General features: G+C 40.0%; 1 protein-coding gene across 2 annotated transcripts; it reads right to left on the bottom strand.

The window, feature by feature from the left end:
• Nucleotides 1-39,564: 39,564 nt before the first annotated feature.
• LOC126249711 (transmembrane protein 177) lies at nt 39,565-90,453 on the bottom strand. Of its 2 annotated transcripts, none has more exons than XM_049951390.1 (3): nt 90,181-90,453; nt 89,218-89,446; nt 39,565-40,275 (listed from the first exon to the last, which is right to left on the bottom strand). In XM_049951390.1, exons 1-3 carry the CDS (start codon nt 90,333-90,335, stop codon nt 39,706-39,708), a joined length of 954 nt encoding a protein of 317 aa, XP_049807347.1. In that variant the 5' UTR covers nt 90,336-90,453; the 3' UTR covers nt 39,565-39,705. The 2 variants fall into 2 exon arrangements, with proteins under 2 accessions (XP_049807347.1, XP_049807348.1); XM_049951391.1 differs by lacking the exon at nt 90,181-90,453 and adding an exon at nt 89,573-90,123.
• Between the last annotated feature and the right edge of the window lie 53,726 nt (nt 90,454-144,179).

Genomic DNA, 144,179 nt, shown 5'->3' with positions numbered 1-144,179 from the left:
TAAATTTATTTTGGTGAAAAAATTTCACTATGTTCTTTTAATTTTTCATTAACTTGCTTATGTGCTTCTGTGGTTAAATCTTTACTGACCATGATACAGGGTGTCCAGAAAAGGACTCCCTGATTTCAAAATTAAATATCTCGAAAACAAAGATCAATAGAGGAATGCAGTAAACGGTATGTTTATTGTGAAAGCTGTATGAAGTTTATACAGCAGTTTGAAATAATAGTTACAAAAGCTGCTAACAGATGGCGCTGTACGCTGTACAGCTCATATCAGCATACATAAGTGAAATAATCGTATGAAAACAATCTTTGCAAACAATCACATCACAATGTTTTCAAAATGTTCACCATTGGCACTACAGAGGTGGCGCAAACGAAGAATGAAATTCGCCATCACATTTCGTAGTGTCTCAACCGAAATGGATTCACATGCCACAGAGATCACAGATTCAAGCTCATCCAGCATGGCGGGATGCTTCGGGTAGACCATGTCTTTCACTAAGCCCCACAAAAAAAAGTCACAGGGAGTCAAATCCAGCGAATATGGAGGCCAATCCATGCCTGCACCAGTAAATTTGGGATATTCCAAAGCAATGACGCGATTCCCGAAGTATTCCTAAAGAAAGCGAAACACTTGTTCGGTCCGATGTGGTCGGGCTCCATCTTGCATAAACCATTCAGTACCCGGTCGATCCTCTAACGCTTGCTGTGTGGCGACAAATTGTTCCAAAATTGCAACGTAACGTGCACCAGTGACAGTTTCTCAAATGAAAAAGGGCCAATAATGCCTCTGCTGCATACTGCAGCCCACACAGTATCTTTAGGAGAATACAGGGGTTTCGCTTCAAACCAATATGGCTTTTCGGAACCCCAAAATCGCCAGTTCTACTTATTCACGTATTCATTCAGGTGGAAGTGTGCTTCATCTGTAAACCAGATGCAGCCAACATCAAATCCTTCACTATCAATCATTGTGAGCATCTGATTAGCAAAGGCAACCCTTTGTTGCACAGCTCGTACGGGTATGACCTAGTGCGTTTGAATTTTGAATGAAAATATGTGTAGGCTCTTTCTCAGTATTTTCTACATGCTGGAACGCTTCAAACCAGTCTCAGATGCAATTCTACAGATGGATGACATTGGATTTCACTGAATAATTCCAGAAACTGTGGCGATATTTTCAGGCGTAACTGCGGTTTGCTTGCGGCCAACATGCCCCACTAGATCATCAGTTATGCTGTCTGTTCATTGAAATTTTGCGAAGAGCGTACGAATGGTTTTCGCATCAGGTCCTTTTGGAACATTAAATCATGCTTGAAAACTTCGCCTTGTTGCTGTAGGACTCTCTTATAACCTGTGGTACTCTAGCACCAGAAAAACCCGTTGTTCAATGGAGTACATGGTTTTAATCTCTTCCTTCGGTACGCTAACCTCCTTTCACGTTTCAATAGTGGAACTGATGGCTCTGGGCTTTGGATCACTATTTATACTAGGCATTACATATGGTGATTACAGCGCCATCTGTTAGCAGTTTTTGTAACTATTATTTCAAACTGCTGTATAAACTTCTTACAGCTTTCACAATAAACATACCGTTTACTGCATTCCTCTATCGATCTTTGTTTTCAAGATATTTAATTTTGAAATCAGGGAGTCCTTTTCTGGACACCCTGTTGTATTATTCTCACAAAAAATTTTCTTTTGTTGCAACATATTCAGTTTCACTTATTACAACTGCTGAATTTCTCTTATCCACTTTTGTGACGACTGAAGATGTGCAGAAAAATGGGCTTACCCTCAAATGTAAAAATTTGGATGTAACTGCTGCCATCTCTTGCTGGGTATGGGAACTATCAAAATTTATATTGGTCTAATCCCTAAATATCACATTAGGATGTAATACAACACAGAGAATTTCTTGAATTTCACTAGATATGATGTCTGTAATGTCAAAATCGAGCTAATCTTCCACTACACTCCAGCTTGCCTCTAACAGAAAGAAGCTGAACAGCTGAGTAGCAGGATAGACAATGCTGCACTAAATTATAAACAAACAACAGTTAATTAAGTGCAATTTGAACATGGTTGGGGGCAGAGTTAGATTATATTGGAATTAATGAAAGTGTAAACACAAAATATAAGCCTGTGTAATATGTTATATTAATCACTTTAGGAACTAAGTTTAGAATGTTTGAAGTGTTGGCACATTCAGTGCAGAATACAAATAGTGAACATGGCAGATGCAGAAATAAGAAACATTGACAAAAGTGTGAAAATCAGTGGAAATTATCAAAAGAGGAAGCATAATCCACAGAATTGGCAACAAGAAATTGTGAAGAAGAAGCTAAACAGTGGTAAAGAGTACAGTAATTATAAGGGTGTGTTGAAAAAGGTAAAATTACAAGGTTAAGATTCTGCCTGTGTGAGAAAATGCTTCAATAATGTACCTGCAGGCACAGGGGAGAAGTTATTTAACGATTTCTGGAATCTACGTAACAACAATCTTCATAATTCCTACATATTTGGAAGTGTGAATACGAATCCTGTCAAATGGAGGTACACTGATCCAGAGAGAAGAAGGCAGCAGACTCCTAACACCTATAAGGTTACTGTAGGTGAGGCAGATGATTAGATTCATAAGAAAGCTTTTCTAGCAATATTTGGTATAAGCAATACATGTCTACCTCATGTGACTCAATGAAAGAAAACACTTGGAACTCCTGTGGTAAGTTTGTGTGTTTTATTACGCAACATAACACTAGACATACATTCTACATCTACATCTACATCTACATGGTTTCTCTGCAGTTCACACTTAAGTGCCTGGCAGAGGGTTCATCAAACCATTTTCATATTACTTCTCTACCATTCCACTCTCAAATGGAGCGTGGGAAAAAGGAACACCTAAATCTTTCTGTTCGAGCTCTGATTTCCCTTATTTTATTATGATGATCATTTCTCTCTACATAGGTAAGTGTCATCAAAATATTTTCGCATTCAGAAGAGAAAGTTGGTGATTGAAATTTCATAAATATATCTCGCCGCAAAGAAAACCGCCTTTGTTTCAGTGACTGCCACCTCAACTCACATATCATATCAGTGACACAATCATCCCTATCACATGATACAAAACAATGGCAGATTTATGTGCAACATGACATTAAAACCTAAACATTTTATTTATGGTGGATAAGCATGGGAGACATAATAAAATAAATGGAGCAAGGAGGACCAGGAATTTGTATGGGCTCATGTAAATAGTTTTCCTATGCAGTCAAGTCACTATTCTAGGGAAATGAAGCCCAACATGATGTATTTGTGAACAGATCTAAATATTAGCATGATGTACAGTCTTTATCAAGATAAGTGCAAATACTGCAACAGGGAACCTCGTAGCATTGGCATGTATCATAAAATATTTTATTAGTTTTTCAATATGTGTTTTGCAAAACCACATAGTGACAGCAGTCAAGTTTGTGACCACCTTAAGAAGCAAATTTCATCTGAGAAAGATGCTCAGAAAAAGAAGGAACTAAAAGCAAAACTAAACTTTCATGTTAAATAGGCTAGTACTGCCTATGAAAGTCTGCAAACGGATTCAGAATATTGAAAAACTAATAACTCTGTTATGGTCATTGCTTTCAACATGCAAAAATGTCTACCTACACCCCACTTGTCTGTAGGAATTGCATTTTACAAACACCAGCTGTGAACATTTAACTTCTGTGTACATAATGCCTCTAATAATGATGTAACAATATTTATGTGGTTGTAGGAAGTAGCTGGTAGAGCGGTGTATGACATTACTTCATGTTTTAGGCAGTATATTACAGCACTGTTCCTGACCATGCACCTCTCCTTATTGTGTATTCAGATTCTTGCTTTGGCCAAAATAAAAACTTCTCTTTAGTTAGCTTTTGGATGCACTTAGCACAGTCAGGAAGATTCTATGTTGTGGAACATAAGTATTTAGTACCTTGTCATATGCATTTGTCCTGTGACTGTGATTTTGGGTTATTTGAGAAAAAACAAAGACAGTTATCTTTCATTTATATTCCAGACCAATGGATGGAACTCATTAAAAAAAAAAACAAGAGTAAAGAAACCTTTCAGTGTTTAAGAATGACATGTGATGTGTTTGTTACTGTAAAACCTTTTATAGTTAAGGTGCAAAGATGAACAGTATCTGAATCTGAGCAGAAGGTTTTATTAAGTAAGATTACATGTTTGAAAATTATGAAAGATAACACTTTTAAGTTTTTCTGTAAATATACTTACGGTAGTACTGAGAATTCTGAGGCTTCTTTTTGAATAAAGTTCCCTAATTTCACACTTCATAATAGTCACTTCCCATCTCCATTTGCATTTAAACACCTTCTTGCTGTAGTTGTTTTTGAGGTGCGCCTGTACATACTCTGATTTTATATTACTTGCAATGCATAGCTTATTGAAGTTGATGTGCTGGTTCAAGACAGAGTTTAACTTGAGTATTTTTGTATTTATAGTATGTAGCTCTTGTCCAGCCAGGATATAATTTTAACAAGTTTGATTCCATGTGGAAGCAGATCTGCGCAGAGGCTGTATTTATTTCAAGTAGTAAAGGGTACTGCAATCAGTCACAAATAATTTTGGTTACTGTGTTGCCATCTTCAGTGCTGAAAGAGACAAAGAACCATTTAATAATAAGGTAACATACCAGCTTTGTTATATGTACAGTTGTACAAGCTGTAAATGTGAGTCAATGATAAAATATCTACCAGTAAATGTAAATTAAAACATGAAAACCAGATACCTTCACACAGTCCCAATCGGACTATTCAGCTCAGAGGTTGAGTTCACCCTGAGGCCACTGTTTACAGTTACAACACAGGGGACTGCAGTGTATGTCATACTAATCTATAGTGCCCTCTTTACACATATGATATGTTGACATGTGTTAACTTTATTTTACTCTTCATATGTTTTGTCACTTTATTATTTTACACTTTACAGAAACTTGTGCACATAAAACAAATAAGGTGGCCATAAATAAAAACAGTGAATATTGTTTTACAGTTAAACATACATGGTGGTAACCATGTGAACTAAAATAAATTTACCACTTCAGTGTAATGAAATGACATACTCCTACCCTTAGGGCACAAGTAAAGGTCCAGCTGAAAAAATTAACCATTGTCAAGTGACATGAAATTAGTTTCACCAGATATAACTGATTTATACACTAACATTCTGATAAATGACACCATTCAAATCATTAAACACAACTTCATAACACAAAACAAATTGTTCAATGATGCAATCAGTGAGTACACAGTTAGCTGATATTTTTATCAGTCATTTAGAGAATACATTTCTTCAGGACCTTTGAGACAGTACTTTTCTGTTAATTAGAAACACTGGTGAAGATGTTAAAATTGAGACACAATGAGAACCATAAGGGCCCAAAGCACAGAAACCTAGTTTTGAGAAAAAGAGGTGTTGGCGCAAATAATATTTAAAGGCAAACCACCAATTTGTAAGCCCAAGTCGTTTTTAATCAAGTCTTAACATCCCACATTTCCTACGAAAAAAGTATGTACTCAATTTATGTTATGAATATCAATTCATATTTACAGTTATGTTTATTATTAATGTTAATTCACAAAATTTCCACATACTACCTTTTGACAGTTGTAAAGTTTGGAATGTGAAACTACAATCAGATCATAAAGAACAGAAACTGAATGCACAACACATACAATTAAGACCTGTTCCAGGACTCCACCATCCTCATTATCAACATTTTCATTAAGCACATTCTGCGGACTGAAGTTCAGATAAGACTGCTGGTACACCTCCGATGATGAAATATTACTACCATGTATATCATGTAGACACTAAATTATGTTGTCAATCCTAGATAGTAATTGAGCAGCATGCAGCAAAGAAAATATGCTTCATGCTTTGGGTCCATATGAAAATGAATATCCAAGAAATCAGTGAGGCAGCTTTTCGTCAATCTTCGCATACACAGTGAGTGTCTACAGATAAAGCTGGTTCATCATAAGAGATACAGATCTCAGGTGCATGTATACATGCTACAATCTCAAAACTGATGACAGTTTGCTTTAGGCCTTCATGGTTCTCAGCACCTCAATTGTCAACAAGTTCAATGGTCTACATCGTAAAATTGAATTCTTATGTGAGATGGAGTCAAACAGATCAATCAACACCTTGGATTTCAAGATTAATATTTTAAATCAGAAACATGAATTTGAAATTTACAGAAAAAGATCATGTACCAACATTATCATAAATTTCACCTCACACTTGCCCAGTCAGCACTAGAAAGCAGACTTTAATTTCATCATCAATTGGTTAATAAACATTCCACTTTCAAGTATAGAGCTGAATACAATAAAAAATATTGCTGAGGTTAATAACTACCTCCAAAATTTTGTTGACAACACGTGTAACAGCATACTGAAGAAAACGTTGTTGATGATGGCTATAATAAGTACATTTGTTTAGCACGCTATGGTAAAATTAGTGACAATGTGGCATCACTTTGTAGATAATGAAAAGTAAATTTGATGCTTTCTACCACAGGTAACTAGGATGGATTTTCAAAACAAAAAAATCTTTTCTGTAGGTCAGGTGTCCAGAGAAATCAACATCCCAACTGCCATGTGGGGCAAACTGGTAGACAAATTGAAGCCAGGTTTAGTGAACACATAGTTTTAGATCTTAAAAATGTGGCAGAAAATTGTAATTTTGCTGCCCAACTTCCTCACATATGAGGATGCTCCATCCATCTGAGAAAGGGAGATGTATGGACCTGTTGCAGGAGTATGAAATTTTTTACCAGCAGGTGTCATCTCTCGAGATGCTGCTTAATGAGCAGGTGGCCATGAGAAGGTCCCAGTTTTGGGAACTTTTTAAAAATCATTGGGATTCAGTTACTGTTGGCTGATTCCAACAGACACACCGATCTCACAATAATGATCTGTTTATGATTACACTACTCCTGATTTGCATATGAGTACATGTTTTCTGCAAACAAATATAATGTATTCCCCTCATTATTATAATATATGGTTGAAAGTTTATCAGCTTTAATACCAAACTGATTAAATTACAAAGTGTTTTTATGTGAAACCTATGAGAGAGGACATTATAAAGCAGATATATTTCAGGTCCTTCTGACATACTGCTGTTGGTATGATACATTATTACTCCATTCTTGTCTGTAACAATTCCTTCAACTGCTCTTAGAATGTAAAACTGTTTTAATTACACATTTTAATAACTTAGTTATCTGAACAACATGTTTTGTACCTTTTAAACTATGTCTAATAGTAAAGTGTGGGGCAAGAACCACTGCCATTGGTTAGTTCACACAGTTACCATTACGCATGTATAGCTGTAAAACATTAGTCACTGTTTTTAGTTACAACCACCTATTTGTTTTATGTACACAAGTTTTTATAAAGTGTAAAATAATAAAATAACAAACATATGAAGTGTAAAATAAATTTAATACATGTTGGCAACATATCACACATCTGAAGAGAGCACTATATAACTGAATGATGTACACTGAAGCTCATTGTGTTGTAAATGTGATGTGCAGCTGATTCCAGCAGAGGTTCAAGTCCTCCCTCGGGCATGGGTGTGTGTGTTTGTCCTTAGGATAATTTAGGTTAAGTAGTGTGTAAGCTTAGGGAATGATGACCTTAGCAGTTAAGTCCCATAAGATTTCACACACATCTGAACATTTTTGTAAATGTGAACAGTGGCCTCAGTGTGAACTCAACCTTTGACATGAGTAGTCCCACTGGGACCATATGTATAGATGTGGTTTTAATGTTTTTAAATTACATTTACTGGTGCGTATTTCATCACTGACCCACATTTAAAGCTTACACAACTGTACATATATCAACGCATGTATGTTACTTTATTGTATGTGGTTCTTTATATTGTTTAGCACTGAAGAGGCCACACAGTAAACAAAATTGAAATTTGCAATGAATATTATTTGTAACTGATTGCTTTACCCTTTACTACTTGAAATAAATACAGTCACTGGGCACATATGCTTCCACAAGGACTCAAACCTGATAATATTATGATGTCTCTGGTGAGTCACTCGGCATACGACTGGTGACATACAGGATTTTCTCACACGGAAACCTTTCAAGTTGTGTCACCCAAATGGCCTAAGATTGATTATCATGCTTATAATCAATCACGGTAACTTCTAAATGCACAGTACCAACATGACAGTTTTGTTCATAATGGGATGAGCTGTAATCCCTTTCACACCAAATAATCTCTTCCATACAGCCTGTATAGCCTGGCCACCTGTAGCCAGTGTATCTGCAGTGATGAGAACTCCCTGGCCCAGGATGCTGGAGGTCTCACAAGGGCCTTGACAGATGGGCACTACCCCCCTAAGTAAGTCCGTAGACAGATTTCCCATGGAATATCCTTATAATCCTCCAATCCTCCCACCAACCCCAACACAGCCACAAGTACTGCCCCCTTGTCACTCAGTACTATCCTGGACTTTTAACAACTGTACCATATCCTTTGCCACAGCTTTGATTATCTATAATCATGCCCTGAAATGAGGGACATTCTACACAAGAATTTTCCCAGTCCTCCTACTGTGATAGTCCATTGTTCATACTACCTACGCATCATTTTTGTCCATCCCTATGCCACTCCCAACCCCTTACATAGGGGTAATATTGCTGTGGAAGACCTAGGGCAAGACCAGCCCAATCTCCCCCCCCCCTTTTTCTCCCAAGTACATCCTACTCCAGCCCTCTCACAAGCTTATCCGACCATATCAGAGGCAGCCTCCCTCACCCCATGAACCATGGACCTTGCCGTTGGTGGGAAGGCTTGCATGCCTCAACGATACAGATAGCCATAACGTAGGTGCAACCACAACGGAGGGGTATCTGCTGAGAGGCCAGACAAACGTGTGGTTCCTGAAGAGGGGCAGCAGCCTTTTCAGTAGTTGCAGGGGCAACCGTCTGGATGATTGACTGATCTGGCCTTGTAACACTAACCAAAACAGCCTTGCTGTGCTGGTACTGCGAACTGCTGAAAGCAAGGGGAAACTACAGCCGTAATTTTTCCCGAGGGCGTGCAGCTTTACTGTATGGTTTAATGACGATGGCGTGCTCTTGGGTAAAATATTCTGGAGGTAAAATAGTCCCCCATTCGGATGTCCGGGTGGGGACTACTGAGGAGGACGTTGTTAACAGGAGAAAGAAAACTGGCGTTCTATGGGTCGGAGTGTGGAATGTCAGATCCCTTAATCAGGCTGTTGTGACTCGCCGATCTTTCAAAGTGCTGCCACACAGTTATGCACGTCCTCTACATGCAGCGCTGTCTGTCAGCCATGCAGCAGCCACGCCACCTAAGTGGCCAGCCAGCCAGCGGCCGCTAGACTTGGACTCAGTGCAGATTTTACTGTTACAGTGTACACATATCTTACTTTGTTTACTTGATCTGTGACTTACATGTATTGTGTCGTCCTTGAAATATATTTGTTAAACTTCACATTATAACACAGGCAGGTAGGTTAGAAAATTTAAAATGGGGAATGGATAGTTAAAGTTAGACATAGTAGGAATTAGTGAAGTTCGGTGGCAGGAAGGACAAGACTTATGGTCAGGTGAATACAGGGTTATAAATACAAAATGAAACAGGGGTAATGCAGGAGTAGATATAATAATGAATAAAAACAAAAAATAGGAATGCGGGTAAGTTATTACAAACAGCATAGTGAATGCATTACTGTGGCCAAGATAGATACGAAGCCCACGCCTAACACAGTAGCACAAGATTATGTGCCAACTAGCTCTGCAGATGACAAAGAGATTGATGAAATATATGATGAGATAAAAGAAATTATTCAGATTGTGAAGGGAGATGAAAATTTAATAGTCACAGGTGACTGGAATTCAATAGCAGGAAAAGGAAGAGAAGGAAACTTAGTAGGTGAATATGGAATGGGGGTAAGGAATAAAAGAGGAAGCCGCCTGGTAGAATTTTGCACAGAGTATAACTTAATCATAGCTAACACTTGGTTCAAGAATCATAAAAGAAGGCTGTATACATGGAAGAATCCTGGAGATACTAGAAGGCACGTGCACGCACTATATTCCTACTGTTTTTTTTTATGGTAAATTGGCAAAGTAGTATAGATTTAAAAAACACTCATGAGATTATATGAAGATAGTAACTGTTCTGAAAGAACAGATACCAATGATGACCATGCAACTTCTGTAGAAAGAAATGATAATTAATCAAAACCCTCAGCTGCCAACAGGTGTTGTTGACATACCTTAATGGGGACAGGTGAAAATCTGTGCCCTGACCGGGAATCGAACTCGGGATGTCCTGCTTACATTGCACATGCTCTATCCTTGGATTTATGCTATCCTCTGTGCCCTCAGTGGCTCAGATGGATAGAGCGTCTCCAATGTAAGTAGGAGATTCCGGGTTCGATTCCCAGTCGGGGCACATATTTTCAGCTGTCCCCATTAAGGTATATCAACAACACCTGTTGGCAGCTGAGGGTTTCGATTAATCATCATTACTCATGGAATTCATTATTGTTTAGCAGCCAAAATTTGTGAAAGAATAAAGTGATTTTGGTGCTGGTACAAAGAAGATAGATCTATGGTGTGCAGCAATATTGGCAATCTTAGGCACTTTAAAATGGAGCAGCACTTGATAATAGTAATTGTCCCACTCTACCTCATCTGGCTGAAAAGGTGAGATCTAATGTGGCAGTCCATCCACCTGCAGCATGAGCTGTTTGAGGACCTGCAGCTGGAACTGATGATGTATGTCCTTATGCCTTTTTTTGCCGGTTCATTTGTCTTTTCCTAAACTGCGAAAATTTCATTGTGGTTTTGTATCTGAGTTTTATGTTAGCATGAGTGCTTTTATTTTCTTGTCACCACAGACAAATCTGTAGATTTTCTTGCTGACGCAAGATAGAAACATCCCCCCCCCCCCCCCAACACAAATGCATGCACACAAATGATTGCAAAGCATGTGGAGCGACTTGGCTGCTGCAGGCTAACACAAAACATGGTCCAAAAGATTCCAACACAAATCCATTATAACGTGCCAAGTTTGTCCAAAGCACATAGGTATACAGACCGATCCAGAGTAAAACACACATGTGCCCATCACATGACTCCAGAGTGCAAGCAGTGGTCCAGTCAAAGTTAGAATATCTTTTTATCTAGCTGTGAACTGCCAGTTCTCTCTGATGTTTACACTTGTATCAATCTGTTCTCTATCATGATGTCAGCCCGATGGTGTCATTGTAGACCAATTTCTCTGAGTATAGGTAAGTGTTCTACTGCAGTGACTACTATTGTCTGGATGCCTCCTGGCAGAAATTCTGTGAACTTCTGTCATTTCACTGTTGGTGCCTGAGCCACAGCTACCTTCTTCAGATATGTAGCTAAACAGTGTGCTGAGTGAAATAACTTTTTTCAGCTTTTTGTATGCCCATTTGCATACTGCTGATCAGTGCAAAGTATCTCCTTTCTTAAACAGGACAATAATTGCACAAGTAGTGCGTCTGATTTCAATACGAACTTAGCATGGTAATTTATTTTTCCAAGAAGAAACAGTATTTCCTTAAGGCTATGGACTGTGAACAGAGTATCAGTAACCACCATGACCAGAAGGTTGTCTTCCCTGACCACAACTTATTGTGCCTCACTGCAAGCCACTCCTCCCACAGTTACGTGGCTCTCTGACAACACTAAGATGAATGTTTACAAGGAAATGGCAAAATATGCAAGTATTGCCTGCTAGACTATTTGGGGTGCTTGGTCAGCTTGCACATTTGCTCATATTTCCACATATCCAGCAAAAACACACAGGCTTCCCCTTCTGTTCAACCAGGATAAGTGTATCCTGTAATGTTTCTATAATTTTCTCTGCTAGGTACATCAGCTCCAAGGCTTGTAGGGCACTAAGGGAATACAGAAGAAGAGAAACTGTTTGGTCTGAAGACACCTCATTTGTTCCAATGCCTTCAGGAATGCACCCTGTTCTGTGCCGAATACCATATACTGACAGGAGAAAACAAATCCCAAAACCATAATGAATGCTTTCTCCAGAATTTATTTTGCGAAGTTAGTTCAGGAGTGCACTCAAAGTGTAAATGGTTGCAGAAACATACTTGACCTCTTAGCTACAAGAATCCCAAGCAAATAGGGTTGGTTGTTTGGTTGGTTGACTGGAAGAGACCAAACAGTGTATAACAATAACGCGCCGTGAAACATGCTAATCTTACCCTCTGAGAGGATTTCAAAGTTCGGCCATGCGTGAGTCTAATGGAAAAGGGTATCAGACAATAATTTCGAATTTTGTGAAGTTAACAGAAAAACCAAATGGGCTTTGACCTTGGGAGTTAACAGAATTGGTGAAATCATAAATGAATGAAAAAAAAAGAATGGTTGCCAGCCTAATTAGGCACATTAATTTAGAAATATATATTTGAGGAAAATGGATATTAGTTACTGAAGTTACTTTTGTTGAGATTTCCCTTTGAATAGCAAACAGGATACACAAACTGACACAGTGCACTCTGTGTAGCAGCAGTTACCAATAACACACACACCAGTAAAGTACGGGGAGCAAAATTGCACCTAGCTCATACTAATGACAGCCATACTCAAGAGCATTACTTAATCAAATACTGAAACAACACAGCACGACGTGCAGAACTAATTTTGGACATGAGGGGCTTCTATCTTGACTGACATGAAAAACACAAAGATGAATAATATCTTAAATGTACTGTTTAAGCTCCTCTGTACATAGCAGTTTTCCTTAGTAACAGTAATGTTCAGTTTTTTCTGAATAGGTGGAGAATATGATGTGGATCTATAAACTGGTATAGTTTCACTAGCCAAGGATCTTTGATTATTGCAATAGTAAAAACTAACTCTAAAAGCTAATCATTCACTTAAATTACTTTGCAAGGTAATAAAATACAACAATGGGTTTAATTAACTTCAAAAGCAACCATTCATGATGGGTACCAAACCTACAGTATTTTTGAAAATGTACATAACTTCACTTCTAACAGTATTACCATAAATCTGTTCATTAAAGATTTATATGTACTTGAACTTTATTCTGGCCAATAATATTTACACAGCCTTGCACTGTAATCCGCCAAAACTATAGTTTATAATAAACTAAGAATACTTAAGCAAAATCCTATCCAACTTCACTTTTGTGGTTTTTAGCTTTTAAATAATTCAGATTTTCACTTTCCTATTAAGTGATCTTTGAATCTGTGTACTTAAACTCCCTACCTTAAAAATTTTAGTTGGAGTAGTTCATTAATAAGGCATCCAAATGTTACTCTTACTTTAACTTTTGCTACTCCTTTTACTTTAGACAAAAAATAACTTTTAAACACATGAATGCAAGAATTGTTCATTTAAATCAGGATACTCGGTTTTAGTAGCACGTAGGTGAAGACTCTGCTTAGGTTCGTGATCAGGAATGAAGTTATGATTTCGAACATGAGTTGACATTTTATGTGATTATTGTTGAAACAACACACAGTTTAACTGGTCCATGCCCATATAAATTACTTAACTGAATGTATGATGTATGTGAAGCAGTGGCGAAGATTGGTGGCAGGCTAACTGTATTCACTGCTCTTGATGTGCGAATGCTCTATAAAATCTCTTTTTGGTGTCAGATTTTCAACATATTAGAGCCATTCCATTATTCCGTGAATACCAAATAACAGCTAGATCCACATCCAAGGCAAATCCCTTCTAATGCAGCTTCCAATTGCCTCTCTTAGCACCATCCAGGTGTACTCTGCTAAGGCTAGCCACACACTGCATGCCATTCACACAAAGGAGCCAGTCAGTTCGACTGCCAAACCCATCTTTTACATCATGCCATGCCACTTTCGTTGTGGAGAGACTTCCCTGCAGTGTTTACTTGTTACAAATACAAGTGCCCTAAGCATGAACCAGCTTTTAACAAACATACTTTTTTCATAAACATATTCATATTATAATAATTTAAAAATTCAACATATTCTTTAGCTTTTTTCATACATACATTACAAAACTCTAATTTTCTTGCCAGACATCAAGGAGTTCAAACAACACAGAATGCACACTTCATAAATTTCAGATACACAGTTACATAAAGAAACCTATTCCTAATAAATATAAGTGTTACAATTGGTCTCATTGGATTAGGGAAGGATGGGGAAGGAATTCGGCCATGCCCTTTCAAAGGAACCATCCCAGCATTTACATGAAGTGATTTAGGGAAATCATGGAAAACCTAAATCAGGATGGCCGTACGCGGGATTGAACTTTCATCCTCCCGAATACAAGTCCGGTGTGCTAACCACTGTGCCACCTTGCTCAGTAGCAAATAGGGAGCATCATGATAGATACAGGGATTAGTAAACATAAGGTTGTTGTGGCAAGACCGAATACCCAAATGTACTAAAAATAAATGTGAAATATATCTATTTAAAAAAGTAGACAAAAATTCACTTGATGCCTCCTTAGGACAGTATCCATTCCTTTCAAACTGACTATGTAAGCATAGACCAGATGGGGATTAATTTTAAAGAGATAATATCAACAGCAGTTGAGAGAGACATCAAATAACTTAATAAGAGATGATACTGATCCCCCCCCCGCCGGCCGAAGTGGCCGTGCGGTTCTAGGCGCTGCAGTCTGGAACCGCGAGACCGCTACGGTCGCAGGTTCGAATCCTGCATCGGGCATGGATGTGTGTGATGTCCTTAGGTTAGTTAGGTTTAACTAGTTCTAAGTTCTAGGGGACTACTGACCTCAGAAGTTGAGTCCCATAGTGCTCAGAGCCATTTTTGAACTGATCCCCCATGGTACACAACACTGATGTGGAAGCAACATGTAGGAGGGTAGTGGTGGTGGTTTGGAGGGGAGGGGGAGGGGGAGGGGGGGGGGGAATGTCGAATTTTAAAGAAAGCAAAATATCCAAGACTGGTGATGTTTTGCTGAAGCCTGAAATTTAGAGTGGTCTTCAACGCGAGATGTTTTAACAGTTTCCACGCTGAACCCTGTCTTGTAAACTGACAGAAATCCAAAGAGATTCTGATCCTATGTAAAGTATACCAGCAGCAAGGCACAATCAATACATTTATATGGTGTCCATTCTTTCAGACAACAGGCTTGAACTCTTCGGGGAATTGGTAAAATGCTGCAAGTAATGAGTACAATGGGCAAGGGGCACTGCATAAGTAATGTGTGGGTAAGTTGAGACTTTGGATCTGATGGGAGGTGTGCTAGGGTAGTCCGGGCAGTTGTAATGACCATTGTGCCTGGATGGTTGGTCTAGTAAGCACAAGACCTGGACCAGTAAAAATTTTCAACTTTCCCCACTTATTTCAATCAATGCCCACAAGAAGCCCATGTCTGTAATTCCTTTGTACAATGAATTCCTTCACTGTGCAGTAGACATGGTAATATTACTGATGACAGTGTGAGTTACACAGTTTTCCAAAACTGTTTCACTAGTGAAGATGAAGTGAATGTTCCAGAATCCAGTGGCCAACATGAGTAAATCAGAAGTAGATAGCCTTGATGAAACAGATCAGCTTAAATCATTTAATAAAGGCAAGTCCTCTAGTTCAGATTGTACACCAATTAGGTTTCTTTTGGAGCATGCTGATACAATCGCTCCTTACTTGGCAAACTTATACAATCACTTGCTCTACGAAAGATCCATAGCTACTGACCTGAAAGTTGTGCAAGTCACACCCATACTCAAGAAATAGGAGTAATTCACTGAATTACAGACCCAGATAACAAACATTGACTTTCCATAGGATTTTGGAAGATCTGCAGTGTGCAAAAATTATGAACTACCTTGACGATAATGATTTCTTAACAAACAGCGCGGATACAGAAAATATTCTTGTTGAACTCAACTAGTTCTTTATTCATGTTAAGTAATGAGTGGTATCAACAGGGGATCTCAAATTGATTTCATATTTCTAGATTTCCGGATGTTTAATACCATTCCTCTCAAGCAACTTCTAATCAAATTGTGTGCCTACAGTGTATGATTTGAATTGTGAAACTGGATTTCCTGTCAGAAAGGTCATGATTCATAGTAACTAACAGAAAATCACCGAGAAAAACAGAAGTGATACCTTGGTATGCAAATTGGAATGTAGAAAATGTTGTGGGGAAAGCTAACCAAAGACTATGACTTATTGGCAGGACACTTATAAGATGCGACAGAGCTCTTAAAGGGATAGCCTACACTATGCTCATCCATCCTGTTCTGGAATACTACTGTGTGCTGGGGGATGTGCATCAGATAGGACTGATGAAGGCCATTAAAAAAGTTCAAAGGAGCGCAGATCATTTTGTATTATCGGGAAACGGAGGAAAGGGTGTCATGGATACAATACACAGGTTGGGGTAGCAATCTTTAAAACAAAGGTGTTTTTTCATTGCAGCAGGATCTTTCCACAAAATTTTAATCACCAACTTTCCTCCAAATGCTAAAATATTTTGTTTTTGCCCAACTACATATGGAGAAATGAATATTTATTATTTATTTATTTACATGTCAAGTTCCGTAGGACCAAATTTAGGAGAAAATCTCCAAGATCATGGAACGCGTCAGTACATGAAATTACAACATAAAAGTAATGACAGATAAGAATAAAATGTTTATGAACTCAAAAAAAGTCAATCCATAAGTTTAAGTAAACGAAGTCAACAATACAACACGAATCATCTTAATTTTTCAAGGAACTCCTAGACAGAATAGGAGTGACCCATGAGGAAACTCTTCAGTTTAAATTTGAAAGTGTGTGGATTAATACTAAGATTTTTGAATTCAAGTGGTAGCTTATTGAAAATAGATGCAGCAGTATACTGCACACCTTTCTGTACGAGAGTTAAGGAAGTCCGATCTGCTGAGTATTAACTGAGTGGAAGCTGCTTATTCTTCAAATACGCTAATATTGTTAACAGGAAATGACAGTAAGGAATATATCCGATCTGCTGAGTATTAACTGAGTGGAAGCTGCTTATTCTTCAAATACGCTAATATTGTTAACAGGAAATGACAGTAAGGAATATATATATATATATATATATATATATATATATATATATATATATATATATATATATATATATAGAGAGAGAGAGAGAGAGAGAGAGAGAGGGGCCAATGTCAAAATACCCAGACTTGTGAACAGGGGTCGACAAGAGGTTCATGAACTTACACCACTTATTGCCCGAACCAGCCGTTTATGAGTAAAAAATATCCTTTTAGAATGAGAAGAGCTACCCCAAAATATAATACCATATGACATAAGCAAATAAAAATAAACAAAGTAGACTAATTTTAATGTCGAACGATCATCCACTTCAGATACAGTTCGAATAGTAAAAACAGCAACATTAAATCTTTGAACAAGATCCTGAACGTGGGCTTTCCACAACAGTTTACTATCTATCTGAACACCTAGAAATTTGAACAGTTCAGTTTCACTAATCAAATGCCAATTATGTGAAATTAAAACGTCAGGTTTTGTTGAATTGTGTGTCTGGAACTGTAAAAACTGAGTCTTACTGTGATTTAGCATTAGTTTATTTTCTACAAGCCATGAACATAGGTCATGAACTGCACTATTTGAAACCAAGCAATTGTTGCACACAACATCCTTTACTACCAAGCTAGTGTCATCAGCAAACAGAAATATTTTGTAGTTACCCGTAACACTAGAGGGCATATCATTTATATAAAGAAGGAACAGGAGTGGCCCAAACACTGATACCTGGGGCACCATCCCCACTCTTGACCGTACCCCACATCAAAGCCATTCTCAACATTGTGAATAATGACCTTTTGCTGTCTGTTGCTAAAAAAAGGGGTGAACTGATTGTGAGCTACTCCCCGTATTCCGTAATGGTCCCACTTCTAGAGCAATATTTTGTGATCAACACGAACACCTTAGTTAAATAAAAAATTATGCCTAGCATTCGAAACCATTTGTTTAACCCTTCCAGTACCGCACAGAGAAAAGAGAATATAGAATTTTCAGTAGTTAAAAGACTTCTAAAGCCGAACTGCACATCTGATAGCAAAGTGAGTGATATAAAATGATCAATTATCCTTACGTACACAGCCTTTTCAATAACTTTAGCAAACACTGATGGCATAGAAATAGGTCTAAAATTATCTACATTATCCCTTTCTCCCTTTTTATAAACCAGCTTTACTACTGAGTACTTTAATCGTTCAGGAAACTGACCATTGCTAAAGAAAAAATTAGAAATATGGCTAAATACAGGGCTAACATGTGCAGCACAGTACTTTAAAATTCCGCTAGGCACTCCATCAGAACCATGGGAGTCCTTAGTCTTCAGTGATTTAATTATTGACTCAATCTCAACCTTGTCTGTATCACAGAGGAGTATTGGACATCAATCTCGGAAAGGCATTTGCCAAGAGTGTCATATGACTCCCTGCAGAAACTAAATTTTTGTTTAATTCACCAGCAATGCTCAGGAAATGATTGTTAAATACTGTACATATATCTGATTTATCAGTAACAGAAATTTTTTACTACAAACTGACTTTTCATTGTCAACCTTGTGCTGCTCACCAGACACTTCCTTCACAACTGACCATATGGTTTTAATTTTATCCTGTGAATTAGCTATTCTATTTGCATACCACATATTCTTTGCCTTCCTAATAACATTTTAAGCACCTTATGATACTGTTTCTAGAGGGCTACTGTAGCTTTATTGTGACTACTTCTAACATTTTGATATAATTCCCACTTTATTCTACATGATATCCTTATCCCACTAATCAGCCAGCTGGGCTGCCTATTACTGCTAGTACCTCATTTAGAACATTCTAATGGAAAGCAACTCTCAAAGAGCATGATAAATGTGTTAAGGAAAGCATTATATTTATCATCTATGTTATCACCACTATAAACATCCCGTCACTCTTGTTCCTTGACAAGGTTTAAAAAGCTCTCTATTGCTGTTGGATTAACTTTCCTACATAGTTTGTAATTATATGTGACATTTGCTTGAGTACAAAAGCCTTTTAGTGTTAAAATTTGTGCATCATGGTCTGAAAGGCCATTCAACCTTTTACTAACAGAATGCCCATCTAGTAATGAAGGATGAATAAAAATATTGTCTATGGCTGTGCTACTGTTCCCCTGCACCCTCATTGGATAAAACACAGTCTGCATCAGATCATATGAATTTATGAGATCTACAAACATCCTTTTTCTTGCACCATCATATACAAAATTCATATTGAAGTCACCACATACAACTAACTTCTGGTATTTCCTACAAAGTGAATCAAGAACCCTCTCTAGCTTGAGCAGAAATGCTCTTAAGTCAGAGTTAGGAGACCTATAAACAACAACAATTAGAAGTTTAGTTTCACTAAATTCAACTGCCCCTGCACAACATTCAAATATCTGTTCAGTGCAGTGCCATGATACGTACGGGACTCAAATGGAATACTGTTTTTTATGCACATAGCCACTCCCCCACCCCGCAAGGAACACCTTGAAAAACAGCCAGCTAATCTGTATCCTTGTAAAGGAAGCCTCTGAATTGTCAAATTATTTAAGTGGTGCTCCGACATAACAATAATTTCAGAGTCAACATCTATAAACAGTTCACTAACTTCATATCTAATATCTCTTATACTTTGATGAAATATGCTACTTTCTTCTCTACTTGGAAACATGACGTCCTCTGGAGGTGAGCCCTTAGTTAGAGGGACATCCTTTAAGCAGGTATGCCTATCAGCTGACTTCAATCTAAAAAAGGCGCAGCTCTAACACAAACTACTACAGGAATTTTTCCATGAGTGATCCCACCACCACCCACTACACTGTCACATATAAGCTTTGCTAGCCTCCCCTTCCCATACCTATTGAGGTGCAGGCCATACCTAGTGAAACCCAATCTACTGATAGACCCAACTGGCACCACTAAAATGTGACCCATGCCCTCTGCCATCAGCACCCTTCCCAGCCCTATGTTAACGTGCCTAACAGCCACATTAACACGAGGCCAATCATGATACTGAAACAGTTACATGAAATGCACATTAGTGCCACAAGTTTGAGCAGCTATCTTTACCAGGTCACCACCTACATAATATTCCCCGTTCCTATCAAGACTGTTCCCTGCTCCACCCACTATCACTACCTGATCCTCCTCTGTAAAATTTCTTATATAACTCCCCTATGCTGTCAGTCACCTGAGCAATAGGCTTCACAATGCTGGTGACCTGGTACTTACTTCCCAACACTTCCGACAACTGCTGGACCTCACCTCTACTGTGAAAACTACCTAGCAGCAAGACCTCCTTCCTTCTGTTAGACTTTGCAACTGACCTAGGTCTTCTAACTGCTGAAGACTGCTGCATGTCCCCTACATCTACAGCTACAGGAGGCTCCTCTCAACTCAGCTCTGGCAGTTGGTCAAATCTATTGCATATACGCGAAGTATAACTATCCAAATACCTCCTCCACCTAGCTGCCTTCTTGCCAACTGCCAGTTCCCATTCCCCACCACCCTTCATCTCCTCAACCTATCTAAGTTTCTCCTTTGTGTGTTGTAACTGCACCTGAAGGGCACAGTTCTTACACTCCTGTTCCTCTATCAACTTATTTCCACAACAGATTCTGCATTCCCAGGAAAGGATCTCACTAGAATGCCCACTGGCTTCCCCAGTGTATTCCCCCCAATGAAAATACTTTGAACAAATTCCACACTGTAGCCACTTTTCACAAATCTGCAACAGAGCCCACACTTCTCACTCATGGTAAAATTTTACAATTACTGAAAAAAACTATATGTCTAAGTTACCTAAGTTCAGTTACACCAGTAGAACTATTTATAGAACTAACAATAGTGGCCTCGAAATTCTCTGTCTACTAAGAAAGCAACTACTTGTATTAATACTACTACACCACAGCTAATACCAATACCAACAAAACTTCATAAAATTATCTAAAACCAAAAATTCAAGTGGCCACTGGAACACTCAATCAAGTTAAAACACTGAATGAAAATTTTATTGAAATATTTCACTAGAAACAATATGAAACATCAGATGAAAACTAAAACACAAAATTTACTAAACGACTTCAACGCACAGAAAACCCAAAAAAACACAACAAGCAAACATTTCCAAAAGTTTATTAAATATTGTAATAAAATAACATAAATCAGACCCTAAAAAACACAACAAGCGAACATTTCAAAAAGTTTATTAAATATTGTAATAAAATAACAGAAATCAGACCCCGCACAGAAATATTCATGTGTTTGTTTTTCCTGTGTGCTCTTTGAGAGTGGAATGGTACAGAAACAGCTCGAATGTGGTTTGATGAACCCCCTGCCAGGCACTTAGCTGTGACTTGCAGAGTAGACATGGAGATGTAGATGATATGGCTGGGGCAAATGACTCCAGAACTAAGAGTGTGACCTCATTTTGAATCATGTATGCACTACAATAAAATGTTTTAAAATGAAGGCTTCACAGTTAAATCAGGAGAGCATTCCATCTTAAAATATGTAAGTCTATAGTAACTTCAGGCTTCTTTAGGAGTCAAGGTGGAGATTTGCTCTATCCTTGGCATAAAACTTTAAGAAAGGACCACATCCTCTCTAAAAGGCAGTCCTTCATGCAGATCCCAATAAAATTTATTTATTCATATTTTCTCTACATAGAGCCAAAACAATGATGTCTTTTGCAAATGTCAGAAATAATAATAGTACAATTATAATTACGCTTACAAGATTTGTTACATACAACAACTGTTACATCTTATATCTATTTTACACATTTATTAATTTACAATTGGTATGTTACTCTTTCATATTACAAGCAGTGTCTTAAAATTCATTGAATTAATATAAACATTATTCTATCAGAAAAGATTTTAATCTTGTGTTAAAATCTTTCCTCTTACATGTTCTTGGAGAATTTGGTACTTTGTTAAACCAAATCAAACTATTGACATATGGTCTTCAGTTTTTATTTTAATGTTGTTCTCTTCTGGAAGTAATTGTATTTTGTCCATGTGTCATGATTACACACATCACTGCACTTAACTTTCATTGGTTGATCTGTAAAAAAAAGTGTAAATAATTGGGACATGCATAAAGAGTATATTTGTTAGGTCTCTGTGCAGTTTCTCTACATTAATATCCCAAGTATAAGTCCTAGTGCTCTTTTCTGTAACAGTTATATTACTTTAAGTGGACACCAACTGCACATCCCCATAATTCAGTACTATAACTAAGAAAGGATCAATCATTCCATAGGATATAATTTATAATGTTTGGCTAGGAACTATTTGACGAGTGCAGCAGCACCCGGTAGGGTGAGTGGAGGTGTTGATGGGACAGAAGGCCCAGTGGGTACACTACTGACTGAAATAAATGTTTTATTCAACATTAAGAACACATTAAATCATTAGCTAGTCTAGGCAAGCACGTCTCACTCTGGTGACCCTGGCTGGTGCTCGCTCACAGGTAAGAAGATGCTAGTGTAGGTGCCCTGTGATGCTGATGACAGGCTGACCAATGGCTGGCACCCTGTCACTAGGCCACAGCCCCTGACATCAGTGGCATGCTCCTTTTACTGCAACGGTGTCCCCCTGTATATCGCCTGCTCCTTGCGATTCAGCCCTGCATGCGTTCACTGCTGTGGCACGGGTAGACTATTGTGTGCTGAACATGAACTGCTGCTTTTTTGAAGGACATCATCTTTACACCAGTGACTGTTATAAGTTTTTGTTGCACTACTGAAATTTCGGCCTTAGGCCATTATCAAATGCTGCTGCAAAATACAGAATGTTTAAAACATGTCTTGTATAATCGGCACAACGTCGAGATACGTAACAAATCTGTAAAATAATTTTTTAAACAGTCTGTATTTTTCAGCAGCCCTTGATAATGGCCTAAGGCCAAAACTGCAATAGTTTAATAAAAACTTATAACAATCACTGGCGTAAAGATGATGTCCTTCAAAAAAATTTTTATGACTGTGAATCCCAGCACAACAAGTTTATGAACTGCTGCTGTCTGGCAGGAGTCTCTTGGCAATAGGTGGCAGGTGCAAATGGCACTGGCAGGTCACTGGCACTGTGGCACCAGTGCTGGCCTGACCTGGTCTCGAACCCACAGCCGCAGCTGGTGATGTCAGTTGTCCTATCATCTGGTATGGCACTAGCATTGTGGTGGTAGTGCTGCTGGATTTCGAATGAATCTGCCTCAAAATTCAAACCTATTTATATGCCTGCTATGCACATTTGTTACACCAAAACCCGGCCCCCACTAACATAGCTCACAACAAGAGTCTTGCCCTGGTAGTGCAGAAAGCCCAACATGCAATCCTTTTGTGTACATATGATTCTGACCTACATGTTGCCATACTGTGCTTACCAGCCCTTAGTTGCTACTGCAATACTTCATATGGCTTTCTTACCATTTGTTACTAATATCACTATAACTAGGTTGGTTGGTTGTTTTGGGGAAGGAGACCAGACAGCGAGGTCATTGGTCTCATCGGATTAGGGAAGGATGGGGAAGGAAGTTGGACGTGCCCTTTCAAAGGAACTATAACTAGGTAGTGCCACTACATTACTGTGATATCGTCCAGAGACAGCAGTGCCATATCAGAGTCAGCGACCTGAACCAATACCACAGACATTAGCGAGGGCTCCCTGCAATCTGCACCGGTGTGTGGGAGGCACTCCAGAAGACTGTGCCTCTCTCCCAGAAACAGCAGCACCCTCACACTGTGGTCAATACAGTGTCAAGTACGCAAGCACTCTGTCTCAGTTTGAGACTCAGCTATGGCAGTCAGCGTCATTGAGTAGAACAGTGATGGTGGTAAAGTTTCAGATGAACTTTTAATGTTGTTTATGTTGACAAGATACGGCATGTTAACAGTTTTTAATTAGTGCATCAAGTGATGCTTTGCTAGTCCATGATAGTTCTAAATTAACTCGTACTCTTGTGACAAAGAAGCATGTCAAAATTAAGTATCTTTTATTCATTTATGTAACGAAGTGAAATAATAATTCATGTGTTCTAGTTTGATGTGCCACCTCACAGAGCCATCAAAGAACCTACAGTTGCAACCAGATGAAAAGTGTTTCACCTGATCACAACAGTTAGCCACTGTCTACCTCCCCCCCTCCATGGGGAAGAACAGGCCCACCCTGAGCCTTGCTCATGGCTGGTTTTCCATTGTAACTACTTCCACCTTTGATCCATACAATAAGTACTTGCTACTAGACTGGCTACTCGTAAACACTACAAAATTACTACATTTATGTTTATGACTATGCTCCATCTTCCTAAAGCTCTGTACATTTAATTGTCATCTCCTGTATTTACAGTACAATATTCCTCATACACTTGCTACGGCTATTGTCACCTTTGAATCTCCCCTTACATTAATTAATTTCATATCATCTCTCAAGGGCCCCTTGCTCTGCTCATTAACTCAAACACTACATAACTTACTTCACTGCTAGGCCTCTTGCCATGATTATGTGAAAACAACTTCTAACCCTCCATTTCACACTTACAAACTAAAAAAGAAACACTTTCTTTTTTAATAAGTTGTTATTAACTGATCAACTTCCGCAAAACATGGTCTACCTCCATTAAACTCTTATGTTTGGAATCTCATCTGTCTATCCAGTGGATTTTTAACCCTTTGTTTTGGATCAGCTTTTGTAACTTTGTTCTCCTGTTTTCCCAATAAACGTAATCTAAAAACTACCCACACGAGTAAACCACACACCCCCACTACCACACACGACACTTTGTGAAGTAGTTCCACTTATTCCTCCCACTGTAGGGTTCATTAAAAACTGAATTCTCCTTGAAATGCTTGGTTTCTGGTACACCTGCTCAGCCAGAAAAGCTTCCTGGTATCTGGTGGCACTATACCATCCAAATTATGCCTTCATACTTTTGTACATGTTTAACTCATTTGACTTGAACAAGACACACACCTTGTGACAGTTCTATGCCAGAAACAGATTTCTGCCACTGAAGGTTAATTTTGGTATGCTGTTCAGTCAGATCATTTACTATAAGGCTTGCATTGCACCCTTCACTCACTTCATACTTGTCACGTACATCAGACTTCAGCTGTGCTGTAAACAGCTCACTACGAATGTCAGCTGCTTGCCCTGCAAGGTTGTGACCCCATAAGTGAGCCTGTACTACATTTTGAACTTCTGGTGTACACTGTTCGAAAGATTGAACCATGCTGACTTTATCATTCACTCTATGAACTCATCTCATCTTCCTTTTCCTCTGTTCACCATGTTTCTGAGGAAATATTTGTTCCTGTACCATTTCTGCCACAACATCTGCAACACAATCAACAACAACTTCTTGTGCATTCACTTTAGTATCTAAAAACAACAACATTGTCTGCAGTTCCACTCTGGACGATGCAAGGCACATGCACTTCTCTGTGCATCTGATCCAGGCTCTCTGGCACCAACACAAAACCCATTACCAACCAGTTGGGCAGGATACTACTCACTTGCTCACTTGGATCACTCATCTTGCTATCACCACACTTAATCTGTTTCGGTACAGCTAGTATTCATTCCTGCTGTCGCTGGACTCCACAACTCTACTTGGTATCAAATGTTCAAATGTGTATGAAATCCTAACGGACCAAATTGCTGAGGTCATCTGTCGCTAGACTTACACACTACTTAAATTAACTTATGCTAAGAACAACACACACACTCATGCCTGAGGGAGGACTCGAACCTCCAACTTGATATCAGAGCCGATACTTCTACACTGATCTTCAATGATGTCATTATTCTGTATTTTGCTTAGATTTCCAGAAACTTGTGACACAATTCACAACTACTTTAATCTTCCCACTAAAAAGATCATCTAACCAACCATGACATTCTGTCCTACTTTTCACAGGATCGACAGGTCTAACTATGTTAATGGTACATGGCTGTCCTGTAGCAATGCGTAACCTATTCAGAAGCCTGCTTCCTCCTTTTGCTTCCTCTCTGCTTCCTCTCTTTCCCTTCTTTCCATCCTCTGCATAATCAATGTATTTCTCAAATCCCAAGGCCGTTTTCCATTATCCAGGCTTCGTGCTCTATTTGTAACTGCTCCCTATACTCTGGAGTTCTGTAATACACTATATCCTTCAACTCAGTATGAAGAGCTCCTAATCTTTTAGATCATTACCTTCTCTGATAGCAACTTATCTACTTTGCTTCTTAAAATTTTAAACACTTCCTCCCTAGTAGGTATCCAAACTGCAGCTCTTGGTGGTGCTGACTACAACATGATTACCTCTTATCAATTACACTAAAACAACAACAATAACACCTCAACATGCCACTATCCCTGCTTTCCACTACTTTACGAGCTTAAATACTGAGCCATATTCCTTGCTCTGCGTAATACAAAATCAAATTATGAGAACATGTAACCGTAACCCTATTATATTACTTCTTACTATAACTTAACTCTCTCGCCCGAGTGGCTGCTAACAATTACTACTATATGCCAAAAAACAACTAAACTTAGCTTCACATTCTGAATTACTACTCATGGTTCACAGCCTATATATTACTAGACAATGAGCCACACCTTTTGCTCATAACACCCATATTGCCCATATCAACCAGGTAAAAATGAACACTTATATCTACATCTCCTCAAAAATACCATTCTGTCCCATACAAAACTTACAAGCAAAACTCGGCCTCTTGGTAAACACCCACTGATCTGCCATGACCTCACAGATGGAAAAAGAAACAAGACAAAAAGACTGCACTCACCCCCCTTGTGCTGATGAAACCGTATCCCTCAGTAGTCAAATCATCGTCTTCACCCACAGATGGTGGTTGTAGGCATTGTCACTCCCTCTGCTGTCAGAAGAGGGCATTGTGATGGACCAGTGGGCTGTCACTTGGTCATGGCTCCCAGCATCAGTGGTACACGTCTTTTGCTGTTACAGTGTACCCTTGAGGACCACCTGCTCCTGGCAACTCAATCCCCCGTGCATTCACAATGGCGACGTGTGGAGACTGCTATGAGTGGGACACGAACCACTGCTCTTTGGCAGGAATCTGATGGTGGCAGGCAGCAGGTGTGAACAGCAGGCCGGTGGTACTGCATCACCAAGTCCTGCAAGGAACTCAAGAGCTGGCCCAACCCGGTCTCGAAATTGTGGCTGCACCTGATGATGCCTTGTCATTTGGTGTGGTGGTAGTGTTGCTGGACTCCAAATGAATCTGCCTCAAAGTTCAGACCTAATTACATGCCTATGGGTACATTTATTGCACTGAAACATGGTTCCCAGCCATATAGATCACAAAAAGAGTCTTGCCCTGGTGTAGTGACATCATCCCGCCCACTCAGGCTATTAACATGGCACGATGTAGTTTTCTGCTGAGAGTGGCTAGCTCAGCACGCAGTTCTTTTGTAGTTGCGGATAGAGCAACTGTACGAACACTACTACAGACGTTGGCACAGTAGGTGGCACTGGAGTGCCTTATGGTCACTTTTCGGTCAGCAGTTGGTGGAGAGAGTCTCATGTGGGGAGTCTGGATAGCGTCTGGGTGAGATTCAGATGTGTGGAGGCTGGGTAATGTTTGGCCAGGGGTTGGACTCAATTTTCTGAGCATAAGTACAGCTGTGCCATTTCTACACTTCGAAAATTTACGGATGATCAGTTACAGGACATAGTTGTCTTCTTACTGTATTTCAGTTGTATTTTTCTGTGACTGAAGAACAAAAGATGGCACAAGAGATAGTATATTGTGTGATGAAATTTTACAAACAATAATTCAGTGTAACTGAGAAACTTGCATTGTACTATTTTGTCATGATTTGGACTTTGATATTGCTACTGAGATAGCTGAATTTACTGGGGACAGTATCAAATAGATTGATATTTTACACAAATGTAACTGAACCCTCTACAGTTTTAATTATTTAACTTGAGGTGGAACAGGCACATTTTTAATAACAGTATGTAAGGCTTTCTTCTTGTTTGTGAGAGTTTTACTGACAATACATTATTTAATTTTAAACCAAATTTTTCATTAAATTGACTACCTTATTCGGTTATCCATCCCATTAATTTCCTCTATTTTATTATAAAATTCCAAGCATTCAATAATATCCACCATCATCTTCACCAGGGACTAAAACTGACTGTTGTGAACTGGCGAAGTTCCTCTTTTATACCCATAGAACAGTATCTGATGGGCTGGATTACGTCATGATGGCACATACAGAGGAGGCAGGCTATGTGTCCATAGATTTTGCTTGCGCTCTTTATCTAGCATCACTTGCAGTGTCATCCACTGCATCAGGCAGTGAACTCAAATAAGTATTCCTCAGTGTAGTTCAAAGTGTGAATAAGTATTAGCATTTGTTCAAACAAAATCTTGTGCTTATTTAACAGACAGTGCTCTGCCATCACTGATTTATCCAAATGCTTGTTTTTAAGGTGATTTTGATGCTTGACGCGATGATTGGCAAATGTCCATATAGAGTGGCCCACACAAATCCTGCTGCACTCGCAAGGGACGTTTTACATTCCTAGCACTCTAAGGCCGAAATTATCTTCAACGGCTCACAACATTTCTTTAATTTTTCTGGGTGGCTGGAAGACTGGTCTGATTCCTTGCCTGTTTAGGGCTCTACCTATATTGTTTTTTTTTTTTTTTTTTTTTTTTTTGCAGTGTAGAATGGAAGCTGCACTATGTGTTGGTCCTCTTGGCTTGTTTGAAAGGCGTATGAAACAACTGATGCACAAAAATAGAGTTGCCACAGGTTTCTCCAAGAGAAATTCCCTGATATTTCCCTGATTTCCAGACAAGTTTTAGCATTTTTCCCTGACAAATTTTGAGATCTCAAGGGTAAGTAAAGAGATAAGTTGACAAAAAATGTAAGAACTTCTGTATTTCTACACGTGTGAGCAGAAATCTAAAGTACTAACATCAACATCTTTTGTAATGAACTGTTTTTAGATAAAGAAAGCAAGCCAAATGGTATATATGTTTCATTAAGACCACTGATGTTATTTTATTTCAATAAAATTAAACACATTTGGTGACAAAAATATGCATTATGTTGGATTCACAAGACAGATTCAAAATACCTTCACTGATTTCAGGAACAACCTCAGAAAAAGTAGGCCTCTTGAAAGAAGTGTATAAAGTGGGGAAAAGTTGCGTAAACCAACTCTATAGGTTACCGGCAATAAAATGTTGGTTCTACTATGTTCATTAATGTCGTTTATTACCCACTGTGTTTTAGTTGCTGGTGTTGTTGTGGTCTTCAGTCCAAAGACTGGTTTGATGTAGCTCTCTCTGCTACTCTATCCTGTGCAAGCCTCTTCATCTCCGAATAACTACTGCAGCCTGCATCCTTGTGAATCTGCTTAGTCTATTCATCTGTTGCCCTCCCTCTACGATTTTTACCCTCCAATACTAAATTGGTGGTCCCTTGATGCCTCAGAACGTGTCCTATCAACCGATCCCTTCTTCTAGTCAAGTGGTGTCACAAATGCCTCTTCTCCTCAGTTATATTCAGTACCTCCTCATTAGTTACATGATCTGCTCATCTAATCTTCAGCATTCTTCTGTAGCACTCCATTTCAAAAGCTTTAATTCTCTTCTTGTCTAAGCTGTTTATCATCCATGTTTCACTTCCATACATGGCTACACTCCACACAAACACTTCCTAACACTTAAATCTATACTTGATGTTAACAAATTTCTCTTCTTCAGAGATTCTTTTCTTGCCATTGCCAGCCTTTCTACTTCGACCATTATCAGTTATTTTGCGGCACAAATAGCAAATCTCGCTACTACTTTAAGTGTCTTGTTTCCTAATCTAATTCCCTCAGCATCGCCTGATTTAATTCAACTACATTCCATTATCCTCGTTTTGCTTTTGTTGATGTCAATCTTATATCCTTCTTTTAAGACACTGTCCATTCCGTTCAAGTTTTCTTCTATGTCCTTTGTTGACTCTGGTGGAATTACAATGTCATCAGCAATACCCAAGGTTTTTATTTCTTCTCCCTGGATTTTAATTCCTACTCCAAGGTTTTCTTTTGTTTCCTTTACTGTTTGCTCAATGTACAGATTGAATAGCATCGGGGATAGGCTACAACCCTGTCTCACTCCCTTCCCAACCACTGCTTCCTTTCCATGCCCTTTGAGTCTTACAACTGCCATATGGTTTCTGTGCAAATTATAAATAGCATTTCACTCCCTGCTACCTTCAGTATTTGAAAGAGAGTATTCCAGTCAATATTGTCTCAAAAGCTTTCTCTAAGTCTACAAATGCTAGAAACATAGATTTGTGTTTCCTTAACCTCTCTTCCAAGATAAGTTATAGGGTCAGTATTACTGTGCGTGTTCCTACATTTCTACGGAATCCAAACTGATCTTTCCTGTGGTTGGCTTCTACCAGTTTTTCCATTCGTCTGTGTTAGTATTTTGCAACCGTGACTTATTAAACTAACAGTTCGGTAATTCTCACACCTTTCAGCACCTGCATTCTTTGAAATTGGTATTATTATATTCTTCTTGAAGACTCATACTTGCTCACCAAATGGAAGAGTTTTGTCATGGCTGGCTCTCATAGGGCTATCAGTAGTTCTAACGGAATATTGTCTACTGCTGGGGCCTTGTTTCAAATTAGGTCTCTCAGTGCTCTGTCGAATTCTTCACACAGTATTATATCTACCATTTCATCTTCATCTATTTCCTCTTCCATTTCCATAAAATTGCTTGCAAGTACATCACCCCTGTATAGACCCTCTATATACTCCTTCCACCTTTCTTCTTTCCCTTCTTTGCTTAGGACTGGTTTTCCATCTGAGCTCTTGATATTCATACAGGCGGTTCTCTTTTCTCCAAAGGTTTCTTTAATTTTCCTGTAGGCCGCATCTATCTTACCTCGAGTGATATATGCCTCTACATCCTGACATTTGTCCTCTAACCATTCCTGCTTGGCCATTTTGCACTTCATGTCAATCTCATTTTTGAGAAGTTTGTACTCCTTTTTTGCCTGCTTTATTTATTGCATTTTTATACTTTCTCCTTTCATTAATTAATTTTCAATGTCTCTTGTGTTGTGCAAGGATTTCTACTAGCCTTTGTCTTATTGCCTACTTGGTCCTTTGCTGCCTTCTCTATTTTCTCTCTCAGAGCTACCCATTCTTCTTCTATTGTATTCGTTTTGCCTGTTCTTATCAATCATTCCCTAACGCTCCCTACAAAACTCACTGCAACCTTTGGTTCTTTCAGTTTATCCGGGTACAATCTCCTTAAACTCCTACCTTTTTGCAGCTTCTTCAGTTTTCATCCACAGTTTATAACAATAAAATGTGGTCCGAGTCCACATCTGTCTCTGGAAATATCTTACTATTTAAAACTTGGTTCTGAAATCTCTGGCTTACAATTACATACTCAATCTGAAACCTTCCAGTGTCTTCAGGTGTCTCTGACGCATACAACCTTCTTTCACGATTCTTAAACTAGGTGTTAGCTATGACTAAGCTATGCTCTTTCACTCCTTACCTCCAGTCCGTATTCACCTGCTACATTTCCTTCTCTTCCTTTTCTTACTATCAAATTCCAGTCCCCCATCAAATTTTCATCTCCCATAACTATCTGAATAATTTCTTTTATCTCATCACATTTCTCCAATCTCATCATCGTCTGTGGAGCTAGTTGGCATATAAATTTGTACTACTGTGGTAGGTGTGAGCTTCATGTCAATTATGGCTACAATGATGTGTTCACTATGCTGTTCGTAGTAGCTTATCCGAGTTCCTATTTTTTTATTCATTATTAAACCTACTCCTGCATTACCTCTATTTCATTTTGTATTTATAACCTTATATTCACCAGACCAGAAGTCATGTTCCTTGTGCCACCATACGTCACTAATTCCCACTATATCTAAATTTAACCTGTGTTTCCCTTTTTCTAATCTATCTGCACAATTAATGGATTTTACATTCCAGACTCTGATCCATAGAACACCAGTTTTGTTTCTCCTGATGACAACGTCCTCCTGCATAATCCCGACCTGGAGATCCAAATGGAGGACTATTTTACCTCCGGAGTATTTTACCCAAGAGGACACCATCATCATTTAACCATACAGTAAAGCTGCATGCCCTAGGGAAAAATTATGGTGGTAGTTTCCCCATGCTTACACCTGTTCACAGTACCAGCACAGGCAAGGCCGTTTTGGTTGATATTACAAGGCCAGATCAGTCAATCATCCAGACTGTTGCATCTGCAACTACTGAAAAGGCTGCTGGCCCTTTTCAGGAACCACACATTTGTTTGCCTCTCAACAAATATCCCGCCATTGCTGTTTCATCTGTATTGCTGAGGTACGCAAGCCTCTCCACCAATGGCAAGGACCATGGTTCATGGGGGGGGGGGGTTACTCTGTGTTATTTCTATTATTTTAAATGCAAAATGTATTGTATGATTTTTCTTTCAAGAAATGCATGAATACATAGTGTTCGAACTGCCAGCAACTGCCACAATTTTCTTCTTCTTATCATCCATACTTTCTAACTTATAAACTACTTTTGAAGTGCCAAAATGTACTAGAATAAATAAAATGTCTAGAAAATGCCACACTGTACAATGTACTTGCAGTGAGACAGTTGTAATTCCTGAAATCCAATGCCACAGTCCAGGGTCCATGGATGAACCATGAAAATTTGCCGCATTATGCCATACACAAACAGTCCTGGTCTGCGGGGAGATCGGCTAGACTAGATCCGACAAGCACGGCCTGCACGTTAGTGGGAAACTATGGGCTTCAGTTCAGCAGGCCAGATCCGTTACAGATAACCACAGCAATGGCCTGCGGTTTTGCCCCAACATGGAAGTCCACTTGTGTCGCCAGATGGAGATGGACACAATGTTGATGAAATGAGACTGTGGTGATCAATCCATACAACAGATTACTTGCACAAATACTCTGAGAATCAATACTAATGAGGATAGGTAGCAACTCACCATAGAGATGATCGCTGAGCCACAGACAGGCACATAGAAGAGACACTGGCAACTAAATTTTTGACCATAGCCTTTGTTAGAAAACGAGGGCACACACACTTCACACAATCACTCAGACACAACTCGTGCACACACGACCGCCCTCTCCGGCCACTGCGTCAAAGGCCTCCAAGAATCAGATCCAAACAAACCACTTCTCACATCTCCCTGCCTCTCATTGGCAGCTGCTAGGCTAGCGGCATGAAGTGGTGGCAACACTAACTCCAAGCTGAGGGGAGTAGTAGAAAGGGAAGAAGCAGTAAGAATGAGGGATTAGGGAAGCAGCGCACGTACTCAGCTGTGACCAGCCAGCAACAGTGTCTGACTTCTCAGTAAACGAACCATTTCATCTACTAAGCCAAAAACGAGGTTTTTCCAGTGTTTTTTCAACCTTCCGTGGCACGTTTTAAATTCCCCAATTTCCAAAACTTGTGGCAAACCTGAACAATGGGTTTGCCATTGTCACCAGCCATAGCTAACTTTTTCAGGGAAGATTCTGAAGAATGAGCAATGAACAGTGCTCCTTTCTGACCATATTGTTTCTTCAGGTATGTTGATGGTACATTATTAATCTGGCTGCATGGCACTGCTGCAGTTCATGAATCACCTTAATGGTATACATGCCAACATAATATTTCCAGTGAAGGTGGAGAAGGATGGAGTTACCTTTCTTAGATGTGTTGGTTGAATGGAAATCAGATCAACAACTTGGTCATTCAGTGTACGGAAAACCAATGCATACACATCTGTATCTCAACAGGCATAGCTTTCACCATCTAGCTGAGTGGAAGACAGTGTTCAGAAGGACTGTGTATTCTGTCTGTGACATCAGATAACATTGTGGAGAAAACCAAGTCATGACACTATTCGAAAAAGCCAAGAGGAGCAACACATAGCACAGCTTCCATTCTGCAGTGCAACAACTAGCAACATAGGTAGAGTTCTAAACAGGCAAGGAATCAGACGAATCTTCCGGCCACCCAGAAAAATTAAAGACATGTTGCAACCTGTTAAAGATAATTTTGGTCTGAGAGTGGCAGGGATTTATAACATTCCTTGCAAGTGTGGCAAGAGTCATGTGGGCCAGTATATACGGATGGTTGCCGATTGTTGCATCGAGCATCAATGTCACCTTAAATACAAATATTTGGATAAATCAGCAGTTGGAGAGCACAGCCTGTTAAATAAGCACAAGATTTTGTTTGAACAAACTCAAATAATTCCTCACACTTTGAACTATTGGGAGTCTAATCAGAGAAGCTTTTGAAATTAAGACTTCAAGAAAACAACTTCAATAGACACTGGCTATGCACTTAACAATGCATGAAAGAGCTCTCTTGGTAAGGAAAAAACAGATGAATACATCTCACAGTTCACCGGCTGATGCAATGGACAGTGCTGCAAGCAATGCTACATAGAGAACGAAAGCAAAATCTATGTATGCAGAGCATGTCATCTCTGCAAACGCCATCATGATATAATCCAACCAGACACCGATCTGTGGGTGTAAAAGAGGGAACTTTGCTAGTTCACAAGTGTCAGTTTTACGCCCTGACAAAAATAATGGTGGATATCATCGAAAGCTTGGAATTTTATCAGAATTTGATGCGGCAAATGAACTGAGAAATTTTTATGCATTTATTTGTGTTGCTTGAGGCTTTCCTGATGGACTAGTTGTAAATACAGTTCTTGGGTGAGACTTGGGAAGATCGAGATGGAGAAAAATAGCAAACTACCATTCCTGGATGTGTTGGTGCCAACAAAAGAAGATGGCGCCATGAGTCATGCTGTGTACCATAAACCTACATGCAAGGTGTGGTGTCACTGCCAGACACCACACTTGCTAGGTGGTAGCTTAAATCGGCCGCGGTCCATTAGTACATGTCGGACCCGCGTGTCGCCACTGTGTGATCGCAGACCGAGCGCCACCACACGGCAGGTCTCGAGCGACGTACGAGAACTCGCCCCAGTTGTACGACGACGTTGCTAGCGACTATACGGACGAAGCCTTTGCTCTCATTTGCCGAGAGACAGTTAGAATAGCCTTCAGCTAAGTTAATGGCTACGACTTAGCAAGGCGCCATTAGCCTTAGATAGCTTGTATCTAAAGAGTCGCACTTGTATCGCCACAATCTCCAGATGTCTCATCAAGAACGATGTATACAAAGGAAGGATTAAAAGTTAAGTAGTCCAGAAGATATGTACTTTTCTTTATAGCATTCATTAAGTCTCCTGTTTCAGACCTCACTCCATCCTTCGTGAGTTAGCGCGTGCATCTTGGCCGCCTCTTTCAATTAGTGTGCGTAGTGTTGGCAAGTCTGCCGACACTACACAAGGACTTATACTTACAGGGTAGAAACTGTCACCATCCAGAAGTGGTGTGCTTAGAACATTGGTCCACAGAGCATGGGCCTTATCAGATTCAGACAGCTTATCTGATGAGCTACGCAACCTCTGTACTGTAGTTTTAGAAAACAGATATTCAAGGAGGAGATTTGGCTTGCCTTATGCCTGGCGTGTGTCAGACAAATTGAGGAGTTGAGAGAAAGTATAGAACCAAGAGGAATGGTCGTCTTGCTGTACATCAGTGGTGTTTCTTCCAAAATATCATTTTGGGACAAAAAAAAAGTGAAATGTATCTTTCATCTGCCAGCCAAACTTGGAGTTCTTCCAGGTTAATGAAAGGTGGTCTTGGTTTAAGAAGGTCAGATGTGTGTAAGATCCCCTGTAGCTGCGGGATATAACACACTGGACAAAATTGTTATGATATATGTATCAAACATTGATAACACACGTTTGGACTAGCCAGAGAAATCTGCAGTGGCTGAGCACCGTCCCAATACAGGACACAGTATGGAATACAGAAACACCAAAATTCTTTTGTCGATTTCTTCTACTGGGACAGCATCATTAAATAAGCAGTGTAAATTTGCAACTCAAATAATCTGCTTAACAGGGACACAGGATACCAACTTAGCACAGCATGGGATCCAGCACTGGCCATGTTAAAATCACAGCTACCACAAGGAAGAACTGCTAGTCGTACAAGGAATGGCGCTGTGGTGGCGACGTAGATATTCATATGACAATGGTGCGGACTCACGCACACCAGCATGAGCACACACATCAGCAGCTGGCTCCCAGCAGAGGGCACTAGGTGGCCGATGGCAGGGCACAATATGACTGACAGTTTCTGTGGGTGTGTCGAACCAATTGGTTTATCGTCTGTCAGGTGGCCTAGCTATCTTTCTTGATACCGATCAGGATATCTGCACTATTGGGCACTGAATCTGGTTCATTCATGCCTGTGCAGTTTCTTCTCAGACTGGCATAAACAGGAGGCTTTGGTCATGGCCTCAGCAGCGTGTTCATCACACCTGAAGATGTTGGTCATTTCCACTGATGAAATATTGTGGAAAAATTTCATGACAACATCTGATGCCTCGCCCAAGAAGCATATCTACAATTATTTATTTATATTCATTATTCCCGACTATTTGTGTATGATCAATGATTGCCTGTTAAAACTTTTTGCTTAAACAGCTGTTCTGTAGAATTTTTTTTGTTCAAAATTGGCTTTGTTGTTGAGGTACTGTGGCTGGCAAGTGTAATAACAATTCCAATAGACCTTCTGGGTAAATATTGTTTTCCAACTAGTACAGTTTTATTTAAACTTATGAACTAAAAGTAAAGCTTCTCTGGACAGACTGACTGTCTACATGGGCAGGAGTGATTCAGAGAATACATTCACATGTGTTGCGTTATCTCATAAGAGTTTTGCAATGATGATATATTTCATCCCTTATCAAACTACTGAGGCTCAAACCAAATTAGAACTGCTACCTTGCAGTGTAAAAACACGATACTTCTGAAACATAAATATATTAAACACACAATTTCAGGAGAGAGGCATTTTTTAAAACAGATATTCCACTGATTCTATGTTTTCCTGATTCGTGCATTACTTACACTTCTTTTGCATGTAGGACTGAACTGCATCATTTATACTTTAGGACATTTCAACAGGAGATATTCATATTGTTGTTGTTCTCTTTGTCCAAAGATTGTTTTGATGCTGATATTCTACTGTATTCTGTGCAAGCCTCTTCATCTCTGAATAACTACTGCAACCTACATTCTTCTGAACCTGCTTACTGCATTCATCTCTTGGTCTCCCTCTACAATTCTCCACCACTTACGCCCCCCCCCCCCCCCCCCCCCCCCCCCGAAACGTGCCTGTAATACTAAATTGGTGACGCCTTGATGTCCCTGAATGTGTACTATCAACTGATCCCTTCTTTTAGTCAAGTTCTGACACAATTCAAAGGCTACTATTCTCTTCTTGTTTGAACTGTCTATTATGTATGTTTCACTTTCATACAAGGCTACACTTCACTTCATAGGAATACTTTCAGGAAAGGCTTTTCATACAAGGCTACACTCCATAGGAATACTTTCAGAAAAGACTGCCTAATGCTTAAATCTTTATTTGATATTAACAAATTTGTCTTCTTCAGAAACACTATTCTTGTCATTGGCAGTCTGCATTGTATATCCTTACTACTTTGGCCATCGTAAGTTATTTTACTCCCCAAATAGCAAAACTCCTCTACTATTTTTAGTGTCTTGTTTTCTCATATAATTCACTCGGTATCACTTGATTTCATTTGATTACATTCCATTAATCTTGTTTTGCTTTAGTAGATGTTCATCTATATCCTCCTTTAAAGACAGTATCCAGTCCTTCGCTGGCTCTGACAGAATTACAATGTCATAGACAAACCTCGGTGTTTTTATTTTTTCCACCTGAATTTTAATTCATTCTCCAAATTTTTCTTTGTTTCCTTTACTGCTTTCTCAAAGTGCAGACTGAGTAACATCAGGGATAGTTTACAACCATGTCTCACTCCCTCCTCAAACACTACTTCTCTTTCATACCATTAGATTCTTATAAGTGCCTCAGCATTTGAGGATGACTGCAGTACAGTTTTACTGCCGCCAGCTTACATTTCGCGGAAAGACCACAAAGATAAGATAAGAGAGATTAGGGCTCATACAGAGGCATATAGGCAGTCATTTTTCCCTCGTTCTGTTTGGGAGTGGAACAGGCAGAGAAGATGCTAGTTGTGTTACGAGGTACCCTCCGCCACGCACCGTATGGTGGATTGCGGAGTATGGATGTAGATGCCTTATGGTTTCCATACAGGTTGTAAACAGAGTTTTGTTCCCTGTATTTTATCCATGCTGCCTTCAGGATTATAATGAGTTTATTCAAGTGAACATTGGTAAAAGCTTTGTCTATGTCTACAAATGCTATAAACCCTGCTTTGCATTTCCTACACTTATATTCTAAGAAAAGTTGTAGTGTCAGTATTGCCTTGGGTATTCCTACATTTCTCTGGGATACAAACTGATCTTCCCCGAGGTCAGCTTCTACCATTTTTCCATTCTTCTGTAAAGAATTCATGTTAGTATTTTGCAGTTCATAGAAAAACAAACTGCCATTGCAGAAAAAGACTATTAAGACATTGAAACTGTTTGTTAACAAGTAACTATTAATGATTATGAACTGGGCTGCAGAATGTCCTTCACCTTTCCACTTTCAAAACTTCTTATTTAGTATGCATTTATGACAAGTATAAAGTGCGTATTATCACAGTTTTGACATTACCCTGGGGAAAAAAAATGATTGTCATCATGCTGAAGCAATTTTCATAGTATTTACGAGAGATATGGATAACATAAATCAGGACAGCAGAGCAGAAAGAGACATAGGAGTTTGACATTTTGTCACTGATGTCATTAAATAGAGCAAAAACCCTGACTGGACAAGAAAAGGGTGATAAAACAGTCTAGGTCCATTTAAAGGAGCCATCTTCATATTCGCCTTAGGATTTAGTAAACTCACAGGAAACAAAGATCCTGATGGCTGAACAGGAATTTGCCCCCTGCAATGATGACTATGAGATGGAACGTTCTCCTCAATGCATGTCAATGTTTGCATTCCATCAAAAAATGGCTCTGAGCACTATGGGACTTAACTTCTTAGGTCATCAGTCCCCTAGAACTTAGAACTACTTAAACCTAACTAACCTAAGGACATCACACACATCCATGCCCGAGGCAGGATTCGAACCTGCGACCGTAGGGGTCGCGCGGTTCCACACTGTAGCGCCTAGAACCGCTCGGCCACTTCGGCCGGCTGCATTCCATCTCTCTGTGTACTGAGAAAAATGTATGCACCTGGGAGTTGTAGGAACAGGCACACTATTAAAACTATTTTTAACAGAAGTAGTTTTTCAAGAAATATGGGAGGCACAAAATTTCCTTTTAATTCAACAATCAAATTTTTATTAAATAAAATTTATTGACTGGTTACAAATGAATCAGTTAGTTAAAATGGCACTGACAATTTCAGACAACTTCAAAGAATAAAATTTCAATTTACACAACAAATTTAAATTGTTAATTCACAAGTATTACACTCTACACTTCAGCTGCTTCAGTTCTTTTCTGTAGTGCTGCCAACTGATTTTCCAAGAACAGCTTCCTGTTAATCAATGGCAAACTTTTCTGTCGAATGAAATATTGTCTGTTACCAGATACACTGTACAGCTTTTTCCCCTTTTTGCCCAGGAGACTCCTCAATGCAATGTTTCGCTGGAGAATTTTTGAATAAAATTCTAGTCCTCCTTTTGCATAAGTTTCACTCAATGAGCTCACCTCTTCATCACATTTTTTTTCATAGTGGGTACTTGTGACATCTTTCAGGACAGCCCACAGCCCAACACCAAAAATAGCTAAAACAGAATACACCACTCCTCTTATTGCTTGAGGCTGCTTTTCCATGTGCAGTTTCCTGTTCAAATTTTGTGCTATTGTGTATACTAAGGAAAGAGCAGCAAAGGGATACAACGTGTTCAGATACACATATGGTGTGCGTACATAAGCCACTTCACATCCTATTGCAAACTTTTGGGCTGCATCACTTAGTATAAGAGAATCTAAAAACTGTTGTCCTTCTTTAGTACTCCAGGCTACGGGCTCCCCAGACACCTGAAAATTATAAGAAATAGATTACATGGTAAGAAACTACTGTTAAGAAGCAAGTGCATATAAATTAATTCATGAAATTTATGATGTCATTTTAAAAGAATATTAGGCATGTAATAGTTATATGTTGGCACTTTAAAATGGCAGATGTTCAAAATTCAATATTATATGCCCTGGTAATTTGTGCCTATGGTAAGGGACTGAATGATGCAATATTTACTGACATTTCATACTTATTAGAGTGAATAGTTTCACAGAAAAGTTCTTTCAGTTTTATTTTGCCTGTTTCATTCTCTACTCTTAGGGAGAAGGGTTAGCTGTTTTACATCTTCATGTATTCTGTTGGAATGTAACGTCAGCCTGGAGAGATTGGGGAAGTGGAGAAATATACCAAGTGTTGTTAGTGGCACCTTATTTTCCCCACACTAAGTATGGTTGCCACCTCTAGGAGTATAGTAAATAACTGTTGGACAAGCACTGTTGAACCTCAAGCACGACGGTTTCATACTGCAGTTTTCTGACAAATATCCTGCAGTTCTCCTCAGTGGTGACTGCTGCCATTCCTCTTGCAGCCATCAGCCTCCCTACCACCACCACCACCACCACCACCACCACCACCACCAAGGTCTACGAATGTGAGATAAGGAACAAAATGGAGAAGGGGTGGGGGCAGGGGGGAGACCGGGAGGAGGGGGAGGAGGGGGAGACGGAGGAAGAAAGGGGGGAGACGGAGGAAGAAAGGGGGGAGACGGAGGAAGAAAGGGGGGAGACGGAGGAAGAAAGGGGGGAGACGGAGGAAGAAAGGGGGGAGACGGAGGAAGAAAGGGGGGAGACGGAGGAAGAAAGGGGGGAGACGGAGGAAGAAAGGCAGCCAATGTGTCCCACCTGGTGAACAGTCACAAGCCCCCAAAAGCAGTGTGCAATAAGGACACATACATCCCCCAGCACCTGCCATTTACCAGACGTACTCCACTCAGAAATTGCCTAGGAAAGACTAGCAATGCAGACAGGGTAAGAGAAGCACACAGAGACAAAAGATGGGCAAGTCTAACAGACCATCTGAGAAGGGAGAAGAAGAGTAAAAGAGCAGGTAGGGTGAGAACGGGGCTGGACCACCAAGCCCAGACAGCTACAGCCCGTTCTGAGCAAAGGAGGCAACAGTATTCTACCAGCCCCTCAATGGGACCATAAGGTTAAGTGGCCCTCCGTTAAAGAGTGGTAAAAGCCCTTTTCACGAGTAACATGTAAAACAAAGTGAGCTGCTGAGGCACTGTTTCCTAACACCAGGGGTAGTGAGTCAGGAAGATTTAGAGGCCACCGCAGGGCAGCTAGGCTGGGACAGTAAAGCAAAATGTGGACCTCTGTCAAATGGGAACCATAATGACAGAGGGGTGGGTCCTCCTGATGGAGGAGACGACCACGAGTCAGCCAGGTATGGCTGATGCGGAGCCAGCAAAGGATGGTAGAGTCTTTGCGAGAGACCTGCATGGAGAATCTCACAGATTTTTAGTCTCCTTTATCACCTATAGTTATTTCAGTGAAACCAGAGTGAGCCATCCATATTTCAGATTCCTAAAACTTGATGGTGTAATACCAATCGGAGGTCTGTTTTGGGAATATCAATCTCCAGAGTCAGTTCACTGGTAGTCAGTTTGGCCACGCTATCAGTAAGTTCATTTCTCAGGATCCCAATGTGGCCCGGGGTCCAGATGAAGGTCACTGAGCATCCATACAGAGAATCTTAGATAGCAATGACCAAAAGACGGCTAGGGTAACAACGGTAGAGAGCTTGCAAACTGCTCAAGGAATTGCTGTAGATGAGAAAGGACTCACCAGTGTGGGAACAAATATGTTAAAGAGTACGAGAGATGGCTACCAACTCCACAGTGAGAACACTACAGCCATCTGGCAAGGAGCACAGTTCAGTATGTCCCATGTGAATATAAACAAAGCCTACATGACCAGCAACCATCGAGCCATCAGGACAGACTACTTCAGAACCCCAGGATGCGACAAGGACGGAGAAAAATTAGTGATGGAGGGCCTCAGCAAGAACCGAGTCTTTCAGACCCTGTGACAGGTGACGACGAAGTTATTGCCAAGGGATACACCATGGAGGTGCACGTGAGTGGGCCCAAACGAGAGGTGGAAGAGGAAACAACTGGAGTTCGAAGAGGCTGTACCAGACATGGACTGTGATTGTTATCCCTGATCTGGGCCACCATTATGGGAGATGGATTTCTGTGTTTGAAAAGAAAAGATAGGAGCTGCAAATGTGGGTAGCATGATTGACAAGCTGTTGTTGGCACCTGATCCTCAATGGAGGGATCCGAGCCTCTACGAGTAAGCTGTTCACAGGGCTAGTTCGAAAGGCTCCTGTTGCAAGTGAAACCTCGCAGTGGTGCATTAGTTCCAGAATCTGAAATGCTGAGGATAATGCCAAATCACATGGGAGACTCCCATAATCAAGACAGGATTTTGTAGAGCTGCAGAAGGGTAGTGCGATCTGCACCTCAGCTGGTGTTACTCAGGCAGCAAAGTGTATTAAGGTGCAGGCAGCACTTTCGCTTAAGCTGGTAGATGTCAACCGAGAATTGAAGACCAGTCATAATAGATGATAAGTCTCCACCACATTGAGTAGCTGGTTGTTAAGGTAAAGTTCTGGTTGTGGATGAGTGATACAATGTCAACAGTAGTGGACGACGCAAGTCTTTGCAGCTGGAAACTGAAAGCCATGGGTGAGGGCCCATTCCTGCACATTTTGTATGGTGCCTTGCAATTGACTTCCAGCAACATCCCCATTAGAGGAGAAATAGCAGAGGCAAAAAATCATCAGCATACAAGGAGGGTGACACTGAGGACCCCACAGCTGCTTCTGGATCCTTGATGGCTACTAGAAAGAGAGGCACACTCAGTACAGAGTCCTGTGGGAACCTATTCTCTTGGATATGGGGGGTACTGTGGGAAGCACCAACTCGAACCTGAAACATACAATGCTACAGGAAGTTCTGGATAAAAATTGGGAGCGGACCACGAAGACCCTACTTGTGTAAGGCAGCAAGGATGTGGTGTCACCAAGGTGTTGATGTCAGGCAAAAGCTGTTCAGATGTCAAACTCTAGGTAAACCAGATTACCAGTAGTGGAATGCCTTGGCAAATACCACCCTGGGATGGAGTCAAAAGACCTCAAGGGTGAAGGAGGCAACACAGCCACTGGCTCACCATGCACTGAAGCAACTTACAGAGGACATTGGTGAGACCTACTGGGTGAACTCTCCATCTCTTGAGGGTGTTTACCAAGTTTGAGAGTGAGACAATGATGTTTTCTCACCATTGTGATGTCAACTGCCCCTCGGTACAGATGCAGTTAAAGATGGCAAGGATATGATACTGACAATATGCCAGTAGGTGCTTGATCATTTTGTTGTGGATGCGGTCCGGTCCTAGAGCTTATCAGGGCAGTGGGCTGTGACACTGATGAATTATCACTCGCTGAATGGAACATTATACGACTCCACATGGTATGTAGAAAGACAATTGCTTTCGCTCCATTTGCTGTTTTAGAACACGAAAGGCAGGTTTATAATTCTCAGGCAATGAGGCTTGAGCATAACGCAGAGCAAAATGTTCTGTGGTGGCATTTGGGTCAGTGAAGACAGTGTCATTCCAGCTAATACCAGGCACACCTGCAGGTGTCTGCTATCTGTAGAGACATCTGATCTTAGCACAGACCTGCAATGGAAAGGTACGTGGTCCAATGGTTGAAATGTACAGGTGGTGAACCCGGGCATGGAGCCACTTAAAGGCAATGAGATGCTCCATCGATGGGTGCCGCTTGTGGGACCGGAGAGCCCACCTACTATCTCTAACAGCCTCTGTGATTTCTGATGACCACTAAGGTACTGTATTCCATCGGGGTGGGCCCGAGGAGCAGGTGATCGCTAAATCAACTGCTAAAAGAATGGCTGTAGTTGTATTCTAGACTGCCTCATTGATATTTCCATGTGGCAGGAGAGCCAAGGGCGACAGCAGCAGTGAAAACACCCCAGCCAGCTCTATTGAGAGCCCATCTGAACTGGTGAACAGGTGTCAAGGGGAGTGACGTTCAGGGAGGGACAAAAATATTGGTAAGTAATCACTACCACACAGGTCATCGTGGACTCTCCAGTGGCTGGATTGTAGAAGACAAGAGCTGCAAATGGAAAGGACAGTGGCTGAGAAAGTTCTGTGCACCACAGCAAAGTGTATGGGAGGTATCAGTATTCAAAAGGCAAAGGTCAAGTTGTGCCAATAAGTTCTCGAGGTTTTGACTGTGGCAAGTGTTCCTGGTTGCACCCCACAAAGGGTTATGGGCATTGAAATCGGCCAAGTTTAGGAAAGGTGGGGGTAGATGACAAACCAACACAAACAGTATGTTCTCTGGCACTTCACCATCAAGAGGGAGGTAAACATTGCAGATGTTAATATCCTGAAATGCCCTTACCCAAACAGCCACAGCCTCCAAAGGTGTATTAAGAGAGAGAAATTCGCTACATAGAGTGCCCAGAACATTTGTGCCAACTCCGCCCGACACCCTTTCATAGGTAGCACGTTTCTTATAATATCCCTGATATCCACAAAGGGCAAGGATCTGCGTTGCTTGGAACCAAGCCTCACGAAGGACCATGCACAAGGCACAGGAAGTGTTTGAAAGATGTTGTAGCTCAGCCAAGCGGTGGAAAAACTACTACAGTTCCACAGGAGAATAATGTTTACAATGTATTGTGAGGTCATGAAGGGACCAAGGAGGCAGGCTATGCCCTATGGTCACCTGCTGCAAATGGTTCAGGGGTTTCGCATTGATATACATAGGTTTCAGGTTCCATTGTGTGGTGTGAACTGGGGCCTCAGGGGCTGCCAGAATCTGCCATGGCCACAGGAGTGGAACAGGTGGGATCAGATGGTGTGGTGGCCACTGTGATTACCTTCTTGGAGGATTTTTCTTGTCTTTCCCCTCCTTAGATGTTTTCGATGATGGCGAGGGCTTCTTTGAATCAGTTTCAGGTAAAGATGATCATTGCGAAGCCCTGCGACCAGCAGCCTGTGGCTTCTTCAGCCACTGACTAGTAGCTCGTTGGAGACCTGTGGAAACCTTGAAAGGAAGTGTCCTGAAGGATCCCTTCCTGGCAAGAGAAGCTGGAGGAAGCCGATTTGTCTCTAGCTGGGAGGTAGGGAACAATGTCCCTGGTGGGTGGGAAGCCATCAATCCCAAAGGCGTGGTTGAGTGGCCCTGACAGCCTCTTGTAGGTGGTGTAACAGGTGGGAGCACTGTCACCAAAAGGGGCAAGGTTGTCGTATCTATAGCACATGACATCATTGTACATGCTGGGTGCAACTGCCCATACTACTTCTTGGCCTCTTGGTAAGTTAGTTAGTCTTGTATTTTTGTATTTCCTTCTCTCTCTGGTAAACAGTGCAATCTGTGAGCACAGAGAATGGTATTTTCCACAGCTGACACAGATGGGAGGAGTGGCAGACGGAGCGTTCGCATGCAGCACTTGTCCACAATCTCTCCAGATAGCCCTAACACTGCAGCACAAATACATGTGCCCCAATTTCAAACAGTTTAAGCACCACATGTAAGGGGGTGGGGGTGGGGGAGCAATACGGTTTCAAGATGAAGGCACTGATAGTGACCCTATTGTCCTTTGGCCCCTATGTACACCCCATTGCTCCAAGTTGGCGCGTAGCTGATCATTGGATTGTAAGAGGAAGTCTCAGTGGAAAATGAAGCCCTGAACCATATTTAGACTGTTATGGGGAGTAGCAGTCAATGGTGCGTCACCCAGCTTGTTACAAGTGAGCAGTGCGCAAGACTGGGCAGAGGACGCTGTTTTGATCAAAATTGACCCACCCTTCATTTTGGAGATCGCTGCAACTTCCTCAAACTTGTCCTCTATGGTTTTTACAAAGAATAAAGGCTTTGTGGCCTAGAAGGAATGGCCATCAGCCCTCATGTAAACTAAGTATTGGGGGGAATATTTCGCCACTTGCCACTCAACCCTACATTCCACCCATGGTGCAGCCAGAGAAGGGAACATTTTAGGGTCATATCTCTCTCTATTAAAAGAGGACTGCACTTTGATAGAGACAGCTGAGGCCGTATGGCCACCATTGGGAGATAACTTCATCTACTTCATCTGCAGCTCATCTGCCACAGTGCCACCCACTCTGAAAGGGGGCTCTCTCAATGGGTATCACCCAGACTCGGCAACAGCAACCTGGCCAGTAACCCACTGCTTGGAGTCCCCATGCCCCAGTCACGATGGGCACATACTCCTTGGCATACCTGGGGTGTTTTCAGCTCAGGCACCTGCAGTACAAGCCCTGTGTGACTAGGGGGCTACCACCATGCAGGTATTTGACGACCCGTCCAAAACAGGATGGCTACCGTACTGGGTTTTTGGTACATGGTCCTATTAAATGTATTAAATGGAATAACCAGCAGGTGACCACCTCTGCAAGATCTGCACTTCTGTAGAATTTTGAAAATGAGTGCCAGGTCAAATCCAACAATGGCGACCATGCATTTATCAATGAAAAGGTGTAATAAATGCCAGAAATGGAAGCTAGAGTCGCAATCACAAATCAGGTCTAACCACCGTCTGCATCAAGAAAACCATCTGATGGAGAGACAAAGGGGGAAGGGATAGTGAAAGTGTAAGCTTGCAGCACGAAATGGAAGTAATATTGCAAACAAAGGCTGCAGGCTGTGCTATCCAAGCATGTGCTCACAAAAGAGTCGTCAAGCCACTGGTGGGAGAAAGGGGGGGGGGGGGGGGGAGAGGTTCTCCTGCATTTTCCTTTGTAAAGGAACATTTGAAAACAAAGTTAAGCATTTCAGCTTTTGCATTGCTACTTTCAGTTTCAGTTCCTGCCTCATTCTCTAGGGACTCTACAGTAACTTCAGTGTGATTAACAGACTTTACATACAACAAGAATTTCTTTAGGTTTAGTGAAATATCATCTGACAATGTTCTGCTACAGTAGTTATTGAAGGCTTCACACAGTGCCCTCTTGACAGCCAAATGTGTTTCATTTAGCATCTCTCTGTCTGTTGTCCTACACTTTGTTTTACATGTATTAAGCTTTAGTCTCTGTGTCTATAGAAGTTTCTTTACAGTGACTGTATACTATGGAGGGCCCTTCCCATTACGAACTGTTCTACTGGGTACATACCTATCCAGCACATGGTCAACAATTTTTTTAAACTTCAGCCATATATATGGGAGAGATAATCTAACAATCAGGACTGAACTCAATAGCCAATAAAGATAGAATCTCCAGATTACAAAAAGCATATAAGCTCACTTGGAATCGCTATAATAAGAAATCTACTTCGGTCAATGTGAAACTAAGGCATTACAACACAGTAGTCCTACCAGAAGCACTTTATGCTGCAGAAACTACAATGATTCAGTGATTCACAGTCATACGAAGATCAGAGAGATTGACAAACAAGTAAGAAAAATTCTGAGGAAAATATATGGACCAGTGTTTCGGGAAGGAATTTGGATGAAGAGGCCAACTAGAAAGATTTACAAAGACATAGAAACAATAATAGACACCATTAGAAGGAGAAGGATGAAATTCTGTGGACATATCAGCAGGATGAATAAGAGCAGGCTCACAAGACAAATCTTTGTGACAGTAAACAAAAGCAAAAACAAGACAAAGTGGATCACTGAAGCAGAAGAAGACACTGAAGAACTGGGGCTCACACAAGACAACAAACAATAGAGAACAGTTTAGAAACATCATAAAGAAACACACACTTAAACAAGAACATACGGAGAACAGAATGGGAAAAAGATGGCTAGAAGAACGCAAAGTTGAACACAGCGAACATACGAAGAGAATTTGGCAAGAAAGAAGAAGAAATCATGACTACTCAACTTCAATCGCTCTCTCAAAAGGGAATAATAGAAAATTTTATATATATTTCTCTGAAAAATACCTAGAACAGATAGTTCAGAACCCCAATCATGATGGAAATTTATTGGATTTAATGGCAACAAATACACCTGACGTCTACAAGGATATCCACAGCAGAACTGGTATCAATGACGGCAGCATGGTTGTGGCAAAAAGATTACCAGAGTACAAATGACAACCAAAATTAGCAGATATATATCCAATAAATTTTCATCATGAGTGGGGTTTTGAATATCCAATAAATTTTCATCATGAGTGGGGTTTTGAACTATCTGTTCTAGGTAGTTTTCAGAGAAAGCCTTTAGTAATGTTTCACAGGATGTCTTATCACCCCCACCACGAACAAAACAGTAATTTTCCCAATTGATTGTTCAATGATTAAAGTCTCAACCAATGACTACAATATGGTTGGGGAACTTACATACAAGCAAACTGAGGTTCTCTCTAAATTTTTCAGTTACATCAGGAAATGAGTCTTGTGGGTGATAGAAGGATCCAATTACAATTTCACGACCACCCCTGATATTAAGTCTTGTCCAAGCAATTCTACATGCAGCTTCAGTTCCTACCTTCATGGATTTTGAGTTTCTTGTCTACTGCCACAAATACACTGCCTCCATTTTCCATTACCTATCCTTTCCATATGCACTTACATTTTCTCCAAAAATCTAACTGCTGTCAATTTAAAGTTTCAACCAGCTTCCAGTACCTAGTGTTATGCGAGCTTCACTGCTCTTCAGGAGTGCTTCGAACTCTGGCACTTTGTTGTGAATGGTCTGGCAGTTAACCTCTAAGATTTTAATACTCTCACCTGTGGGAGGCACTTCTTTCGATGTTACACTGATACTTTTGCATTTCCTACAGCTATCATTATCTGGGTTGGATGGAGAGTCGCCTAATCTAAAGAACTTCTGTGTGCCCCAAGATGCAGTCAGCTACCTGGGTAGTAGCCTCTGATGAGTAGTGCACACCTGACCCACTCAGGGGCACCCTACAGTTCTCAGCCCTACGGCCCAGGTCCAAGAAGTCACAGCACAGCTTGTCAAAGAACTTTCAAAGTCTCTGGTACAGCCCAACCACTTGGCTAAGGACCAAGGGGCCACCACGATCAGTTCTGGGGATAATGCTGTAAATTGCGAGCTTTGATGAAACTCCTTGCCCAAGTCTGGTCTTCTCAACCTTCTCTGCCAGTTGCTGAAATGATAAAAGTATGACCTTGAAGTGCAGATAACAGGCATCATTTGTTCCAATATGCACCATAATCTACAGTTGCTTGCATCCTGTTCCCTTTATGGCTGTTGGAATAGCATCTTGAACTTGTTGAATGAGGCCCCCTGGCATACACACCAAGTGCTACTGGTGTCCTTCCCTCTCCCTTGTTAGTATTTCCCTAAGGGGTACCATCATCTGCTCTATGTTTGAACTGAAGATGATTAACAGACCTCCAACCTTCTGTGTTTTCCACCTCTTGACACTGTACAAAACAGGTTTCCCAAAAACAGATGAAGTGAGTTCCACTGGCTCAGTTACATGTACAGTGTAAGGCAGCACTTCAAACTTGTTGATTAGGGGGATCAGTGTAACACTCCGAGTCCTCCCTGGTCCCTACCCACATCGTAGAGGATGACTAGATCTTCTACTTAAATGCCACTTGCAGTCAAGTGGATGACTGATGGCAGATCCAGTACCTTCTGCAGAGAAGACAGGATTCGCAGAAGACGATAATACTTGGAGGTACCTTTGGTATCGGTATCACAGGTACATGACTCTCAGGAGCTTTTACAATACACTTATTTGCAGCAGCTGCCAATCATTCGACAGTACTCAAGGTGATTTCCACTTGCTTATGAATATCAACCAACTTATTCTGTGTTTCAGAACAGCATTCACAGTGGGGCTACATTCTGGCTGTTGCAATGTACTACAGGACAGTGAACAAATAACTTTAAACTAAGCCTGCTGATCATCTTTTATATCTGTGGAGCTAAAAAATTACTGACTCCCTATAAGAATTCAAGCAAATATGCAAAACAGGATTTCTATTAAGGCACAGAAAAACCTGAGGTAAAATTACTGATTTCCTAAAACTTTTTAAGATTAATTATAGTTATTGACAATAACATATACTCCTCTTTCAGCAAAAACTAGATGTAACACAATATTTTAGTTATAATATCTACTGCAGTAACTAAATCACAAATGTTAATTTAATACTAATTAGATTATGCAAAGGGCAATAGTAACTTCCGAAAATTCTCAAAAATACGACGAAATTTGGGGTGATCTATTCTTTGGCAGCAACTGTGAATCACAAATGCTGATTTGCTATAAAATAAGTTATCAAAAACACTTGGGTAGGTAATTTAAGCAAATATAGCTTTGTAAACAACCAAAAATTCTTGAAAATAACCTATTTCTCATGTAATTATACAATGATATTAGAGAATGACTGATTTGACGAGGATCTGCCTACTGTTCTCGAAGATTTTAATCTAGCACAAATAAGCTTCAAGCCTACAACTGATGATAACAGTTGGAGTTAATTGCAGCACAATACAAATGGGCACTGATACAATCAATGAAAGACTATGCAGAAGCGACGTGAACAGTAAAATATGCAGATCTTGAATTACAATTGTCACAAGAATCTTGAAAACACTGTCTTGCACATAGGGAAATTCCAAAATCGGCTTTTACATATAACTAAATGTGTGAATTCCATCAATTTTTTATTTAGCTGTTTCTGTGCCAACTTTTACACTGACATGCCAAATAAGAACACTGCAGCATGAGTTGATCCAAGTCAAAATCTACGCAAATGTGCAGCACTGACAAAGCACATCTTCTGCCTGTTGCCGCTAACAGTGCCTCTCTCCATCCTACCTCTTCTTGATACCACAGCCCTTGCCACCCACTCAACTCCTCACCTTCTGCCTTCCACTATTCACCCCAACACCTACCTCCACCTCAATAGTTTCATACCTTCCAGACCTCTATCTTTTTCTACCTTCAATCCTACAGAACAAATTCCTTCATACCCAAATCCTTATATCCCAGTGCAGGACCTTTGGCTGTTAAGAGATGGTTGGTTGGTTGGCTGATCTGGGGGAGGGGACCAAAGAGTGAGGTCACTGGTCCCATGATCTAGGTTGGCACAAATCAAAGGAGGAACTACACAAACAGCACACTTCAGTCAAGGGGAGGTGATAACATGCAAACAGAGAGGGAAAAGGGACATCAAGGCAGAAGGAAGAGGAAATAACAGAAGGTGGATGGGTGGAAATGGAGAGCATAGGTGCCCCTGAAACGCTATGCACGGTGGGGCACCAGCACTACCACTGGCCTGTCATGACACCCACACCATACCATTATCATAAGACAATCGGGCAACACCAGGGGAAGATGACACATGAAAAGGGAAACAACACAGAAAACAAAATGTAGGGAAAAGGTGAGGAGAACCTAGCTGGTGTGGAGCCAAGGTCAAGGCCTCCATAGCCAACACTAACTGAGGTATTCAAATTATAGAGAAAAATTCAAGGACTTATACCTGAGAGGGAAAACTTTTTTCATGAAGAAAACTGAGGGCAGATGCAACCATGTGAGGGTTGTTCATTAACACCCACGACAAGAAAGGTGGGAGAGCATATTTAATGCGAACAGCCAAAAGGCAGGAGCAGTTCAGCAAAATATGGATCACAATGAGGGTAGCCCTGCAACTAGAAAGGGAAAGGGCTGGGGAGTGCAACTCATTGTGGACTATAAAACTGTGGGTCAACCTAGTATGGTCAATATGAAGATGGCAGAGGATGGTATATTTATGCCAGGAGAGCCAGAGAGAAAAATGTATGTAGGAGTCTCCTTGACGGCGCAAAATTTATTAGACGAGGGGGGGGGGGGGTAGCCTCCCAAGAGGTGACCGAAGACAGAGCAAAAAGGGGATTTGATGTAAAGCCGCAAATCTGCCCCCGGAGGGTTCATGGAGAACAGAGGGTAAGTGCTTCCATCCCCCAGCCAGACAATCTACAATTTCATTACCTGGGATACCTATGTGGCCACGAATCCGAAGGAAATCAACCAAACAAGCAGCATTACCAAGATTAGCAAGATAGTCATGTATGGCAGAGACCAAGGAAAAACTAAGTGATAGTCTGAAGGCCACTCACTGAGTCCATACATAACAAAACTCAGGTGAGTGAGGACTGTTTATGGAAGCAGAGGACCTGACAAATGGCCATCAATTCTGAAGTAAACAACCCATACGTGGCAGGCAAGAGATGGTGCTTTGTGCAAACAGAAGACGTGAAGGCATACCCCACATGACTGGTAGATTTAGAGCCATAACCCATAAGAGTTTTAGAGTTTTTGGAACAAACAATGAAACACCTTTGGAGCGACAGAGGTTTTCGAACTCCAGAAGAGATCCGTCCAAATCCTGGGCCCTGGGCTGAGGGACTAACCTACAGGGAGGGCGAGGGGGGGGGGAGGGAGGTCGGGAGAGAACATGGGGAAGAGGACATGGAGGAGAGATGGTGATCACAGCAGAGAGCAGTGAGGTCGAGCCCAACTGATAAACACACCCGAGGGCGAAAAGTGAGTAGGTGACAGAACGAATATGTGACAGAACGAATATGAGGTGAGGAGTGAGCAGGGGATGAGTGTATAGTGATGGCATAAGAAACCAGAAGCTGGGATTGCCGAATTGAAAGGGGAGGGATTCCAGTATCAACCAGAAGACTATCGACAGGGCTAGTGCAAAAGGCACCAGTGACTAAACGGATGCCATTATGGTGAACTGGGTCTAAGAGAAGCAGCATTGAAGGGGCAACTGATCCATAAACTGGACAACCATAGTCTACACAACACAAAACTAATGCCCAGTAATGGTGGAGAAGGCTCCAACAATCCATGTCCGAAAAGGTGTGAGCAAGGAAGCGAAGAACACTGAGTTCATGAAAACAGCTAACCTTCAGATGACAGATATGGGGCAACCAAGTAAGCTTGTTGTCAAAAAGAAGACCCAAGAAATGGAAATGGGGGGCCATGGTCAGGCATTGGGTGTCAAGGTAGAGCTCCAGATCAGGATGGACCATAGTATGGTGACGGAAATGCAGCACCCTCAATTTGAGGGCAGAGAATGAAAATCGTGTGAGAGTGCATGCCGGATGGCACCCTGGAGCTGTCATTTGCAGAGGCCACCGAGTGGGAGCTTGCCCAAATATAGAAATCATCCACACACAGAGTAGGGATGACCAATGGTCCAGAAGAGGTCACAAGTCAATTAATACCAATGAGAAAAAGGACACTTAATACAGAGCCCTGTATAACACCATTCTCTTGGGTCCATGGGAAGCTGAGAACAGTACCAACCTGGACTCTGAACGACCAGTAGGACAGGAACTGGCGAATAAAAACTGGAAGGGGCCACTGAAGACACCACTCATGGAGCACAAGGAGGATGTTATGTGCCAGGCCTTATGAAAATTGAAGAAAACTGTGACAAGATGACGGCACTGAGAGAAGGCCTTCCAAACTGCGGTTTTCAATTGAAGCAGATGGTCAATTGGAGACTGTCCCTCCCAAAAGCCGCACTGGTAAGGAGATAAAAAGTCCCAAAACTCAAGGACTAAATTGAGCCGACAAGCCACCATCCATTCTAGTAACTTGCATATGACATTCGGCAGGCTGATTGGGGCATAACTATCAAGAGACAATGGATCCTTGCCAAGACTGTCTCTCTCCTGAGACAGGGAAATGCCTTGGAGTCAAATATGGTGAAACACCTGGAAGAGAGATGTTGTTGTGGAAGATTGACGTGTTGAGGCAATTAGTTATGGATGGAATCAGGGCCAGGAGCTGAATCGTGGGAAGAAGATATACCGGGTGATTATAATTAAAGTTAAGCTTTCAAATTGCTGTAGAAATAACACCACTGGTCAGAATGATGTCAAATTGCAACAGAATATTGTTGGAGAATGGGGAAAACACATGGCAGAAGAAAATTAAATAGTTACAAAATGTAGCAATAGATGGCGCTGTAAGCATCATAGTTTAATACTGGTCGTGTGTGTGTGTGTGTGTGTGTGTGTGTGTGTGTGTGTGTGTGTGTGTTGGGGCTTATGGGTGCTCAATGTCGAGGTCATCAGTGCCCTGACATACATTAAAAGAATTGAATGTGGACAAACTTAGTAAAATGGAAGCATGCATGCAAAGAAAGCGGGAAATGAAGAAAAATGCTGTATAAGAAAATAAAACATAAGGAAAATGAGAAATGATTGTCAAGGGTGCCACAGGAAATTGTCAGTGGCTGGCACTTACGTAAAATATGGATGAGCCAGTCAACCTGTGAATGAATTAAGACCCTCTCCCTGAAATCTTGGTATAAACATTGGACAAGTCAGAGAACTTTAAAACTTCAACCACATTCGTTTGAGTATTTCCTAAAAGAGATGGCAGATCCACCAGCAAGTCAGCCGCAGCCCACTGGCCAGAAAATAAAATGCAATCCAATAAAACATGGCGCACAGTGATCTGGATGCCATAAGCACCACACATTGGAGGGTCCTCTCGCTGGAGCAGGAAGCCATGCATCATAGGACTGTGGCCTTTCTGAAGCCAACTGAGGAGAACCTTGTCCCATCTACGGGGCTGGAAGAAAGTACACAACACACGCGTTGTGGGCTTGACTACATGGAGCTTATTGTCAGTAATTTCCAGCCACTCATCCTCCCACTGACGCACGACTTGTGGATCGAGACATGCCTCCTTTGCTGCGAGATCTGCCCTTTCGTTCCCAGCAATGCTGACATGCTCTGGAACGCAGCAGAAAGCCACCTCCTTCCCCAGTCGTTTTAGATGGAAGAGGGCATCCTGGATTGTCTGGACTATTTTATCTGCGGGATACAAATGTTGCAGTCAGCAATGAGTGAAAGGCACTTAGCGAGTCGGAACAGACAAGAAATTTAGGATGGGAAGAACATCTCATCTGCTCCACTGCACGCAAGATCGCAGACAATTCTACATCGAAGACAGTAAATGCTTGAGGCAGTCAGACCTTGAGGACATGATCCAGAAAAACAACAGAGCAACCAACAGAATCCTCATTTCGACCCATTCGTAAAAACAGCTACACAGTCATGGTGCTCAGATAAAATGGCAGAAAATGTTGCATTAAAAACTGTGGCAGGAGTGCAATCTCTCTTGTACTGCACCAAATCTAAAATCACTCTGGGCCTCTCCAGTGACTAGAGTGACAGGTGGTTAAAACCCTGGATTTGGGGCTGTACTTGTTCAATACCGATGGACTCCAGCACACGTTGCACACGGATCCCAAACGGCATTGTGGCTCGGGGACGGTGGGAAAAAAAGAGGGTCCAGAGGCAGATGAGCAACAATATGGCGAGCAGGTGAGGTTGGAGCTACACGAAATTTACAAGCCTGGCGCACCAGTAGGAGCTGCTGCCCGATGGTAAGTGGCGGTTCCCCAGCCTCGGCACAGAGGCGGGGTATGGGACTGGTCTGATAAGCACCCGTGGCCAGTCGAATCCCTACGTGGTGGACAGCATCAAGGAGCTGCAAATAAGAGGGCCGCCCTGACCCATACACCGTGCACCCATAGTCCAGCCACGAATGCACAAAAACCCGATAAAACTGGAGGAGACGCGCCCTGTCCGCTCCCCAAGATCTGTGGCTGAGGCACTTGAGGATGTTCAGTGCCTTCAGGGTTCTGGCTTTCAAGTCTCGCAGGTGTGGCAACCATGACAATCTGGAGTCAAAAATGAGGCCCAGAAACTGCACTGTATTTCTAAAATGTAGGATAGTGACCTCCCCATATGCAAGGCATGCAAATTATGAGGACAACGAGAACAATTAAAATGAACACACGCACTTTTCGGCAGAAAACTGGAAACCTGTCTTTACTGCTCACTCCTCTAACCACCACACTGTAAGTTGCAACTGACAGCTCACCGTTGCAACACTGAAGGAGGAACAGAAAACAGCAAAGTCATCCACAAATTAAGAGCACTGTACTGGACTCCTTACTGGAGATGTTATACTGTTGATGGCTATGGAAAAGAGGGTAACACTTAAAACACTGCCCGGGGGACACCATTCTCCTGCTCAAATCAGTCAGACAGTGTCTCACCAACTTGGGTCCGAAAAAACCGCTGAGACAGGAAAGACCGAATGAAAATGGCGAGGTGGCCATGAAAGCCCCATTGATGCAGTTGTGTGAGAATACAGTGTCTCCAAGTAGTATCGTATGCCTTACTGATATGAAAGAAGATGCTGATACAGTGATGCTGACAGAGGAACGCCTGCTGAATAGCTGCCTCTAGGAGGGTCAGGTTGTCGACCGTGGACCGAAATTTTCAGAATCCACACTGAGAGCAGCTAAGGAGTGGCCTGGCCTCCAACAGCCATACTAGACGATGGTTAACCATCCGTTCCAGGGTCTTTCTGACAACTCATCAAGGTGATACTCCGATAACTACTGGGACATCTGTGGTCCTTTCCTGGTTTGAGGAGAGGGATGAGAATTGCTTCCCTCCACGAGTTGGGGAAGACGCCTGTCTGTCACATTAGATTAAAATATTCAGTAAGGATTTCCTTTGATGCCACTGGCAGATGTCAAAGCATGCAGTACCGGATGTGGTCGTGACCGGGTGCAGTGTCAGAAGTCTCATTCAGTGCCAATTCGAGCTCCCACATGGAGAAAGTGGAGTTGTAGGTCTCAGAACTGTTTGACCAAAACGTCGAACTTTTTCCTCTCGACAGTCACATGGTAGCGATGAAACGCTGGATCCTGGCTTACAGTGGCAGTGGTTTATACAAAAGGCATGGTCAGCATATGAGCAATGTTTCTAGGTGGTGTTTAGAGGCACCCCTGGTACAGCACTGCAGCTATCGGGCAACAGCTATGTTTACAGAAATCCTCCGGATGGCTTCCCATACTTTTGAGCAGCAAGTGGAATGATTGATGGAGTTCAGGAACTCGTGCCATGACCGATTTTTGTTCTCTTTAAAGACACGGTGAGCCTTGGCTCTCGCGATGCGAATGGTTGTGAGATTGACCACTGTTGGGCAGCATTAAAACCATCAATGAGCTGCACGCTCATAAGGGATAGCTAAATGGCACTCTTCTGTCCACCAAGGGACAGGTCACCTCTGAAGAGGGCCGAAAGACTATGGTATTGATAGATCAGCAGTGTGATGGATCACATATTTGATGTGAACCACCCATTCCTGGACACTTGTCACAGTGTTCAAACACAGCCAACTGGCCGAACAGTGTACAGTTACCCTTGCCAATCATCGATGCTGGTGGCTTCTGTTCCAGCAACACACCATCGAGTAGCTGAAGGCAGATCGGGAAGTGGTTGTTGGAATGAAGATCGTCAATGATCAGAGTCAGCGAGGGCTGGAGAGCAGAGAGATAGGTTGATGGCTGAGAATGACCCAGTAGCAGCGCAGAAATGAGTCAGAGCACCAGCGTTTAGGAGGCACAGCTTTCGAGAGGTCAGGAGGCTCTCCAAAACTAGACCCTGAGGGCAAGTAGACGTTGAGCCCCACAGGACATGGTGGGCATTGAAGTCGCCCAGGAGGAGAAATGTTCCCACGAGTTGTGCGATAAGATCTGTGAAAGCCTCAGAGTCTAACGCATCCAGTGGAGGTAAATAAAGACAACGAACTGTAAGCCTCTGACGTGCAGAAATTTCAACTGCAACTGCTTGTAGGTTGTTATCCAGGGGAAGAGCAGAGGAGTGGTGCCCATTATTGACAAACACAGCAACCCCTCTTTTGGCTCTTTCCACAGTCACGTCATCCTTGTGATATAGGGTATAGCCCCATAGTGCAGGTGCATCAGATGCTTTGAAATGTGTTTCCTGCAAACGTAAGCACAAAGGGTGTTGCTGCACTAGGAGTTTCGGTTCCTCCAAGTATGTCCTGAATCCATTCATGGTCCACTGTAGAATGGGAGCCATTTATCAGAGGGGTAGTACTTTCATCCTGACTTTCTAATGAGGAGGGGAGCACACAATGGGTGGAGGCTCAGTTTTGGAGTGAGATGGTTGCCCCAATCCGACATAAAGCTCCATAGCCTCTAAGGAAGAATCGACAGACACGTTAGATCAATGTCGACATTGTCAGGTTTTCTGCACAATTCCACCAGTGGTTGAGGAGCTCTACAATGTCAGCAACCACAGCTTTCTCTGAAGTTCTCGGAGGAGGGACAGGCATAGAAATGACTGCAGCAGCGCAAGTGCATGGACACACGCAGGTATTAGTGCCGACACTAGCAGCCTCAGTTTGCGTAGCAGTGTCAGCATTCTGTGTGGGCTGTATAGCAATGGAAGTGAAGGAGGTAGCAAAACACGGTGGTAGCATGGCTTTATAGAGCTTTTTCGCCTCAGTATAGGGGATGTGCTTAATAGTTTTAAGCTCCTGTATCTTCCGTTCTTCCAGATACACACTGCAGTCCAACTCCAGAAAGGGTGAGGTCCAGAGCAATTCACACACTTCAATGGACACCTTAATGGGTGGCCTGACCACACTTGCCACAAAATAGTGGTTGACTACAAATGACAAATGAATCATGTAACAACGCCTAAGGTGTATGTATGTATGATGTTAAACAAACTGTACTACTCAGTGTGCGTGGGTGTACAGGTGTGATACCATTAGTTATGTAAGCCCATCCACCACGGCAAGGTCATATCACATTGGATGGGAAAAATCAGTTTTTAATTGTCCTAAGGCCAAAATCAGCACAAAAAACACCGCATAATTGTTAAGGCTTTCGTGGCCACTTGTTGACAAACTGCCTATTGGTTTCTGTCTCGGGTTTTTTGGCTGACGTTTATCTGATGATTTTACTGACGTTTCGCCAGGGGCGGTTCTCCTCTTGCTACCTGCGACGGTCATTTGCTGCAATACTGGAGGCCAGGATCCATTTACCTTCAGGCTTTCCTCTTTCTTGTTGAAGCTGTCTGCATGTTTTTGTATTTCTACAGCTTCTCTGAACAAGCAGGTGTGATAGTGCTTCTCTACAGCCAAAACGTCCGTGTTGGCGAATTTTATTACGTGGTCAGTCTCACTCAGTGCATACTCTGCCACGGCCTATTTCTCCACCTGTTCCAACCTGCAATGTCGCTTATGTTTTTGGTCCTGGTGTTGATTGATCATCCAGTCATTCAAACGTACACTTTTCCACATGTGCATGGTATGCGGTATATCCCCGACATTGTAAGTGGGTACCTTTTCTCCTTTGCCGATCTAAGACACTCTTTGATCTTCCTTGTCAGTTTGAAAATTGTCTTTATGCCGTGTTTGTGCAATATACGGCCGATTCTGTTGGTCACTCTTGGAGTGTACGGCAGAAAGGCCGTAGCTGACATTTCTTTTTCTGATTTCTTACTTCGCCAAGTGTTTGGTTCTGTCACACTTCTAACATAATTTGTGGTGTACCCATTGCTCCTCGGAACACCTTCCAGGTGTTGTATTTCACGTCTGAGGTGTTGCAGTTCACATATTCATCCTGCTCGCATTATAAGCGTATTAATCATGCCTCTTTTCTGGCTCAGGTGGTGGTTTGATAGTTTGTGCAGGTATCGGTCCGTGTGTGTCGATTTTCGATACATGCTGTGTCCCAGGTTTTTGCCATCACTTGTGACCAGCACATCCAGAAATGGCAGTTTTTTCTCCTTTTCTACTTCCATGGTAAATTTAATGTTGGCATGGAGGCTGCTGAAGTGTCTAAGGAACTCACCGAGCTGTTCTTCACCATGGTTCCACACTACGAAAGTATCATCAACGTATCTGTACCACACCTTAGGTTTGCAAGTCATCAAGTTCAGTGCCTGTGCTTCGAAATGTTCCATGAAGAAGTTGGACACCACTGGACTAAGAGGACTACCCATGGTGACGTCTTCCAGCTCTTCATAGAAATTGCCATTCCACATGAAATAGCTCATGGTGAGACATGCATGGAAGAGCTTTGTGATGCCTTGCAGGAAAATGGAACCGACAAGAATATATTGGTACTGCCTGCTAATAAGGGGAATGCCACCATCGTAATGAAGACCGAAGATTATGAGCAAAAGATCCGAGACCTATTAGATTCGACGACGTACTGAAAACTAAGCACAGATCCGACACAGCTTATCACATGGAATAAGAATTGGTTAATCAAGGCATCTGCTCTGCTGGGGGACATACAGAGAAACCTGCGCAACACAGAAGCCCTACCACCTCGGCTGTATGGATTACCTAAGATCCATAAGAACAACTTTCCATTAAGACCAATTGTTAGCTCTCCTGGATCACCGATGTATAAATTGGCAAAACACTTGGACTCTCTGCTCCAGCCACACGTGGGGAAGACAGACACATACATAAAGGACTCAGGACATTTCATTCAGAAGCTTTAGAAACTGAAACTTGCACCAAACGACATCCTGGTCAGCTTTGATGTTGTCTCTTTGTTTACCAAAGTGCCACTCAGTGACGCTCTGGAGCAGATTGGTTCCATTTCCCCACAAGACATCACAAAGCTCTTCCATCCATGTCTCACCACGAGGTATTTCACGTGGAATGGCAATTTATAAGAACAGCTGGAAGGCATCGCCATGAGTAGTCCTCTTAGTCCAATGGTGGCCAACTTCTTCATGGAACATTTCGAAGCACAGGCACTGGACTTGAAAACCTAAGGTGTGGTACAGATATGTCGATGATACTTTCGAAGTGTGGAGCTATGGTGAAGAACAGCTCAGTGACTTCCTAAGACACTTGAAAAGCCTCCATGCCAACATTAAATTTACCATGGAAGTAGAAAAGGGTGAAAAACTGCCATTTCTAGATGTGCAGGTCACAAGAGATCGTGTACACCTGGGACACAGCGTATATCGAAAACCGACACACACAGACTGATACCTGCACAAACTATCAAACAACTACCTGAGCCAGAGAAGAGCCGTGATTAATATGCTCATAATGCGAGCAGGACGAATATGTGAGCCGAAACACCTCAGACGTGAAATGCAACACCTGGAAGGTGTTCCGAGGAGCAATGGGTACTCCACAAATTATATTACAAGTGTACCAGAGCCAAATTTTTGGCGACTTAAGAAATCATAAAAAAAAATGTCAGCTACGGCCTTTCTGCCATACATTCCAAGAGAGATGGACAGAATTGGCCGTATATTGCGCAAACACGGCGTAAAGACAATTTTCAAACCGACAAGGAAGATCAAAGTGTGTCTTAGATAGACAAAGGAGAAAAGGGACCCACTTACAATCACGGGAATATACAGCATACCATGCACATGCGGAAAAGTGTATGTCGGAATGACTGGGCGATCAATCAACACCAGGATCAAAGAACATAAGCGACATTGCAGGTTGGGACAGGTGGAGAAATCGGCCGTGGCAGAGCACGCACTGACTGACACCGACCACGTAATAAAATTCGCCGACACGGAAGTTCTGGCTGTAAAGAAGCACTATCACACCCACTTGTTCAGAGAAGCTGTAGAAATACAAAAAAATGCAGAAAGCTTCAACAAGAAAGAGGAAAGCCTGAAGGTAATCGGATCATGGCTTCCTGTACTGCAGCAAAGGACCGTTGCAGGTAGCAAGAGGAGAACCGCCCCAGAAATGACTGCAGAGAGGCCCTCGGACATTGGCGGGCCAGGTACATATAGTCTGTGGCCGCAAGCTCGGCTCCAGTTCACCACCAGCAATGGAGGGTGAAGCTTTGACAATGCCAGCCACTCGTGCTGGCGAAACGTCAGTAAAATCATCAGATGAACATCAGCCAAAGAACCTGAGACAGAAGCCAATAGGCAGTTTGTCGTAAAAAGCATCACTCACACTGGTTGTTAACTGTCCAGAGCCCAAAATCCGCATAACAAGCAGCAATCAAAATCAAATAAGATTATTTATTTCTGTGTGAATGGCACAAAACATGATCAATATGTTGTCCAAGATTTTCCGCAAGAAAACTGATTGAAGTTTTTCCGTGGTCACATTCAGAATGTGTTGCACAATGCATGTCGTCAATGCAGCTAGGTTTGTAATCGGATCACTGAACACAACATCTTTCAGATAGACCCACAGCCAGAAGTCACATGGATTAAGATCAGGTGATCGGGGCGGCCAGGCTGTAGGGAAATGGCGCCTGATAATTCTAGCATTTCCAAAATGGCGCTTCAGCAGCTGCTTAACTGGATTTACAATGTGTGGAGGTGTGCCATCTTGCATAAAAATGGTCCCATCCACACTGTTGGAGGGCTGGGATGACATGGTTGCTCAAAAGACAATTCTGTGTATTGACATATCCTGTCACATGGAAGTGGGCTTTGTCTGTCCACAAAACCTTCCACGACCAATATTTGTCCACTTCCATGCAAGCAAGAAATTCTAAAGCAAATGTCTCTCTTGCTGGTAGGTCAACAAGAAGCAACTTGTGCACATGGGTAATTTTGAACGGATAGCAAAGAAGGATGTTTCATAGGATTTTACACACCATGCTCATGGGTATGTCCAATGTTCGGGCAATTCTCCGTGCACTACACATTTGCACACCACCACTTGTCTCCTCCTGCACTGCTGTGGCCACTGCTTCCACTGACATTGAATCAATTCATTTCCTCCCTCAAACAAATTGCACACAAAAAGAACCTGTCTTTTCGAATTTCCGAATCATTTTCTCTAGACCCACAGCAGCCATCGGACCAACGCCTTTTATCAAACCCTTCAGTGTCTGGAGCTTCTGCAGAGCGACATATATGCACAGTTATTATTCTTGCAATACTGCTTTACAAGCAGAGCGCAATCCTGCATTGAGACAGTCATGGCGAACATCACAGACATGAAAGGAGGAAAAGCTGTCTACATGGCGTGTTTATACCAACTTCAATGTGTCGTGTGCATGACAAGTGATTTCATTTATGTATTGCGACACATACAGATCCATCTATGCATCAATTTTCACACTATTTTTTTCTTCTGCCATACATTTTCGCCCTTCTCCGATAATATTCCATTGCAATTTGATGTCATTCTGACCAGTGGTGTTATTTCTAAAGTGTTTTGAAAGTTTAATCACCCTGTACATCTACATTTTTTGGAAAAAATATTGATATATCGATAATTTATCAACAGCCCAAGTTGTAAGGTGTTCTGTGAGAACTGATGGGTCTGTACAAAGGCTACTTGGAAGGGCAAGACCCAGAATGGAAGACTGCTGCTGACAACCTTGGAGGGTGCAAAGTGTAGCCCACAACCATGATGAACGGACAGAAGAACCAAGAACCTAGAGAGGGGACAAAGCATTCCCAACACATCTGTTTGCTCTGTATGATTAATTAACAGGCTATGATGTGAAAATGTTTAAATTTAATAAGACCAGCAGAGGACGGATGCTGCTTAAGATGTTTCAAGGTGTGAGAATGATCATGGATAGCGGTGGCATTGGCCAAGCTTCACCACAGAACTGGCTGATAGTGAATGGGGTCTGTCAAGCAGGGAACAGCAATGCTGGCAATGCAGATTATCTTACCAGACAGATCACAGACGACTTCATCAATCCAAACTGACTAAGAAGGTGGGAATACAACCTGGCAGCTGTGTAGAGGCTTATTAGCCCAGCAGTGTAACCTGGTAATCGGGAGATGGGAAGCGAACAAAAGGATCATTGGGAAGTGGTCACTATCTGAGAGGTCATTGTACGGCAACCAGCATAAGGAAGGAAGAAAGAAGGGGAGGGGAAGAGAGTGGAAGATCAGTGGCAGAGAAAGCACCATGGGAGGCATTAAAATGTGTCGGGAAGCCATAATTAAGAAGGCACAGGTCGTAGTTCGCAAGAAATTGTTTAATGTGGAGCCCCCGACTAGATGCAAAACTACTGCCCCACAAAAGGCGATGGGCATTACATTCCCCAAGGAGGAGAAAGGGAGAGGGGGAACTGCTGAAGGAGGGCAGTTAGGGCAGCAGATTACGTGGCCTGTCAGGAGAGACATAGAGATTGCATACCATGACTGTAAAGTCCAAGTGGACCCGGACAGCAACTGCTTCCAATGGGGTACGAAGTGGGATCCATGTACTAACAATATCCGTACACACCAATGTCCAGACGCCACTGGACTTTCCTTTTGTTTCATTAGCGTGAATCTGTTTCAATTGCATTTTGAAGGCTGCTGCCCAAGAAGCTTCTGATGAACAGGTGCCATGTGCATTGTTATCGATTGCTCCTGGAATCTGTAAAGTGACTTTATCAGGAAGAAAAGAAAAATTCCTGCTTTCCTGAACCCAGATATTACATCTTATTTGGACGTAATAGTTATATTTATGAAGGTTTTCTTCAACAACCTGGGAAATAGGGATTTTTTCACCACTCCTCTATTCTTCCTTTTCCAATCATCTAGCACATTTCTCCAAGCAAGTTTTGAAGGTCTAAAAAAGGCCACATCAGGTGGCTGACACAAATGAGTAGAATTAGGCGGTAGAAGCACAAATTTAATGTCCTGTTCCTGGCACAGTTTAATCACGTTATAAGACAGATGACTCGAGAGATAGCGACCTATAATCACTTCAGGTCCCCCAAATTGCTGGGCTTATGGCAACCATGATTCTAACATCGTTAGGTCAAACCAATCACTTTTATTCCTATTATAACCTGCACCAGTTATGTCCTCTTCTGTCCAAGTATAGTAGAGGTGTTTTGCCCTATAAACTGTGTAAAGTGGGAGGACTGAGCTGTCGGCAGCTGCTGCTATCACCACACTGATACTTGACTTACAACTATCCACTATCCTTTCAGGATGTCTTGGGCCTCGCTTCACTATTACTTTCACTTGTCCACGATCGTCACAAAAGTTTGTCTCATCATAGTTTATAATGTTGGAGGGAGGGACACCACTCAAGGTCACTTCAAGGTTTTTAAAATAATCAATCACTGTTTCTTTGGTAACTGCTGCCTTTTCCCTCTTCACATTTTCACTTACTAACCATTAGTTCTTTCTTTCTTTTCTGAAAAGATTTTACCCACTATGCCCAGGGCGACTGTCACAAAATCTTTTTTCAATCATCCCTGCTCAATTGAGATATGCCTGTAAAATGTCCCTAGCATCATTATTCTTCAAAGGAAACCCCCATTTTGCACAACACAATAATCCTTCAACCAGGCTTTTTCCCTCACTATTGGTTAATGCTGGTCGGCCGCCCATCTCGTATTTGTACCTTTCCTTGAGTTTGTCATTTAATGCTGTATATGGAACTGCGTATTGCTCTGAAGCTTTCTGGATGATTAATTTTCCTGATTTGACAGCTTTCACCATACTTAGAAGAAATTCTGGTTAGTAGTTGGATTTCCATGTTGGTCCCAGAACCTTTGGGTATACTCGCATTATCGGATTCACCCAACAAAAATGCAGTTTTGTAATTAGGCCTGCACAGTGACTGAGCAGTATTAGCAATGAACAAAGAAATGAAACTATATCACTTAAGACATCCATATGCAAGCAATAATATTGCAACTTACCAGTTAGACTTCGGAAGTAACAGGTGCCAGCAGAAGTTTTCACACTATTGTGTTGACTAAATGAGTGTAGCACAAGAATCACACACCTACTGACAATGCGATTTGCTGGTTGTGCGCACTCCAACATGCCACTGTTGTAAATAGATTAGTCAAGAATTCACAATAATGGTCAGCTGCAATGTAATTGTTAAAATGCTATGCTCAGTTATCCAAATGTGGAAAAACCAGTAAATGATCAGATTGACACCACCTGATCAGAGTCATCTCATTTTATTGTATTCTGCAGTAGTGTTTGATCAATGAAAATGGAGGGAGCAAACAGGTTATGCATATGTGCAAAATCATACTTGAAGATACAATTGTAGTCATAGATTTACTTTCCAAATTATGCCTTCCTAAACTCATATAAAGATTTCTGCAGGAGCAGTCAAAAGTACTGCATGGGATCTTGCTCAATAATGACAACATACCTACTACCAAGACTGTGAAGACGCACAAATTTCAGGACTCCCTAATGTACACACTTCGACATTCATATTATAGTGCCCATTAGGACACATGAGGTTGCTCTCTTTCCAAGGGTAAAACGAACCATATGCAGACATTGTTTCAACCACTGGAAGTGCCTAAGCTTGCCTACAAAGCAATCCCCTACAAAGTTTCAAAGAAACCATATCATGAAACTTTGTCCAATACTTTGTGGAGATATGAAGGTAAGTCTATGGAAAAAGAGTTACTTCCTTAAAACTTTCAAAAATATTTTTTTATTTTTCCTCATACTATCAGTTTCTTTTTGTAATTTGCTTATTCCACTCCATTCTTCGGCTTCTGTATTATCACCACCTCTGTGAATATGATTCTTACAAATTTTAAAAGTAGCTATGTAGATGACTCACATAGTAATTACCTTTATTGCCTTCCTCTGGAGTTTGTTGAATATCAAAAGTAATACTTAGCAACCACAAATCCTTGCTACCAACTAAGCTTATACCATGTTGAAATACTTTAATGAGTCAACATAAAACAATTTTGATTCTACTTCAAATTTTGGTGTACTACTTTAAGGTAAAATAAACAAGACTTCAATTGCTACAACTATTTGTCTTGGCATATTAATGCATGTCTGTTTTTCAATCCTGAGCTGTATCCTTACACTCTTTGATGCAATCTACAAGCAGTTCGCTCAAGGCATTCTTGCAGTCCACCCCAGTTTATGACACACAAAAGTCATCAGTAACGTATTTCCTATATTTGGTAGTGGAAGCATGAGCCAAATGCAGATTTCAATGGTTTAATGAACTGAGGAACAAATAATGTCTCTATGAAGAGTGTGATGAGTTTCACAACAGATGATAACGTGAAAAACAATGAGCTGTCACAGATTTTTATTGAACATCACAGCTAGTTTTGGTCTCATATGATGCCATTATCAAATGACACCAAGATCTCAAGAACAAATAAGAAAGATAAGAATGAATTCACAATCTGATACTTGTCAAAATGATGTATACAAGGCACAGTTTTTATGGAGCATAAGTACAGAAATAGGTAACAAACACAACATAGAAAGTACCTTACATGTTCTGTCTGTTGAGCTACATGAAGTGTCTGATTACAAACTGAGGAATAGAATTTTTACTTAAAACTGAGTTAAGTTAAAAAGTTTAGCATATATGAGCTCAAAATAGTTTAGGTAAGATGCACCAACAAATTGGAGAAAATATGATGTTTCATAAATTGTGTGTTATATCAGACAGTGTGCTAATGCCACAAGCTAGAGCACCCTCTTGTGCTGACTGGAAATCCTCACATTGAAGTGAAGGCAAGAAGAAGACAGGTTACAGCCATTCATCTTCCTTGGTTGCTTGTAAGAGCTATTGGTTACTGACTGCTAGACATTACTATCTTCGACTACATCCTTACGCTTGAGTTGTTCATCTGACAAATTGTTTTCTTTACTGTCATACTTTTTATTTTGAAACTGTACTTGATTTACATACAGCACAATTATTGGCCTCATGGCATTCTTAAACACGACTGGTAGGAACAGCACCTTGTGCCACTGATTTAGGTAATTATGTATTACTTGTGATGAATGAAGGGAACTTCATGAGCCAAGATCACTAAAAAGCATTTTATTGGAAGACTGGTTTTGACAGAGCTATGCTATCATCATCGGATCTTTGCTTTAAAATTTTTTTGCAACATACTGTGCAATAGTGTTGCAAGTCACTTCAAATTGCATATGCACTTCCCACTCCTATGAAGAGGGCATGAGTCTACAAGCATGTCAAATATAAAAGTACTATGCTCGGATACAAACATAACTATATTACACCAAATGCAAATGTTCATGCTCACCACCATCTGGCAACTGACAGACGTGGTGTGAACTCAACGACCACCACATACATCCACCAGGTGGCGCTAGGGCATTTGGCTGGATTATTGTCTTGTATATGTCAATGTGTAGTGATCTTCATGGTAGTAGAAAGTACATATGCAATTTGAAGTGACATGCAACACTGTCTGACAATATATTGTAAAAAATTTTTTGAAGCATAAGATCCATAATGACAGCACCACTGTCAGAATTGGTGAGCCAATAAAATGCTTTTATAGCGATTTTCAGTTATCACACATTGCAGATCGCCCCAAGACTGATGATGTCAGGAATATAATTCTGATAAGGTATCTTTCATCTGTTCTTAGGTGATTGGTATCACTTGACTGGCAATGGCCTTATATGGGGTCACAAGTGGTCATGGCTTAAAACAAAAATCAATTACAACTGGGGTTGCAATTTTTGTCAGTATTGAGGAACAGACTATCATTACTGGCAGATCATATTTCAGGAGGAAAAAATGTGCAAATGTTATTGCAACTTACTGAAAAAAGAATAGCTGCCAACTGGTACACCTCTTAGCAAATAACATACCTCAATCCAACAAGAAAGCTACACTTACCCATTTATACTTTGAAATCTGGTCTTGCTTCCCTTTTTAACAATAAAATCACTTTTCATCAAAATAAGAAATTGTGTGACAAGAAATTCCATCACAATGTTCCATACCATATTTTGAGATATATACTAAAACTGTCTTTGTGCTTGCAGGAGACAAATATTACTATGAATAATTTATTCTATAAAAAGGAAATCCTAGCCCTGAATATTATTACATTCACAAGGACACTAAAATGTACTTACTTTCATGAGGCACAATGCCAGGCAGTGTTGACAGTAATACATATGACAGTACTGAGTGTTGATCTTACTGTTAAAATACCAAGCAAACTATCTCCCTCTGAAAGTAATTAATTTCTGGATAATATATCATTCCAAAAACCAACCATGTCCAGCTTTCAGCATTTACAGTGAATGTTAACAGTATATAATCAAAGATTATCGTAATAGGAAATTTTATGGCTACTGCTTTGTCAAAGTGAAATGAATGGAGATACCTTTACAATGTCTTAACAGAAACTACCGTAAAATGACCAACATAAATTGTACCTTACCTTGACAGATTATATGTATCAGTTATTGTCAGTTTATTTTTCCACAACTTAACCTCAACCTTGAGCTAAACTACAGATCACAGTTGGTCACCATAACATGTCATCCTCTGCCACATTTGGTGGCTTCATGAACTAACAATCGAACTGTGAAAGTACACACCAAAAGATGTCACCACAGCATACATTAACATTACGTCACTGGTCAAAACTAAAACTATTATCTAATATTCTCCTTGACCAAATTTGCAATACCAGTTTTTTCTGTTGATTGCTCTAGATTTTGTTTGTGTGATTTTTGGGTTACTATTTGTTTTGGTATGTCTTCATTATTAGGCTTGTAGTTTTCCTTAGGCTGGTCTCACCCAAAACCCACTAATCAATGCGGATATCCCTTTAGTTATATGTTGTTTTTGCAACTAAATATTTTTCATATCTGGAAAATTTTCTGCAGCCAGGATAACTTGGCATTTTCATTTTATTTCACAATCATCTGTTTTGACAATCTTGCCGTCATCATCAGATCTAGAATGTAAAAAAGTAAAACCATTACATAGAGAATATATCACTGTGTACAAACCTGTATATCGCTGATAAGAAGCACACTAGCATTAGTTGAAATGCCATCGGAAAGATTTTATTAGGATGCATACATGCAACTAATACAATGAGAACACTTCACACTCATAAGAAACACCACCACATTGGCTTGTCAAAGACATAAAAAGAACATATAAAATATCCATTGCACCAACTGTGTGCCCAAGATTGAAGGTGAATAAATGGAATGTGGAGTCATGGCCCAATGACATAACAGGAAAAATTAAATGGACAGGCAACCTAAGGCAGAGTGAGCCATTACATGATTATTCAATAGGTGGTGTATGTGTGCACACAGTGCTTGACATTCTCACAGACAGACACTGAAGAATCATTGACATTCTTACACTAGAGAAGCATTACACCACGGGATGCAAAACATACCATATGATACACCGAGAACTTAACATCCATAGAGATACCAACTTAAAGAAAAAACTGCTAGTGTGAATGGTCAAACACACTTCATATGCTAATACGGTATGCCATGGTTTGCACACCACAGCATGGATGGCAACATTCAATCTCACAGACCAGAAATCCACGCGCACAACAAAACCTTTCCATACAGGTGAAACAAAGAGATCACCACAGGATAGACTGGGTCATAACAACCATTGTGCTGGGTACTTAATTACGTGTCACATTCATTAAAATTTTCAGTTACAAAAACACTTGCTGTGTGTATGTAAAAGCAGCACTAGATGACTTAGGAATGTGGGCTTGAGATTAACACAGCAAGTGTGTGTGTGTGTGGGGGGGGGGGGGTCACTACCAGTAACAGTTCACCAGTTTGCTCACACTGCTCATGGTTGAGTCCAAATATTTTTCTTATGACAGTAACAGGGTGTGTTTCCTCTGATTTTATAATCATGCTCCCTGTTGCAAGTGCTTCCTATTTGCATAGATTACTCTTTTTACTGCATTACCCAATTGTTAATGATCTCCTCAGCACATACTGTGCTCAAATCAATGTGTTTCTTGTATGTATAGATTATACTAGTCCACTGCATCACCGATATTGCAACGATCTCCAATGCACATGCTGTGCTGATATCATAGGTTAAAAGTTAGGCACTGCCATTCATATAAGACATACGTTTTCCACTAGCTGAACTAGTAAATACCATTTTTAAATTATTGTTTTGTAACCCATCCTCACATAATCCACTTATTACAGCACGTATAGGTTTCACAGTTGACACGTCTGCACAGTGTCTTGGTCAAACATTGGTATATTGCCCCATGTGGGCTGTTATCACCTGGTTATATATTTCAGTACCTATAGATATTGTTTCCAATTTGGTGCCCTTTCCTCCTATAGAATATGTCTTATTCCAAGCAATGTCTAATGACAAGTAATCCATGATCTTTATCTTAAAATACAGAGGCTTATGATTATACACTTTCTGTAGTGTTAACAGTTAGCCAACACTACGCACACTACTTAGTTGAGGAGGCTGAATGCACGCGTTAAACTCACGCAGGCTAGAGATAGGTCTGAAACAGGATACGTAATGAATGCTATAAAGAAAAGTACGTAGCTGCTGGAATACTTAACTTTAATCCATCATTGTTGTACATCGCTCTTGACGATACAAGTGAGACTCTGTAGATTCATGCAATGTAATACTAATGGCGCCTTGCTAGGTCGTAGCCATTGACTTAGCTGAAGGTTATTCTAACTATCTGCTCTGCAAATGAGCGAGGCTTCGTCAGTGTGCATCGCTACCTAAGTCGTCCGTACAACTGGGGCGAGTGCTAGTCCGTCTCTCGAGACCTGCCGTGTGGTGGCGCTCGGTCTGCGATCACTGACAGTGGCGACACACGGGTCCGACATGTACTAATGGACCGCGGCCGATTTAAAGCTACCACCTAGCAAGTGTGGTGTCTGGCGGTGACACCACACTTTCAATCAATATTGTAGTACAATAAGAATGTGGAACGCACCTGAGTTGGTTTGGTTTCACCTGTCATGGTATCTACCAATTGAGAGCTGTGTAAATGATGTCATATTATGTACACTGGTGTCCAAAATTAAAGCAACAAACAGAAACTTAGCAAGGTTGCACTTATATTGCCACAAAACAGTAAACAGGTGATAATAAAGTAGAAAAAATTTGAAGAATACTTAAGTAAACCAAGTCAACATGTGTAATGGTAGACATCATTGTTCTTTTTTCCAACTTAACAGATTAGCACACACATTCCTACATCTGGTTAATATGCTCAGGACAGGTTGTGACCACCTCTGGCAACCATACAGTCATTGATGGAGTATGCTGTGACTGATGTCATCAGTCTCATGCTGAGGCAATAACACCGATTCTTCCTGTAGCATTGATCGCAAGTTTTGGAGAGTAGGTGGTGCACGCTGATGTTATGCAACCTATCTCCCTGGTACATCTCAGACATGCTCTATGGGATTCAAACTGGGAGAGTGAGCAGCCCATAACGTTTGTACAATAGCTTCCATTTCTAAGCAAATATCAGCCACACGTGCTCTATAACATCAAGTCTGAGCCCACAGCACTTTGCAACAACTGCACATGAGGTCCCAAGATCTCATCACAATACCTGACAACAGTTAAACCTTGCCAACTCAACTGTAAAATTTCATGACTAAATGTTCGAGAGGTAAAAATAAAGCTTTCCCTCCAGATGCGAGTATGTTGAGAATCACTCACGAAACCAAACTGCTACTCTTTGTGAAAAGAACATTGGCCCACTGTTTGACTGTTGAAGCAACATGTTGACTACTCCACTCTACACGTTCTCTTCTGTAAAGACATGCTAGAGGTACACATACACCAGGTCTGACAGTAAAGGCCACTCTGCTGAAGCCTTCTGTACACTGTTTGCCTCAATACAACATGCCCAGTGAATGTTGCAAGGTCAGATGCCAGTTGCCGTGCTGTACTAAGGTGGTAGTGTTGTGTCCTTACAGCCAAATAACAATCCTCTCTTTCTGATGTCATACGTGGTTGGTCCTTCCCTGGCTGTCAGGATACAGTTTCGGTCTCTCTAAACTGTCTCTACATCTGAGGAGAAAAAAACAAATAAAAAGAAAAATTCACAAAAAGTCATAGGGCCACATCAGATTGCAATCTCCTGCTTCCATTCTCCATATGGTCCTCCACTGCAGAGTGTCTGGTAGGTGTCTTCCCTGTGCCATACAGCACTGCCTGTGTCCACAGTGATTGTGGATGTGACACTATCCAGCAAAAACTACCCTGTCTGGTAGGTGACAAGATGTCATCATGGGTGTGGTTGTCTGTTGACCGGAATGGAATCTACCAGGAGAACACAATCATATGGACATCTGTTGACAGCTGATATGATTATGTCCCGAGTTAGATGTAGGATAAAGAAGTATCAGTTTGCTGCTTTAATTTTGGTCCCAGTATAGATGGTGTCATACAGGCTAGTGTTTTAATGATTTGTTTTTCCTTCATAAACACAGGTTAGTAATATTGGTTTTTAGTCTACTTGTACTACAAGTTTTTATGCTGTAGGTTCTTATGCTAAGTTATGTAGTTAGTTAATTAGTTGGTTGGTTGCGTGTTCCATTGATCAATCATCCGGTATGGTAGCCGTTATGATGTGGAACGTGTCAAGTGCAAAAGAAATGCACACATGAAACATATATATAACAATACAGAGTTAAAGATTAACGTTTCTATTATTTACCCCATTCCCTTAAATGGCACAAAATGCATATACTATATTTATGGATTTATGTTTTCCTATTCAAGAATTCATCTGTGGTCTCGAAGGAGTTGTCAAGGAGGTATGATTTCAATTTATTTTTGAAGCTATTACTGCTGTCTATCAGACATTTTATTTCATCTGTTGTCGAAAATTTTTATAGCAGCATAATTTACCTCTTTGTGTACCAAGGATAGGTTGAGTAAAGGATAGTGTTAGTCTTTCTTTTTTCTGGTATTATAATCATGGACGTCAAACCGGGAGAGCCCGTAACATTTGTACAATATCTTCCATTTCTAAGCAAATATTAGCCACACGTGCTCTACAACATCGAGCATCATCATCCATCAATACGAAGTCTGAGAACAACTGCATATGAGGTCCCAAGATCTCATCATGATACCTGACAGCAGATAAACCTTGCCAACTCAACTGTAAAACTGTTGCAGCTTACTTATGTTTCTGTGGCTTCAATAGATCCCTGTCAATCCATGTGTTTGGTTACCGACAGTGTGTGCTATTTTTGTCTACAATTTTTTTTTTTTTTTTTGGCGCAAAACTGCTATGGTCATTAGCGCCCGGTCTGTGACTTAGGAAACAGTAAAACCCGAAAATGGAAACCAGCAGAAATGGCAAAGAAACTCAAAAAATTGGAGAAACTAAAAGCAGAAGGAAGGCTTAAAAATCCACTACAGAAAGAGGTTGGTTGTCCCCAAAAAAAGCTTCAAATGACTGACGTCATTTCACTGGCACTAATAAACTCAAGAACGCGATCGGCCGAGCGCGTATCATCTGCTAAAATGGACGATATATCAGGCGACAGCTGTAGATGGGTGCGTAACGGAGTAAAATAGGGGCACTCAATTAAAAGGTGTCTTACCATCCACAGCTGAGAGCAGTGGGGACAGAGTGGGGGAGGATCGCCGCTTAAAAGATGTCGATGGCTAAAAAGACAGTGCCCTATTCGAAGTCTAGTTAAAATTACCTCCTCCCGACGACGCGTTCGGGAGGAAGAGGTCCAAGCATAAGGAAGAGCTTTCATGTCCCGCAATTTATTATGGGGAAGTGTCGACCAATGTGCGTGCCATAAAAGAACAACTCGACGACATAAAACGCTCCGTAGATCGGTGAAGGGAATCGATTGAATAGCTGGCTGAAGAAGAGAGACTGCAGCCTTGGCCGCTATATCGGCCACGTCATTTCCACAGATACCAACGTGTCCCGGGAGCCAGAGGAACGCCACCGAGACGCCCCCCAGGTGGAGCAAGCGCAGACAGTCCTGAATCCGGTGGACGAGAGGGTGGACAGGGTAAAGAGCTTGGAAACTGAGGAGAGAGCTGAGAGAATCTGAGCAGATAACATACTGTATCCACTGATGGTGGCGGATGTAGTGGACAGCCTGGAGAACAGCGTAAAGCTCCGCAGTATAAACCGAACACTGGTCGGGAAGCCGAAATTGATTTGGGGTGTCGCCAACAATATAGGCACTCCCTACGCCTAATGATGTTTTCGAGCCATCAGTGTAAATAAATGCGGCTTCCTTCATTTGTGCACATAGAGCAGCAAATGCCCGACGATAAACAAGTGAAGGGGTACCATCCTTGGGAAATTGACAAAGGTCACGGAGCAGGCAGATCCGGGGACGGAGCCAAGGCGGTGCTGTACCCCAAGTTGTCAAGAAGGTTTTAGGAAAGCGAAAGGGAAGAGAATGGAACAGTTGATGGAAGCGGACTCCCGGTGGTGGTAGGGAGGAGGGGCGGCCTGCATACCCTACATCAAAGAATGCGTCGAAAAAAAATGTCATGGGCTGGATTAGCAGGCATGGAAGACAGATGGCTAGCATAACGACTCAGAAGGACTGCTCGCCGATTGGACAGCGGAGGTTCAGCAGCCTCAGCATAAAGGCTTTCCACAGGGCTGGTGTAAAAAGCTCCAGACACTAAACGTAATCCACGGTGGTGGATAGAGTCCAGACGACGAAGAATAGACGGCCGAGCAGAGGAGTAAACTATGCTTCCATAGTCCAATTTCGAGTGCACTAAGGTGCGATAGAGGTGGAGAAGGACCACTTGGTCCGCTCCCCAGGAGGTACCATTCAGGACACGGAGGGTGTTGAGGGATCGCAGACAGCGAACCGAAAGATAGGAAACGTGGGAGGACCAGCACAGTTTTCTGTCAAACATAAGACCCAAGAATTTAGCGATGTCCGAAAACGGAAGGTTGACAGGTCCTAGGTGTAAGGAGGGTGGAAGAAACTCCTTACGTCGCCAAAAATTAACACAAACGGTCTTACTGGGAGAAAAACGGAAGCCGGTTTCGATGCTTCAAGAGTAGAGGCGATCGAGACATCCTTGAAGACGTCGTTCAAGAAGGCTGGTCCGTTGAGAGCTGTAGTAGATCGCAAAATCGACCACAAAGAGGGAGCCCGAGACATCAGGAAGGAGACAATCCATAATTGGATTTATAGCAATGGCAAACAGTACAACACTTAGCACGGAGCCCTGGGGTATCCCGTTTTCTTGGGAGAAAGTACGGGAGAGAGTAGTGTTCACCCGCACTCTAAATGTGCGCTCTGCCATAAATTCGCAAAGAAAAAGGGGCAGCCGACCTCGAAAGCCCCAAGAGAACAGTGTGCGGAGGATGCCTGTCCTCCAACAGATATCGTATGCTCTCTCCAGATCAAAAAATATTGCTACTATTTGGCGTTTCCGGAGAAAATTGTTCATGATATAAGTGGAGAGAGAAACAAGATGGTCAACTGCAGCACGATGCTTTCGGAAACTGCATTCGGCAGGTGTTAACAGACTGCGGGACTCCAGCCACCAAGCTAAACGGCAATTCACCATACGCTCCAAAATCTTACATACACTACTCGTGAGAGAAATGGGGCGATAGCTAGAGGGGAGATGTTTGTCCTTTCCAGGTTTCGGAACAGGAATGACGATAGCTTCCCGCCATCGTCTGGGAAAAGTACTGTCGGTCCAAATTCGATTATAAATGCGAAGGAGGTAACGCAGACTATGGGTTGATAAATGCAGCAACATTTGGATGTGGATACCATCCGGTCCTGGGGCGGAGGAGCGAGAAGAATAGAGTGCATGTTGGAGTTCCCGCATGGAGAAAACAGTATTATAGCTTTCACGATTTTTAGAAAAGAAAGCAAGAGGTTGCACTTCCGCTGCACGTTTCTTTTGGAGAAACGCTGGTGGGTAATTTGAAGAGCTCGAAATCTTAGCAAAGTGTTTACCCAAGGAGTTCGAAATTGCGACGGGGTCCACTAACGTATCATGCGCGACAGTGAGCCCAGAGACCGGGGAGAAACTAGGCGCGCCAGATAACCGTCGAATTCGACTCCAAACTTCCGAGGAGGGAGTGAAGTTGTTAAATGAGCTAGTAAATAATTTCCAGGTTGCCTTCTTGCTATCGCGGATGACGCGACGGCATCGCGCACGGAACTGCTTATAGCGGATACAGTTGGCCAAAGTAGGATGGTGGCGGAAAACGCGAAGAGCACGTCGCCGCTCACGTATTGCGTCACGGCATGCCTCGTTCCACCAAGGAACTGGGGGGTGCCGGGGCAATTTGGAGGTGCGTGGTATTGAACGTTCCGCAGCTGTAAGAATAACGTCGGTAAGATGTGTGACCTCATCGTCGACGCTAGGAAAGTGACGGTCATCGAATGTCGCTAGAGACGAAAAAAGTGTCCAATCGTCTTGGGCAAACTTCCAGCGTCGCGGGCGCATATATGGCAGTTGAGGCTGCAGTCTAAGGACACATGGAAAGTGGTCACTCGAGTGTGTATCAACAAGGGTGAACCATTCGAAGCGCCAAGCTAGCAGAACAGTACCGACCGAAAGGTCCAAATGAGAGAAATTTGTCGTGGAGGCAGACAAAAATGTAGGGACCCCAGTGTTGAGGCAAACTAGATCCGCTTGGTGGAAGACGTCTAGCAATAGTGAGCCACGTGGACAAGGATGTGGAAATCCCCAAAGCGGGAGGTGGGCATTGAAGTCCCCAACCAGCAAATAGGGGGGTGGAAGCTGACCAAGAAGATGAAGGAGATCAGCTCGTGCCATTGGTGTGGACGATGGAATGTATACAGTACAAGGAGAAAAGGTATATCCAGAAAGGGAAAGACGGGCAGCGACAGCTTGGAAGGAAGTGTTTAAGGGGATTGAGTGATTATGGAGAGTATCATGGAGAAGAATCATGAGTCCTCCATGGGCTGGAGTGCCTTCAACAGAGGGGAGATCAAATCGGCCAGACTGAAAATGGGGGAGAACAAAGCTGTCACGAGGACGCAGCTTTGTTTCCTGAAGACAGAAGATGACCGGCGAGTAGGATCGTAAGGGGATCGACAATTCATCCCGATTGGCTCGAATGCCGCAGATATTCGAGTGGATAATGGACATAGGGTGAACACAAAATGGAGGAATGTGACCAAGGTTGCCATCAACTCAACGACTGCTCAGAGCTTGCGACCGACAGCATGGAATGGCATTGAGCCGAAGGCAGAAGATCCTGATCCATAGGTTGTTCAGGAGCAGCTCCTGCCACCAGCGATCGGCCGGTTGATCGGCCGCCAGCAGTGCACCTCGGCGACACAGAAGACGGCCGAGGGCGATTTCCGCCAGGTGGTGCTGTAGATGGGACACGCCTTGGCGGAGAAGGAGATGAACTGGGTTTCTTATTAGCCTTCTTGGAAATATGATGTTTAGATGGAGGAGGAACCGATGGTTGATAAGTTGGGGTACGTAAAAAATCTTCATGGAGGAGGAACCGATGGTTGATAAGTTGGGGTACGTAAAAAATCTTCACGAGTATGCTCTTTTTTCGAAGTCTTGGTGTCTGACTTTTGGGCTCGAGATTTAGCAGAACCCGATGAAGGGTGAGCCCTAGAGTGGGCAGGCGAAAGTGGTGAGGTTGAACGGGCGATCTTTGCGCTGGCCGATCTGACGACAGTGGTACTAAAGATGAGGTCGCAAGTCTGCGTGGCCGCCTCCTTTGTTGGCTGAGGAGAAGCAAGGACAGTGCTGTATTTCCCCGTCTGAGGCACGGTGGGCTGTCGACTGGCGAATAATTTTCGAGCAGCAAAGGTCGACACCTTTTCCTTCACTCTGATTTCCTGGATGTGCTTTTCGTCTTTAAAAATGGGGCAATCTCGAGAGGAAGCAGCGTGGTCACCCATACAGTTGATGCAGCGAGGGGATGGAGGTGGACAAGCACCCTCATGGGCATCCTTGCCACACGTAACACATTTGGCCGGATTGGAACAGGACTGGCTGGTGTGATTGAACCGCTGACACCGATAGCAACGCGTAGGGTTTGGGACGTAAGGGCGAACGGAAATTATCTCATAGCCTGCTTTGATTTTCGATGGTAGTTGAACTTTGTCAAATGTCAAGAAGACAGTGCAGGTTGGAATGATGTTTGTGTCAACTCTTTTCGTAACTCTGTGAACAGCCGTTACGCCCTGATCAGACAGGTAGTGCTGAATTTCTTCGTCAGACAATCCATCGAGGGAGCGTGTATAAACGACTCCACGCGAGGAATTTGAAGTGCGGTGCGCTTCAACCTGGACAGGGAAGGTGTGGAGCAGTGAAATATGCAGCAATTTTTGTGCTTGGAGGGCACTGACTGATTCTAACAACAAGGTGCCATTCCGTAATCTGGAACAAGACTTTACAGGACCTGCAATTGCGTCAACACCTTTCTGAATAATGAAAGGGTTGACCGTGGAGAAGTCGTGACGTTCGTCAGACCGAGAAACAACAAGGAACTGTGGCAACGATGGAAGAACTGTCTGTGGCTGAGACTCGGTGAACTTACGCTTGTGCGCAGACATAGTGGAAGGTGAGGAAACCATTGCGGAAGAATCCCCCATGATTACCGGCGTCTCCGATGGCGCGCTCCTCCCTTGTGGGGGCCCTCTCTGAGGGCACTCCTGCCTTAGGTGATTGTTCACACCTCCCGACAAACGGACGGAGGGACCAATCGGCACTTTCGGAAGGTATCAGCTCGGGTGATCACCCCTCCCTGGGCCTGGCCGTTACCAGGGGGTACGTACGTGTCCTACCTGTCTCCCCGGGGCGGGGAATTATGAGTTTCCTCATCACCGGCTACACATGGAAATGCATGGGTCGGCCTTCAGACACGCACAGGGAGGAAAAAAGAGAAAGGGAAAGGAAAGAAGAGGGGTCTCAAACGCCGCAGCGGAGAAAAGGGCAAAGAGAAGGGGTAAGGAAACGAGAAGGACAGAGGAAGGACTAAGACTTGCAAGCGGAGAAAGCAAAGAATTTGTTACAGTTTCGAGCGTCCGTCTCCGGACGTAGGCACAAACCATACTCCCAGAGGGGGAGAAAGGGAAGGAAAGAGCCAGAGGTGAAGGGGGGGGGGGGCAAAGATGGGGGATGGGGAAGGATGCGGAAAGGGAAGGTATGCAGCCCCGAAAGGAAGGAAGGCCACATTAGCTCGGGGTCCCGTGCTCGCTACGCACGTATCGACGAAAGAGTTGTGGACCCCCTGGGGGGTTGTCTACAAATGTGTGCATACATTGTATGCAAGTGTCTGAATACAATGGCCTGTTAGTATAACAAGTTAGTGTTGGTTATTTGATGCTGCTACTCACTGAATTATTTATAAATGCAGTGTTTCTTGTCTGTCATTTCCATCTCATTGGTTATAGATTATTACAGCCTGTAAACTTGTGGCAGCTTCCATTAACATTTGTTACAGTATATTTCTGTAAAATTTCTTTGTATATCTGTAGGACCCACTTTTCAAATAAGTTTGTTTCAAATTTTTGGAATTTTTATAGGCTTTTGGAAAATATCAAACAGTTTTTTAAGAAAGGGTGAAAAATGGTAAAAAGCTTTTGCAATTGCACTAAAAAGTGTTTTTATATTTTTTGTTTTTGTAATTTTAAATTCTAATGAATGTGATGTTTATGGTTATGTACTTATGCACATATGACCCAGACCATCCTCTGGTGATCTGGATATTCCGCCTGTAAGAGTCTTGTACATGTGGATTTTTGGTCTGGGGGATCATATTTTGATTATGTCATACACAATATGGTGTGCAAATAATTGTATACTGTACTAGCATATGATGCCATTCACTCTAGTGATGACAGTTTTTGCCTTAAATTATTATCTATATGGATGTCATGCACTCAATCCTACAGTATATTTTGGATCCCATGGTGTAATGAATCTCCAGTGCAGTTTTTTTTAAGAATTTCACTTGAGTATTCTCCCAGTTTACCATGGTAAGAATGTCAATTACTGATATATGCACTCATAGGCCACCTGTTAACCAATCATCTAATGGCTCACTCTGCTGCAGCCTACCTGCGATGTCGTTTGGCCATGACTGGCATGTTCCATTTGATCACCTCCACTCTTGTGCAATGGATATTTTATATAGTTTTTTCTAGGTCTTTGACAAGCCATTAATTGGTGGTGTTTCTTATGAGTGGAAAGTGTTCTTATTGAATTGGTGGTATATATGCACATTAAGAATTTTCCGAAGGTATCAAAACTAATATTTATGTACTTCTTATCACTGGTATACAGGTTTGTAGACAGTGACAAATTCTCCTTGTAATGGTTTTACTTTTAGTATGTTGTAAATCTGATGATGACAGCAAGACTGTCAAAATAGGTCACTGCAAAATACAATGAAAATGTCAAGTGATCTTGATATGAAAAATGTTTAATTACAGAAACAACGTATAACTAATGGGATAATCACATTAATTGGGGGTTTGAGTGGGGGCAAACTAAATAATACTATAAGCCTAATAATGAAGTCATACCAAAACAAATAAAAACTCAGAAATTAAGCAAATAAAATCCTCAGCAGTCAACAGAACCACAATAGAAAAACTGAAATCACAATTGGGTCAAGTAGAATATTTGATACTATTTGTTGGTTTTGACTAGTTACGTAATTTTAATGACTGCTGTGGTGACACAGCTTTAGGTGTGTATTTTCGCAGTTGAATAGTTAGTTGTATCAACACTGAACTGGGGGGGGGGGGGGTTACATGTTGTGGAGAGAGAACAATATGTAGCTTCTCAGGGTCAAAGTTAGGTGGAAGGTGGCAGTTTGGTTTTGAGTTGGAAAAGCCAACTAATGTGAAAGCAAACACCAGGTCATGGTGACATACTGATCAGTAGGTTAGCCTGTTTGAAAGAATTGTTGCACAAGCAGCACTCAAGAAGTCCAATAAATTACTAACATCACTCTCAAACAATTTAGAAACTTAAACATCCAACACTGGAGAGCACCACTACATACTCCAACATTCCCCTTACAAACACGATCCAATTGAAATGTGCTGCACCACCATGACATCACACAATACACTTACATCACGGGTCGGAGCAGACAGGTGGTACTGCAAACTTTGGTTCACTCTTGTTTTGCATGGATACTAAGGTCACTTGAGCTTTCTTGAGCAGATTTTTGTGAGAGTTGCTTGAAAAGTGATGTTAACAGGCCAAAGTGATGTTAACAGGCCAGAGAACAAAGGAGGATGAGTTTTTTGCTCCTTTTTTTAATATCAGTGCACACGTTAAAGAGCAATGTGGGCACCATCTCTTATTAGCAGCATGATATGTCAAAAAAAAAAAAAAAAAAAAAAAAAAAAAAAAAAAAAAAAAAAAAGAGAGAGAGAGAGAGAGAGAGAGAGAGAGAGAGAGAGAGAGAGAGAGGAAGAAGAAGAAGAAGAAAAAAGAAAGAAAGCGTTGAAGGTGACGGTGGTGATAGTGAATACGAATTGAAAATTAAATTGGCACTAACTGAACACAATCTGTCATGGTAAGGTACAATTTATGTTGGTCAGTTTACAACAGTCTCTGTTAAGACACTGTAAAGTCTTCTCTCTCTTTCATTTAACTTTGACAAAGCAGTAGCCATAAAATTTCCTAATACGATAATCTTTGGTCATGTATTGCTCACATTACTCAAAAATGCTAAAAGTTGGATACTGTTGGTTTTTGGAATCTCACATAATCCACAAATTCATTAAATATAGAGGGACATAGTTGCTTAGTATTTAAACATTAAGATCAATTCTCAGTACCGCCACACGTATTGCTGTCAAAAATATTTGGCGTTGTGCCTTCTCAAAGTAAGTACATTTCAATGTGCTTCTGACTGTAATAATATTCTGAGGTACATTTCCTTCTTATAGAATAAATTATTCATAGTAACATTTGCCTCCTACAAGTACAGCAGCAGTTTTAGTATGTATCTCATAATATGGAATGGAACAGGTGATGGAATGTCTCGTCACACAATTTTTTATTATGATGAAAAGTGATTTTATTGTTAGAGAGATGCAAGACCTGATTCACTACGTGTGTTAAACGTATAAATTGGTACGTGTAGTTTTCCTTTTGGACAGAGGCATGTGATTTGATAACAGCTGTATTAGTTGTGCAGATGTCCTTGTTTCAATAAGTGGCAGTAACTGTTGCACTTACTTGTCCTGAAATATCATCTGACAGTAATCTCTCAATACTGACAAAAATAGCAACCCCAGTTGTAACAGATTTTTATTTTGCACAAAGACCACATTTGACCTCATACAAGGGCATCCTAAAGTGATATCAGTCACATAAGATCAAGTGAAAGATACTTTACAAAATTAATTCAGTTGGTGTGTAAATAACACACAAATAGCTAAACCTGTGGTAAAGGTACAGTTTTTAGTAGTCACGTGTAAGAACAGCATGAGGTTAATAATTTTCCTGTATGTAGAACAAAGTAAAGTATCTCACAAAATAAGTATGACAGTAAGATCAGCCATTTAGTCACATGAACAACTTAAGTGTATGGACGTAATCGAAGATAGTAATGTCTCACACTCAGTGACCAATAGCTCTTATAGACAACCAAGGAAGATGAGTGGCAGTAACCTGTCATCATCTTGCCTTCACTTCAATTTGAGTGTTTCCAGTCTGCACAACAATGTGCTTTAGCTCGTGGCATTAGCACACTGGTATAACGCATAACTTCTGAAAAGTTATATTTTCTCTTACCTGGTAGTGCATCTTACCTGAACTATTTTGAGCTAAAATACTTCACACTTCTGAATTTATTAATTTCATTAATTCAGTTCTAATTAAAAACTTATACACGAAAGACTGATTGCCCACTACAAACATGTGCAATCTTATTTGGTTGCTGCATAAGTTCATAGTATTTTTTTTCCACAAGTTTAATAAACACAACAGATACAGGTGACTGACACTTTAGTCATCAATAATATATTCTCCTTCATTATTTACGATAGTTTGCCAATGCTGGGATGACTTGTTTTTTGTCAGTCTATCAGAATGCGGATGGACGTTAGTGTGGAGTAGCATCACTTCAAGCAGTTTTCCTGGTTATAGTTCCTTTATTGCATCTGCACATAATCTCAGTAGCCGAAAATAAATGTCAGGAGTGATGGTTACATCTCAGGGAATCAATTCGTAGTATACCACACACTCACTTTTCCACCAGATGCATAATATTACCTTTTGTGGGTGTGTGCAGGTCTTTGCATGGGGAATTGCTGTTTTGTTTGGGCTCAACCATTCCTTTCTTTTCCTTATGTTAGCATAAAGCCATAATTTCTTGTCACCAGTAATGATTCTGAATAGGAATTGTTGGCACTGTTCATGAGCCAATAGATGACGAGCAAGCAGAGATGTACACCACCTGCTGATTTTTGTGATTCTGGCTTGGCTTGGAGCCACAACCTTTCCCTTCCACATTGCATGCAAATGTCTCACGATGGAAGAATCATTGCAGTTCATCACATTTGGCAGTTCTTGAGTACACTGACATGGGCCATTGTTGATTAATGTGTTTCAATCATGTTCACCTCATCAAACCCCAAACTGGTGTGTGTGAGAGAGAGAGAGAGAGAGAGAGAGAGAGAGAGGGGGGGGGGGCAGAGAGAGAGAGAGAGAGAGAGAGAGAGAGAGAGAGAGAGAGAGAGAGAGAGGGGGGGGCGAGAGAGAGAGAGGGGGGGGGCGAGAGAGAGAGAGGGGGGGGGGCGAGAGAGAGAGGGGGGGGCGAGAGAGAGAGAGAGAGAGAGAGAGAGAGAGAGAGAGAGAGGGGGGGGGGGGGCGAGAGAGAGAGGGGGGGGGCGAGAGAGAGAGAGAGAGAGAGAGAGAGAGAGAGAGGGGGGGGGCGAGAGAGAGAGAGAGAGAGAGAGAGAGAGAGAGAGAGAGAGAGGGGGGGGGTGGGAGGGAGGAGGGGGGTGTCTGAATGTTATGTGGTGTATTGGGTTCATTGGAGCTTTGGTGCTGGCAGAGCGGAGTATTGGCAGTGTCTGTGACTTAAGTATTGAAATTGTTTTCCATGAGTTATCAATTTTTTTGTGTGTGTGTTTGTGTTTTCGACTGGTGTTATTGGTTTTCTGTTAGTGGTGCAGTTTAATTTATTGTGTAACTTCTCTCGTTAGGTATGGATATGACAATCAAGTTCAATAGCGCAAGGCTGCAGGCGGAGATAGGGGGAGGACATGATGTCCGTGATCAAGTTTCTGCAGATGCTTGGATTAATAGCAGAGATTGCCAGATGTAGTGTCTGCTGAGAAAATATGAGGCTGGCGAGAGTTCCATCATCTTGGACCTGGGACGGGTACATGTTTCGGTGTCGGAAGGACAACCTTTGGTGTTCCATTAACGTGGCCCCTGGTTCGAGAAATCCAGGTTGGCCACGAGAGAGATTGTTTTTATGACTTACTATTTTTGTTATAGGTCCTCTATTAGTTTTTGTGCACATGAAACTGAAGTGAGTGAGAGTATGGTGTTACACTGGTTTTCTTTTCGTAGGGAAATGTGTTCCGAGTATGTGAAGTATAGGGGTATGTTGGGTGGACCGGGGGTGTGGTTTGAGATAGACAAATCTCAGTTTGGGAAGAGGAAGTCTCTGGTTGGTTTATGGGTGTGGGGAGCTGTTTTTATTTTATTTTATTTTTTTTTTTTTTTTTTTTGAGGGGGTGTGGTGGTGGTGGTGGTGGTGGTGGTATGCTGATTGTGTTTAGAGGGTTTTGGAGGAGTGTACTAAGAGGCAATTGGTGGGGTCAATTGAAGAGTATATTTAGGAGGGTAGTCTGTAGTTTCAGATGCTTTTTCATTATACAGGGGGTTGGGGAAGAGCGTTATGATCATTTAATTGTAAATCATAGTTTACAGTTTAAAAATTACAAACTTCGGGAGTGTATTAATACAATAGAGTGGTTTTGGCGGGTGGTTAAATCAGTCAGAGGGAGGAGGAAGAGATGCTCTTCTAACTTGCAATCTGATTTAGATGAGTATTGCTGGCAGAAGAACGTCCCTGGGCATTATTGTATTTTTCTGAGGGTAGTGAGTAAGCTGTACAGGCCAAGGGTGGTTAGTTGATGGGGAATAAGGGTGGTTAGTTGACGGGGGTTTGGGGTGTGTGTGTGTGTGAGTGTGTGTGTGTGTGTGTGTGTGTGTGTGTGTGTTCCTGGGATAGTTGTGGAAACTGATGAGTCAGATTTTGGGAAGTGAAATTGGGGAAGGTGGTGGGGGGGAGTTGTGGATACTTGTAGGGTTGATTAATCCCCCACACTGAAGAGGGAATGACTATTGTTTTTGATTCTTTTGCTTCATATACTGAGGGAAGGGTGACAACAAATTAACTGTAAATCAGACTGGTCTTTATTTTAAATTTTGAACCTGAGGTGTGTATTAATAAAAGCTCCAGGAGGTAGCGAATTCAAATCAGTTTCAGGAAGGATTAAGACTGGCTCCCCTGCCTTACAGTTTCATTGGATGAGTTGTTCGGACTGTCCCCATCAAAAGCTCTCAAATTCTAGTAGGTGATATATTAGTTTCTATCTTCTTCTTCTTCTTCTTCGCGGATGGATCACTTAGGATCACGCGTAATCAACATTTGTTGGCCTTCCTTTTCGCCCAGTATTCCTTCATAAACAATGAATGGGCTAGCTTTCGTTGCGTAGACCATGTATGCCGGTTAGTTTTTCTCTCTTCTTCCTCAAAATCCCGTGTGTTTGTGATTTTTCTGATTTCATTTCCATCATATAGATTTGGAGACCCTAATTCTCTCAGGTCTTTTTCCATCTGTTTGTACCAGTTCGGTCTTGTAGTTTTGTTCTTTAAAAATGTATGGATTTTGTATGTTAACCTGTGACTCCATTCTTTCTGAGTGCCTCATGAATTGGATTCTTCTCATGCACATTGTGTATGTTATTTTGGAGATATTTTTATATATTTCTGCGTTGGGTTTTGGATAATGTACCCCATCTTTAGTTCTTGGTCCTAGGATTTTCCTCATTATCTTACGTTCTTTCACTTCCTATTCCTCTTTTAGTGTTCTGTGTTGAAGGTTTAGTGTCTCAGATGCGTAGAGAGCTTCGGGTCTAATTACTGTTGTATAGTGTCGTATTTTGCAGTTCCATGAGAGACTCTTTTTGTTGTAAATGTCTTTTGTTAACTGAAACGCCGTCTCCTTTTTCTGGACTCTTGATCTGACAGATTTCTTTTCATTACAATTTTCTGCAATCCATTCATCTAAATATTTAAATTCTTTTGCTCGAGAGATGTAGTTATTACCAATTTTGAGATCAGAAGGTGCATCTTTGATGTCAGTCATAAATTTTGTTTTTTTAAATTAAATTTGTAATCCTATTTTAGCTGCCTGTTCTTGTAATAATTCTAGCTGTTTCTGTGCATCGGTAATGTCTTGTGCGATCAGTGCCATGTCATCAGCAAATGCTAAACAGTCTAATTCTATGCCCTTATGTCTTGGTCCCAGTCTGTGTGCTGGTGCACCTGCTTTTTTCCATTCTCTAACAACTTTTTCAAGAGCACAATTGAAGAGCACTGGGGACAGTACATCCCCTTGTCATACTCCTGTGTATTTCGAATTCTGTGCTCAATTCTCCCATAAATTTTACTTTGGATTTGGTCTCCGTGAGTGTTTCTCTTATGATGTTTGTTGTCTTTTGATCTAGTCCAAATTCTGCTAATACTTCAAAAAGGGATTCTCGGTCTGTACTGTCATATGCTTTTTTAAAGTCGACAAACGTGATGACATAGCTTTTGTTTGAAGTACTATGTAAATATTTCATTGAGTTTTTCAAGTTAAGGCTTTGTTCTACACATGATCGACCTTTTCTGAACCCACCTTGGTATTCGCCTAGGTTTAAATCCAGCTGAGGTTCTGCGCGGTTTAGTAGGGCTTTAGACAGAATTTTGTATGTTATTTACAATAAAGAGATTCCACGATAGTTGTTGGGGTCTGTTTTACTTCCATTTTTGTACAGAGGATGTATGATTGCAGTCTTCCAATCTGTGGGGATTTTTTCAGTTTTCATGTATAATGTCTTTGAGTTTTGCAATATACTTTCTATATTATTTTAAATATTTTGTACAAATAAATTATTGTTGTGTATACGTTATGTTTGCCCAAGTGACATCATGCTTGCCATATTGGATTTAGACGAGTCTGAGGCACTGACACCCAGTAGCAAACACTTCAATATTTCTGACTACTAAAACCTGGATTTCAGAATGTCTCTGTCAAACTTGGTATGTGATATCCTAGGATTAAGATTCATTTCTGTCTTCAAATAATATCTTCTAAGATTACTGAGTCTCAATAATTGAGAAATTATGAAAGAATGAAGGAGATACAATACAAAGAAATGGAGGATGCAAGTTAATCCCATCTCCTACTGAGAAGCCACAAAAACCTTCAAATACACAATCATGGCTTCTCCTCATGCTATTCAAACATATTGAAGGACATGAAATGAATTTGACAGTCAATTTTTGTGAAATTTCTGTCATGTATGCACCAAGTGGGACAGAGAATAGTTCACACATTATCAGCTCTAGAGCAGTCACAATGGCATGATTAGTGCTAGTCATATTAGTGACTAGCTAAAAAATTTTAAAGATGTAGTTCTAAACTCTCTTTACACTTCTGTGTGCTGATTTTCTAATAGTTCCAATTTTTCTGATGAAGTTTGTCATCTTCACAGAAAATAAATGGTAGGCTATTATTTTCTTGTCTAACATTGTTATCAATAGTACAGTAGCATTTACGGAAATGATTCCAGATGGGGCTATAGATAATATAAACAACAGTAAATTGGGGAAGAAACAGTTACTGATTAGGAGCTCAGGCCCAGACACACAAAACGTTACTTTGGATTAAATACATATAAAGCCAAAAGTATTGAAGAATATGATACAACCCATTCAACTTCTATCAGTGATGCTATCAACCAATATGGAAACTGACATACAACCATGTGAATTCTATCAAAGTATCAGGATACAAGTGGTAATACAAAGGTAATGGACAGGGGTGTACTTGTTACAAAGAACTTCAAGTATATTATGAACTTCAAATTACTCATAGTTTAACAAGTATATGAATACGGTTCAAGAGAGCCAAAACTGAATTGTAGCTACAAGATTTTTCATTTTCAACTAAAATGGAGTAGGCATATACATTGTACTCTACCATTGCGTACTACTGTCCCCAAAGCAACAATTTTACTACAACAACAACAAACTGGATAGAGCTGATATGTTACTTGCCTTAATGACTGTCTTGTCCACTTGATCTACAGAGGAATAATGGAAAAATGATGGTATTCCAACAATTGCCCCTTGTTTAGTGTATGTTGATCCTGCATGAAATGTGTCAAAACCATACACAGTAAACGGCTTTATTAATGATCTTTCGTTTGAAGAGACTTTCATATCATCCATTACTACCTGAAAACGTTTCAAGACGTCTTCCGGTATAGGGACTGCTAGGCCATGCCTGAAAAATGCAATATACTTGTCAGCTAACATTCCACAAAATCAAATGACGTTAAAGAACTTGCACGTATGTCTAGTAAAATGCAGACACTACATAAAAAAGAGCACTTATTGACATTGTTATTACCCAAAATAAAAAACACCTTTATTACAGGTTACCCTATAACGCAACGTGTAGACGCCTTCCCATTTCATTTACTGGATATCATGCCAAGAAATCAGTGTCTCATCTGAAATTGCTGAGTTGAGTGTGGGTAAATCAACGTAATGAAGCCCACAGTGGCCTTAAAATATAGCTCGCCCTTCAATACTGTAAACAATGATTCAAATCATTTTGTACTTATATAAGTATTTAAGATAAGGCAAGTTTCTATACAGAATGTATTTTCTAAGGCTACGCAGATTACTCCAGTACTACTGTAATTTGTACTTCCCACGCACAAACAAAATTATCTGTTTACGCTGGTACTTGCTGAGGCTGAAATTCCTTTCTTTTACATGTCGAACCATTAGATATTAGATGCAAAATGAGTTTTTTCCGTTTGAAGTGTGTATGAGACTTTGTTTTTTTAAAAAAAAACGTTATTTTCTGCAACTCTAATTTCCACACACAACGAATCACAGCTGGGCATCCCTGACGGTGTGAAAAAAAGTCCAAGAAGGGGAATATTAATACGGCCTAGAGCTCAAACAAAATACCTAATTCCAAAAGTGGCAGCTAAAGTGAATAGTCACCTGTATAACTGCATAAACTCTCGAAAATCATCAAGAAAAAATGTATTTGGAAAATAATTGATTGACATGAAACTCATTCCGGCAGTAAATACTCCTGCAAAAACTACTTTACGCCCCATTGGCGTCGTAAACCACGCTAAACGTCTGGCTATCATTTCATTAATTTCCTTCGCCTTAGCAGAACTCGTCCACTCCTTGCGCTCCCGTTGCCTTTCTCGTGTAAACAAACCAAAGTTTAAGTTTACAGTTTACACCAGTGATCTCCAGCTAGCCATCACAGATATGTGTCGCTACAAGCATATACAGACGAGTAGCTCCGCAAAACAGATAATGCCAGTGGCCGATATTTAGTTCCTTGGTTTTCGTGTTCTGTCACAAATTCTCATACAGAAATAGACTGGATCAAGTTTTTTTTTCCTTTATTGGATTTCGATTCCTCCTCCTCCCCCCCCCCCCCCCCCCCCCACCCAACTGGAGGGGTGGACTGGTAGCAGCGTGATACGATATCATAAAAATAAAAACAGGCGATAAAACGGTGACTGATTAAAAGCGGAACAAGACGAAAAATTGCAAAGAGAATAAAAAACAACACACAGTAAATAGACATATACAATTTAAAAAAAACACGGCGACAGATGGTTTCTGTTCGCAACAGTTTAAAAACACACCTATCGACAGTATAGTGTTCGTTCGCAAGACTGACAGGGGACGTACAACACTGAACACGCACTTAAAATAGCACTGTAGAGGAGACATGCTGGCAGAATGGAGAGGGGGGGGGGGAGGACCCGGACCCGGACCGATGACGGGAAAAAAGGGCGAGGAGAGGAAAGGAAAAAAGGGGGGAGGAGATGGAGGGAGGTGACACAGGAAAAGGGGGGTCAGGGCGGACGCGAGAAGGAGTGGGAAAGGTAGTGGAAGGACTTGATCGAGGAGGTTAGAATCTATTTATTCTATCCTTGAAAGAACGGAAATAACACGGGGTCTAGCAATATCCTCAACACGCTTTCTGAGGTCTAACCAAGCGACCAACGAAAAATTGGGGTGGAAGGCCAATGGAAAAGCATTATGTCTCACCCACGTGCAGGTTTAAATTTGTAAACTCGCTTCGTTTCTGCATGTTTGAAGTTATCAGCAAATTCAATTTCTGCTGTATTTTTAGTTTCCTGTCTAGCCACATCTTCTAAAATACTGACATATTCGGAAATAAAAAATCAAGTAGCAGTGACAAGCGAAGAGTATAAACGTCGTAATTTTAGGTGTACTTTCGTTTAGATGGGCCATATTTTATGGCAATACTTACCCTCAACATTGCTGCAATGTATGCCTAGTAGACTGTAGTTTTTCATTATGGCTGGACAATATTGCTTATGTTGCAGGCTTTTGCAGGTAGCTCCCGACACACTGTCGAGGGTTTGCCAAAGGTGGAGAATATTTCGTATTGCAGGACAATATGTACATCTGTCCTTGTCTATAAACGGTTCTCTCTCGTATACTCCTAGCTCACTCATTTCTTACATAGTTTAATTCTTAATTTCTTTGCGTGTTTTTGGTACTTGCATTGTTTGATACATAAATTTCGGGCGTATTATAGTATTTGAGAGTTGTAGCATCGCATTTTAGTACCTGAATAGTGTAAATTCGCGTAGTCGTTTGTCTTTTGTTTTTGTTTTGAACGGCCAGTGTCGGTTGGTCAGTCAGTGTGCTCCCTGCCGCCGTTGGATAAGCAGCTGCAGCAGCAAGTCGTATACTCCTAGCTCACTCATTTCTTACATAGTTTAATTCTTAATTTCTTTGAGTGTTTTTGGTATTTGCATTGTTTGATACATAAATTTCGGGCGTATTATAGTATTTGCGAGTTGTAGCATCGCGTTTTAGTACCTGAATAGTGTAAAATCGCGTAGTCTCCTTCCGCTGCCGAGCAGTGTGTCAGCAGTGCGTTAGTAGCAGCATTACTGCATTTACTAGGCAATCTTGTATTTTAATAACCGTTTAAATTTTGTCGATTTGTTTGCGCTCTCTGTAGATTAGTTCAGACGTTCTTTGCAAAACAGTTTTTAGCATGGATAGGGACTGCAACTGCTGTGTTCGGATGCAGGCTGAGTTGGCATCCCTTCGCTCCCAGCTTCAGGCAGTGTTGGCTTTGGTCACACAGCTTGAGGCTGTTGCCAATGGGCATCACTGTGGGGGTCCGGATGGGGGTTTGTCGGGGACGGCCAGCTCGTCCCACGCATCCCCTGATCGGACTAAGACTGTTGTTGCCCGGGATACTGCCCGCATTGAGGCTGATCCCTCACCTGTGGTAGAGTGGGAGGTAGTCTCAAGGTGTGGCAGGGGGCGAAAGACATTCCGGAGGGCTGAACGGAAGGCCTCTCCAGTTTGTCTGACGAACTGGTTTCAGGTTCTGTCTCAGGCTGATACTGATCTTCGGCCTGACATGGCTGCTTGTCCTGTTCCAGAGGTTGCCCCTCAGTCTGCAAGATCCGGGCGGTCGCAGAGGGTGGGCTTACTGGTAGTTGGGAGCTCCAACGTCAGGCGCGTAATGGGGCCCCTTAGAGAAATGGCAGCAAGAGAGGGGAAGAAAACCAATGTGCACTCCGTGTGCATACCGGGGGGAGTCATTCCAGATGTGGAAAGGGTCCTTCCGGATGCCATGAAGGGTACAGGGTGCACCCATCTGCAGGTGGTCGCTCATGTCGGCACCAATGATGTGTGTCGCTATGGATCGGAGGAAATCCTCTCTGGCTTCCGACGGCTATCTGATTTGGTGAAGACTGCCAGTCTCGCTAGTGGGATGAAAGCAGAGCTCACCATCTGCAGCATCGTCGACAGGACTGACTGCGGACCTTTGGTACAGAGCCGAGTGGAGGGTCTGAATCAGAGGCTGAGACGGTTCTGCGACCATGTGGGCTGCAGATTCCTCGACTTGCGCCATAGGGTGGTGGGGTTTCGGGTTCCGTTGGATAGGTCAGGAGTCCACTACACGCAGCAAGCGGCTACACGGGTAGCAGGGGTTGTGTGGCGTGGACTGGGCGGTTTTTTAGGTTAGATGGCCTCGGGCAAGTACAGAAAGGGCAACAGCCTCAAAGGGTGCGGAGCAAAGTCAGGACATGCGGGGACCAAGCAGCAAACGGGATTGTAATTGTAAACTGTCGAAGCTGCGTTGGTAAAGTACCGGAACTTCAAGCGCTGATAGAAAGCACCGAAGCTGAAATCGTTATAGGTACAGAGAGCTGGTTTAAGCCAGAGATAAATTCTGCCGAAATTTTTACAGAGGTACAGACGGTGTTTAGGAAGGATAGATTACATGCAACCGGTGGGGGAGTGTTTGTCGCTGTTAGTGGTAGTTTATCCTGTAGTGAAGTAGAAGTGGATAGTTCCTGTGAATTATTATGGGTGGATGTTACACTCAACAACCGAGCTGGGTTAATAATTGGCTCCTTTTACCGATCTCCCGACTCAGCAGCGTTAGTGGCAGAACAACTGAGAGAAAATTTGGAATACATTTCGCATAAATTTCCTCAGCATGTTATAGTCTTAGGTGGAGATTTCAATTTACCAGATATAGACTGGGACACTCAGACGTTTAGGACGGGTGGTAGGGACAGAGCATCGAGTGACATTATACTGAGTGCACTATCCGAAAATTACCTCGAGCAATTAAACAGAGAACCGACTCGTGGAGATAACATCTTGGACCTACTGATAACAAACAGACCCGAACTTTTCGACTCTGTAAGTGCAGAACAGGGAATCAGTGATCATAAGGCCGTTGTAGCATCCCTGAATATGGAAGTTAATAGGAATATAAAAAAAGGGAGGAAGGTTTATCTGTTTAGCAAGAGTAATAGAAGGCAGATTTCAGTCCACCTAACAGATCAAAACGAAAATTTCTGTTCCGACACTGACAATGTTGAGTGTTTATGGAAAAAGTTCAAGGCAATCGTAAAATGCGTTTTAGACAGGTACGTGCCGAGTAAAACTGTGAGGGACGGGAAAAACCCACCGTGGTACAACAACAAAGTTAGGAAACTACTGCGAAAGCAAAGAGAGCTTCACTCCAAGTTTAAACGCAGCCAAAACCTCTCAGACAAACAGAAGCTAAGCGATGTCAAAGTTAGCGTAAGGAGGGCTATGCGAGAAGCGTTCAGTGAATTCGAAAGTAAAATTCTATGTACAGACTTGACAGAAAATCCTAGGAAGTTCTGGTCTTACGTTAAGTGGCTCGAAACAGCATATCCAGACACTCCGGGATGATGATGGCATTGAAACAGAGGATGACACGCGTAAAGCTGAATTACTGAACACCTTTTTCCAAAGCTGTTTCACAGAGGAAGACCGCACTGCAGTTCCTTCTCTAAATCCTCGCACAAACGAAAAAATGGCTGACATCGAAATAAGTGTCCAAGGAATAGAAAAGCAACTGGAATCACTCAACAGAGGAAAGTCCACTGGACCTGACGGGATACCAATTCGATTCTACACAGAGTACGCGAAAGAACTTGCCCCCCTTCTAACAGCCGTGTACCGCAAGTCTCTAGAGGAACGGAGGGTTCCAAATGATTGGAAAAGAGCACAGGTAATCCCAGTCTTCAAGAAGGGTCGTCGAGCAGATGCGCAAAACTATAGACCTATATCTCTGACGTCGATCTGTTGTAGAATTTTAGAACATGTTTTTTGCTCGAGTATCATGTCGTTTTTGGAAACCCAGAATCTACTATGTAGGAATCAACATGGATTCCGGAAACAGCGATCGTGTGAGACCCAACTCGCTTTATTTGTTCATGAGACCCAGAAAATATTAGATACAGGCTCCCAGGTAGATGCTATTTTTCTTGACTTCCGGAAGGCGTTCGATACAGTTCCGCACTGTCGCCTGATAAACAAAGTAAGAGCCTACGGAATATCAGACCAGCTGTGTGGCTGGATTGAAGATTTTTTAGCAAACAGAACACAGCATGTTGTTATCAATGGAGAGACGTCTACAGACGTTAAGGTAACCTCTGGCGTGCCACAGGGGAGTGTTATGGGACCATTGCTTTTCACAATATATATAAATGACCTAGTAGATAGTGTCGGAAGTTCCATGCGGCTTTTCGCGGATGATGCTGTAGTATACAGAGAAGTTGCAGCATTAGAAAATTGTAGCGAAATGCAGGAAGATCTGCAGCGGATAGGCACTTGGTGCAGGGAGTGGCAACTGTCCGTTAACATAGACAAATGTAATGTATTGCGAATACATAGAAAGAAGGATCCTTTATTGTATGATTATATGATAGCGGAACAAACACTGGTAGCAGTTACTTCTGTAAAATATCTGGGAGTATGCGTGCGGAACGATTTGAAGTGGAATGATCATATAAAATTAATTGTTGGTAAGGCGGGTACCAGGTTGAGATTCATTGGGAGAGTGCTTAGAAAATGTAGTCCAGCAACAAAGGAGGTGGCTTACAAAACACTCGTTCGACCTATACTTGAGTATTGCTCATCAGTGTGGGATCCGTACCAGATCAGGTTGATGGAGGAGATAGAGAAGATCCAAAGAAGAGCGGCGCGTTTCGTCACAGGGTTATTTGGTAAGCGTGATAGCGTTACAGAGATGTTTAATAAACTCAAGTGGCAGACTCTGCAAGAGAGGCGCTCTGCATCGCGGTGTAGCTTGCTCGCCAGGTTTCGAGAGGATGCGTTTCTAGATGAGGTATCGAGTATATTGCTTCCCCCTACTTATACCTCCCGAGGAGATCACGAATGTAAAATTAGAGAGATTAGAGCGCGCACGGAGGCTTTCAGACAGTCGTTCTTCCCGCGAACCATACGCGACTGGAACAGGAAAGGGAGGTAATGACAGTGGCACGTAAAGTGCCCTCCGCCACACACCGTTGGGTGGCTTGTGGAGTATGAATGTAGATGTAGATGTAGATGTTTGTTGTCTACTTCTTTCACTGACAGCGCGAATCCCATATGCACGTAGATAAAGCCACATATTTTGTAGTTGTTTGTTGTGTACAGAAATGGAGAAGTGGACAAACGAGGTAACTATGAATATTATGAATGCAATTTATCTACGACCAGAGCTACTGGACGTGGAAGTTAATGTATACAAATATTGCAATCTGTAAAAACATTTGGCAAGATATTGCCAATGAGCTCAGACTCACGCTTGATAAAGCATACAAATAATTCAGAAGTCTTTAAATCTATGCCAAATGTGAAGCAAAAACGTTGCATAGGAATGGTGAAAGTGCAGGTGGGTCCTCACCCACATATGATGCTGTGAGTTTCATATTATCAATAGACATATCGGAAGCAGGAATTTGTAAACTGTGTTGTGTGCTCACCGAATTGTCCTTTCTCTTTATTGTGACTATTGGATCCCCTCCCTCCCTCCCCCCCATGAACCATGGACCTTCCCATTGGCAGGGCATCTTGCGTGGCTAGCGATACAGTGATATCACAGGTGCAACCACAACAGAGGTATATCTGTTGAAGACCTTCCTGAGCTGATACTGTGAACAGCTGAAATCAAGGGGAAACTACAGCTATAATTTTTCTCAGTGGTATCCAGGTCCACTGTATGGTTAAATAATGACATCCTCTTGTGTAAAGTGAAGCTTGGTGGCAGTAGGAAGAGGACGTCTGGTCAGGTGAATACAAGGCTATAAATACAAAATAAAATTGGGGGTAGTGCATGAGTAAGTTTAATGATGAATAAGAAAATAGGAATGTGAGTCAGCTACTATGAGCAGCACAGTGAACACATCATTGAAGGCAAGATAGATATGAAGCCTCGACCCACCACAGTAGTACAAGTTTATATGCCAACTAGCTGCACAGATGTTGAACAGCCTGAAAAAATGAGACGGGATAAAAGAAATCCAGATAGTTAAGGGAGACGAATATTTAATAGTGATGGGGGACTGGAATTCGATAGCAGGAAAAGGAAGAGAAAGAAAAATAATAGGTGAATATGGACTGGGGAAAAGGAATGAAAGAGGAAGCTGGCTGGTAAAATTTTGCACAGAGTATAAGTTACTCCTTGCAACCACTTGGCTTAAGGACTATGAAAGAAGGTTATATATATGGAAGGGACTTAAAGATACCTGGAAGTTTCAGACTAATTGTATAATAGTAAGACAGACAAACATTCCAGAAACAGATTTTGAACTCTAAGACATTTACAGGGGCTGATGTGGACTCTGACCACAACTTATTGGTTAGGAACTGTAGATTAAAAATGAAAAAAAATGCAAAAAGGTAGGAAATTTAAGAGATGGGATCTGGATATGCTGAAAGAATCACAGGTTGTTGAGAGTTTAAGAGTGAGTATTAGGCACTGATTGCGTATGACAAGGGAAAAGGAATACAGCAGAGGATGAATGTGTTGCTTCGAGAGATGAAATAGAGAAGGCAGCAGAGGATCAAATAGGTAAAAAGACAAAGCCTAGTAGAAATCCTTGGATAACACAAAAAAACTGAATTTAATTGATTAAAGGAGAAAATATAAAAATGCAGCAAATTAAGGAAGAGAAAGGGAATAGAAATTTATAAAATATGAGATTGACTGAAAGTACACAGTGGATAAGCAAGAATATCTAGTGGACAGATGCAAGGATTTAGAAGCTCATATCACGGGGGGAAAGATAGATACTGCCTACAGTAAAAATTAAAGAGGCGTTTGGAGAAAAGAGAGGAAACTGTATAAGATCAATAGTTCTGAGAGAAAACTAGCCCTAAGCAAAGAAGAGAAAGCTGAAAAATGGAAGGAGTATATAAAGGACCTACATAAGGGAGATGTACTTGAAGGCAGTATTATGCAACTGGAAGAGGACGTAGATGAAGATAAGATGGGAGATGTGATACTGCAAGAAGAATTTGACAAAGCATTGAAAGACCCAAGTCGAAACAGGACCCCAGGAGTATGTCACATTCTGTCAGAATTACTGACAGCCTTGAGAGAGCCAGCCATGACAGAACACTTCCATTTGGTGTGCAAGATGTATGAGAAAGGTGATATAACCTTAGACTTCAAGAAGAATATAATAATTCCAATTCCAAAGAAATCAAGTGCTGACAGGTGTGAGTGTTACTGAACTATCCGTTTAATAAATCATAGCTGCAAAATACCTCACACCAATTCGTCCCAGAAGAATGGAACAACTGGTACAAGGTGACCTCATGGAAGACCAGTTTGGATCCTGGATATTTATAGTAACACATGATGCAATACCAACCCTATGATTTCTCTTAGGAGATAGTTTAAGGATTTCAAACCTACATTTATAGCATTGGTAGATCTAGAGAAAGCTTGTCACAGTGTTGACTGGTACACTCTTTGAAATTCTGATGGCAGCAGAGGTAAAATACATGAAGCAAAAGGCAGAAACCAGACTGCAATTATAAGAGTCATGGGGCAAGAAAAGGAAACACTGGCAGAGAAAAAAGTGAGCCAGTGTTGTAGACTATCATCGGTATTATTCAGTCTGTACACTGAGCAAGCTTTAAACGAATCCAATAATAATTTGGAGCAGAAATTAAAGGTCAGAGAGAAGAAATAAAAGCTCTGCGGTTTGCCAATGACATTGTAATTCTGTCAGAGACAGCAAAGGACTTGGAAGAGCAGTTGAAAGCAGGATGTAAGATGAACATTAGCAAAAGAAAACAAGGATAGTGGGATGCAGCTGAATTAAATCAGGTGATGCTGATGGAATTAGACTAAGAAATGAGACACTTAAAGAAGTACATGAGTTTTGCTATTTGGGCAGGAAAATAACTTAACAGTGGCCAAAGTAGTGAGGATGTAAAATGTAGACTGGCAATGCTAAGAAAAACGTTTCTGAAGAAGATAAATTTATTAACATCGAACACAGGTTCAAATTTTAGGAAATCATTTTTGAAAGCATTTGTATGGAGTGTAGCCATGTATGGAAGTGAAACACAAATGACAAACAGTTTAGACAACAAGAGAATAAAAGTTTTCAAAATGTGGTACGACAGAAGAATGCTTAAGATTCGATGGGTAGATCAGATAATTTTTGAGGAGGTACTGAATAGAACTGAAGATAAAGAAATTTGCGGCACTGTCTGACTAGAAGAAGGGATCGATTGATAGGACACATTTCAGCCATCAAGAGATCACCAATTTAGTGTTGGAGGGAAATGTGGAGGGTAAAACGTAAAGAGATCAAGAGATGAATTCAGTAAGCAGATTCAGAAATATGTAGGTAGCAGTTGTTTATTTAGATGTAGAGTCCTGTACAGGATAGTGTGGCACAGAGAGCTGCATCAGACTAGTCTTTGGACTGAAGACCACAACAACAACATTCTTATTTGAAACCTCCGTTAATGATATCTTTCAGGCCTTCTACCAAAGCATTGCATACTTCTGGTACCATGAGGTTGTTGATTACTAGTGCACTTTAAGGAGATACATTTAATTCATGTAGGAATCACTAGTAGTTAAAAACCGAAGGATGATCGCTATTTGTCCTGTAACTGGTATACACTTCCACATATCTGCATCGGTTTTAGCTATTCTTGCACAAATCGCTTGTACGAAATATTCGATTCGTTTTCCAACATTCTGGTAAAATTCTGAAACAGGTATCCACTATCAGTTCATTAGATAAATTTTCTGAAGAATTTTGCTTACTTAAAAAAGAAAGCATCCACAAAGCCCAATTTCTCTTGTTGTTTCTAACTTGCTGCCTTGTGTGATGTAAAAGTAATAGAGCAACAGTGACTTTCACTAGCTATCATTCGTCCATTTCGTGGTGATAGAGTGGCCCCTCACAAACACTTTTGGCTCAGAAACGTAGTGTCACAAACACTGCTGGACAACAGTGGCCACTGATATTGTAGTACATGTGACTGCAATTTGTGTGGCCGCAGTGTTGCTGGAGAACATTATTGCGGTATACTCTCATCAGTATACAATATATGGCCCATGTAAACGTGCCTTAATTAAGGCACACACCCTCGCAATTCACGATATCCTCGGAAAAAACGGCCAGATATTTATGAACAGGAAGGACACAAATGTCATCGGTGGTCCCAGTATCTGTTATAAATGCAAAATAAGAAAAAAAGTGTTAGGACGTATATCATGATGGGAATCTACTTCCTTCTATTCTGCCTATAACCACGTCGGTACAATGAAGAGCAGCATAAGTTTTTTTCTGTTATCGTTCATGTTGGAGTCTCCTGAACGCTTTTACTGCCGATAAGTCGTTAACTGACATTTAATTATATTCCGTTCATCATACGGATAGACCTGATATAAACATTGCACTATGTATTCTTCCGCGTTTGCTCCAATCTCATTGGATTTCCGTTCCACATCGGACTGCAGCCAAGTTATCTCGAGGACAGTCAAGTATGATCATAAGGAAACGTTTTATGATGTGTTACCCGCACATAGACTGACCGATCATGCGGGACAACAGCTTTACCGGCGCATTTAAGTTGGAGAATACAGGCCAGTCAGCTGGTACACCTAGCCTGCAGTGACGTGGCCAGCTGCAGTTCACACGCAAAAAGAGACGAACAGAGGAGTAATACAGCTTCGAATATGATTTAATTTTTAAGCAGAATGAAATAATACAATGCAAATCATCCTGACTAGAAGAAAACCGCAACACGTTATCGTTTTTAGCTAACTTACTATTATAATTAAAAACAAGAATGATGAAAATTCCTGGCTTAGTCACAGAGTAATTTTTCTGCATTAGCTGTGTTTAACGTAAGAGAGTGTTGAAGGATTTCACCGAACAGTTAAACATTCGAGCCACTGAAGGTATTACTTTTACAGTCATTCGTCTGGTAATCTATTAGCTCCTTCCTTATCCAAATCCGAGAAATACATTTCAGTTCTGGAAGTGTCACCTGCTGCGTTGATAACGAGTCTATCAACAACAGAATCCACATCGAAGCAACCAGGTGCAGCATTTTCTCTTCTGCTTTTATGATGAGCCTTTATACAACCCCCCCAGCATTCGGCAGTGACATGTGAAAAAGCAGTGTGTGTTTAATTCCAGTACGTATGGCAGCTTAACAATCTTGTTGCTTCTCGGGCCAAATCCTGCAGCTTGGCTCCACATCAGTTCTGTTGGGCTCATATTGTAATGGTACAGTTGCAAATGTAAAAAATGCAACATTTGTATCATGTGCTAGATCCTGTGAAAATGATTTTTTCATGTTTCTGCAATACTTCTCTACCTCTGTAGTATAAAACGATGGATATAGTCCAAATAAAGAGAATTTGAATTCTCATTCTGGAAAGAGAATTTGGTTTTTCATTTCTGCCTTATAAAATTAAATTGTTATGTTTTCTTAATTTAAGCAACTTTTATGAACAGTCTTTCATAAAACATCGATAATTAAGAACTTGTATTTGAAATGGAAACAGGAGTTTCGCGTCCACTATTTGATTAGAAACAAGAAGATGTGCATTATTTACAAAAATGATGATGAGTTTTATAATTACGAAATGTTGGTATTTCAAATAGAACGAAGAAAAAGAAATGGTTCAAGGGAGTTTTTTTATTATTTCTTTTAATCTCATTTTGCTCTATATTGGTTGATGAATCTGTTCGTGGCGGACGTCCGATGACAGCCATTCAGGTTCTTTGTTGATCCGTTCAATCAGTTTTTTATTACAGAGGGTAGTTAACCCTCTGACCGAGCACGCTGAGCTACCGTGCTGGCAGGGAGTTTTGAACCAACACACGAACAACCGCACTTCGTTCTCATCGCATTACGCTACCGACTGTGCTACATGCTCAATGAGGGATTTGTAATCAACTGCAGTAAATACACGAAAACTTCGAAGCCTATTATCCCAAAATTTAAGAAAAACATTAAGAACAGCCTATTTCTTGGCACTTTTTAATCGTGTTCCACGCACGTGTTTCACTACCGAACAGAAAACATCATCAGCCGTTTTTACACTGCGCATTATCAGCGCGAAAATCAGGGCACAACGCTCCAGAGGCTGTGACTGTACACGATTTTTGAAATAAAAACTGCGTGGCTATAGCGTAATTAAGAAAAACGTTGATGGATGTTAATACATTTAAATTTCTTAAAGTTCCATTTAGTGTAACTTAGTAATAAAACATCTAATACATAAGTAGGACCTACTTCCAAGAGCGCAATAACACCAGTGTACGTGTGCAATGGCTTCTGACCAATCACCGCGTGTGTGATCGTTTACATCAGGTTTATTCTTATGATCAACGAATTATGTAAGAAATTGTACCAAGGTTGTCGTGTTTCTGATAAATCTCTAATCTGCCAAAAACAACATTTAATAATGTAAAGAACACATGGGTGAAACACAGCGCTTTTCGATTGGCCTTATGGTTCTGGCTGTCCATTGGTCGCTTTGTTAGAGCTCAGGTGACGTGATGGAGATAGTGCTAAACACCGTGTTATTTCTGTGTTTGCAACCCTCCTGGCCTGGTTCGTGGTCTGGAAGTGATCTTTAGCAAGTGTATACTTTTTGTTTTGTTTTGGGGTTTTGCAGATTTCAAAGAACACTGTGAATTAGGACCAGTTCACATTGTCGTAGTGCCACGTCACTTCAGTCCACTCAGCCAAGTACTGAACGGTGAAACTGATGTTATGAGTGGTACAAAAAGTCAGAGTATAGTACCGAAATTGATGAGCTACAAAGTGCGATTGGAAAGTTTTAAGAATGGATCCGCTACTGCTTACTGGTTTGGTGGGCAGTGAGCCATTGCCTTGTCCTTGAACAGCCTCTGACAGGAAACTGAGTTTCCTTTATTCATTTATTTGTGGCAATGGTGTGGGTCTGTTAGGGCTTGTTGCCAGATTCTCTCTGCGTGAAAATGGACGTAAAGATGGAGCAACGAGTTTGTGTGAAGTTTTGTTTTAAAACCCGGAAATCAGCTTCTGAGACTTACAAACTACTAAAAACAGGTTTTGGAGATAATTGTATAAGCCAGTCAAATCTTTTTGTCTGGTTCAACAGATTTAAAATGGCTACGAATCATTTGAAGATGAACCACGGTCCGGCCGTCCTTCCACCTCAAAAACGAATGAAAATGTTGTGAAAGTTGGTGACTTAGTGTGCTCTGATCGTAGACTTACAATTGGGGAGATGGCTGATGAACTTAATTTAAGTTTCTATACGGTTCAGTCAATTTTAACTGACTCCAGATTCACCACAACCGAAAAAAGCATGGCAAAGCCGGTCGAAGATGAAGACAATGTTGGTGATTTTTTTCGATTCTGTCAGTATTGTGCATCATGAATTTACCCCTGGAGGACAGACAAATGATCAGGAAGACTACAAATGTGTCTTTGAGCGTTTGCAGGAAAAGGTGCAGGAGAAAAGGCCTGCATTGTGGAAAGACAGGAGTTGGGTGCTACACCATGACAATGCTCCACTAATCGTGCCTTCTCCATCGTTGAATTTTTGACCAAATTCAAAATTCCTGTGCTTCCACAACACCCATATTCCCCTGATTTGGCCCATGTAGACTTCTACCTGTTTCCTAAAATGAAATGTTCACTGAAAGGGAAGCGTTTTGACTAGATTGAAGACATTCACGCAAATATGGAGAGCGTCCTTTACACACTTAAGAAATAAAATTCCAGGAATGTTTCCAAAAATGGAAACAGCATCGGAGTCGGTGCGTTCAGTCAGAAGGGGACTATTTTGAAGGAGATGCATCACAGTAACATGTAAGTAGCACCTTTGTACAATTACAAGGCCATACTTAAAACTTTCCAATCACACCTTGTATAGCAATAAAGTTTATTAATGGCCAAGGCAAACAGCATAACGTATGTTATTTATCACTTTTGAGTGGCGAGGTATTGAGAAGTGAAACAATGTTTTAAAGCATCGACATTTATTTGCTAGCAAAAATACATACACAAAAACACGTTGAACAATATGGGGATAAATAGACCCTGTTTATCTTGCCCATCATGTTCTTTTCTTACGTAACTAATAATAGCATAAACAACTGTACGTTTCTCTTTCATTAGAGCTTAGTTTCTCACTTAAAATGTTATTTAATAAAAAGCACATCATCAACTTTTCTTCTTATGTATATGCAGTGTGGGTGCAGCTCTTTCTCTTACTGTAAAACCTAAATAATTCTTCGCTTTCAGATATCTGACCTCTCTTGTGGAACAACACTTACAGTGGCGACAATATCAAAGCCATCATGGAACATTTGCAATTTACCACAAAAACAAAGCACATTAATAAAATAAAGCTTAAGAAGATACAAATGTACCAAGCCCACAATTATAGCATGTGTGAGAGTGGAGAAAATAGGTTAACTTCCGATGTTACAGAGGATGATGCCATCAAAACTATCCTACTGAGAAACTTAGACGTTATGTGATAGTCCACTGACGGTCAGTGTGAATGCCATCCTTTGAAATGTATTGTGAAATATTTTGACTTAATGTGATGTAACATGACAGCCAATCTGAATAGGACTATATACAGTAATGCTCTTGCTTGCAGAAAGAATTTATATAATCATCTGAGGCAATGCCATGATGTAAATATAAATTTAAAACAGTAAGTGGGTATGTTGATCATAGTTGGTATGTTTTTATTACACACCCTTTTTTTGACAAATTAATCAAATTAATTTTATTTTAATATAAATTAATTAAATCAATGTTACTTTAAATTATAAATTAGTTTTATTTTGATTTTTAATTAATGTTTCTTCTGGAAATTTTCAAATTAAGTAAAAATTAAAATAAAATTAATTTTATTAATTCGTCAAAAAAGGAGTGTGCAGTAAAAACATACTAACTGGGCTCAACCCAGTCATTACTACTATATAAAAATCTACATCAGTTTTTGAGTCCACTATCAGTAATTAATAAAATATCAGATGGAAAATTAAACCACACGTAAAAGTAGCACTTTATTTACCTTCAATTGCAATTTGAAAACAATTAAATTATATGAATTTTATCATCACTAATTCTAACTACCAAGTTGGCCCATCGGTGCATCTGGGTACAAATATGTTAACGTTCTTCTCAAGTGCCCAAAAACTAAAAAAAAAATCGTTTTAAGAAGAAAGGTATACAGAAATAAGTAATTACAGTTAACAAATTTATTCACATTTACCGGAAAATTTCCTTTAATAAGATTTCAAAAAGTGTAAAACGAAGCTCACATTGCTCTCCACACAGCCTATATGTATTTGAGACTCTTGTAATACTATGTACATGGTGTTACATGGAACTAACTTCTGAATTAATAGAAGTGCTGCATTTAGTTGGTCCGTTATTAAACAGAAAGGCGAGATTGTTGGTTGTTTTAGCCAAATGGCACCACTCTCTATACATTATGTTATAATGACCTCTGGTAATGCAGTCCCCCTTTGGTAAATGTATATAGCAGAGATTGGTGGAAGTGGAGTCTTGAACATTGTACGTATAGTTGGTGTGCGAGTGACAAAACTGATTCAAATTAAGTCATTTTCAACTGTTTGTTTTGGTGCAAATAAATTATTTTCTTCATATTATTGCATTTTATTTGAAGAGACTAAATGTAGACAACATCTAAAGTCAATTGCAATACTCAAATTAATAGTAAGGAAGTATATTTTGTGTTTATAATGAGGTACGTTCCCCTATTAATTTAAATGGAGCTTCCCTCAAAACCGTCTGCTGACAGATTTTCCCACCACTATAGCTCAGAATTTTCTGAAATGCCAAGTTCAAAGTATGTGAAATTTGATTTCGTTATAACGTTTATCTTTAGAGATAAATGAATACTGATTGCATTTTTGGATAAGTCCCTCATCCCTCAAAAACCGCTACCTGATATACATTGAAGTAAGTTGGCTTGCATAACTCACAAGGCAAGGAGCAAAATCTTTATTGTTGATTTCTCAGCCAAATATTAACATAATCTAGAGGAAAAGGCCTATCCAGAAAAAATATAACGAATAAAATCGAATATCATCTATTAATTAAAACCTTCATTAAGTATTCTGTGTTGAGGAGCGCATTTCCTATTTTTGTTAAAGTACATGACTGTATTACTGATTCGCTGAGTACACCAGTATGTCCATCATGAACACGTTCTTTAAGAAGCACCCTGACCGAAAATGGACTTGGAGGAGCCCAGATTTCAGTGTTAAAAATGAGATAGACTTTATTCTGACAAGCATTCAGCAGATTGTAATGGACGTATCAGTGCTAAATCAGTTCAACACTGGCAGTGATCACCGTCTGGTGAGAGCAAGGGTCGAACTCAATGTAAGAAATGAAAGGAATAAACTTATGAAAGGGAAGAGAAGGGTAATCAACCTCAAAAATCTGGAAGAACGTTCATCGAAATTCCAAGAAGTCCTCCAAAGCAAGTTCCACGTAAGTAAAGATGGTGATTTGGCGGAAATGATTGTTTCAAGTGCACAAGAAGTCGGTGGCCTATGCCAAAAAAATAAACAATCAAAGAAATTCAGTGCCAAAACTGAAACCCTTTTACAACAGAGGAGAGAAATGAAAATCCAAACCGATCGTGACATGGTAGCGTATTCTGAACTATGTAAGGCAGTGCGAAGAGAAATGAAAACTGACATACAGAAATTCACTGAAGACACCTTACGAGGAAGCTTGGAGAACAAGACAAGTTTAAAGTCAGCCAAACGCAAACTCACAATCGGTAAAAAGCCGCTACGGTCGCAGGTTCGAATCCTGCCTCGGGCATGGATGTTTGTGATGTCCTTAGGTTAGTTAGGTTTAACTAGTTCTAAGTTCTAGGGGACTAATGACCTCAGCAGTTGAGTCCCATAGTGCTCAGAGCCATTTGAACCATTTTTTTTAAAAAGCAGATTATCGCACTCGATGGAAATGACAGTCAAGTCACTGAAAAGGAGGCGATTTTGAAGTTCATCAGAGACTTTTATAGCAATTTGTATAGCAATCCAAGGGAAAATTTGAGTGTATCTAAATTAAATGATATACCTAGTGTTCCAGATATACTCCCATCAGAAGTCGTGTGTGCTCTAGATACCATGCAGAGGATAACAGTGCCGGGTGATGATGAGCTCAGCGTTGACATCCTCAAACTGGCTGGAGAGGTAACAATAAATCACTTGGCAAAAGTATTTACTTCCTGCCTGCACTATGCTTCAATCCATTTATCGTGGAGCAAGGCTAAGATTATACTGATACACAAGAAAGGAAGTATTCACAATATTAAAAACTACCGTCCTATCAGCTTGCTCTCAATTTTGTACAAAATTTTCACAAAGATCTTGTTAAACCGAATTAGTTCCACCCTAGACTCAGCCCAACATACAGAACAAGCAGGATTCCGAAGAAATTTTAGCACTATTGACCACATTATGACCGTTAGTGAAGCGATAAGCAGAGCGAATGAATACCAACTGCCTCTCTGCATTGCCTTTGTTGACTTTGAAAAGGCATTTGACTCCGTTAGCCATGTAGCTGTCCTGCAAGCTTTGAGTGAGCATGGAGTGGGAGCAGCATACACTGAAGTGCTCAGGAAAATCTACGAGAATTCTTCAGCTTATGTTAACATCGGCGAATCAACTAATTTTCTTTGCATTGTGGTAATCACATATATTGGGTAATTTGTTATGAAATTATCGCCAACAGCCTCGCCACAGTGGTACCACCGGTTCCTGACAGATTACCAAAGTTAAGCGCTGCCAGGCTGGGCTAGCACTTGGATGGGTGACCATCCAGTTTGCCGAGAGCTGCTGGCAAGCGGAGTGCACTCAACCCTTGTGAGGCAAACTGAGGAGCTACTTGACTGAGAAGTAGTGGCTCCGGTCTCGTAAACTGACATACGGCTGGGAGGGTGGTGTACTGGCCAAATGCCCTCCATGTTTGCATTCAGTGACACATGTGGGCTGAGGATGACATGGTGGCCGGTCCAAGGCCTGTTCGGACAGAATTTAGTCTAGTTTAGTTATGAAATTATAAGGATTTACATAAACATCTCCTTTCAGTTGAGTAACTTATTTAAAACAGAGAAAAGCGTCATAAGCTTTCAAATACTTGTTTGGTGGTTCTAAATTCCATGGTTCTTGAGGAAATACTTAGTTTCTTCCGTTTTTCAAATGTAGATTACCCAGCTTTATGTGATCATATAGTGATGAATGTGCCAACTGGTTATTTTTACGATTAGTTTGAAACACAATAAAAATAAAATAAGGCATATGAAATTCTACTAAGGTGTACGAATTCATGGGATCCAATTAACTCAAAATTTTTCTTATTACTTAAACCAGCAACTTCCTCAGTTTGTAGTCAAAAAGGCTCTGAGCACTATGGGACTTAACTTCTGAGGTCATCAGTCCCCTAGAACTTAGAACTACTTAAACATAACTAACCTAAGGACATCACAAACATCCATGCCCGAGGCAGGATTCGAACCTGAGACCATAGCGGTCGCGCGGTTCCAGACTGTAGCGCCTAGAACCGCTCGGCCACCCCAGCCGGTAGTTTGTAGTCCATAGAGAGAATAGGACCTTTAGGATTTTTCAGTATATCTTCTCATTGTTCAGGCTCATAATTCAGTTCACTTTTAACAATAGATACATGAATTTCCAAAGATTCTACTGTTTTACTTTCTTTTGGAAGTGTATCTTTTATTTCAACTCCAGCATCGTTGTGGTCATCACATCTAAGGAGAGCATCTCCAGCACTGGAACTCCAATTAAAAGTCTTCTTCCAAGAAAATTTCATATGTCCTTCCATACTTATTTTATAATTAAGAAATGAAGTGAACTACAACAAAACTGATGAGGAAATATCAGGATACTCTTTTCTAGACATAGAATTATTTCCTTTCTTTATGGTAATAAAATAAAATAGCTTTGCTACATAATTATCAATTAATTTTTTTTGAGATTTTCCATTGTAAGTTGGATAATTGTACCATAAACTCTAATAATACCAAAGCTCACGTACCACTGAGCATGATTAGGGAGTACCCATCCATCATCAATATTTATATTAATCTCAGTATCCTTATTAGGTGCATTTGGATTATTTTTACTTTTCTCATTAACAGGCAATGAGTATAACTGATAGTTCTTTATTTTAATCATTATTTATTAAAGAATAAAATTTAATTAAGGCATATCTATAACAATTGTCACACAAGCTCCATTCAAGTCAGTTACAGTAACAGTATCAAAAATAGGAATATACGCAGGATAATGTGACTCATGAATTACTGGTTCACCAAATTCTACATTAGGTTTGAATGAAGCAATAATGTTAGTTTATCGATGAAAATGTCAGTATCTTTCACAAACATCCCTTCAGCTAAATTAGAATTAATATTAATTAACTTAAAAGGAATAATTTTAGAAACATCGTTAGCAACAGTTTTTTAGGAGCTTAAATAATTTGGTTACTAAATCCTAATACACTTCCACCATTATCTTTTATATCATATATAATTTCACATCACTCTCAATTATAATACTATTTAAAATTTTGATCTGCTTTAATGAGTGTATTAGGGTTTTTGAATGAATAAATTTTTCTACACTTTTCAAACTGTCGTAACCAAGAGGAATTTCTATCGTTTCTCCATCAAAATGTAATTTATTATTTTTTGTGTAATATTTGGAATCAGAAATGTATAAAGCCAGCTAGTGCAACATTATTCAAACTTTCTCTTATAGGTATAGTCAGTCTCTTTTGAGAACAAATGACTTAGCACTCAGTTGAAATAGGCAACTCATTTAATATTAATAGAAATTTATATAATTGAATGGAAACTGATTGGGAACCAAAAATAAGAATTCCAGAGAAGAAATCAAATTCTGTTCGATGTGGAATAATAGGACCAAGTCGTTGTGGTAAAGCAACCATAATGATTGGCATTTAAATTCTTGCTCCAGAACAGTTAAACTGGAATAATGTAAATCACCTGTATGTTTACTCAAAAAGTTTAGATCAACTGAAATATGAAGAATTTATAAAAATGTCCAAAAAAAGTTGAAGATAAAAAATAAGAAGATTACTATGTTTATGGAAAACAGTGATGAAATTATACCACTAGATAAGTGCCAAGATAATTAACTTGTAGTGTTTGATTATTTCATTCTTGAAAATCGAGATGTAGTTAGAGAATAATTACTAGAGGTAAACATATAGGAACAGACTGTTTTTATTTTGCTCACACATGTTCTAAAATACTTAAAACAATTAGTCACAGATAATCTAAATTCTTAAAATTTTTTTAGGCAAAATCATACAAATTTAAATCATATTTGCGATGAGTTTGTCTGCGTAGATTTGAAGTTTGATGATTTTAAAGAAATGTGTTAGAAATTTTGGAATGATCAGTTTGGATTTTTTTCGATAGACATGACTAGGAAACGTAATCAAGGGAAATTCATTCGTTGTATAAAAGATTTGTAATCTAATGTTTTTTTTATCCTTATTAAATGTGCACTCTAAATCATATAAAAGAACATTGAAAATTAAAAAAATACTAATCATTGATGAGCTAGGAAAGAAGCTAAATTAGGGCCAGACACAGGTGGGTGCTATTTTTTTAGAGGTGTAAAAGCAGTATCATTATCTTATTAATGTTCGTAAATATGTTATTTGTTATAATAAATTGTGTCAATGTTTTTTATGTTTTCCATTGCAAGCTGGATAATTGTACCATCAACTCCAATAATACCAAAGCTCATATGACCCACTGGTTGTAAAGAAAGCTAAACTAAATAGGAAAAACTGAAGAATTGAAAGAAGAATTTAGAAAATGGAAGAAACAAACAAGAACAGAATATGAAAAATATAAAAAAGAAGGCCAGCCTGTTACTGATGTAATCAAGCAGGTAATATGAGGAATAGAAGGATTAGGTGAGGATGTTCTGAAAGCAAATGAAGAAAATAACAAATGGTTCCATATAATGTAAATCTACCAGGATACTAAAGTCCACATTAGAAATGTTCTGATGATAACCCTGCTTTGTATGACTAGACATTAAGTGAATCAGAAATATGAAAGTCCACAGTGTGATTACAAATTAAGCGAATCAGAAATACAGGCTGCAATGAATGAGCATGAAGAAGAGAAAAAAGTAAAAGAAAAATTAATGAAGAGAATAGAGAGAATGTGGATGGTGATAAAAATAAATATAAGAGAAAAATGTTAAATATTGATCATAGTGAAGATAAAGTTTTTGGATTGAAACTTGCTGGTATGCATAAATATGTTGGAAATTTACTAATAAATTTGACAGAGAAAAACTAACCATTGGTGGAGAAGAATTCGAAGGTACAGATGGATTAATGAATCTGTTAATTAAAAAACAGATTACTATGGATGACATGTGTCTAAAATTTGGCGATCAAGTAAAGGTAAAAATAGAAAAGTTGTATAAAAAACTGCTGAAGAATTTTTTCCAAAATTAAGACAACCAATTTCAAGTTCAGATTTTCCAGAAGCAAACAAGCGGAAGGTTTAATGAAAAAATATACAGAAAAATCAACTCAATACATTTAATTGAATGACACCAGAAATTTAATCTTTAGATTCGTAGTTATTCATGGAGAAAGATTAGCTGAAAGCGAAAATGATTGAAATGAAAAAGTGGGAATAACAAAAATGTTAACAAATAAATTTTGCAGTTTTATTATCAACATTGTGAAAGAAATTCCATATTTGATTAGATTTTTAGATCCATTGCCACACAATTCTGGTAAGGTGCAAATTATGGAAAACATTTAGTTAACACATTAATTCATAAACTAGCTTTTGAAATATACCTACCTGGCTGTAGATTTTGTGGTCTGGGAGCTAAATTAGATGGAAGATTAGCTAGAGGAGATCAAGGAATAATTCCCTTAGATGAAGCTTGCCAAAAAACGAGATATTGCATATAGAGATAATAAAGATTTAGGAAAAAGGCATGAAGCAAATATAGACCGTCAGTTAGATGTAAAGGAAAGAATGCATGCTTGTGATGCATGAATTGGAGAAAAATTAGCCGCTACAGCAGTTAGAAGAATAGTGTATTGAAACAGGGAAATAGGAATGAGTTTTGAACTTGGTGATAATGGTTGGTAACTATATAAATATTAATCCTTATAAAATGTTTTATCTATATAAATGAATTACTTCAGAACTGTTTACACTCTGGTACCTAGTGGCAAAACTAAACCAAAGTTAATTAAAATTAAACTCAATAATGAACAGTTAAACAGTACTGATAATTTGTAACTGGTGCACAAACAAGGAAAATGATAAAAAACTGTTGGCAATTTACTCATAACATTAGGTATTCCTGTCATAAAGAATTATTGAATATCTAAGAAAAAATAGAGAAGGGCAACATTACCATATTTAGCAACAATTGATTCTCTAACTGGTGGCGCAGCTGGTGTTGCAAAAGCAATAATGGACAAGAAAAAAGGTAATGAAGAATTATAAAAAAAGCATAATTAAGCAATGGAGAAGGAAGGAACTGGACAAAAACACATTAAAAATCGATATGTGTAAAATCCTGAAGAGGGGCAGCAGCATTTTCAGTAGTTACAGGGGCAACAGTCTGTATGATTGACTGATATGGCCTTGTCACATTAACCAAAACGGCCTTGCTGTGCTGGTACTGCGAATGGCTCAAAGCAAGGAGAAACTATAGCTGTTATTTTTCCTGAATGGTTCAAATGGCTCTGAGCACTATGGGACTCAACTGCTGAGGTCATTAGTCCCCTAGAACTTAGAACTAGTTAAACCTAACTAACCTAAGGACATCACACACATCCATGCCCGAGGCAGGATTCGAACCTGCGACCGGAGCGGTCTCGCGGTTCCAGACTGCAGCGCCAGAACCGCGCGGCCACTTCGGCCGGCCTATTTTTCCAGAGAACATGCAGCTTTACTGGATGGTTAAATGATGATGGTGTCCTCTTGGATAAAGAATTCTGGAGGTAAAATAGTGCCTCATTCGGATTCGTGGGTGAGGACTACTCATGAGGACGTCGTTATCAGGAGAAAGAAAACTGATGTTCTACAGATCAGAGCATGGAATGTCAGATCCCTTAATCAGGCTATTAGGTTACAAAATTTAATAAGGGCAATGAATAGGTTGAAGTTAGATACAGTGGATATTAGCGAAGTTCAGTTACAGGAGAAAGACGTCTTGTCAGATGAATACAGGGTTATAAATACAAAATCAAATATGGGTAATGTAGGAGTAGATTTAATAATGAATAAGTTAATAGAAGTGCAGGTAAGCTACTACGAACAGCATAGTTAACACATTATTGTAGCCAAGATATACACGAAACCCATGCCCACCTTAGCAGTACAAGTTTATATGCCAACTAGCTGCACAGATGACGAAGAGATTGAAGAGGTTAATAGTTATCAGGGACAGGAATTCGGTAGTAGGAATAGGAAGAGAAGGAAAAGTAGTAGGTGAATGTGGAATGGGGGTATGGAATGAAAGAGAAAGCCACCTGGTAGAATTTTGCATAGAGTGTAACTTAATCACAGCTAACACTCGGTTTAAGAATCGTGAAAGAAGGTTGTATATGTGGAAGAGGCCTGGAGACACTGGAAGGTCTCAGATAGGTTATATAATGGTAAGACAGAGAGTTAGAAACCAGGTTTCAAATTGAAAGACATTTCCAGAAGTGTATGTGAACTATGACCTCAAATTATTTGTTGTGAAATGTAGAGTAAAGTAAACACAGTAAAAAGAGTAAAAAGAAACTGTAAAAAGTTGGGAATTTAAGGATATGGGACCTGGATAAAGTGAAAGAATCAGAGGCTGTAGAGAGTTTCAGAGAGAGCATTAGGAAATGATGGACAAAAAGGGGGGAGAGAAATAAGTAGAAGAAGAATGGATACCTTTGAGAGATGAAACAGTGACGGTAGCAGACGCTCCAGTAGATAAAAAGACGAGGACTAGTAGAAATTCTTAGGTAACAGAAGAAATACTGAATTTAACTGATGAAAGGAGAAAACAAAAAAATGCAGGAAATGAAGCAGACGAAAATGAATACAAATGTTTCAAATATGAAATCGATAGGAGGTGCAAAATGGTTTAGCAGCAATGGATAGAGAGCAAATGTAAGGATGTAGAGGCATATATCACTACGGGTAAGATAGATACTGCCCACAGGAAAATCAAAGAGATCTTTGGAGAAAAGAATATCAAGTACTCAGATGGAAAACCACTTGTAAGTGAAGAAGGGAAAGAAGAAAGGTGGAAGGAGTAGATAGAGGTTCTATACAAGGGCAATATACTTGAGGGCATATTAAGGGCTTATTTCAATAGTGGTACAAGTCCATTTTTGTTCATATTGAGGTACAGAGTCCTAAAGTTAATTGAGATCTGAAAAATCTGCAGTTGAGATACCAGAAATATTCAACCATATGGCTTCTTGCTATAGATGAACCTTTCTTTCTGCTTGTTTGGCTCATTAATTGCAGAAGCATTATAGACAGAAAAGTAGAGGAAATGGACTTGTACCACTATTGAAATAAGCCGTTTATATTATGGAAATGGAAGAGGATGTTTTGGCGTACCCAGAAACACCAGAACGAAGACAGAATGGAAGAGCAGAAAAGGTGGTGAGGAAACGTCGGCCAATGGTGCGCGGAATTGTACCACACCACGCCAAGAGAGACACCTGGAAGAAGTGGATATAAGTGTCGCTCCTGATAGCCTCGGCAGCAGAGATTGGCACCAGATCGCGGACGTTAATTATCAGTGCAACTTACCTGAACAGTTCACATATTGAGGACTTTAAACTATATTGCCTGTTTCCCTTTGTTTGCGACTACTACTTGTAAATCTCCAAAGTTAAGTACTGTAAATTGCTTTATAGAAATAAAACTACTAAACTTATTTGTTTGAACTGTTGTATAGCATTCCGAGAACGCTGCATCCCATAGGAACCCTAACAGCGACAAGTGGGCAATACCCCACAACTGGCAACAAGGATGGGATCCAGTTGTGGGGTATTGTCCACTCATCACTATTAGGGTGTCTATGGGATGCAGCGCTCTTGGAATGCAGTTGAACGGAAAGGAGAGTGTGTTGAAAAGGGGATATAAGATGAACATCAACAAAAGCAAGATGAAGGTAAAGGAATGCAGTTGAATCAAATCAGGTGATGCTCAGGAAATTAGATTGGGAAATGAGGCACTTAAAGTTCTAGATGAGTTTTGCTAATTAGTGAGCAAAATAACTGATGATGATCGAAATAGAGAGGATATAAAATGTAGACTGGCAATGGCAATGAAAGCCTTTCTGAAGAAGAGAAATTTGTTAACATCGAGTATATATTTCAGTGTTAGGAAGTCTTTTCTTCAACTATTTGTATGGAGTGTGGCCATTTACAGAAGTGAAACATGGACGATAAATAATTGGATGAAAAGAGAATAGAAGCTTACGAAATGTGAAAGTGGTGTTAGAGAAGAATGCTGAAGATTAGATGGGTAAGTCACATAATTAATGAGCAGGTACCTAATAGAAATGTGAAGAAGAGGAATTTGTAGCACAACTTGACTGGAAGAAGGGATGATTTGGTAGGAAACGTTCTCAGGCACCAAGTGATCACCAATTTAGTATTTGTGCGATGCCTGCAGGGTAAAAATCGTAGATGGAGACGAAAAGATGAAAACACTAAGCAGATTCAGAAGGAAGTACGTTGCAGCAGTTAGTTGGAGATGAAGAAGCTTGCAAAGGATAGAGTAGCGTGGAGAGTTGCATTAAACCAGTCTCTGAACTGAAGACCACAACAACAACATGTATTCTAATGCATTAATTATTTTTGATATAGTAAAACTTGCTTAAATTTAGTATTAAACACTTTTGTGGTGTTTCTGTGTTTGATGAAGTACCCCATCATCCTAGCGAAGATGAATCTAGAATAGTTAATTTAGATAGACTGATGACCTCAGAAGTTAAGTCCCATAGTGCTCAGTCAATTAATTAAATACATCTGATTATATTGGCACTCACTGGATATGCGATGGTAAGAATAAAGATAGAAAACTCTGTTTCATTTAAAGGAAATACAAGTGAAAAATTGGTTAAATATCTAGGCTCAGGTGAGTTGTACTATAACTGAAAACAAATGTAACATTTTAAAGAAGTAATTTGTGGTCATTTGTGTATATTTGTTTTGAAACCTTAATGAAATTTTGAATGTAGTAAATGGACATTTTTAGAAATAAGCTGCAGCCTAAAGGTGATGTGAATAATGTAAAAATAGACTCAAATGAATTATAAGCAAGAATTGATCCAAAGAAAGAAATTTGGATCAAACAGTTTCATAAAGAATGACATGCTAGTTTTGAAATATCTAGAGGATATATTGATTTTATAGATAGAATTTTAGTAGACTGTAAGTGGTTATGATGCAGTTACCAAATAACACTTAGAAAAGGAATATTTTACAAAACCAGAAAAAAACAGGTATTCTAACACAATTGAATAATTAAGTCATTACAGCACATCTCACTGAAAAAATTTAATGAGGTTCACAAAGATAACCATACCACAACAACATATCTTGATAAACGGAGGAAAAGCATGGATACAGTCCATAAATTTGCTTTAGGTGGATGCAGTCCAAAACAAAATATCGTGCATCACTAACAAATAGTTGAAGTTACGTATATAATGGGAAATGAACAAAAAATGTGTGATTTTGAATATGATTTTTAACTAACGAAGACTGTAGTCAATGGTAAAAATATAATTGAACGTTTGATATTTGATGACATGGAGATCACAGTAAGGGTATCTCATATTACATATGAAATAAATAATGATAATGAGCCTGTATCAATAGTGGTACATATATTAAATTTTATAAATGTAAGTTTACAAGATACTTGGAAAACAGTGCCAGTAGATGTAAAATTAATTGTTTTGGTGAATTAAATTAAGGTTACTACATTTTTATCTCTGCAAATTGATAACCAAATCTAATGCTTGAAGTGTAGAAATTTTACTGAAACATATAATCCTCAAAGAGTAACTAATGCAAAATACAAGGACAAGGATTGAACATCTTTGCATAGTATGTAAAACTAAAAAGTGTAAGTCTGTTAAAATTTTTTTGTAGGTAATGGTCTGAATATTAGTGAATAAATTGTCCATGAATTAAAAACCAATGAGAAACAAATTTTGAAAAAAGAAATGTTGTCTCTTTTGGTATAGGTGATCTATCAAGTGGAAATATATTTTGGAAACATAAAAGGAATATCAAAAATTTATAAAGGCTAAAAGTATTTATTAACTATAATAGATGTTTTTTGAAAATTGTGTGGGCTAGTCTAGTTATGAGAAACCTACTAAAAACACTTGAAAAATTAAAAAAATTAAAGCTGAGGTGTTAAAGAAATTTACAAACAGGTAACAACAAAGAATTTTATAATTAAGAATTTCAAGAACGTACAAAAAATTTAAAATTAATCAGTGTTCTACTGTTATTGATTTAATAGCATCTGATGTTGAAAGATTTAATGGGAACACTTAAAGAAAATTTCTGGAAAAAATTAATCTAGAAAGTAATTATGAACCGATTGAAATAGTTGATAAACTGGTTGATGAATACAATAATACAAAGCATTCAACAATCAAAATCACGCCCATGGTAGTTACTGACAAAATTATAAGCCAGCTGAAATTTTATCTAATAATAAACCTAATTTTGAATGTAAGATAGAGTTAGTATCAGCAAATGAAAAGGAATTTTTAAAAAGGTTACACAGCCAACTGGCCAACATAAATTTTTGAAACTGACTGTTATTCATTCTAATCCAGTTACACATAATTGGGAAGTTATCAAATGAAATTTTTATGTACATTATTTACAGAAAATAAAATATCCTATTGTATATACAGCTGAAAATGTTTTGGGAATGAAAGCCAATCAAGTAAATGTTAAACTTTTGGGATTTGATCATTCACATAATAGTAGGGCAACTAAGGACAATGTTATTTTGTGTGAGGTTCCTTCCACTTCATAAAAATAGTTGTTCAGTATATCCATTAGTTAGTGCAGAAATTAATTTTCTTATTCAATACCTCTTTCATTTTATTGCACAACTTTATTGAATTAGTATTACTTATTATTCTTATTATTTTTCACAATTTAGATGTATGTCATACAGGCAGGTACATAATAGTGTTTGAAGCTTTCTTGTTTGGTACCTAATCACATCGTAATCATTTTCAAATTCATTATCAAATCATTTTAAAATAATGAACATATTTCGCAAATTAATATCTTCAGTAGGTACAATGATATGCTTTTATATTTCTCTTATTTTCCCTACAAGCACTATCTGTTGTCTTTTAAAGTTTTGAATGTTTTCTCATATTTATTTCATTACACACAAAGCCATTTCTTTATCAATTTCTAAATCTTCAGTATGTTCTTGTAGGTTTTCAATTGTTGATTGAAGTTTATACTGACCATGTTTTCTGACTGATGGTAAAACTTCATAACCCAATCTTGGAATTGCTTATTTTGTTATACTTTTGATTTCATGATCAATGAATATAATATTTATTAATAAAGACAGTATTGTGTTTTATATTTAGTGTGGGGAACAATTCGTGATTGCAAATATTTTCATATATTATGATGCTTTTCTCTAGTATAGTGACAAATTGCTATTCTTGTATTTACATATGCCAATATTTCTACAATATCCTTAGCTTCAAATCATACAAAACTATTTTTATCAATTGTCACAAGTACTTCTTTATTGTTGTAAATTATCCTACGGTTCTTCTGAAATATATTCATTAAAGATACCTCGCTATTAAATGTACTTGGAACAGGCTCCATTTAACAGAAAATGTTTTTATTAGATTTTAATTTTTATTAATTTATTAATATATATTATGTATACTATAAAAAACAGAGAGGCAATAGCTGAAATTTGTAATCAGTTCATCTTCAATAAAAGGATAATCATTCAATATATTACTGTAATATGTTACTAATTGAAAGCAATTTTTTCTTTGCTGAAAAATTTTATGATTTGTTTTAGTGTTAGTAAAGCAAATGTTTTGGAAGTTATCAAAATTTTGGCCCATGAAAATCTTAAATGTCATTAGTTATCAATACATTTTTTTAATATTCTAAAATTCTTATGATCCGCTGGAATATTCTACAGAAGCACTAAAATATCACTGGTTATTAATACATTTAAAACAGCGGCAGCTGAAGGAGCCTTAGGGCTGGGCTCAGTCTTTAGACAGTGTCAAAGTACCTAAATTTAGGTGATAATGGTTCTTCTGAGTAATATTACAAATGATTTACGCTAGTATGTTGACTAATTGCTTTTCTTGTAGTTTCATACACCTATATTTCTGCAACACCCATAACTTTAAACCACAGATTATTATTTTGATCAATTATCATAATTACTTCTTTATTATTATAAGTACTTTGAACTAGTTACATTTAAATCTTATTGATTGTTTTCCAATGAAACCCAAAGTAGATACTTTCATATTTTCCTTATAAAAATAAATCTTATAAATGGAGTAATCGATTTAAAAGCTAGAGCAAAACAACTAGAATAAAAGCTTATTCTAAACTGAGAAGACAACAACTTTTCGATTTTGCTAACAACAAGTGCAATAAGAGTAGTAAAAAGATCAACAATAACAACAATAATGAGGTGAATTAACTAAAGCTAAAGAACAAGAACATGTTTGAATGATTCATCTTATGTATAAAAATTTAAATTTTGGACAAGTTTATAAATTGTACTGAACGAATGACACATATGGAGGTTTAGTTGTTGATTGTATAAAAGAGAAGTAGTATGTATAAATGGATTAAAAATATAAAATGATATTACAAATGTGCAACAAAAAAGGTATACAGCATTTCATTTATGGTAAAAGAATATTGGACATTCGGTTTCATTAGAATAACAAAAGATGTGACATTATAGTTACAAGTAAAAGACAGGCATATAGTTACAAAATATATGGCCATCATTGTCCAGAGGATCTAGATGAAAAACATAATGTATTTGGACACACATTTTTTCCAAATATGAATAATGATGCAGTGGAAGTACATATGGATGATGAAGAGTTGTGGTAATTGGAAACTGATGGGAATACAACAAAAGATAAATCAAATCTATTTGAAGTTCTTCTTTATAAAACTGGTCATGCATTGTGTTTGAAGCACATGGATATTTATGTGGCAATACATATCCTTACTGTATCGGTTTTGGTTCAGAATTATCTCATAATGATATTAATGTTGTTCAAACGTTGTATGTTAAAGCAACTCATTCAAGTATTGCAAAAACTACACCAATCACGTCATCTGAACCAACTGATCATGGAAACATTTTGATCACTTACTATTTACATATGGGGTTTTCACATATTTTTTATCAGAAGTGGTTGTGGCTAGGTACAGGTATGAAATCACAATTAATAATTAATTGGTTAACATTCTTAGCTCAATATATGCAATAAATCGATGGAGTATGTGAAGACCTTGTGGTGATGTTGGGTTATTTGTTAATAATATGATAAATGTATGATGAATTTCCATACATTATAATTAATCTCAGGATATCCTAAGGCAATATCTAGTGTGGGATTAAGTAAAAATTTTTATTAAAATGATATTGTCCAAACAGGTACAATAAGAACATTTTTATTCTTTAATGAACTTTTCTATATGGGGGTAGATGAATGTAATTTTAACTATCAATCAAAAGAACTTCTAACTAAAGAGTCTCAAGGTGTGTCTACCGGAATGAATTCTGCATTTAGGTAGATTAATAGATTATTGCGTTTTTCAGTGATGATACTTTCTATAAATATAATGAATTCACAAAAAAATAGTCAGAGCTGGTATATATGATTTATCACCATTGGGTATTGATGCTGGTAAACCATATTAATTCTTGATACAATAACTGTATTGAAAATACATTTCAAAAACTAGCATATATACATTTTTAAATATCATGATAAAATTTTTCTATACAAACTGAAGCCAAAGCGCAAAACTGAGAACTCAGTTGATAATTTTACTCACAGAAATACAAAAAGGTTTGTGTAGTGCAATGTGTAGGGGATATATGAAAGAGTATCATATAAGACTTTATAATAGTAAAAGAATTCTTTGTGCTTGTGAAAAATATTTCTTTATGTTATTTTAAAATCATTTAAAACGAATTCTGAGTGAAGAGCATTCGAAAATATTGTTGTCGCTGATAACATACAAAAAATGTGAGTTGATTGTAAGAAATTATAGAGTTAGCTTTTTGGTACTCAAATCCGCCACGTTAAAACAATCTTTCAAGTCCATGTAAGACATGTACTCAAGAAAATGTTAAAAAGAAGAAATCTGAGAATAGTGCATTACAATATTACTTTCATAAACTTTTTAATTAAACAGAATTATAAAATGGAGAAATTCACAATTGCCCAACTTTGTGGTTATTGTAGAAAAAATAATACAACTAGCTACAACATATTAATTAAAATGAATTAATTAATTTAATTATATCACATAATGAACCTATTTTTATAAGTACTCTCAATAATATGAGAGAAGTTGAACTCAAAGGTAAAAGTTGCAAATAGACACTACAATAAAGTAAAGAAATCAGAATTAACTAATTCAATTATTTTACAAGTGTTTCATTTAATCAAAAATTATTTCAAAAGACTAAAATAAGAAGAAAATGTTAACCTAATATGGATAATTTGTACAGGTTTGATGATGATATTTTGAGAAAACTCGAGGACAGATAGAGGACAGTATAGCGAGACTAGATCAAATTTATCCATTCAGTTATAAACTATTTGAGCAAGAAAAACAGAACAAACTGCCTAAATCGGATTTATTAGCAATTAAAGAAATAAAATCCAAAGTTAATGAAAAAGTGTAAAGCTTGGTGTATTGACTATAAAATTGTCTTTAAAGATGTTAATATTAGTAAACACAATAACATAATAAATTTTAGAAACAGATATAAGCTGAATTATAGCAACAGCTGATCCAAAAATATTTCCTCCAATTTCTACAGTATATAAAGCATCAGATAGTACTATTCATTCCATTCACGTTTTATGCAATAAAATCAGAGATACATTAGCATCTGATGAGTCTAGTGATATAGCAAATACTACATTTAATATACAAATATTAGTAGTTCCAGAGATAATAAAATAATAAATTTAGGTAATGATAAAAATACTAAGTGAAGCATTACTGGAATTAATAAAAGTGATAACCTGTGTTGTCTTAGGTAGAGAACTAACTACTGGTGAAATTAAGAAAATTAAAAAAGGAGATAAATACAAATCACAAAAAGAGTTAATCAGGATAATATTAATCAAATTTGGGGATACAATAAAGACGAATTTACACCACAGGATATTAACATTACTTCCCACACTTACTCAATACATGAAAAATGGAAATTACATATGACCAATTCCTAATATAAAATATTATTTTTTTGGTGCTATAAAGCTGAAATATATGGAAACATTTCTCAAATGACATAGTCAATAACTTAAATAAAATCATGTGTTGAATATGAAGGAAGAGAGTAATGACTACTTTTATTCTGATGCAGAATATATCAAGATGAGTTTGTAATGGGTAAAGAATAGAAGGAAAATTACAGTAAAGAAACTATAGCTTAGTTAAATAGTTGAAACAATAATAATATTCAACATGCTCTTTATGGTGGTGAAGTAAATATAGCTGGAGCAACAGTAGACAGTTTTGATAAAGAAACCAATACTATTTCTTAGTACTATAGCTTTTTTTGGCATTGTTGTAAGAAATGTTTTAAAAGTGAAACGATTAACAACACAGCAATAAACCTATTTTAGCTATCTACAAAGTGAGGAATTTTAGAAATAAAAGCATTTTGTCGTTTATAAATTGAAGTGAAAGGCTTTATGAAAATAAAATTAGAAAACAGTCCCCTAAATTTTGAAGCTAATGAGATATATATAAAATATGTGAAAGAAAAAATAGGTATTGACTTAGGTCTTGGTAGAATAAAAGTAAACCCTTCAAAACAAGATGCTACTGATATATGTCTCAATTCATTGTGGGGAAAATTTTGACAACGTCAAAATATGAGTAAAATGAGTATGCTACAGATTTATAAAAATCTTATGTGATACTGTTGGATAATCGATTGGGTAGTATACGTATATATATTTTATTAATGAGCATGTGGTACAGATGAAGTACAACTTCAAGGATTGTAATGTAGAAAAAATACAGAATTCACTACATCAAATGCAAGACTCAGGTTACGTGGTGTGTTAGATAAGTTAGAAAAGATGTCATTTATTTCGATACCTACAGTATAGTAGGTATTGATAATGGTGGAAATACTATTGAAACAGCTTGTATTGGGTGAATGGACTGATGAATTACGAGACAACAGATAGAATACAAAATGTGCTTCAAATGGACCAAAAGTTATTATTTTGAAAAAAAACAATAAAAGTACAGAGATGAAAGTAAAGGGCTTACTTTAAACTGTAAAAATATTCAAATGTCAAATGGCGAATATATGATAAGATTAACTGAGAGTGAAGTGAAGGAAAGGATACGATGAGAGTACAATCAGATAACCAGAGATGTAGATGCTAAATATTTAATCAACAGTCACGTTAAGAAAGAATTCTCATTTCAATATGATAAAAGAACGGTTCTAGAAAATTATGATACACTGCCATATGGATATTAATTTTTATTAATAAATTTTTATTCTATTTAAATGGAAGCCTTACTCACGAAGCTCAACAATGCTAATGATAGAAATATTTTTTTAAAAAATAGTGAGCTAAGTAAATATTTTATATTACATTACTAGTTGTGAATATTTGTTTACTAGACATGGAGAGAAAATTTGTTTGGAACTGAAGAATGAATTTAAAATTGCTTTCCCCGACAGATATTCGAAATTTATTAGTGGTTGTGATTTTCATTTTTTTGAAGGAAGAAATACTAGAGTAAGAGATAAAGGAATGAAGAAACTCCAAGATCATGATAAGAATTTCATGGTCTTGAATTTCTGGTCCAAAAATTTTTTCAACACACACACACACACACACACACACACACACACACACACACACACACACACACACACACACACACACACACACACACACACACACACACACACACACACACACACACACATATATATATATATATATATATATATATATATGTATATCAAGTTATCTTCCATTAGGAATGTGGGTGTACTGTGCGATTGTGATATAACTTGCAAATGATAGAGGACAGCAGTCAGTTATCCTTTTCATTCAGGCTTTATTAGCAAATTTAGATTTCGGCTAGTGCCTGGCCATTATCAATGCTAAACAATACAAGAAGAACATAATCAGACAACTGTAAGAAGTTAAAGTGTGTCCTAGTATGTCAGTCCCCTGTTGTTCAGATTTCTGTCACAGTTCATTCAGGACTAATGTATAATTAACATGGACCTTGCAGAAAACACATTGGTTGGTTGTGTATATATATATAACATGATTTTATTTAGTTTGTGGGAGCTTGAGAAGAATGTTAACGAATTTGCATCAAAATGCACCAATGCACCAAATATGTCCACTTAGTAGCTGTGATGAGAGATGATAAAAATTCACAAAATGTAATTATTATGATAGAGCAGTTGAGACTAAAGTAAAGTGCTTTTTTTAACTTTGTTTTAATTTTTGGTCTCATATTCCTTATAAATTAATTTTAGGGTGCTCAAAATGGATGTGGATTTTTATATAGTGGTAGTAAGTGAGTACATTGAAGGCAGTTGGCATATATTTAATGGACACCTTTCTTGATGAGTTAAGTAAACCGATTTTATTTTAATACAAACTAATTAAATTAATTTTATTTTAATTTTTATTGATTTTATTTAATGACCATTTTCTTGTGCAACATCTGAAGATTATCATAAATAAAATTAATAAAATATTAAGGATAATTAATTAAATTAATTCATATTAAAATAAATTTAATGTAACCAATTTGTCAGAAATTGATAAGAAATAAAAACTGCCACAGCACTCAACATACCCACTTACCACTTTTTCAGTCAGGATAAAGCAATGCATACTAGTACTAAAGAAATGTTTTAGAATGTAGCAACACTAGATTTCCACATGGAAGTATGCATAGCATATGGAAATGTATATTATAATAAATACATATTGGTTGTTAATAGATTGCATGAGGATGTGCCTATTGTTGAAATTGATCACTTCACAGTACCTTTTTAGTGGCGGACTAATTCTGTTGGACGTGCAGAGCTGCTAAACTACATAGTGCACCATGTCTACTTAGCAGTTAATGTATTTGTAGAGTACAGTTTGTAAAAATTAATAATATAAATCTAACAGATGACAAAAAACAAGGTATTTACAATGTGTGTACTCTATGCTCCAGTAATTGTAATACACATACTTAATGTATAGGTGAGAAACTTACAATATGAATCAGCCATCAGTATAGCAACCATCAAGTAGGAATAATTTAGAATAGAATATGAAAATTATCTTTTACTTCATATGACTGAAATCACAGATAACTATAATATCAATTAGTTTCATAACCCTAGTATGAGAGAGTAGTTATTATTGATGTTACTGTACTACATGTTTTCATGTCCTTATTTCAATGAAATTCTCAATAATGTCGTTGAAATCTATTTGAAATACAACTTTTCTTTCAGTCGATTAAATGGACCAATTTACTAGTCGTTTCATTGTAGAGGAAAGAAAATTTTTTAGTTTCAGTTTAGAAAAACTTCTCTTGCATAATGTGACTGAGACAGAAACGGTCAATAAGTATTGGATTGTAAGTAATGTATTATGTAATCATTCACTGAAGTACCATTTAATTATAAACTGAAGGATTTCTTGGGTTGTCCATCTAGTATCAGTACACTCATATCAGATACATGTAGATGTCCTTAATACCTTCTTATTTCCTAGGGGACCAGCTCTCTATCAAACTCATTATAAATTTTTTATGAGATTCTCTGGTGCTACAGTCAGTGTCATCAGAAGCTTCAAGTATAAATTTTGTTTCAGCAATTTCGAAAATTTTGGTGATTTCCTTCATGACAATGTAGTGTTGTAACAATTCTTGTATGAACTGGCTTATGTATTCAGACGTTGATCAGTGAATTGCTTGAATGGCTAATACAGTGTTCACCTGGAATTTTTACTCATTGGTTAATGTCAATGTCTATATCATTGCATTTTTAGATCCAAAAATAACAACATTGTCTGTAATTGTAGTTCGTCCCATCACTAAAATCTCATTCATTTGATTTGGCGAGTCATTTGCCAAAATTCATTTTTTGAGACTGTAAATATTGTTGGACAAAATTTACTTCCGCCAGTATCTTGTGTCAAAAGTTGGTATAGGTCAAAGACACATAACACAAATAATTGGAAGGAGGAAGCTTGCTGCAGATCTAGTATTAAGGTTCTTGCATATCTTCCAAAGTGGTCACAATTGTTTCCATGTTTTCTTTTATGACTTTAACTGAATTGTACTGAGCACTCCACTGAGTATCAGACAAGCAATCCAAACTTTTCCTCGTTTTTTTTTCGACAAAGAATTCCCATCTATTTGTAGAAGATGAGAAGAATGAGTGCAGGTGACACTAGATGGAACATATGAGAATGCATGAACTACACAAGGATTTGAGGAACAATTAGTATGGGGACTGAACAGGGTTCTACGTTGACTGTTCGAATTCTTCCTTGTACTCCTCCATGTACATCTGGCAATGACGCCACATCGTCATAACCTGGAGCCCTGCACAATGCAATATTGAGCCTATTATTTTCTAGCTGTTGTTGAATACCTATCGATGTATCTTCTGGTTCATCTAGTAGGATTTTCATATACATAAAATAAACTGTAGAATAATTATGTATAATCTTGGAGAAGATAAATTTTGCAATGTAATATTTTGGTTACAAAGTTAATAAATCACTGGCAAGCTCTTCACTGCACTTACCCATGTATTTATAAACTATATAGTTGGCAGAGGTATCACAGAACGTTTCATGTAGAGTAATTGCGTCTAGGAGACAAACAATTATCTGTCTGGTTGCTTTATAAATTTCATGCAAAGTTTTATAAAATTCTTAATATTTTGGACACACACATTGACAATAATTGTCATATCATGATAATAGGTAAAAGAGAATCTATGTTCATATTTTACATACATATGGGGCCTCAAACTCCAAACTGATTTTATCTGCTGAAGATACATGGGCCTCGTTTGGGATTTGACCAAACACAGGCTGGTACTGGTAATCTTCCAAATCTTGAGGTCCTCGAGACCTGAAGGTCCCCTTGACTTGAGACCCAGAACAGACCGCCCCTCAGCCCCTTCTTAGTCTGCCACTGTCCCTCTGCAGTAGTTACAATGGTACTGATCATTTGTTCATGAGTCATTGTACAAAATATTCGGCGTGTAAAACTGAACAGAAATGTATAAGAATATTGCTAACGTATTTAAATTACAGCCATTTTTTCCATAGCAATGCTTGCTTCATCAATTTCGTTACACTTGAGAGAAGGAAGAAGAAAAGAAGCAACAGGAGTATCGTACATTACAATATTTCATTTGTGTCTGTGCTTTAATTGAAGAAGTTCTTGTTTGGAAAATGTCGATCTCATAACTCAGTTCTGAATATGTTTTTCCCCTGTAGAGACTGTCTAACTCTAATCTTGTAATATATATGTATTTAAAGCGTCTATTATGTGTACATATTTTATTCTATGCGTTTCTTTGTTTTCATGTGTGGCCTGCATTTCTTATGGATTTCTTCTAAATTATGAGTAACAAGTTTCACTCAAATATGGTTATCAATAGGTTTAACAAAGCCCTACAGATACTTTTGAGTAAATAATTGTTCCAAGAAGGGTCTTTTTGGAACAGTCAAGCAATTCACTCAATTTTTGAGAAGTGATATGGTGAGAGTGATGATACAGAATTAACAGGTTAACACCAAACATCATTTTTGTCCCATGATGTAATGATAATGTGCTGTGTGACATGAAATGTGTACAAACAGGAAGATATCAGATCACTGACAATAATTTTATTTGTGTCTATTTTATTTTCTGGAACGTAAGTTATGGGGATAGGATGATCTGTAGGGGAACCCAAGGTTTAAGTTAGGTTGAAAGGTGACAATTGGGTTGTGAGGTGGTGAAGCCAACGATTATGAATGTCTATGTTAGACTGCTAGGTGATAGTCTGACTGTGAATTAGCGAAGTTGTACCAAAGGCTTCAATTAATCTAAAATGATAAACCCAGTTGAGATGTGACAGTTATAATTTTACTTATAAAGTGTGTGTGTGTGTGTGTGCACATGTGTGTGTGTGTGTGTGTGTGTGTGTGTGTGTGTGTGTGTGTGTGTGTGTGTGTGTGTGTGTGTGTGCGCGCATGTGTGTGTTTGTGTGTGTGTAGACACACATACCTATTGCCATTCATTGTTTTAAGGTATCATGCACAAAGTGTGATGATGTTCTTATGTGATGTTTCATCTAAGTCCTAAGAAGCAAACTGGGAACATAAAATTGTAGGAGAGAAACTGACTTTTGTTTAAACTAACTGAACATTTTGTAATGGACAGGTGTGCACCACTTTATCCAACGCAAATAGACGGCAAGGAATGTCTTTCTTCAGGACTCCAAAAATATGAAAATCAGATGGGCAGATATAGAGACTGCATTGAGGATGTGTAAGGGCTTCAAATGGTTCAAATGGCTCTGAGCACTATGGGACTTAACATCTGTGGTCATCAGTCAGAACTACTTAAACCTAACTAACCTAAGGACATCACACACATCCATGCCTGAGGCAGGATTCGAACCTGGGACTGTAGCAGTCGCGCGGTTCCGGACTGAGCGCCTAGAACCGCGCGACCACCGCGGCCGGCTGTAAGGGCTTCCCAGCAATACTTTTGCAGCATAGTCGAAACAACCTTGGAGACATATGGGTGGGACACATAACTTCTTACCATCTGTCTCGTTTTCATTCGACTGTCCCTTATAACTGTCAACTTTAGCTGTGTAAAGTGCTTTGGTTTTTTAAGAGGTTTTCAGGTCAGACATTGGCAACAGTTATTACAATGCTTTGTGTGCAGTAATGGGTTAAGCGACAGGATATTATTGTGCAGTAGGCAAGTCTTCTAGTCATGGATTCAAATTGTGAGAAGTATGGTAAAAGGACATAGTCGGAAGTTCAATGTGTTTAAAGCCATTAACACCTTGCAACTACAGAAAGGTAAGGGCGTACTTTCAAATTCATCCAAAGGTTTCCATATGTTGTGCTAATAAAAGACAGGTTTTCGTCTGCCTTCATACTAATACAGAAAGTGAGTTCTTCAGAAGCATGGCCTGCCCTGAAGTGACATATAAGTTCTCTCACTTGAGAAAAATTGTAAGAAATTTGCAACACTAAATGTGTTAACAGACTGAACAGATATATTGAACAGTACCATACTACCGAAGTGAGTTAATTTTAGAAGATCTGGCTGTAGCTACAGGGATGAAAAGTCCTTGTCTTAAAACACTTGTTCTGTATTGTCAGTTTTGGTACACATATTTGCTGCTAAGTCTGTCTTAACATATAGTTACCGAAACGAAGGAACGAAAAAAAGCACAGTTTGTATTAATCTTTTCACATTCACAGCTCTCTCTCTCTCTCTCTCTCTCTCTCTCTCTCTCTCTCTCTCTCTCCCTAGAGGCTAGTTTTTAAGCCTTAAAATCAGACACAATACTTAAAGAACCACACTTTTCATCAGTTAATAAGCAGTTCGTAAAGGGACACACAATGTTGAATGCTCGATTATATATATGAATTTTGAGATCAGAAACCTCATGGTTATGACTGCAAAGCATAGCATGCGGAATTCGTACCCTCTGAGACAAAGTCTAGTGCACGCTTAAAACTACAAATTTTTCATAGACGCCATACACAATTAATCACAAGTTTTTACTGACATACATACATCAAAAAAAGTTTTGCATCATCACCGAACTCCTGAAGATAGGCGTTGACTATGGATATTGTATCATAGACACAGTCCCTTTGACTGTTCAGAGATGTCACTAAACCCGCCCAAAGATGTAAACAATCATGCATGAGCAACGCCTATTAGACGGAGGGGGTCCGACAGCCGATCAGTTCCAGTCATTTCACCAGGATGGAGGTACATGGCTCGTGTTGTCTATAGTTCAACCACGCCTAGACTGTCAACACCGCGGTTCGATCGCGTCCGCGTTGTTACTTTGTGCCAGGAAGGGCTTTCAACGAGGGAAGTGTCCAGGCGTCTCACAGTGAACCAAAGCAATGTTGTTCGGACATGGAGGAGATACAGAGAGACAGGAATTGTTGATGAGATGCCTCGCTCAGACTGCCCAAGGACTACTACTGCAGTGGATGACCGCTATCTTCGGATTATGACTCGGAGGATTCCTGACAGTAACGCCACCATGTTGAATAATGCTTTTCGTGCCGCCATAGGACGTCGTGTTAAGACTCAAACTGTGCGCAGTAGGCTGCATGATGCGCAAATTCCATGGCAAGGTCCATCTTTGCAACCACGACACCATGCAGCGTGGTACAGATGGGCCCAACAACATGCCGAATGGACCGCTCAGGTTTGGCATCACATTCTTTTCACCGATGAGTGTCGCATATGCCTTCAACTAGACAATCGTTGGAGATGTGTTTGGAGGCAACACGGTCCGGCTGAACGCCTTAGACACATGTCCAGTGGGTGCAGTAAGGTGGACGTTCCCTGATGTTTTGGGATGGTATTATGTGGGGCTGATGTACGCCCTGATGGTCATGGAAGGCTCCGTAAAGGCTGTACGATACGTGAATGCCATCCTTCGACCGATAGTGCAACCATATCGGCAGCATACTGGCGAGGCATTCGTCTTCATGGAAGACAATTCGCGTCCCCATCGTGCACGTCTTGTGAATGACTTCCTTCAAGATAACGACATCGCTCGACCAGAGTGGTCAGCATGTTCTCCAGTCATGAACCCTATCAAACATGCCTGGGATAGATTAAAAAGAACTGTTTATGGACGACGTAATCCACCAAACACTTTGAGGGATCTACGCCGAATCGCTCCTGAGGAGTGGGACAATGGGACAATCTGGACCAACATTGTCTTGATGAACTTGTGGATAGTACGCCACGACGAATACAGGCATGCATCAATGCAAGAGGACGTGCTACTGAGTATTAGAGGTACCGGTGTATACAGCAATCTGGACCACCATCTCTGAAGGTCTCGCTGTATGGTGTTACAACATGCAATGTGTGGTTTTCATGAGCGATAGAAAGGGCGGAAATGATGATAATGTTGATCTCTATTCCAATTTTCTGTACATGTTCCGGAACTCTCGGAACCGAGGTGATGCAAAACTTTTTTTGATGTGTTATGACGTATAGCCGGTACTACACTCCTGGAAATTGAAATAAGAACACAGTGAATTCATTGTCCCAGGAAGGGGAAACTTTATTGACACATTCCTGGGGTCAGATACATCACATGATCACACTGACAGAACCACAGGCATATAGACACAGGCAACAGAGCATGCACAATGTCGGCACTAGTACAGTGTATATCCACCTTGCGCAGCAATGCAGGCTGCTATTCTCCCATGGAGACGATCGTAGAGATGCTGGATGTAGTCCTGTGGAACGGCTTGCCATGCCATTTCCACCTGGCGCCTCAGTTGGACCAGCGTTCGTGCTGGACGTGCAGACCGCGTGAGACGACGCTTCATCCAGTCCCAAACATGCTCAATGGGGGACAGATCCGGAGATCTTGCTGGCCAGGGTAGTTGACTTACACCTTCTAGAGCACGTTGGGTGGCACGGGATACATGCGGACGTGCATTGTCCTGCTGGAACAGCAAGTTCCATTGCCGGTCTAGGAATGGTAGAACGATGGGTTCGATGACGGTTTGGATGTACCGTGCACTATTCAGTGTCCCCTCGACGATCACCAGTGGTGTACGGCCAGTGTAGGAGATCGCTCCCCACACCATGATGCCGGGTGTTGGCCCTGTGTGCCTCGGTCATATGCAGTCCTGATTGTGGCGCTCACCTTGTAATGGTCCTCCTGGTCGTTGATATTGCTGATTGCTGTAATCGCACTATTTCACTCCCATTTACGGAGCTTGTTAGCACTTGATGTTAGGTTGGCGCCATTAAAATGTATTGTATTGTAGTAATCGCTGCTGCTTGCTGGATCGCTGCTGTGTCTCGATGCTGATGCTGGCTCTAAATCTGGTTGTCTAGGGTAAACACATGAGGTCCCGTGTTTTTCATGTGCTTTTGATGATAAAGAACGAGCGAAACCAACACATATGTAAACATCAAACATTTATTACTTTGGTGGCCATATTAATTCCACTGTCCACCAAAGACCATAACACAACACAAAGTAGTACTTCCTTTACATGTTCTTTGCATTGTTTTTCCATCCCAAACAATAACACAGAAACACACTTCACCAAAGTGACATTCCGACTGCCCCCGACTGCCTTCTCGCTGCTTGTATTTATAACATTGTTAAAGAACTACTAAAAAGAGATATAGTTTATGAGTCACATGTACATCTGTTATCATAATTTGTGCAGAAAAGTTATTAATTTGCATCGAGTGACATAATTTAACATGTTATTAAAATGACAGACAGATTTGTTGACTTGACAGAATAATTCTTTGTTACAAAAAGGTCGTTATTTAGAAGTTTGCCAATTGACTTCTCTAATTTGCATAAATAAGTAAGTAACATGAATTATTAAGAATTACATTGGTTTTCGTCTAAAATAGGATTGATTACGTGAATACTGAGTGAAAACGCTCCTAGTGAACAAATAGGTTTCACTGGGTGATTTTTATTTAAGGAGATCCAAAATACCTAAGTTGGCCACTATTTTTCGTACTTCATATTAATTATTTAAGATAAACTTAGTGTTTTTCATGATGACATTTGCTGTATCAGTGATCAAGTGATATAAACTTTTGTGTGGGTCAGTTATTCAGTATAATTTAATGTGTTGACTGTTTATGGAGACATGTTGTGCAATCATTGTTAACATACACAATAACTTTACTATAATCATAAATACTCATTAAACTGGTTGAATTTGGAGGGTATCGCATACTTTGGGAAAGTAAAGCCTTTAATATGTTCCGTTACAATACCCCCCTCGGGTAATATCATTTACAGAATGTTAATGATATTAGCCGACTAGGACAAATGTGTCAATTACTATGCATAATGTGTATGTATACAACGACCGTTACACCGTTTGAAAATGACTTCTTCCTGCAAATATTTTAGTTGTGTTATTTCAAATGCACTTTGTGTTATGGCTCTCAGTATGACAGCATCATAAAAATGTTTAGTAGTATATGAAAATAAAAAAAATGTTAATCTTTGCTCCCAGTGAGCCACATGAAAAATGATCAAAAACAGACACAAACATATCACATGCGATTTTAAGATATATAAAAAATATATGTAAATTATTTCAAAGTCAGTTCTCATTGAGTCACAGATTAATCAAGATAATAGAAGGAACATAAATATATTACATAGATGGACAGGTCAGATGTCCATAGGAAAATTTTGCAACTGTCTGCTCGTTTTGAGCCACATATAGGAAATGAAATCAAAGAACATAATTATAATTATGGACATGATATATAAACACAAACACTAGAGAAGTCACATGTATGAATATAGTATGCATTTAAAAAAAGAAAATATTTAAAAAACTTGTCTCCCATTGAGACACATAGTCAAGATAGTACAAGAACATATTAATACCAAAATTGCACACTTAATTTGGTCACAACATAACACAAACATCAAACTTGGTGAACATCTGATTAGTTGTAGAAAATTGTACACAAATCTTATGCCTAAGAAAAGAATAGTAACAAAATGATGGGTCTTGCACAACAATTTTTTACATTGTCTTTTACATTTGGTGCAAGTATGTCCCATATTCAACAATACAAACAGAAAGTAATAAATGTTTGTCACCTTCTTGCCCGTTGCAAGTAAAGAAGATGTGTCAAAATTTGATATTCAATAGTGACAATAAAAATATAAAAACATTCTCTCAGAGATCTGGAACTTTTCCAGGGTCTATAGGATGAGTGGTAGTTGCTATTTGACACACCCAGTAAAAATCTTTGCTGATAACATGCTTTACGGAAAATGGGTAAGTAACTGTATTCAAACAGGGAAACGTGCTTAATCATGTTTATATGGTTTCAATTCAGTGATGTTTCTTAATCCAAATAACCTTCTTGATCTGGGAAAGATAAGTCTATACGCATTAGGATGTGGGCTTTCTTTTATTTCAAATGGACAAATGTCAATGTTTACTTTAACACATGGACAACCTAGCTCAACATCTTTGTCTATTTCAGTATTTTTAAATAATAGATCATTTTCAATTTCTTTAGTTCCTAAGTCTAATGTCTCTTTCCTACACTTAGACACATCCCTCTCTATTTGCAAAGCATTGACATTTAAACATAAACCTTTGTTTTCATCTGTTCCTCTTAACACTGTGTTGTCACTTAATAAATTATTGTTTTCACCCCATTTTTTATAAAGTCCACTACGGATTCTTATCCACCATATAGGATACAAGGTTGCACTTACCTTTGCTAATTCTTTCCAAAAGGCATCTTTGTTTATACAGTTTCCATAGTTGTTCCACAAAACTTCTAAAAACTTTTCCCCTTTTTCTCGAAAACACACATTTACATTCCATCCCTTTATATTTTCTTTAATATTATTCTTATTACCATTCTCATAGATTAGCATTTCATAGTTCCCAATAGGCAATAGCTTGTCCTCAGATACACATTCCCTAGTCTGCATTTCACTTAAATTAACCTCATTATTACCCATGTTTGTCACATCACTTACCTTTACCACATAATCACTTTTCAATTCTACAAATACTTTTATTTCTTCCTCCACACTCTCATCAATAACATCACTTGATTTAGGATCATTATTTAAATGTCCCTCTATTACTTCTTCCTCCTCCTCAACAACAACAACCCCATCTTCAGTTTCCCCCCTATGTATCTGAATCTCAGCAATTGAGTCTTTGGCTCCATTAAACACTTCGTCATCCCCCTTCTTATCAAATAAACCCCCCAAAATACACTCCTGGAAATGGAAAAAAGAACACATTGACACCGGTGTGTCAGACCCACCATACTTGCTCCGGACACTGCGAGAGGGCTGTACAAGCAATGATCACACGCACGGCACAGCGGACACACCAGCACCCGCGGTGTTGGCCGTCGAATGGCGCTAGCTGCGCAGCATTTGTGCACCGCCGCCGTCAGTGTCAGCCAGTTTGCCGTGGCATACGGAGCTCCATCGCAGCCTTTAACACTGGTAGCATGCCGCGACAGCGTGGACGTGAACCGTATGTGCAGTTGACGGACTTTGAGCGAGGGCGTATAGTGGGCATTCGGGAGGCCGGTTGGACGTACCGCCGAATTGCTCAACACGTGGGGCGTGAGGTCTCCACAGTACATCGATGTTGTCGCCAGTGGTCGGCGGAAGGTGCACGTGCCCGTCGACCTGGGACCGGACCGCAGCGACGCACGGATGCACGCCAAGACCGTAGGATCCTACGAAGTGCCGTAGGGGACCGCACCGCCACTTCCCAGCAAATTAGGGACACTGTTGCTCCTGGGGTATCGGCGAGGACCATTCGCAACCGTCTCCATGAAGCTGGGCTATGGTCCCACACACCGTTAGGCCGTCTTCCGCTCACGCCCCAACATCGTGCAGCCCGCCTCCAGTGGTGTCGCGACAGGCGTGAATGGAGGGACGACTGGAGACGTGTCGTCTTCAGCGATGAGAGTCGCTTCTGCCTTGGTGCCAATGATGGTCGTATGCGTGTTTGGCGCCGTGCAGGTGAGCGCCACAATCAGGACTGCATATGACCGAGGCACACAGGGCCAACACCCGGCATCATGGTGTGGGGAGCGATCTCCTACACTGGCCGTACACCACTGGTGATCGTCGAGGGGACACTGAATAGTGCACGGTACATCCAAACCGTCATCGAACCCATCGTTCTACCATTCCTAGACCGGCAATGGAACTTGCTGTTCCAACAGGTCAATGCACGTCCGCATGTATCCCGTGCCACCCAACGTGCTCTACAAGGTGTACGTCAACTACCCTGGCCAGCAAGATCTCCGGATCTGTCCCCCATTGAACATGTTTGGGACTGGATGAAGCGTCGTCTCACGCGGTCTGCATGTCCAGCACGAACGCTGGTCCAACTGAGGCGCCAGGTGGAAATGGCATGGCAAGCCGTTCCACAGGACTACATCCAGCATCTCTACGATCGTCTCCATGGGAGAATAGCAGCCTGCATTGCTGCGCAAGGTGGATATACACTGTACTAGTGCCGACATTGTGCATGCTCTGTTGCCTGTGTCTATGTGCCTGTGGTTCTGTCAGTGTGATCATGTGATGTATCTGACCCCAGGAATGTGTCAATAAAGTTTCCCCTTCCTGGGACAATGAATTCACGGTGTTCTTATTTCAATTTCCAGGAGTGTAGATTCTATTTGTGGTGTGTCTGACTTGTTATTAACACCAGTATCTTTTTCAGCCTAACTATGGAACTCTGCAATACCTTCAACTTCTGCACTTTCAGTAACTACCTGTGCTTGAACACAGTTTTTATTAAATGTATCACTTTTACTCATAGTATCCGAAAACCTTTTATTAAATTCTAATTTATTCATTCTAACTACATCAGTATTTTCATGGTATTTACTCTTTACATTGTATCCTCTCCTTTTCCAGTTTCGGTTATGTGTTGTCCTGTCATAATATTGTCTAGCCCCAAAACTACGGACATCTAGTGGGACTGTCCACCGTTTCCCGGCTGGTTTCCTCGGTCTGTCCATTTGTAGTTGTCGTTTTGTTCACTAGTTTCAACAAACCCCCTTCTATCTTGTTCTCTTCCCCAATACCTATTTCTATCATTCCTGTTATCTCTCCTCCATCCTCCCTCCTGTGTATTGTTTCTGAAATCATTTTCGTATCTCCTATCTCCCCTATTTGGAGCATTATTTCCAGAATTTTCAAAGTCTCTCCTCCCATAATAATCTCTATTTACATTCCTGTTCCACCCCCCATACTGGTTGTTGCCAGAGCAAAAACTTTGGTTATTTTCTCTTTCCAATGCCCTATCTAATCTATCTACAAATTTCAGGAACTCTTCCATTGAATCGTCTGTTCCATGGACCAATTCCCACTGCAGTCTCTCTGGTAACCTTCTTTTTAAAACATCAATTTGTGTCATAATATCAAAAGAATTATTCAAGTGAGCAAGTTTTTTCAATTGATCTCTGCAAAATTTTTGCATTCCCCCTACTTTCCCTCTATACACTGGTCCATTTAGAAATTCTGACTTTAATCTGGCTTGTATGGACTGTGACCAAAATTTACAAATAAATTTAGCTCCAAACTCTTCAAACGTATTCCAAGAATCATTATTCTCATTTGCCCAGGATAGGGCCTCCCCTTCTAGAAACCGTTTTACTAACTTAATTTTTATGTTATCTGACATTCCTACAACAAACATATCCTTACATTGGTGAATAAAGGCAATAGGGTGCAGATTTTCACCAGGAAAGCATTTCACTTGGATGTGCCCATACATTGTATTTTGATTGTAAATCGTTTGTTTGGACATCAATGCGTCCTCCAATTGTGTATATTTAGTGTGTATATTTTCTACTTTTGTATCTACATTAGTGGTGTACAGGTTGTATTCCTGTTTAAGGTTTTCTGATGTTTTGTCTATTCTCTGATCTAATCTTTTAGCTTCAGTATCTACTCTGTTGTAGATGACAGCAATGCTGTCTGTGTTCGCTTGTATGTTTTCATTTAAACTTTCAACTTTAACTTGAAATTCTTTTCTGAAGTGTATCAACTGTTCGCTAGTGTTCTTACTGAGGGTAGTTTTAATTTCCTCACACTTCTCATTGAGATGAGTACTTAATAGATCAAAATCCAAACTTAACTTATCCAGTCTATCTGTGTTTTCTTTAAGTTTCAAACTTACTTGTTCATTTGATTGTTTAAAATCCAAACGTACTTGTTCACTTGATTGTTTAAAATCCAAACGTACTTCTTCACTTGATTGTTTAAGTTGCGAGCTTATTTGAGTTGCAAACCCTGCTAGCCACTCTGTTAAGTTTAATTGTTCACCACCCCTTGGTTCAATTTTTACATTTCCTACGATCTCATCCCTCTCAGGTAGAGACATGTTCACTATTAATTATTTTAAATGACAACAACAAAATACCTTGCTTCATGTAGCTATGCTATGATGTCGTGATCGGTGTTCTTGTTGGCTTTCTTCACTTATATTCGGTTTTATCGAAGCTGAAGTCTTGATTGATGAATTCCATTGACATAATCCAGACGTTAATCTTCCGAGCGGTGTGATGGACAGTTTTTCGTAGTCGCACAAACACAATTTATTTATTTATTTTTGACATATTTTCACTGTTGACACACTGCACAAATAAACTTTTTTGGAATGCTAAGCACTTACGAAATTTATCGCTGCACTATTATCATCGATGCACTTAAAGATCCCGGACGAGCCGCCACTTTTGTAATGGTCCGCCTGATCGTTGATATTGCTGATTGCTGTAATCGCACTATTTCACTCCCATTTACGGAGCTTGTTAGCACTTGATGTTAGGTTGGCGCCATTAAAATGTATTGTATTGTAGTAATCGCTGCTGCTTGCTGGATCGCTGCTGTGTCTCGATGCTGATGCTGGCTCTAAATCTGGTTGTCTAGGGTAAACACATGAGGTCCCGTGTTTTTCATGTGCTTTTGATGATAAAGAACGAGCGAAACCAACACATATGTAAACATCAAACATTTATTACTTTGGTGGCCATATTAATTCCACTGTCCACCAAAGACCATAACACAACACAAAGTAGTACTTCCTTTACATGTTCTTTGCATTGTTTTTCCATCCCAAACAATAACACAGAAACACACTTCACCAAAGTGACATTCCGACTGCCCCCGACTGCCTTCTCGCTGCTTGTATTTATAACATTGTCAAAGAACTACTAAAAAGAGATATAGTTTATGAGTCACATGTACATCTGTTATAATTTGTGCAGAAAAGTTATTAATTTGCATCGAGTGACATAATTTAACATGTTATTAAAATGACAGACAGATTTGTTGACTTGACAGAATAATTCTTTGTTACAAAAAGGTCGTTTTTTAGAAGTTTGTCAATTGACTTCTCTAATTTGCATAAATAAGTAAGTAACATGAATTATTAAGAATTACATTGGTTTTCGTCTAAAATAGGATTGATTACGTGAATACTGAGTGAAAACGCTCCTAGTGAACAAATAGGTTTCACTGGGTGATTTTTATTTAAGGAGATCCAAAATACCTAAGTTGGCCACTATTTTTCGTACTTCATATTAATTATTTAAGATAAACTTAGTGTTTTTCATGATGACATTTGCTGTATCAGTGATCAAGTGATATAAACTTTTGTGTGGGTCAGTTATTCAGTATAATTTAATGGGTTGACTGTTTATGGAGACATGTTGTGCAATCATTGTTAACATACACAATAACTTTTCTATAATCATAAATACTCATTAAACTGGTTGAATTTGGAGGGTATCGCATACTTCGGGAAAGTAAAGCCTTTAATATGTTCCGTTACAACCTGCACGGCGCCAAACACGCATACGACCATCATTGGCACCAAGGCAGAAGCGACTCTCATCGCTGAAGACGACACGTCTCCAGTCGTCCCTCCATTCACGCCTGTCGCGACACCACTGGAGGCGGGCTGCACGATGTTGGGGCGTGAGCGGAAGACGGCCTAACGGTGTGCGGGACCGTAGCCCAGCTTCATGGAGACGGTTGCGAATGGTCCTCGCCGATACCCCAGGAGCAACAGTGTCCCTAATTTGCTGGGAAGTGGCGGTGCGGTCCCCTACGGCACTGCGTAGGATCCTACGGTCTTGGCGTGCATCCGTACGTCGCTGCGGTCCGGTCCCAGGTCGACGGGCACGTGCACCTTCCGCCGACCACTGGCGACAACATTGATGTACTGTGGAGACCTCACGCCCCACGTGTTGAGCAATTCGGCGGTACGTCCACCCGGCCTCCCGCATGCCCACTATACGCCCTCGCTCAAAGTCCGTCAACTGCACATACGGTTCACGTCCACGCCGTCGCGGCATGCTACCAGTGTTAAAGACTGCGATGGAGCTCCGTATGCCACGGCAAACTGGCTGACACTGACGGTGGCGGTGCACAAATGCTGCGCAGCTAGCGCCATTCGACGGCCAACACCGCGGGTGCTGGTGTGTCCGCTGTGCCGTGCGTGTGATCATTGCTTGTACAGCCCTCTCGCAGTGTCCGGAGCAAGTATGGTGGGTCTGACACACCGGTGTCAATGTGTTCTTTTTTCCATTTCCAGGAGTGTATTTGTGAGGTGGCAGGTAAATATCCAAACGGAAGGTGCTTTTCGTTGAGTCGTTACGAAAAGACACTTAAATTCTCTGTTCGTGCTTTACACCTACCTTCGTCGTTTACAAGTGCCTGAAAACTATTTCTGCGGTCAGCCAGAAAACAATGGAGAAGATACGGTCTGCAAGTCGACATTACTCTTTGGGTTCACTGAAAGAAAATGTTCCTACCTGCTATTTACTCAGGGGGATCAGGAACTATGACAATAAATAAAAGTTTTGAGTTTTAACTGATTGATCTATTCAGTGAATGTTCTCACGGACAAAATGTAAGTTTTAATTCTAGCTAATATCCCTATCGGAAACAGCACTACCAACATTTCAGAGGTGACCGCTACAGGAAGATCCAAGTAAAATGGTTTATCATCCTGACTTCAAACCACCAAAGTTAGCCGCTCTCCTTAAAAGTTGAATATCATCTCGCTAATTGTCATGGGGTTTGTCAACATTACGGGGGCACGGAAACAGTTTCTTCCGTGAAATGTAAGCTATCCAGGACGGTATACAGTCCTCACTAGTTCACTTCATAGTATTACTGAAAACGCTTTTGGTAGCTGCCTGGCTCTGACGGCAACCGAGGCACAACTGCCTCTCTGGCCCTATTTATATACAGCTGCAGCAGACCACCAATTGGAACATCTGCTCTCAACCGCCTTAAGTACAGATAGTAGCATCATAATGGTCCTTTTCTAGGAGACGTATTAATTAATATCTCTATCATTTAACAATTTATAGTTTTCTTAATTTTTATGTACATGATAATTTATCTATCACGAATAAGGACGTTTTCGTTCCAAATTTGGTTTTTAGTAAATAACTTTAAAGCCAATAGAGGTAGCTTTTTTGGTGTCATAGCGTTAATATTTTTTATATCAAACTGAGACTACATACGAATTTTCACTTTCTGAGTCTAATATTTAGAGCCTTCAAATTTTCGTAAGAACGCCGATTTTGACCAAAATATTGCCCTGATCAAGTTGAGACTTGCAAATTTTGGTTATGACTTTCTGACTAATTTCATGTTTTTTCGTAAGTTCGATATTTTGCGTAACATATTCATTTCATGGGTATGAAACTTTACAACGTTATCGTTAATATACTGAAGCATACATTGACAACGTTTGGAAAAGTTATTTTAATTTTTAATTTCACTTTTAGATTATGGTGCAATCCTTTGTATGCTAAGCACAGGCACAATGTAATGACTTGGCGCTGGTAGTATTGAACTGGGTTTCCCGTCACGTTCAGCACTGCACCCATGACGAGGACGCACGTAGCACCGCTGATCTCGACCCGCTGCCTTTTGCGTATGCACCTGGACACCAGGGCAGCCCTGGACTTCGCCGCCATCCCAGTAGGACGTGAGGCTCCAGCAATCCCTTCCCTTTCAGGAGTATCAACAGAAGACCTCTATGCGGTGGGTAGCACCGCGACCTTCTGCAGTGGCGAAGACGTTGGTGGTCGTTCCGTGTCCACAGCGTAGGCGCTCTCGCCGCTGCCAGTTCAGTTCCCGGCATAATGATGACGCTGGCTCAGCGCGGCATCTCCCACTCAGCACGAGTCCACCATATGCGACATTATCTTACCTGCAACAACATTGCGAGGGAACACCAAAGTGCGCCAGAAGATAGGACGCACTCAGAAGACTGTCTAAGCTGACTAAATCAATAAAGAATTGTTGTATGATTACCGCTAGTTTGTCTGCAGCTGCTCTTCATGTCACACCTGTCTTCCAGACCGTCTACAGACTCTACGACTTCCACAAAAAATCGAACACATCCTGACAAGCAAAAACTGTTCCTGTCCCATTCCCACACGATTACAATTTGCAGACAGAAGCGGGGTTGGTTTGGGAACTGAAGGATCAACAATGACCTCGAAGATACACAGCATGCTGATGGCAGAAGACTGGAAACAGTGATTGAAGAGGTACAGCAAGATATGTACACTATGATCAAAAGTATTCGGACACTCCAAAAATATAGGTTTTTTTCATATTCGGTGCATTGTCCTGCCACCTATGCCAGGTACTCTATATCAGCGACCTCAGTAGTCATTACACGGAGCAGAATGGGGCGCTCCACGGAACTCACGGACTTCGAACGTGGTCAGGTGATTGGGTGTAACTTGTGCCATACGTCTGTACGCTAGATTTCCACACTCCTAAACATCCCTAGGTTCACTGTTAGCGATGTGATAGTGAAGTGGAAACGTGAAGGGACACATACAGGACAAAAGCGTACAGGCCGACCTCGTCTATTGACTGACAGGGAGCGCCGACAGTTGAAGAGGGTAGTAATGTGTAATAGGCAGACATCTATCCAGACCATCACAGAGGAATTCCAAACTGTATCAGGATCCACTGCAAGTACCATGACAGTTAGGCGGGAGGTGAGAAAACTTGGATTTCATGGCCGAGCAGTTGCTCATAAGCCACACATCACGCCGGTAAATGCCTAACGGCCGGCCGTGGTGGCGGAGCGGTTCTAGGCGCTCAGTCCGGAACCGCGCGACTGCTACGGTCGCAGGTTCGAATCCTGCTTCGGGAATGGATATGTGTGATGTCCTTACGTTAGTTAGGTTTAAGTAGTTCTAAGTTCTAGGGGACTGATGACCTCAGATGTTAAGTCCCATAGTGCTCAGAGCCAACTGAACCATTTGAATGACTAACGACGCCTCGCTTGGTGTAAGGAGCGTAAACATTGGACGATTTAACAGTGGAAAAAGCGTTGTGTGGAGTGACGAGTCGCGATACACAATGTGGCGATCCGATGGCAGGGTGTGGGTATGGCGAATGCCCGGTGAACGTCATCTGCCAGTGTGTGTAGTGCCAACAGTAAAATTCGGAGGCGGTAGTGTTATGGTGTGGTCGTGTTTTTCATGGAGGGGGCTTGCACCCCTTGTTGTTTCGCGTTTCTCTATCACAGCCCAGCCCTAAATTGATGTTTTAAGCACCTTCTTGTTTCCCACTGATGAAGAGCAATTCGGGGATGGTGATTGCACCTTTCAACACAATAGAGCACCTGTTTATAATGCACGGCATGTGGCGGAGTGGTTGCACGACAATAACATCCCTGTAATGGACTGGCCTGCACAGAGTCCTGACCTGAATCCTAGAGATCAGGTTTTGGATGTTTTGGAACGCCGACTTCGTGCCAGGCCTCACCGATCGACGTCGATACCTCTCCTCACTGCAGCACTGCTTGAAGAATGGACTGCCATTCCCCAAGAAATCTTCTAGCACCAGATTGAACGCATGCCTGTGAGATTGGAAGCTGTCATCAAGGCTAAGG

Source organism: Schistocerca nitens, chromosome 3 (assembly GCF_023898315.1).
Source record: "Schistocerca nitens isolate TAMUIC-IGC-003100 chromosome 3, iqSchNite1.1, whole genome shotgun sequence".
Lineage (NCBI taxonomy): Eukaryota > Metazoa > Arthropoda > Insecta > Orthoptera > Acrididae > Schistocerca > Schistocerca nitens.
Note: the sequence above shows the minus strand (reverse complement) of the source record. Positions and strands in the feature narration are given on the sequence as shown.

Excerpts from the sequence above, each read along its gene's own strand:
- LOC126249711 (XM_049951390.1), bottom strand. The coding sequence starts at position 90,335 with ATGATAGCCAGACGTTTAGCGTGGTTTACGACGCCAATGGGGCGTAAA. Across the intron at positions 89,447-90,180 it reads GAGTTTATGCAGTTATACAG|GCATGGCCTAGCAGTCCCTA; the intron begins GTGACTATTCAC and ends TGCATTTTTCAG. Across the intron at positions 40,276-89,217 it reads TGGACAAGACAGTCATTAAG|GTGTCTGGGGAGCCCGTAGC; the intron begins GCAAGTAACATA and ends TATAATTTTCAG.